The following is a 128445-nucleotide window of genomic DNA, read 5'->3' on the forward strand; positions in this document are numbered from 1 at the left end:
GGTGTTGTTATTCTCCATGGACTTTACAGTGTTCCAGAACTTTTTTGAGTTAGTGTTGCATGTACAGGTACCCCCTGTACATAGCCTCCACATTGACTCTGTACCGGTACCCTCTGTATATAACCTCCACATTGACTCTGTACTGGTACCCCCTGTATATAGCCGCCACATTGACTCTGTACTGGTACCCCCTGTATCTAGCCTCCACATTGACTCTGTACCGGTACCCCCTGTATATAGCCTCCACATTGACTCTGTACTGGTACATCCTGTATATAGCCCCCACATTGACTCTGTACTGGTACCCCCTGTATATAGCCTCCACATTGACTCTGTACTGGTACCCCCTGTATATAACCTCCACATTGACTCTGTACTGGTACCCCCTGTATACAGCCTCCACATTGACTCTGTGCTGGTACCTCCTGTATATAGCCTCCACATTGACTCTGTACTGGTACCCCCTGTATACAGCCTCCACATTGACTCTGTACCGGTACCCCCTGTATATAGCCTCCACATTGACTCTGTACTGGTACATCCTGTATATAGCCCCCACATTGACTCTGTACTGGTACCCCCTGTATATAGCCTCCACATTGACTCTGTACTGGTACCCCCTGTATATAACCTCCACATTGACTCTGTACTGGTACCCCCTGTATACAGCCTCCACATTGACTCTGTGCTGGTACCTCCTGTATATAGCCTCCACATTGACTCTGTACTGGTACCCCCTGTATATAACCTCCACATTGACTCTGTACTGGTAACCCCTGTATACAGCCTCCTCATTGACTCTGTAAACACGGTATAGTTTTTTTATTATGTAACTTTTTTTCTTACCTCTTATTTTTCTTAACTACATTGTTGGTTAAGTAAGAATTTCATGGTAATGTCTACACCTGTTGTAGCTTTGTATTGTAGGTTTAAGGGAATAGTATGGTCACATCTAGAGAAAAAATTAACAGAGTAAATGTGTATAAACACACTTCCTATTCATGGAAGTATTTATTCATCATCTACATATTCATATTACGCTTCTACGTCTGTGTACAGGAACGTATTAGTTGTAAGACGTAAGAGAAAATATATCAGCTTATTGTTAAATAATTATGACGTTCTTTCCAATACAAAAGGTGTTGTAACTATTGTTTCCAAACTGCGTTACCCACTCCAGCCAGCAGATGGCGATGTGCGTCTTTCAGGTGATGCTTCTTGAGTGACGTATAATGGACTGGACGGGACGCTTCTTCAGGAACAACAAAGCGCCAACTCTTTCAACCACCTCGGTAGCTTGCTAGCCAACATAAAACTGAAAGATTGACGTTTTAGACCATGCTAATGTACATTATCTAATCTCAGTGTTTTAAACGATTTTCGGTTGACGTATCAACTGGTTCAATTTGCAAACGTGTTAAAGATTGATACTGAGCCTAGCACGAGGCTAGACGCTAATGCTAGCTAGCTAGCTAACATCCCTGACCATGAGCTCACTAAACTCCTCCTCCCTTGCTAATGAAGAGGGGGTCTGCTGTATGGAGAAAGAATCTTTCAGAATGAAAAAGGAGGAAGAGGAGGCTGTTATAGTGAAAGAAGAGAAAGAACCGTTTAGAGAGGAAGATGATGCTATCTCAATAAAGGTGAAGGAGGAAGACGTTTTGGGAGTGAAAGAGGAAGAGACAGAATATCAGATTAACACCAGTGAGTACTGTCTTTAACAGGGACACAAACTATGCCGTTGTTGAACTAATGTGTGGTTTTAAAGTGGTATTCTACTGAAGTTCTACACTTGAATATGTTGTTCAGTGCTGTAGGAATTGTTAAAGGGTCAATCTGCCATTGGTTCATATATTTTAGGGACTTTTCAATTAGATGTATTGAATTCTCCATGTGGCCTATATTAAAGTTCCCCTCATCTAATATAACAGGCTTTTAAAATTCTATATTGGTGCATATTTTCTACTTAAAATAACAAAGGGATGCAAAAGCCACCCATTTTGTGGAACGAACCTTTTACATTTGCATCACAAACACTATTTTAGGAAATCATGATGAAAGTGGCCATTTTAGACATATGCATGCCTCTTGTAACTCTATGATTGCAATAGATGGTCATAAGTTTACCATCTGTTTGATGTTCTCATTCACACAGGAGAGAGACATGACTATGGTGGATCCTCTGGGGAGCCTCAACATCCTGATGCTGACGAGGAAGAGAAGAGTCTCTCCAGATCAGAACACCAGATGGTACAGCTTGGTCTGGTCTAGCATACAGCTTGGTCTGGTCTAGCATACAGCTTGCTCTATCTGGGTCTGGGCTGGGTTTCTGTAAATTACTTCATGACAACAGTGACATCAGCATCCATAATGATGTGCGTCCGTGTCCCCTCTTTATGGTTACCAGGACAACGCTAGCCCTTCCTCCCTCCCGGAGTCCCTGTATCGTGCCTCTCCTGGTAGCACCTTACTGCTGGGTATGAAGAGGTTGTCTGTGCTGCTGGTGGACTGCAGGAAAACAACGGGGCTGAGTGGAACTGTGAGAGGAGGAGAAGAGAAGAAAGGATCAGATTTGACACATCAAAGTAAGTGCTGTAGTTTAGTTTGAACAAATACAATAGATCTGTTACCAGGAAGATAGACTGGTATCTGCTACCAGGATAACCAGCAGAGTTCTGTTAGTTGACAGGATGTTATGAATATCATAACACTGAGAAAGGATTCTGACAATGAAAAGAGAGAAACCAATTGACCATATAAAACCTTGATGAAAGTTAGCTTCGGAGAGAAACCAATAGACCATATAAAACCTTGATGAAAGTTAGCTTCGGAGAGGTTTCAATGATCAAGGTGCTTGTTTTACAAAGACTTTTCCTTAAAACATTATGGATGTTACATTGCCTGTCCCAGTCAACACCCCTCTCTTTACAAGACTGTAAAACAGGCAAACTAAACTCAGGACTTTGGTCATTAATTAACTAATACTGGAGGAAAGCTGGGATCAGGCTGCCCACTCAAGCAAAAGCTTCGAACTGTAACCAGTGCCGGCAACCTTGTTCAGGTTATCAATCAACCTACCAGGGTAGTGACAAACAGTAGAGGAATGAAATCATCAACATGGTTTGATCATATCTTTACTAATGCTGCAGAAATGGGGTTTAAAGCAGCTATGAAAGTTATATACAGTATATCACAAAAGTGAGTACACCCCTCACATTTTTGTAAATATTTAGGTATATCTTTTCATGTGACAACACTGAAGAAATGACACTTTTCTACAATGTAAAGTAGTGAGTGTACAGCTTGTATAACAGTGTACATTTGCTGTCCCCTCAAAATAACTCCACACACAGCCATTAATGTCTAAACCGCTGGCAACAAAAGTGAGTACACCCCTAAGTGAAAATGTCCAAAATGGGCCCAATTAGCCATTTTCCCTCCCCGGTGTCATGTGACTCGTTAGTGTTACAAGGGCTCAGGTGTGAATGGTGAGCAGGTGTGTTAAATTTGGTGTCATCGCTCTCACACTCCCTCATACTGACTGGAAGTTCAACATGGCACCTCATGGCAGAGAACTCTCTGAGGATCTGAGAAAAATAATTGTTGCTCTACATAAAGATGGCCTGGGCTATAAGAAGATTGCCAAGACCCTGAAACTGAGCTGCAGCACGGTGGCCAAGACCATACAGCGGTTTAACTGGACAGGTTCCACTCAGAACAGGCCTCGCCATGGTCGACCAAAGAAGTTGAGTGCACGTGCTCAGCGTCATATCCAGAGGTTGTGTTTGGGAAATAGACGTATGAGTGCTGCCAGCATTGCTGCAGAGGTTGAAGGGGTGGTGGGTCAGCCTGTCAGTGCTCCGACCATACGCCGTACACTGCATCAAATTGGTCTGCATGGCTGTCGTGCCAGAAGGAAGCCTCTTCTAAAGATGATGCATAAGAAAGTCCGCAAACAGTTTGCTGAAGACAAGCAGACTAAGGACATGGATTACTGGACCATGTCCTGTGGTCTGATGAGACCAAGATAAACTTATTTGGTTCAGATGGTGTCAAGCGTGTGTGGCGGCAACCAGGTGAGGAGTACAAAGACAAGTGTGTCTTGCCTACAGTCAAGCGTGGTGGTGGGAGTGTCATGGTCTGGTGCTGCATGAGTGCTGCCGGTACTGGGGAGCTACAGTTCATTGAGGGAAGCATGAATGCCAACATGTACTGTGACATACATACAACATGATAACGACCCCAAACACACCTCCAAGACGACCACTGCCTTGCTAAAGAAGCTGAGGGTAAAGGTGATGGACTGGCCAAACATGTCTCTAGACCTAAACCCTATTGAGCATCTGTGGGGCATCCTCAAATGGAAGGTGGAGGAGTGCAAGGTCTCTAACATCCACCAGCTCCGTGATGTCGTCATGGAGGAGTGGAAGAGGACTCCAGTGGCAACCTGTGAAGCTCTGGTGAACTCCATGCCCAAGAGGGTTAAGGCAGTGATGCAGAAAATGATAGTGGGTGGCCACACAAAATATTGACACTTTGGGCCCAATTTGGACATTCTCACTTTTGTTGCCAGCAGTTTAGACATTAATGTGTGTTAAGTTATTTTGAGGGGACAGCAAATTTACACTGTTAAACAAGCTGTACACTCACTAATTTACAGTGTTGCAAAGTGTCATTTCTTCAGTGTTGTCACATGAAAAGATATACTCAAATATTTACAAAAATGTGAGGGGTGTACTCACTTTTGTGATATACTGTATTTAGAACCACCTGCTTGATAGGAATCCAGCAACGTCTGTGTCTTGAGTGTCATAGAATTGTCTGTTTTTGTGTTCTGACTTGTAAAACAGGATGAATAAAATAAGTAATGTAAACATAGCAGTAATTACCAGGAAGCTCTACATTTGTTTTAAAATCACACTAAGATTGTTAAAACTGGCCTCAGGTTATTGAGAGATCTGATTAGGATTTACTCTCGTAGCAAGGTTGTTTTATCATGTGGTTTCATTCAGGTCCCTATTTTTTTTAAACACTTGTCTTTGGCAGGAGAAAGACCAGACTCACAGGAACCAGAGCCAGGGACGTCCAAACCAGCAAGACGACACCAGTGCTCCCACTGTGGAAAGGGTTGTAACCGGTTATGGGACGTGAAACAACATGAGAAAATACACACAGGGGAGAAGACTTACCACTGCTCCCAGTGTGGAAAGAGTTTTAACCAGAAAGCACACCTGAAAGCTCATGAGAGAATACACACAGGGGAGAAGCCTTACCACTGCTCCCGGTGTGGAAATAGTTTTAACGATTTAGGGAAACTGAAACGACATGAGAGAATACACACATGGAAGAAGCCTTATCACTGCTCCCAGTGTGGAAAGAGTTTTATTGGTTTAGGGAAACTGAAACGACATGAGAGAATACACACAGGGGAGAAGCCTTACCACTGCTCCCAGTGTGGAAAGGGTTTTAATGAGAAATCAAACCTGAAAGTTCACGAGAGAATACACACAGGGGAGAAGCCTTGCCACTGCTCCCAGTGTGGAAAGAGTTTTAACAATTTAGGGAACCTAAAACAACATGAGAGAATACACACAGGGGAGAGGCCTTACCACTGCTCCCAGTGTGGAAAGTGTTTCAACCGGCCAGGGCATCTGAAACTGCACGAGAGCATACACACAGGGGAGAAGCCTTATCACTGCTCCCGGTGTGGAAATAGTTTTAACGATTTAGGGAAACTGAAACGACATGAGAGAATACACACAGGGAAGAAGCCTTATCACTGCTCCCAGTGTGGAAAGAGTTTTATCGGTTTAGGGAAACTGAAACGACATGAGAGAATACACACAGGGGAGAAGCCTTACCACTGCTCCCAGTGTGGAAAGGGTTTTAATGAGAAATCAAACCTGAAAGTTCACGAGAGAATACACACAGGGGAGAAGCCTTACCACTGCTCCCAGTGTGGAAAGAGTTTTAACAATTTAGGGACCCTGAAACAACATGAGAGAATACACACAGGGGAGAAGCCTTATCACTGCTCCCAGTGTGGAAAGAGTTTTAACAATTTAGGGAACCTGAAACATCATGAGAAAATACACACAGGTGAGAAGCCTTTCCACTCCTCCCAGGGTGCAAAGCTTTTGCCCATTTAGGAAGCCTGAGAGAACACATGAGACTGCACACAGAGGAGAATGCTTACAAAAGGCCAGACTGTGAGAAAACATATTACTCATAACAGTCACTTAAACGTCTTTAGAGAATCCACACAGGAGAGAGAAATGACTTCTCTTAGCGTGTATATTGATATTTCACATCACATTGACTTAAAATTCATCAGAGAACACACACAGTGCTCCCGTTGTCTTATATTGTACACTGACAATGTGTTTACCTGTTTTTACCATATTAAATTATTTCTTCCAATTATTGATAAACATGTACCTGTTAAGAAACTGACTGTTAGAACTGTTAAGGCTCCATGGATTGATGAGGAATTTAAAAACTGTATGGTCATTGGTAAAAATAGGAAAGAGTTTTAACCAGAAAGGACACCTGAACCAACATGGGAAAATACACACAGGGGAGAAGCCTTAACACTGCTTAACACTGCGATTTGGTTGGGTTGTGTATCGGAGGACGCATGACTTTGACCTTCGTCTCTCCCGAGCCCGTATGGGAGTTGTAGCGATGAGACAAGATTGTAGCTACTAACAATTAGATACCACGATATTGGGGAGAAAAAGGGAGGTAAAATTAAACATTTAAAAAATTAAAACACATGAGACTCCACACAGGGGAGAAGCTTTACCACTGCTCCCAGTGTGCAAAGCGTTTGCCCATTTAGGAAGCCTGAAAGAATACATGAGAAGGCTTACAAAATACTCAGACTGTGGGAAAACATATTACTCATCACAGTCACTTCAACGTCATAAGAGAATCCACACAAAAGAGAAGAATTACTTGTAATATTGATATTTCACATCACATTGACTTAAAATGAATCAGAAAACATACACAGTGCTCCTGTTGTCTTATATTGTTGACTAAGAATGTGTTTACTTGTTTTTACCAGATGAAAGTGAATTGTACAAAGTATACTTAAACATATAGTTGTTTGTTTCTATTAGAAAACATGAATTGAATATGGAGTCTGTCAGTTTGAATACAGAGTAGATCAGATTCCATGTGTTTAAATGGTCATTTTTTAAACTCTGACTGTGTTTATCTGGGTGTGTCATTCCTCCAGCACTACAGATAATACAGTGATATTTGGATGTGATGCATTTGTTCCATTGTTGACATTTGCATTGTAGCCCACTGATGATTTAATGAAATGAAAATGTTCAGACTCTGTAATGGAAAATGTTAGTTGTTTGTGTGTCCACAAAACTGAGTATGTGACTAACCTTGTGAAATGTATTATAAGCTCCTGTTCTTGGGAGTATCATCCTGTGTTGCAAACCAATTTGCACCTGTGTCCTTGTATGAATAAAGTCCCGCCCAGGAATAGGAAACTATAAAGATATGTGCTCATCACCCAATGCTTCAGGAATTCAGACTGTCTACACTGCGCTGTGTAACTCTGTTATTCTCTCTGAGCTCAGAAATAAAGAATCTTGGTTTGACTTGGACTCCAGCAGATCCTTATTTTATAATATCCACCACAACTCTCCCACGGATTGCTATTTATCATTGTCTCAATGAAGAGTTCCTCTTTCGACTTTCCTGGGGGCATTTACAAACCTCCCACTGGTTGAATAAACGTTGTTACCCGATTGATGAGATTATTATTGGTGAGAGCAATTATTTTATTTGTCAAATGGCAACCAAGCATCTGTCATCATGTCACCAGAATAAGACCCTCAAAATGTATTGGAATGGAGCATCGAGCTCATCACGTGCAGTTTCACCCACCTGTGAAGTTCATAACTTATTTCATCTGTAGCCTAATAAACGACATGGGTTCTCGAATCGTAGTGGGAGAACCACACAAGATATCATCATGTGACTCCAAGTTAACTAAGATGTGATGGTTGTTAGCCTGATTTGGAATGTCTGAGTAGTTCTATATGATGTCATAATACACCCCTCTGATAGTGATACATTTGCTCCTTTGTTTCCATGTCAGTTGGTTTCCCACTCTGATGATGTATATCTGACAGAGGGGCTTTAAATGAATAGTATGGTGACATCTTAGTGTGTCTTTAAATAGGATTATTAATCATAAACTCCTATAGCAACAATACACTGCAGCTTTGACATCAAGAAGAGAATGGGCTGATGGGTGGTGGTGCTACTCTATAGGTAAGGCTGTTCAATATGAATGTTCAATACACACAATAGGTTGACTGGGGAGGTGATGTACCACAGTCAAAGTCCTGCCATAAGAGCTAAGAGACTAATATTTGTGGTTAGGTTGATCAGTAGCCAGTTATTCTCAAACCAGTTACAAAAAAAATTGACTTCTTTTTAAATTGTATATCTTAGTTGTTCCATAGAAAGTATCTGTGAGGGGGAAAATTGTGTTTATACGCTAACATCCAAGCTAAAATCGACTTATAGAATTTGACCAATTTTACTAGGATTTTATCAACATCGAAATGACATCAAAGCAAAAAATTCTAAACCACTACCAGAGTCAAATAAATACTAAGGGCATGACATTCCAAATACTGTTCTGGTTCATAATATACTTCAGATTCCAATTTATTTTAAAAGTATTATTTAGAGTATTGAAATCTAAAAGACCTCCTTGTTCTTGGGTATTAGTGAGAATATCTTTCTGTAGATAGTGCGCGCTAAGTGGCGTTTCGATTGGTGACGTCACTTGCTCTGACACCTTGAAGTAGTGGTTCCCCTTGAAGTAGTGGTTCCCGCTTTTGTGGAGCGATGGGTAACGATGTTTCGTGGGTGACTGATGTTGATGCGTGCAGAGGGTCCCTGGTTCGCGCCCGGGTATGGGCGAGGGGACAGATTAAAGTTATACATACTGTTACACAGTATCAATGTAACACATTTGCTAATTTAACAAGCAAATGACGTTTAAATGAACCAGTAGATAGCGTTTTGAATATAATTATGTTTACCTAAGAGTAAATACACAAGATTGGTCTAAAGAGCTTCAATGTTTTGGTTTTAGGTTTGCTCGCAAAGCACAGCGTGTTTCAATCAGAAGCCTTTTGTCGCTGTTGAAGAAGTCCTCCTGTCACGTCCACTAGATTATACGTCACGCAAGAAGCATCACCTGAAAAACTCATATCGCCATCTGCTGACTGGAGTGGGTAACGCAGTTTGGAAAAAAATGATTTACAATGTTCAGTCTGGCAAACAATGTCATAAGAAGTCATTACATTTTTGTTCTGACTTGCGCTGCAAACTGTGGGACCTTATATAGACAGGTGTGTGCCTTTCCAAATCATGTCCAATCAACTGAATTTACCACAGGTGGACTCCAATCAAGTTGTAGAAACATCTCAAGGATGATCAATGGAAACAAGATGCACCTGAGCTCAATTTCAATTTTCATAGCAAAGGGTCTGAATACTTATGTAAATCAGTTATTTCTGTTTAAAAATACATATACATTTGTAATAATTTCTAAAAACCTGAATACTTTCTAAAGGCACTGTATGTATAAACATATATTTTCCTTTGTTTTCCACTAACCCTATCACACCTTCCCTAATTGGAGGAAACTAATGCACAACAACTTTTTGGCTTCTAAGTCCAGCTTATACATACTATGTACATTTTACAGACACAGTGTATTATACAATAGTGTTTTATCATTCAGTTACCCTAAACCTCTCCCATCTATCTCTGAAGACCACCCAGTCCTATCCTTCCATTACCCTAAACCTCTCCCATCTATCTCTGAAGACCATCCAGTCCTATCCTTCAGTTACCCTAAACCTCTCCCATCTATCTCTGAAGACCATCCAGTCCTATCCTTCAGTTACCCTAAACCTCTCCCATCCATCTCTGAAGACCATCCAGTCCTATCCTTCAGTTACCCTAAACCTCTCCCATCTATCTCTGAAGACCATCCAGTCCTATCCTTCAGTTACCCTAAACCTCTCCCATATATCTCTGAAGACCATCCAGTCCTATCCTTCAGTTACCCTAAACCTCTCCCATCTATCTCTGAAGACCATCCAGTCCTATCCTTCAGTTACCCTAAACCTCTCCCATCTATCTCTGAAGACCACCCCGTTTGATTTCTATTTGCCATATATTTTTAACTGTGATGTTTCACAAAAGTTCTTGACCTTTATATTCTCATAGTTGCTGCAGATAGTAAATTAAAAATAAACATGTTTGCTAAAAGTATTATTATATTATTGATCAATTGACTATTATTTTTCAAATCCCCCAGTAGTGCTGTCTGCAGAGTTAGCTCCAGGTAAATGTTGTCATTCCTTGACATGCGACCAAAAACAAGCTACATATGGACAGAACTAAAACAAAAGATCTAATGATTCTGTCTCTTCGCAGCCCAATCTACAGAGGTTCATTGTATCCCCCATATATAGAACATTGTATTGGTTGCAATAATTTTGTATAATAATTCAAATTGAAAAGTTCCAAGTTTTGAATCTTGCGTCATTCATAATGTTCTTTAACCAATGTTGGTCTTTAATGCAGGACTGACAGACACGTTTCTTACTTTTTTCCCCTTTCCACCATTTTTGTGGTAATGCTGCAATTAGTTTGGTTGTAATTTTGGGTAGTGCAGACATTTCCATATATTTTTGTTATCTGCATGTGTGACAACTCCACCAGTCCTATTTATGATATAATTTACAACGTTTAAACCTTTTTTATGTATTACATTTTACTTTGATTTTTTTAATCAATTAGTATATTTGAGGTTAACCACAATTTTTTTTAACCTAAATTCCATTTTCTCCTTTTTGTTTTTCCAGGTTTCTGACATGTCCCTGATTTTCTGGTTAACAACAACATTGGATGTTCTAAGTTCACAACAATACTTAAACCACATCAGGAGACCACTTTTGAAGTCTGAGAAAAATCTAAGACATGTTCATTTTTATGTGTAGATACCCTTTAATTGAAGTGACACCAGCAAGAGCCTTGCTTGGTAAGTGGTGGCTGTAGCACACATGTGATTGCAGAGTTTGCTGAACAAATCACAACTGGATTGATGCTAATATTCATTATATATTCTGCCAGGTAGGAACAGACTGCTTTGTTGTTAACATTTAATTGACAAGGTTTGTGGGAAAGCTTTTTCATCAACCAGAAGATGGTTGTCATTAGCATCATCGCTAACAGCTACACATAGTGGATCATTAGCATCATCGCTAACAGCTACACATAGTGGATCATTAGCATCATCGCTAACAGCTACACATAGTGGATCATTAGCATCATCGCTAACAGCTACACATAGTGGTAGACTGCACTCAGACAGGGGCATTTCCTGGCTGGTTAATCTTCAAAAAGTTGAAGGGAAATACAAATCACATAGGCACATTTAATGACAATTTTGAGGCAGAGAGTTCAGAATAACTATATTAAAAAATGAATACAAATTATACCAGGGCACTTTAGAGACTGGAAGGGTAAAGGGGCATGTGCTCTACACAGGTAGAGAGACATACCTGTCCATGTTGCCTTTTGCAAAGTGGGCACTGCTTCATGTGGCAACACCACCACTCACCTAAATAGCCCACATGCCGCTGAGTGAGAAGTTTTTTTTATTGTTTTTGGGCAGAATTATGTGAGGTGTTGTTAGTGATGAGCCTCGGTCCATTTAGCTCGGAATATGCCACCCTCGTCAATCTGTCACCTAATCCTGCCTAATGGGCAGGTCAGCCCTGGAGGAAAGTATTGGCTGTAAGAAGTAAGAGAACATAACATCTGGTTGTTTTTAAATGACTTCTTTTGACGTTGCTTTATTTTTGTTCCGATCTGTGTTGCTCACTCCAGTCAGCAGATGGCGATGTGAGTTTTTCAGGTGATGCTTCTTGCGTGACGTATAATCTAGTGGACGGAACAGGAGGCTTCTTCAACAGAGACAAAAGGCTTCCGTTTCAACCAATGCGGTGGTTTGCTAGCGAACATAGATCCGGAGCATTTAAGCTCTTTAGTCTAATCTTGTGTATATTATTCTTAGTGTTTAGAACACAATTCTGTTTACGCATCTACTTGTTAATTTAAACGTAGTTTGCTTCTTAAATTAGCGAATGTGTTAACTTGATACTGCACAAGGCTAATCGCCCGGAGCATGAGGTCACTAAACTAGACGGAGAAAGATCTGGTGAAAGGAGAGGAAGAAGCTTTCAGAATGGAAGAGGAGGCTATCACATTGAAACAAGAGGATGATATTACAGGGAAAGAGGAAGATGGGAAAGAGGTTGTCAGAGTGGAAAATGAGAAGGTAGAATCTTTCAGAATCAAAAAGGATGAAGATCCCGTAACATTGAAGAAGGAGAATATAGTGAAAGAAGAGGGAGAACCTTTCAGAATCAAAAATGAGGAAGATGCCGTAACATTGAAGGAGGAGAATGTAGCGAAAGAAGAGGAAGAACCTTTTGGAGTAAAAGAGGAAGAGGAGGATATCTCAATAAAAGAGGAGGACGACGTTTTAGGAGTGAAAAGGGAGGAGTCAGAATATCCGATTTCCATCCGTGAGTACTGTCTTAAAAACAGGGGCACAAACGATGCAATTGTTGAACTAATGTGGTTTTAAATGGGGGATTCTACTGAAGTTCTACACTTGAATATGTTGTTCAGTACTGCCATTGGTACATATATTTTTTTAAATTAGATGTATTTTATTCTCCATGTGGTCTATATTAAAGCTCACTTCATCTTGTATAACAGGATTCTACAATCCAATTCTGGTGCATCATTTCTACATAAAATATCAAAGGGATGTAAAAGCCACCCATTTCATGGAACGACCCTTTCACACTTGCATCACAAACAGTATTTTTTTTAAAGGCATAAATTTAGGCCCTTTTTAGACATATTAATGGCTCTGGTAAGACCCTGTGATCGCAATAGAAGATCATAGGTTGACTGTCCTTTTGATGTTGTCATTCACACAGGTGAGAGACATGACGATCCTGGATCCTCTGGGGAGCCTCAACAACATCCTGATGCTGACGAGGCAGAGAAGAGTCTCTCCAGATCAGAACACCAGATGGTACAGCTTGGTCTGGTCTAGCATACAGCTTGGTCTATCTGGGTCTGGGCTGGGTTTCTGTAAAGCACATAATGACATGTGTCTGTGTCCCCTCTTTATGGTTACTAGGACAATGCTAGCCCTTCCTCCCTCCCGGAGTCCCCGCGTCGTGCCTCTCCCGGTAGCACCTTACTGCTGGGTATGAAGAGTTTGTCTGTGCTGCTGGTGGACTGCAGGAAAACAATGGGGCTGAGTGGAACTGTGAGAGGAGGAGAAGAGAAGAAAGGATCAGATTTGACTCATCAAAGTAAGTGCTGTAGTTTAGTTTGAACAAATACAATAGATCTGCCCACCGGTATCTGTTACCAGGATAACCAGCAGAGTTCTGTTAGTTGACAGGAAGATAGACTGGTGTATATGGATGTAATGAATATCATAACACTGAAAAAGGATTCTGCCAATGAAAAGAGAGAAACCAATAGACCATATAAAACCTTGATGAAAGGTAGCTTTGGAGAGAAAGTTTCAAGATGATCCAATGTAAGGTGCTTGTTTTACAACAACTTTTCCTTAAAACATTATGGATGTTACATTGCCTGTCGCAGTCAAACCCCCTATCTTTACTAGACTGTAGAACAGGCAAACTAAACTCAAGACACTGTTAATTAATTAACTAATACTGGAGGAAAGCTGTGATCAGGCTGCCCACTCAAGAGAAAGCTTCAAACTGTAACCAGTGCCGGCAACCTTCAGGTTGTTCAGGTTATCAATCAACCTACCAGGGTAGTTACAAACAGTAGAGGAATGAAATCATCAACATGGTTTGATCATATCTTTACTAATGCTGCAGAAATGGGTTTTAAAGCAGTATCCAGATCCACCAGATGTAGTGATCACAATATAGGAGCCATGTCTAGGAAAACCACAGTTCCAAAGGCTGGGACTAATATTGTGTTTAAGAGGTCATACATTTTTGCTATGTTGTTGATGTAAATAATATTTGTTGGTCCGTGGTGTGTAATGAGGAGCAACCAGACACTGCCCGTGACACATTTGAAACTGCTTATACCAGTTACTAATAAGCATGCACCCATTAAGAAAATGACTGTAAAAACTGTTAAATCCACGTGGATTGATGAGGAATTTTAAAAATGATATGATGAAGAGGGAGGCAAAAGAGATGGCATATAGGTCTGGCTGAATAACTGATTGGCAAACCTATTGCAAATTGAGACATCATTTGACTAAACTGAATAAAAATAAGAAAGTACACAATGAAACAAAGATAAATTACATGAAGAATGATAGTAAAAATCTTTGGAGCATCTTCAATGAAATTTTGGGCAAATAAAATCTACAATGACAAGTCACTGGTGTCTGACAACGTGGATGGAAAATTGAAGATAATAGCGGCCGATATTGCCATTCCTATTTGCCTTGTCTTTATTTTAAGCCTACTAGAAAGTGTGTACCCTCAGGCCTGGAGGGAAGCTAAAGTCATTCCACTACCCAAGAATAGTAAAGCTCCCTTTACTGGCTTAAATAGCTGACCAATCAGCCTGTTACCAACCCTTACAATTTTGGGAAAAAAATATTTGACCAGATACAATGCTGTTTTACAGTAAACAAATATAGACTTTTAGCTTATAGGGAAGTTCATTCAACAAGCACAGCACTTGCAAATGACTGTTTGGCTGAGAGAAATTGATGATAAAAATGGCTTTACACCCCCTGCTATATTGTGGATAAAGAGTTTTTCTTTGAAAATGTAACCTTTATTTAACTAGGCAAGTCAGTTATAAACAAATTATTTTTTCAATGATGGCCTAGGACTGCCTTGTTCAGGGGCAGAACGACAGAGTTTTACCTTGTCAACTCGGGGATTCGATCCAGCAATCTTTCGGTTAATGGCCTACCGCTCTAACCACTAGGCTACCTGCCGCCCCAGAGCTACCTGTCTAACGGAACACAAAGAGTGTTCTTTAATGGAAGCCTGTACAACAAAATCAAGGTAGAATCAGGAATTCCCCAGGGCAGCTGTTTGGCACCTACTTTTTTCAATCTTTACCAACAACATGCCAATGACATTTGAGTAAAGCCAGTGAGTCTATGTATGCGGATGACTCAACACTGTACCCGTCAGCTACTACAGCGACTGAAATGACTGCAACACTTAACATAGAGCTGCAGTTAGTTTCAGAATGGGTGGCAAGGAATACATATTTCTGATTACCTTAAGTTACATGGCCTACTACGCTAATTCTGTAGCGGTATTGTTAGAGGGGGGTAAATATGAAGATTTTGTTGGGGCGCCAGGCAGGTATTAACCCTAGTTATTAAAGTTAGTTATTACCTATTATAACATTATTATTAAATATTATTAAAACTGAAAGGATGAGAGTAGAATAGATAGAGTAGCGCTTCCAGACACATTCTAAACATGATGGAGACTTAAAGGAGGACTGTAGCATCTAATGATGAAACATTATGCAGTCTTAAAGGAGGACTGTAGCATCTAATGATGAAACATTATGCAGTCTTAAAGGAGGACTGTAGCATCTAATGATGAAACATTATGCAGTCTTAAAGGAGGACTGTAGCATCTAATGATGAAACATTATGGAGTCTTAAAGGAGGACTGTAGCATCTAATGATGAAACATTATGGAGTCTTAAAGGAGGACTGTAGCATCATGAGGTGGTCACTGGGAATTCATTTCAATTAATTGCCTTTTTAGAAGTTAAGTTGTGGAATTTCTTTCCCTATAACCTGTTTGGGATAGGGGGCAGTATTTTCACGTCCGGATGAAAAGCGTTCCCAAAGTAAACTACCTGCTACTCAGGCCCAGAAGCTAGGATATTTATATAATTGGTAGAGTCGAATAGAGAACACTCTAAGGTTTCTAAAACTGTAAAAATAATGTCTGTGAGTTTAACATAACTTATTTGGCAGGTGAAACCCCGTGGACAAACCATCCAGGAGGAATTTTTTGTTGTTGAGGTGACTCTGTTTTCAAATGGTTTTGTGTGGCACTTGGTTGCAGTTCCTATTGCTTCCACTAGATGTCAACAGTCTTTAGAAATTGGTTGATGTTTTTCTTTAGAGAAATTAAGAAGTACGGTTATTCAGAACGAGGGTCCAGCCTAGTGCTCTCTAATGTTTTGATGCGCGCTCCAGGTCACGCGCTTCACGTTGTTTTTATCCGGTATTGAACACAGTTTATCCCGTCTTAAATTTTCTCGATTATTTATGTTTTAAAATACCTAAAGTTAGATTAGGAAAGTTGTTTGAAATGTTTGGACAGCGTTTACAGGTAACTTATTAGATATTTTGTAGTCATGCTGGGTGAGTTGGAACCAGTGTTTTTTTTAATCAAATGCACCAAATAAAAGGAAATTTTGGAGATATAATGACGGAATTAATCGAACAAAAGGACCATTTGTGATGTTTATGGGACATATTGGAGTGCCAAAAGAAGAAGCTCTTCAAAGGTAAGGCACAAATTATATCATTATTTCTGAGGTTTGTGTCGCGCCTGGCGGGTTGAAATATGATTGTCGTGTGTTTGTTTGATGGGGTGCTGTCCTCAGATAATCGCATGGTTCGCTTTTGCCGCAAAGCCTTTCTGAAATCTGACACGGTGGCTAGATTAACAAGAAGTTAAGCTTTGCACTTGTGAATGTATGAAAGTTAAAGTTCAAATAAATAAATATTTTGCACTCTGCAATTTCACCGGATGTTGTCAACGTTCCGCTAGCAGGTTTTAATGTGTTTTAACCTTTTGGAACTACTCCTCCCGTTTCCGGGAGAATTGTCATCAACTACACTAATTAGCATAACGCAACAGACAAAAATTCTTACTAGAAAATATTCATATTCATGAAATCACAAGTGAAATGTAGTGAAACACAGCTTAGCCTTTTGTTAATCACCCTGTCATCTCAGATTTTGAAATTATGCTTTACAGCCAAAGCAAGACAAGCATTTGTGTAAGTTTATCGATAGCCTAGCATAGCATTATGTCCAGCTAGCAGCAGGGAGCTTGGTCACGAAAATCAGAAAAGCAATCCAATTAAATCGTTTACCTTTGAGCTTCGGATGTTTTCACTCGCGAGACTCCCAGTTAGACAGCAAATGTTCATTTTGTTCCATAAAGATTATTTTTTATAGCCAAAATACCTCCGTTTATTCTTCACGTTTTGTTGACAAAAAAACTCAAAATTAGATCCATAATACCGACAGAAACATGGCAAACCTTTTTTATAATCAATCCTCAAGGTGTTTTTCAAATATCTATTTGATAATATATCAACCAGGACAATTGGCTTTTCACGAGGAGCGAGAGGCACAATGGCCGCCTTTGTCTATTACGCACAAATCAATCTGAGAGCCACCACCTGACCACTGACACAATGTTGTCGTTCACGCTCATTTTTCAAAATAAAAACCATGTCTAGTGACTGTAGACACATTAGGGAAGCTATAGAAAAAGGAATCTGGTTGATATCCCTTTCAATGGTCAATAGGGATGCATAGGAACGCAGAGGTTTCAAAATGAGAGTCACTTCCTGATTGGATATTTTTCAGGCTTTCGCCTCCAATATCAGTTATGTTATATTCACAGACAATATTTTTACAGTGTTGGAAACTTTTGTGTTTTCTATCCTAGCTGTCAATTATATGCATATTCTAGCACCTGGTCCTGAGAAATAGCCCGTTTGAACGTTATTTTTCCAAAAATGAAAATAGTGCCCCCTAGTTTCAAGAGTTAATGTGCTATAGCAGGTTTGAATGTATTTGAGCCAATCAGTTGTGTTGTGACAAGGTAGGGGGGTATACAGAAGATAGCCCTATTGGGTAAAAGACGAAGTCCATATTATGTCAAGAACAGCTCAAATAAGCAAAGAGAAGCAACAGTCCATCATTACTTTAAGGACCACCACAATAATGGAAGATCCAGAGTTACTTCTGATGCATAAGTTCATTAGAGTTTACCAGCCTTAGAAATTGCAGCCCAAATAAATGCTTCACAAAGTTCAAGTAACAGACACATCTCAACATCATCGGTTCAGAGGAGACTGCGTGAATCAGGCCTTCATGTTCGAATTGCTGCAAGGAAACCACTACTAAAGGACACCAATAAGAAGAAGAGACTTGCTTGGGCCAAGAAACACGAACAATGGACATTAGACCGGTGGATATCTGTCCTTGGGTCTGATGAGTCCAAATGTGAGATTTTTGGATCCGAGCGTCATGTCTTTGTGAGACGAGGAGTAGATTAACAGAAGTCACTCTTAACCAGCATGGCTTCCACAGCATTCTACAGCTATATGCCATCCCATCTGGTTTGGGCTTAGTCCCACTGTCATTTGTTTTTCAACAGGACAATGACCCAACACACCTCCTGGCTGTGTAAGAGCTATTTGACCAAGTAGGAGAGTGATGGAGTGCTGTATCAGATGACCTGGCCTACACAATCCCCCGACACAATCCCCCACATTTCCAGAGATGGAAGTAATTTTTACTGTAATTTTCGGTACCTTTGAATCTAATGTATTGTATCAAGATGGTTTGGGATGAGTTGGATCGCAGAGGTGAAGGGAAAGCGGCCTACAAGTTCTCAGCATATGTGGGAACGCCTACAAGACTGTTGGAAAAGGATTCCATGTGAAGCTGGTTGAGAGAAAGCAAGGGTGGCAACTTTTGAAGAATAAAATATATATTTTATTTTAACACTTGTGGTTACTACATGATTCCATGTGTTTTTTAATAATTTTGATGTCTTTATTATTCTACAATGTAGAAAATAGTCAAAATAAAGAAAAACCCTTGAATGAGTAGGTGAGTCCAACCTTTTGACTGGTACTGTACATAAAATTTCCTAACAGCTCCAGTGGACATTCCTGCAATCAGCATGCCAATTGCCCTCTCCCTCAGAGACCTGTGGCATTGTTGTGTGAACAAACTGCAAATTTTCGGGTTCTCTTTAATTATCCCCACCACAAGGTGCACCTGTGTAATAACCAAGTTGTTCAATCAGCTTCTTGATATGCCACACCTGTCAGGTGGATGGATTATCTTGGCAAAGAATAAATGTTGACTAACAGTGATGCTCATGAAACATCCAACACTTTACATGTTGCGTTTATATTTTTGTTTTTTGTTGTTACTATCAGTTTTAGGAACATTTACCCAAAATATGACATCAGCGATAATCAAAATGTTGAAAATCTGTGAATGTCTAAATAAGAAATTGGTCCATTTAAACAGCAATGTGTCGAACCCTTTCAACAACGGGGAGATGTTACTGATGTGCTTTGTATCTGCGAGGTAAAAACAAGTTTTGGACTTCCACACAAAATGACTTCTTTAGTTATTTTATGATTAAGGAAGTGTGTAGGTCACATTCTGTATCATATAGCTATGAAAGTTATATATTTAGAACCACCTGTTCAATTGGAATCCAGCGACGTCTGTGTCTTCGGTGTCCTAGAACTGTCCAGGTTTTTGTGTTCTGACTTTTAAAACAGGATGAATAAAATAAGTAATGTAAACATATCAGTAATTACCAGGAAGCTCTACATTTGTTTTAAAATCACACTAAGATTGTTAAAACTGGCCTCGGGTTATTGAGAGATCTGATTTAGGATTTACCCTCGTAGCAAGGTTGTTTTATCATGTGGTTTCATTCGGGTCTCTATTTAAAAATAACACTGTCTTTGGCAGGAGAAAGACCAGACTCAGAGGAGCCAGAGCCAGGGACGTCCAAACTAGCAAGACGACACCACTGCTCCCACTGTGGAAAAAATTGTAACCGGTTATGGGACCTGAAACAACATGAGAAAATGCACACAGGGGAGAAGCCTTACCACTGTTCCCAATGTGGAAAGTGTTTCGTCTGTTCGGGGGAGCTGAAACAACATGAGAGAATACACACAGGAGAGAAGCCTTACCACTGCTCCCAATGTGGAAAGAGTTTCAACCAGAAAGCAAACCTGAAAGCTCATGAGAGAATACACACAGGAGAGAAGCCTTACCACTGCTCCCAATGTGGAAAGAGTTTCAACCAGAAAGCAAACCTGAAAGCTCATGAGAGAATACACACAGGAGAGAAGCCTTACCACTGCTCCCAATGTGGAAGGTGTTTCAACCAGTCGTGGGCGCTGAAACAACACGAGAGAATACACACAGGAGAGAAGCCTTACCACTGCTCCCAATGTGGAAAGTGTTTCAACCAGTCGAGGGAGCTGAAACAACATGAGAGAATACACACAGGAGAGAAGCCTTACCACTGCTCCCAATGTGGAAAGTGTTTCAACCAGAGAGTAAACCTGGAAGCTCATGAGAGAATACACACAGGAGAGAAGCCTTACCACTGCTCCCAGTGTGGAAAGAGTTTCAACCGGAAAGCAAACCTGAAAGCTCATGAGAGAATACACACAGGAGAGAAGCCTTACCACTGCTCCCAATGTGGAAAGTGTTTCAACCAGTCGGGGGAGCTGAAACATCATGAGAGAATACACACAGGAGAGAAGCCTTACCACTGCTCCCAATGTGGAAAGTGTTTCAACCGGTCGGGGGAGCTGAAAGAACATGCGAGAATACACACAGGAGAGAAGCCTTACCACTGCTCCCAATGTGGAAAGTGTTTCATCCATTCAGGGGATCTGAAACGACATGAGAGAATACACACGGGAGAGAAGCCTTACCACTGCTCCCAATGTGGAAAGTGTTTCAACCAGAGAGGAAACCTGAAAAAGCATGAGAATACACACAGGGTAGAAGCCTTACCACTCCGCCCAGGTTGCAAAGCTTTTGCCCATTTAGGAAGCCTGAAAGAACACATTAGACTGCACACAGCGGAGAAGGCTTAGAAAAGCTCAGACTGTGGGAAAACATATTACTCATAAGTCACTTAAACGTCATTAGAGAATAGAGAAATTACTTCTCTTAGCGTGTATATTGATATTTCACATCACATTGACTTCAAATTCATCAGAGAACATACACAGTGCTCCCGTTGTCTTATATTGTTGACTGACAATATGTTTACCTGTCTTTGCCATATGAAATTAAATGGTACAGGGTATACTCAAACATATATTTGTTTGTTTTTATTAGAAAACATGAAGTGAATATGGAGTCTGTCAGTTTGAATATAAAGAAGATCAGGTTCCTTCTTTTAAACAGTCCTTTTTTTAAACTCTTTGTGTTTATCTGGGTGTGTCATTCCTCCAGCACTACAGATAATACAGTGATATTTGGATGTGATGCATTAGTTCCATTGTTGACATTTGCATTGTTGGCCCACTGCTGATTTAATGAAATGAAAATGTTCAGACTCTGTAATGGAAAATGTTAATTGTTTGTGTGTCCACATAACTGAGTATGTGACTAACCTTGTGAAACTGTCCTATTATAAGCTCCTGTTCTTGGGAGTATCATTCTGTGTTGCAAACCAATTTGCACCTGTGTCCTTGTATGAATAAAGTCCCGCCCAGGAACAGGAAACTATAAAGATATGTGCTAATCACCCAATGCTTCAGGAATTCAGACTGTCTACACTGTGCTGTGTAACTCTGTTATTCTCTCTGAGCTCAGAAATAAACAATCTTGGTTTGACTTGGACTCCAGCAGATCCTTATTTTATAATATCCCACAGATCTCCCACAGATTGCTGTTTATCATTGTCTCAAAGAAGAGTTCCTCGTTCCACTTTCCTGGGGGAAAGTAACAGGTAACATTTTGTGTTTCACCCAACTTGCAACCTAAATCCAATGACTGGCAACATTTTGTGTTTCACCCAACTTGCGACCTAAATCCAATGACGGGTAACATTTTGTGTTTCACCCAACTTGCAACCTAAATCCAATGACTGGCAACATTTTGTGTTTCACCCAACTGGCAACCAATATCCAATGACTGGTGACATTTTGTGTTGATTTCATGTTAAATTCACATTAGTTGACGAATCAAAGAAATGTAAATAGAAACTAGATGTTGAACTGACGTCTGAGCCCAGTGGGCTGGTTTGAATAAGCAGCAGGTGTTGGATTCGTGACAAGTTAACCCACTTTCATAGGCTGTCATTGTAAATAAGAATTTGTTCTGACTTACCTAGATAAAAAAAATAACAAAGGTGAGAATGTTATTCATTGACTACAGCTCCGCTTTCAACACCATAGTGCCCTCAAAGCACATCTCTACGCTTAGGAACCTGGTAACTGGATCCTGGACTTCCTGACGGGCCACCCCCAGGTGGTAGGAGTAAGTAACAACACATCTGCCACGCTGATCCTAATCACAGGGGGCCCCTCAGGGGTGCATGCTCAGCCCCCTCCTGTACTCCCTGTTCACTCATGACTGCATGGCCAGACACGACTCCCACACCATCATTAAGTTCGCTGATGACACAACAGTGTCATCAGGCCTGATCACTGACAACAACAAAGCATAGCCTCCACATTGACACTGTACTGGTATCTCCTATATATAGCCTTCACATTGACCCTGTACTGGTACCCCCTGTATATAGCCTCCACATTGACTCTCTACTGGTATCTCCTATATATAGCCTTCACATTGACCCTGTACTGGTACCTCCTATATATAGCCTCCACATTGACTCTACTGGTATCTCCTGTACATAGCCTCCACATTGACTCTGTACTGGTACCTCCTGTATGTAGTCTCCACATTGACTCTGTACTGGTACCTCCTGTATATAGCCTCCACATTGACTCTGTACTGGTATGTCCTGTATATAGCCTCCACATTGACTCTGTACTGGTACCTCCTGTATATAGTCTCCACATTGACTCTGTACTGGTACCTCCTGTATATAGTCTCCACATTGACTCTGTACTGGTACCTCCTGTATATAACCTCCACATTGACTCTGTACTGGTACCTCCTGTATATAGTCTCCACATTGACTCTGTACTGGTACCCCCTGTATATAGCCTCCACATTAACTCTGTACTGGTTTAAATAGTAGAGTAGAGAGAGAGAGTAGAGTTCGACCGATTATGATTTTTCAACGCTGATACCGATTATTAGAGCGATTAATTGGACTATTTTTTTTTTTTTTCTAATAATGACAATTACAACAATACTGAATGAACACTTATTTAACTTAATATAATACATCAATAAAAATCAATTTAGCCTCAAATAAATGATGAAACATGTTCAATTTGGTTTAAATAATGCAAAAACAAAGTGTCGGAGAAGTAAATAAATGGCAATATGTGCCATGTAAAAAAGCTAACGTTTGAGTTCCTTGCTCAGAACATGAGAACATATGAAAGCTGGTGGTTCCTTTTAACATGAGACTTCAATATTCCAAGGTAAGAGGTTTTCGGTTGGAGTTAATATAGTATTTATAGAACTATTTCTCTCTATACCATTTGTATTTCATATACCTTTGACTATTGGATGTTCTTATAGGCACTCTAGTATTGCCTGTGTAACAGTATAGCTTCCGTCCCTCTCCTCGCCCCTACCTGGGCTCGAACCAGGAACACATCGACAACAGCCACACTCGAAGCAGCGTTACCCATTACTCCACAAAAGCCGCAGGCCCTTGCAGAGCAAGGGGAATAACTACTCCAAGTCTCAGAGAGAGTGAAGTTTGAAACGCTATTAGCGTGCGCCCGCTAACTAGCTAGCCTTTGGTCATTAATATGGTCGAATACGGAAACTATCATTTTGAAAACAAAATGTTTATTATTTCAGTGAAATACGGAACCGTTCGGTATTTTATCTAAAGGGTGGCATCCCTAAGTCTAAATATACTTGTTACATTGCACAACCTTCAATGTTATGTCATAATTACGTAAAGTCCTGGCAAATTAGTTCGCAATGAGCCAGGCGGCCCAAACTGTTGCATCTACCCTGACTCTGCGTGCAATGAACGCAAGAGAAGTGACACAATTTCACCTGGTTAATATTGCCTGCTAACCTGGATTGCTTCTAGCTAAATATGCAGGTTTAAAAATATATACTTCTGTGTATTGATTTTAAGAAAGGCATTGGTGTTTATGGTTAGGTACACATTGGAGCAACGATACGCACCGCATCGACAGGACATGCTAGATAAACTAGTAATATCATCACCCATGTGTAGTTATAACTAGTGATTATGATTGATTGATTGTTTTTATAAGAAGTTTAATGCTAGCTAGCAACTTCTACATTCGTGTAACAGGCAGGATCCTCGTGGAGTGTAATGAGGCAGGTGGTTAGAGCGCTGGACGAGTTAACTGTAAGGTGGCAAGTTTGGATCCCCCGAGCTGACAAGGTGAAATTCTAGCGTTCTACCCCTGGACACGGCAGTTAACCCACCGTTCCTAGGCGGTCATTGAAAATAAGAATGTGTTCTTAACTGACTTGCCTAGTTAAATAAAGATTAAATAAAGGTGTAAAAAAAATTACATTTTGTATACATTTTTTATACAAACTTGAAATCGGCCCTAATTAATCGGTCTACGTCTAATATGAAGTATGTCAGTTTCAATGTTACGGTCTAATGATTTAATTATATTTCTGAAACTCAGGCTGTGTGTGTTTATCTGCGTCATTCCTTGATCATTCCTTGTGGTCCTGTAGCTCAGTTGGTGGAGTATAGTGCTTGTTAAACCAGGGTAGTGGGTTTGATTCCTGGGACCATCCATATGTTAATTGTTTGCAAACATGACTGCAAATCCCTTTAGATAAAAGTGTCTGCTAAATGGCAGATATATCCACTGATTATACCAAACATTTCGAACACCTTCCTAATATGAAGTTGGACCCTCCTCTTTCTCCCTCAGATAAGCCTCAATTCGTCGGGGCATGGACTCTACAAGGTGTCGAAAGCTTTCCACAGGGATGCTGGCCCATGTTGACTCCAATGCTTCCCACACAAGTTGGCTGGATGTCCTTTGGGTGCAGGGGAGGCTCCTCAGAGGAGGAAGGGGACGCTCCTGAGAGGACGAAGGGGAGCTTCCTCAGAGGAGAAATGGGAGGCTCCTCAGAGGAGGAAGTGGAGGCTCCTGAGAGGAGGAAGGGGAGGACCCTCCTCAGTGATTTTCATAAAAATAAAAATGATAAAACATGTAAAAAAGTTTAATCCTTTTTAGATATCTTTCCAATACAAAAGTGTAGTGTAGTGTATTGTTTCCAAACTGCGTTACCCACTCCAGACAGCAGACGGCGATGAGCGTCTTTCAGGTGATGATTCTTCCGTGACGTATAATGGACTGGACGGACGCTTCTTCAGGAACAACAACGCGGCTACTCTTTCAACCACCTCGGTAGCTTGCTAGCCAACATAAAAGTGAAAGATTGACGATTTAGACCATCTTAATGTACATTATCTAATCTCAGTGTTTTAAACACAGTTCTGTTGACGTATTAACTGGTTAACTGTAACCTAATTTGCAAACTTGTTAAAGATTGATGCTGAGCCTAGCACTAGGCTATTCGCTAATGCTAACGAGCTAGCGAACATCCCTGACCATGAGTTCATTAAAGTACTCATCCCCTGCTATAGAAGAGGAGGTCTGCTGTTTGCAGAAAGAAGCTCTGGCAATGAACATTGAAGAAGAGGTTACAGTGAAAGAAGAGAAAGAACCTTTTAGAATGAAAAAGGAGGAAGAGGAGACTGTTATAGTGAAAGAAGAAGATGCTGTTATAGTGAAAGAACCTTTTAGAATGAAAAAGGAGGAAGAGGAGACTGTTATAGTGAAGGAAGAAGATGCTGTTATAGTGAAAGAACATTTCAGAATGAAAAAGGAGGAAGAGGAGGCTGTTATAGTGATAGAAGAGAATGAACCTTTTAGAGAGGAAGAGGATGCTGTCTCAATAACGGTGAAGGAGGAAGACGTTTTGGGAGTGAAAGAGGAGGAGACAGAATATCCGATTACCATCAGTGAGTACTGTCTTAAAAACAGGAGCACAAACTATGCAGTTGTTGAACTAATGTGTGGTTTTTAAGGGGCATTCTACTGAAGTTCTACACTTGAATATGTTGTTCAGTACTGTAGGAATTGTTAAAGGGTCAATCTGCCATTGGTTCATATATTTTAGGGACTTTTCAATTAGATGTATTGCATTCTCCATGTTGTCTATATTAAAGTTCCCCTCATCTAGTATAACAGGCTTTTAAAATTCAATATTGAAGCATATGTTCTACTTAAAATATCAAAGGGAGTTTACTACTCATTTTGATGTTCTCGTTCACACAGGAGAGAGACATGACTATGGTGGATCCTCTGGGGAGCCTCAACAACATCCTGATGCTGACGAGGCAGAGAAGAGTCTCTCCAGATCAGAACACCAGATGGTACAGCTTGGTCTGGTCTAGCATACAGCTTGGTCTGGTCTAGCATACAGCTTGCTCTATCTGGGTCTGGGCTGGGTTTCTGTAAAGCACATAATGACATGTGTCTGTGTCCCCTCTTTATGGTTACTAGGACAACGCTAGCCCTTCCTCCCTCCCGGAGTCCCCGCGTCGTGCCTCTCCCGGTAGCACCTTACTGCTGGGTATGAAGAGGTTGTCTGTGCTGCTGGTGGACTGCAGGAAAAAAATGGGGCTGAGTGGAACTGTGAGAGGAGGAGAAGAGAAGAAAGGATCAGATTTGACTCATCAAAGTAAGTGCTGTAGTTTAGTTTGAACAAATACAATAGATCTGCCCACTGGTATCTGTTACCAGGATAACCAGCAGAGTTCTGTTAGTTGACAGGAAGATAGACTGGTGTATATGGATGTTATGAATATCATAACACTGAAAAAGGATTCTGCCAATGAAAAGAGAGAAACCAATAGACCATATAAAACCTTGATGAAAGGTAGCTTTGGAGAGAAAGTTTCAAGATGATCCATTGTAAGGTGCTTGTTTTACAAAAACTTTTTCTCAAAACATTATGGATGTTACATTGCCTGTCGCAGTCAACGCCCCTATCTTTAAAAGACTGTAGAACAGGCAAACTAAACTCAAGACACTGTTAATTAATTAACTAATACTGGAGGAAAGCTGTGATCAGGCTGCCCACTCAAACGAAAGCTTCAAACTGTAACCAGTGCCGGCAACCTTGTTCAGGTTATCAATCAACCTACCAGGGTAGTTACAAACAGTAGAGGAATGAAATCATCAACATGGTTTGATCATATCTTTACTAATGCTGCAGAAATGGGTTTTAAAGCACTATCCAGATCCATCAGATGTAGTGATCACAATATAGTAGCCATGTCTAGGAAAACCACAGTTCCAAAGGCTGGGACTAATATTGTGTACCGTAATTTCCGGACTATAAGCCGCTACATTATTCCCAACCTTTGAACCTCGCGGTTTATACAATGACGCGGCTAATTTATGGATTTTTCCCGCTTTCACAAGATTCATGCCGCCAAAAAACTGAGCACCGTCACATAATGTGACGTAAATCGAGCGCGCTCAAACTTCCCATCATTCTGATTACGGTAGTAATTTTTGTCACCCTCATCATGGCAAAGACACAGAGAAATGCATATGATGCAGCTTTCAAGTTGAAGGCGATCGATCTGGCTGTTGGAAAAGGAAATAGAGCTGCTGCACGGGAGCTTGGCCTTAATGAGTCGATGATAAGACGTTGGAAACAGCAGCGTGAGGAACTGACTCAGTGCAAAAAGACAACAAAAGCTTTCAGAGGGAAGAAAAGCAGATGGCCCAAAGTATTTGCAGCCACTCGACATCAGTGTAAATCGTGCATTTAAGGTGGCGCTCCTTGTTCAGTGGGAGGCTTGGATGACAAGTGGGGAGAAATCCTTCACTAAAACGGGCCGCATGCGAAGAGCAACTTATGGTCAAGTCTGCCAGTGGGTCCTGACAGCGTGGAGCATTGTCAAAAAATCCACTATCATCAACGGGTTTCGAAAGGCTGGACTGCTGCGTGTTGAAGGGGCAGCATGAGCTCAGCGGGGAATTTGCCTCCGGATGGAAGTGACGAGAGCTACAATGAAAACGATCCAACATCGGATGAAGAAATTCTGAGGCTATTCATCTCCGACACCGAAGGAGATGACTTCAGTGGTTTCAGTGCACAGGAGGAGGAAGATAGTGACCAAGTTAATTTGTTTCAATGTACCGGTAAGCACCTGCGGCTTATAGACATGTGCCGATATTGCCATTCCTATTTGCCTTGTCTTTATTTTAAGCCTACTAGAAAGTGTGTGCCCTCAGGCCTGGAGGGAAGCTAAAGTCATTCCACTACCCAAGAATAGTAAAGCTCCCTTTACTGGCTTAAATAGCTGACCAATCAGCCTGTTACCAACCCTTACAATTTTGGGAAAAAAATATTTGACCAGATACAATGCTGTTTTACATTAAATAAATATAGACTTTTAGCTTATAGGGAAGTTCATTCAACAAGCACAGCACTTGCAAATGACTGTTTGGCTGAGCGAAATTGATGATAAAAATATTGTTGGGGCTGTTTTGTTTGACTTCGGTTCGGCATTTGACATTATCGATCATAGTCTGCTGCTGAAAAAACGTATGGCTTTACACCCCCTGCTATATTGTGGATAAAGAGTTTTTCTTTTAAAATGTAACCTTTATTTAACTAGGCAAGTCAGTTAAGAACAAATTATTATTTTCAATTATTTTTTCCATTATTTTTTTCAATTACGACAGAGTTTTTTACCTTGTCAACTCGGGGATTCGATCCAGCAATCTTTCGGTTACTGGCCTAAATCTCCAACCACTAGGCTACCTGCCGCCCCAGAGCTACAAAATCAAGTTTGAATCAGGAATTCCCCAGGGCAGCTGTTTGGCACCTACTTTTTTCAATCTTTACCAACAACATGCCAATGACATTTGAGTAAAGCCAGTGAGTCTATGTATGCGGATGACTCAACACTGTACACGTCAGCTACTACAGCGACTGAAATGACTGCAACACTTAACATAGAGCTGCAGTTAGTTTCAGAATGGGTGGCAAGGAATAAGTTAGTCCTAAATATTTCTGATTACCTTAAGTTACATGGCCTACTACGCTAATTCTGTAGCGGTATTGTTAGAGGGGGGTAAATATGAAGATTTTGTTGGTGCGCCAGGCAGGTATTAACCCTAGTTATTGAAGTTAGTTATTACCTATTATAACATTATTATTAATATTAATAAAACCGAAAGGATGAGAGTATAATATATAGAGTAGCGCTTCCAGACACATTCTAAACATTATGGAGACTTAAAGGAGGACTGTAGCATCTAATTATGAAACATTATGGAGTCTTAAAGGAGGACTGTAGCATCATGAGGTAATCACCGGGAATTAATTTCAATTAACATGTATGCCTTTTTAGAAGTTAAGTTGTGGAATTTCATTCCTTATAACCTGTTTTCGATAGGGGGCAGTATTTTCACGTCCGGATGAAAAGCGTTCCCAAAGTAAACTACCTGTTACCTGCCCAGAAGCTAGGATATTCATAGAATTGGTAGGTTTGGATAGAAAACACTCTAAAGTTTCTAAAACTGTTAAAATAATGTCTGTGCGTATAACATAACTTATTTGGCAGGTGAAACCCCGAGGACAAACCATCCAGGAGGAATTTTCTGTGGCACTTGGTTGCAGTTCCTATTGCTTCCACTAGTTGTCAACAGTCTTTAGAAATTGGTTGATGTTTTTCGTTAGAGAAATGAAGAAGTTCGGTTATTCAGAACGAGGGTCCAGCCTAGTGCTCTCTAATGTTTTGATGCGCGCTCCAGGTCACGCGCTTCATGTTGTTTTTATCCGGTATTGAACACAGTTTATCCCATCTTAAATTTTCTCTATTATTTACGTTTTAAAATACCTAAAGTTGGATTAGGAAAGTTGTTTGAAATGTTTGGACAGCATTTACAGGTATCGTATTAGATGTTTTGTAGTCATGCTGGGCGAGTTGGAACCAGTGTTTTTTTTAAATCAAACGCGCCAAATAAATGGACATTTTGGAGATATAATGACGGAATTAATCGAACAAAAGGACCATTTGTGATGTTTATGGGACATATTGGAGTGCCAACAGAAGAAGCTCTTCAAAGGTAAGGCACAAATTATATTGTTATTTCTGAGGTTTGTGTCGCGCCTGGCGGGTTGAAATATGATTGTCGTGTGTTTGTTTGATGGGGTGCTGTCCTCAGATAATCGCATGGTTTGCTTTTGCCGTAAAGCCTTTTTGAAATCTGACATGGTGGCTAGATTAACAAGAAGTTAAGCTTTGCTCTTGTGAATGCATGAAAGTTAAATATTTCTAATAAATAAAAAAATACTTTGCACTCTTCAATTTCACCGGATGTTGTCAACGTTCCGCTAGCGGAATCCCTAGCCAAACAGGTGTCAACGGACAAAAAATCTTAATATAAAATATTCATATTCATGAAATCACAAGTGAAATATAGTGAAACACAGCTTAGCCTTTTGTTAATCACCCTGTCATCTCAGATTTTGAAATTATGCTTTACAGCCAAAGCAAGACAAGCATTTGTGTAAATTTATCGATAGCCTAGCATAGCATTATGTCCAGCTAGCAGCAGGGAGCTTGGTCACGAAAATCAGAAAAGCAATCAAATTAAATCGTTTACCTTTGATGAGCTTCGGATGTTTTCACCCACGAGACTCCCAGTTAGACAGCAAATGTTAATTTTGTTCCATAAAGATGATTTATTATAGCCAAAATACCTCAGTTTTGTTGAGAAATCCACCGGAAGTTGCGGTCATGACAACGCCGAAAAAAACTCAAAATTTGATCCATAATATCGACAGAAACATGGCAAACCTTTTTTATAATCAATCCTCTAGGTGTTTTTCAAATATCTATTCGATAATATATCAACCGGGACAATTGGCTTTTCACTAGGAGCGAGAGGCACAAGGGCCGCCTTTGTCTATTACGGACAAATCACTCTGAGAGTCACCACCTGACCACTGACGCAATGTTGTCGTTCACGCTCATTTTTCAAAATAAAAACCATGTCTAGTGACTGTAGACACATTAGGGAAGCTATAGAAAAAGGAATCTGGTTGATATCCCTTTCAATGGTCAATAGGGATGCATAGGAACGCAGAGGTTTCAAAATGAGAGTCACTTCCTGATTGGATTTTTCTCAGGCTTTCACCTGCAATATCAGTTCTGTTATATTCACAGACAATATTTTTACAGTTTTGGAAACTTTATAGTGTTTTCTATCCTAAGCTGTCAATTATATGCATATTCTAGCACCTGGTCCTGAGAAATAGCCTGTTTACTTTGGGAACGTTATTTTTCCATAAATTAAAATAGTGCCCCCTAGTTTCAAGAGTTAATGTGCCATAACAGGTTTTAATGTGTTGAGCCAATCAGTTGTGTTGTGACAAGGTATGGGGGTATACAGAAGATAACCCTATTGGGTAAAAGGTGAAGTCCATATTATGTCAAGAACAGCTCAAATAAGCAAAGAGAAGCAACAGACCATCATTACTTTAAGGACCACCACAATAATGGAAGACCCATAGTTACTTCTGATGCATAAGTTCATTAGAGTTACCAGACTTAGAAATTGCAGCCCAAATAAATGCTTCACAAAGTTCAAGCAAGAGACACATCTCAACATCATCGGTTCAGAGGAGACTGCGTGAATCAGGCCTTCATGGTCGAATTTCTGCAAGGAAACCACTACTAAAGGACACCAATAAGAAGAAGAGACTTGCTTGGGCCAAGAAACATGAGCAATGGACATTAGACCGGTGAATATCTGTCCTTGGGTTTGATGAGTCCAAATTTGAGTATTTGGTTCCGAGCGTCATGTCTTTGTGAGACGAGGAGTAGATGAACAGATTATCTCCGCATGTGTGGTTCCCACCGTGAAGCATGGAGGAGGAGATGTGATGGTGTGCGGGTGCTTTGCTATTGACAATGTCAGTGATTTATTTATTCAAGTCACACTTAACCAGCATGACTACCACAGCATTCTGCAGCGATATGCCATCCCATCTGGTTTGGGCTTAGTCCCACTGTCAATTGTTTTTCAACAGGACAATGACCCAACACACTTCCAGGCCGTGTAAGAGCTATTTGACCAAGAAGGAGAGTGATGGAGTGCTGCATCAGATGATCTGGCCTACACAATCCCCCGTCCTCAACCAAATCGAGATAGTTTGGGATGAGTTGGATCGCAGAGTAAAGGAAAAGCAGCCTACAAGTTCAAAATGTTGAAAATCTGTGAATGTCTAAATAAGAAATTGGTCCATTTAAACAGCAATGTTTCGAACCCTTTCAACAACGGGGAGATGTTACTGATGTGCTTTGTATCTGACGTAAAAACAAGTTTTGGACTTCCACACAAAATTAATTCTTTAGTTATTTTATGTTTAAGGAAGTGTGTAGGTCACATTATGTATCATACAGCTATGAATGTTATATATTTAGAACCAACTGTTCAATTGGAATCCAGCGACGTCTGTGTCTTCAGTGTCCTAGAACTGTCTAGGTTTTTGTGTTCTGACTTGTAAAACAGGATGAATAAAATAAGTAATGTAAACATAGCAGTAATTACCGGGAAGCTCTGCATTTGTTTTAAAATCACACTAAGATTGTTAAAACTGGCCTCAGGTTATTGAGAGATCTGATTTAGGATTTACCCTCGTAGCAAGGTTGTTTTATCATGTGGTTTCATTCGGGTCTCTATTTAAAAATAACACTATCTTTGGCAGGAGAAAGACCAGACTCAGAGGAACCAGAGCCAGGGACGTCCAAACCAGCAAGACGACACCAGTGCTCCCACTGTGGAAAGGGTTGTAACCGGTTATGGGACGTGAAACAACATGAGAAAATACACACAGGGGAGAAGACTTACCACTGCTCCCAGTGTGGAAAGAGTTTTAACCAGAAAGCACACCTGAAAGCTCATGAGAGAATACACACAGGGGAGAAGCCTTACCACTGCTCCCAGTGTGGAAAGTGTTTCAACCGGCCAGGGCATCTGAAACTGCACGAGAGAATACACACAGGGGAGAAGCCTTATCACTGCTCCCGGTGTGGAAATAGTTTTAACGATTTAGGGAAACTGAAACGACATGAGAGAATACACACAGGGAAGAAGCCTTATCACTGCTCCCAGTGTGGAAAGAGTTTTATCGGTTTAGGGAAACTGAAACGACATGAGAGAATACACACAGGGGAGAAGCCTTACCACTGCTCCCAGTGTGGGAAGGGTTTTAATGAGAAATCAAACCTGAAAGTTCACGAGAGAATACACACAGGGGAGAAGCCTTACCACTGCTCCCAGTGTGGAAAGAGTTTTAACAATTTAGGGACCCTGAAACAACATGAGAGAATACACACAGGGGAGAAGCCTTGCCACTGCTCCCAGTGTGGAAAGAGTTTTAACAATTTAGGGAACCTAAAACAACATGAGAGAATACACACAGGGGAGAGGCCTTACCACTGCTCCCAGTGTGGAAAGTGTTTCATCCGGTCAAAGGAGCTGAAAAGACATGAGAGAATACACACAGGGGAGAAGCCTTATCACTGCTCCCAGTGTGGAAAGAGTTTTAACAATTTAGGGAACCTGAAACATCATGAGAAAATACACACAGGTGAGAAGCCTTACCACTGCTCCCAGTGTGGAAAGTGTTTCAACCGGTCAGGGGGGCTGAAACGACACGAGAGAATACACACAGGGGAGAAGCCTTTCCACTCCTCCCAGGGTGCAAAGCTTTTGCCCATTTAGGAAGCCTGAGAGAACACATGAGACTGCACACAGAGGAGAATGCTGACAAAAGGCCAGACTGTGAGAAAACATATTACTCATAACAGTCACTTAAACGTCTTTAGAGAATCCACACAGGAGAGAGAAATGACTTCTCTTAGCGTGTATATTGATATTTCACATCACATTGACTTAAAATTCATCAGAGAACACACACAGTGCTCCCGTTGTCTTATATTGTACACTGACAATGTGTTAACCTGTTTTTACCATATTAAATTGTTTCTTCCAATTATTGATAAACATGTACCTGTTAAGAAACTGACTGTTAGAACTGTTAAGGCTCCATGGATTGATGAGGAATTTAAAAACTGTATGGTCATTGGTAAAAATAGAAAAGAGTTGAGGTCCTGGAAAGAGTTTTAACCAGAAAGGACACCTGAACCAACAGGGGAAAATACACACAGGGGAGAAGCCTTAACACTGCTTAACACTGCGATTTGGTTGGGTTGTGTATCGGAGGACGCATGACTTTGACCTTCGTCTTTCCCGAGCCCGTACGGGAGTTGTAGCGATGAGACAAGATTGTAGCTACTAACAATTAGATACCACGATATTGGGGAGAAAAAGGGAGGTAAAATTAAACATTTTAAAAATTAAAACACATGAGACTGCACACAGGGGAGAAGCTTTACCACTGCTCCCAGTGTGCAAAGCGTTTGCCCATTTAGGAAGCCTGAAAGAATACATGAGAAGGCTTACAAAATACTCAGACTGTGGGAAAACATATTACTCATCACAGTCACTTCAACGTCATAAGAGAATCCACACAAAAGAGAAGAATTACTTGTAATATTGATATTTCACATCACATTGACTTAAAATGAATCAGAGAACATACACAGTGCTCCTGTTGTCTTATATTGTTGACTAAGAATGTGTTTACTTGTTTTTACCAGATGAAAGTGAATTGTACAAAGTATACTTAAACATATAGTTGTTTGTTTCTATTAGAAAACATGAATTGAATATGGAGTCTGTCAGTTTGAATATAAAGAAGATCAGGTTCCATGTGTTTAAATGGTCCTTTTTTTAAACTCTGTGTGTTTATCTGGGTGTGTCATTCCTCCAGCACTACAGATAATCAAGTGATATTTGGATGTGATGCATTTGTTCCATTGTTGACATTTGCATTGTTGGCCCACTGATGATTTAATGAAATGAAAATGTTCAGACTCTGTAATGGAAAATGTTAGTTGTTTGTGTGTCCACATAACTGAGTATGTGACTAACCTTGTGAAACTGTCCTATTATAATCTCCTGTTCTTGGGACTATCATTATGTGTTGCAAACCAATTTACACCTGTGTCCTTGTATGAATAAAGTCCCGCCCAGGAATAGGAAACTATAAAGATATGTGCTCATCACCCAATGCTTCAGGAATTCAGACTGTCTACACTGTTCTGTGTAACTCTGTTATTCTCTCTGAGCTCAGAAATAAAGAATCTTGGTTTGACTTGGACTCCAGCAGATCCTTATTTTATAATATCCACCACAACTCTCCCACAGATTGCTGTTTATCATTGTCTCAATGAAGAGTTCCTCTTTCGACTTTCCTGGGGGCATTTACAAACCTCCCACTGGTTCAATAAACGTTGTTACCCGATTGATGAGATTATCATGGGTGAGAGCAATTATTTTATTTGTCAAATGGCAACCAAGCATCGGTCATCATGTCACCAGAATAAGACCCTCAAAGTGTATTGGAATGGAGCATCAAGCTCATCACATGTAGTTTCACCACCCTGTGAAGTTCATAACTTATTTCATCTGTAGCCTAATAAACTACATGGGTTTCCGAATCGTAGTGGGGGAACCACACAAGATATCATCAAGTGACTCCAAGTTAACAAAGATGTGATGGTTGTTATATAAATATTTGCGCATCAAAGAGTTTCCACTGCCATTTCTCGCTTAAACATTTTTACTGACACAAAAAGACAAACAAATTGTCAAACGAAGTAACAAAATGTCACCATTTATTAAAATATTCAGGCATATCCTGTTTCCATCAGCCCGGTCATTACTTTTGAAATGGTTGGATCAATATCCACCTTCATGATGTGGATGAAGCCTGATTTGGAATGTCTGAGTAGTTCTATATGATGTCATAATACACCCCTCTGATAATCAAGTGATATTTGGAATGTCTGAGTAGTTCTATATGATGTCATAATAGACCCCTCTGATAGTGATACATTTGTTCCATTGTTTCCATGTCAGTTGGTTTCCCACTCTGATGATTTATATCTGACAGAGGGGCTTTAAATGAATAGTATGGTGACATCTTAGTGTGTCTTGAAATAGGATTATTAATCATAAACTCCTACAGCAACAATACACTGCAGCTTTGACATCAAGATGAGAATGGGCTGATGGGTGGTGGTGCTACTCTATAGGTAAGGCTGTTCAATATGAATGTTCAAATAGTCACTTCTAGCCGGCCTCCGCCCAGTATCCTGTCCTGAACTTAGTCACTGTTACTAGCCGTCTACCACCCAGTACTCCACCCTGTATTCTAGTCAAGGCTCATCCTATATAACTACTACTGTACACACCTTTTATATTCATATACGGTCCATAATGTCTAGACACACCATCATATACATTTTAAACAAATGGTATATATTTATATTCCAGACTCTGACATTCCTCGTTCTACCATTTCTATATTTCTAAATCCTTAAAATAAATTGTAGGGAAAATCAGTAGGTCACACAAATGACTATTTCTAAACAAAGATAATAGACAAGTAGAATGGGACAGGTTTCTTATACTATCTTCACCTACTCAGTGCAGAGACTCCAGGGGTGGTGATGAAGGCTGTAGGAATGAAGATCAGACAGTGAAGAGACTCCAGGGACGGAGATGAAGGCTGTAGGAATGAAGATCAGACAGTGAAGAGACTCCAGGGATGGAGATGAAGGCTGTAGGAATGAAGATCAGACAGTGAAGAGACTCCAGGGACGGTGATGAAGGCTGTAGGAATGAAGATCAGTCAGTGAAGAGACTCTAGGGGCGGTGATGAAGGCTGTAGGAATGAAGATCAGTCAGTGAAGAGACTCTAGGGGCGGTGATGAAGGCTGTAGGAATGAAGATCAGACAGTGAAGAGACTCCAGGGACGGAGATGAAGGCTGTAGGAATGAAGATCAGACAGTGAAGAGACTCCAGGGATGGAGATGAAGGCTGTAGGAATGAAGATCAGACAGTGAAGAGACTCCAGGGACGGTGATGAAGGCTGTAGGAATGAAGATCAGACAGTGAAGAGACTCCAGGGATGGTGATGAAGGCTGTAGGAATGAAGATCAGACAGTGAAGAGACTCCAGGGATGGTGATGAAGGCTGTAGGAATGAAGATCAGACAGTGAAGAGACTCCAGGGGCGGTGATGAAGGCTGTAGGAATGAAGATCAGTCAGCAATACTGGTCCTGTGGTCAGGTGGGGGAGTGGTCGATCCAGACAATGATTGTGAGGAAGCATGCGGGGAACAGGCTCCTTTCTACTACCATTCTGGGGTCTGGATGCATGCCAACAAAGACTACAACTGCTTCAAACAATGGGAGAGGCTACCATTGACCACCACACTTTCTTTCATAACCAGGAAGCCCATGTTGAGCCAGCAGTGTTCCCACTATGGAAGAGGGAGCAGGATGCCTTCATCCAGTCTCTCAGAAAACCATGTTGAGCCATCAGTGTTCTCACTATGGAAGAGGGAGCAGGAAGCCGTCATCCAGGGACAAGGACAAAGGTGCAGCACTGGTGTTAGTAGCTGATGACAGAAGTGACAGCCTGGACACACAGCAAAGTTTGACGCGATCAGTGTTGTTGAGCAGAGAATCAACCAGAGAATCAACCAGATTGATTCACAGTCAGTGTTGTTGAGCAGAGAGTGCTTTGTTGAAGCACTTTTGGCAGTGATTATAGCCTCAAGCCGCCTTGGGTATAACACTACAATCTTGGCACCCCTGTATTTGTGGTGTTTTCTCCCATTCTTCTCTGCAGATCCTCTCAAGATCTGTCAGGTTGGATGGAGAGCGTCAATGCGCAGCTATTTTCAGGATTTCTTCAGAGTTGTTTGATCAGATTCAAATCCGGGCTCTGGCTGGGCCTCTCAAGGACATTCAGAGACTTGTCCCAAAGCCACTTCTATGTTGTCTTTGCTGTGTGCTTAGGGTCGTTGTCCTGTGGAAAGGTGAACCTTTGCCCCAGTCTGAGGTCCTGAGTGCTCTTGAGCAGGTTTTCATCAATTATCTCTCTGTACTTTGCTCCGTACATCTTTCCCTCGATCCTGACTAGTCTCCCAGTCCCTGCCACTGAAAAATATCCCCAATAACACCATGATATTGCCATCACCACGATTCTCCGTAGGGATGGTACCACCACCATGCTTCACCGTAGGGATGGTACCACCACCACGATTCACCGTAGGGATGGTGCCACCACCACGATTCACCGTAGGGATGGTACCACCACCACGATTCACCGTAGGGATGGTACCACCACCACGATTCACCGTAGGGATGGTGCCAGGTTTCCTCCAGACCTGAGGCTTGGCATTCAGGCCAAAGTGTTTAATCTTGGTTTCATCAGATCAAAGAATCTTGTTTCTCATGGTCTGAGAGTCCTTTAGGTGCCTTTTGGCAAACTCCAAACAGACTTTCTGTCTGGCCACTCTACCAAAAAGGCCAAATTGGTGGAGTGCTGCAGAGATGGTTGTCCTTCTGGAAGGTTCTCCCATCTCCACAGAGGAACTCTTGAGCTCTGTCAGAGTGACCATCGGGTTCTCAGTAACGTCCCTGACCAAGGCCTTTCTCCCCTAATTGTTCAGTTTGGCTGGGCGGCCAGCACTAGGAAGTCTTGGTGGTTCCAAACTAAAGTTCATGAGAGAACACGCATCTCCTCGTACACTTGTCTCATGTTTACAAAATAGAATTGTGCTTTTGGTCATTAAGCCTCATTAAATCAAACTGTATAAAGCTGTATGTATTTTATTTAACACCTGCTCCTGATATGTACCTCTGTACTGGTACCTCCTCTATATAGCCTCCACATTGACTCTGTACTGGTACCCCCTGTATATAGCCTCCACATTGACTCTGTACTGGTACCTCCTCTATATAGCCTCCACATTGACTCTGTACTGGTACCTCCTCTATATAGCCTCGACATTGACTCTGTACTGGTACCCCCTGTATATAGCCTCCACATTGTCTCTGTACTGGTACCTCCTGTATATAGCCTCCACATTGACTCTGTACTGGTACCCCCTGTATATAGCCTCCACATTGTCTCTGTACTGGTACCCCCTGTATATAGCCTCCACATTGACTCGGTACTGGTACCCCCTGAAAATAGCCTCCACATTGACTCTGTACTGGTACCTCCTGTATATAGCCTCCACATTGACTCTGTACTGGTACCTCCTGTATATAGCCTCCACATTGACTCTGTACTGGTACCCCCTGTATATAGCCTCCACATTGACTCTGTACTGGTACCTCCTGTATATAGCCTCCACATTGACTCTGTACAGGTACCCCCTGAAAATAGCCTCCACATTGACTCTGTACTGGTACCTCCTGTATATAGCCTCCACATTGACTCTGTACTGGTAACCCTGTATATAGCCTCCACATTGACTCTTTACTGGTACCTCCTGTATACAGCCTCCACATTGACTCTGTACTGGTACCTCCTGTATATAGCCTCCACATTGACTCTGTACTGGTACCTCCTGTATATAGCCTCCACATTGACTCTGTACTGGTACCTCCTGTATATAGCCTCCACATTGACTCTGTACTGGTACCTCCTGTATATAGCCTCCACATTGACTCTGTACTGGTACCTCCTGTATATAGCCTCCACATTGACTCTGTACTGGTACCTCCTGTATATAGCCTCCACATTGACTCTGTACTGGTACCCCCTGTATATAGCCTCCACATTGACTCTGTACTGGTACCCCCTGTATATAGCCTCCACATTGACTCTGTACTGGTACCTCCTGTATATAGCCTCCACATTGACTCTGTACTGGTACCCCCTGTATATAGCCTCCACATTGACTCTGTACTGGTGCCCCCTGTATATAGCCTCCACATTGACTCTGTACTGGTACCCCCTGTATATAGCCTCCACATTGACTCTGTACTGGTACCCCCTGTATATAGCCTCCACATTGACTCTGTACTGGTACCTCCTGTATATAGCCTCCACATTGACTCTGTACTGGTACCCCCTGTATATAGTCTCCACATTGACTCTGTACTGGTACCTCCTGTATATAACCTCCACATTGACTCTGTACTGGTACCTCCTGTATATAGCCTCCACATTGACTCTGTACTGGTACCCCCTGTATATAGTCTCCACATTGACTCTGTACTGGTACCACCTGTATATAGCCTCCACATTGACTCTGTACTGGTACCTCCTGTATACAGCCTCCACATTGTCTCTGTACTGGTACCTCCTGTATATAGCCTCCACATTGACTCTGTACTGGTACCCCCTGTATATAGCCTCCACATTGACTCTGTACTGGTACCCCCTGTATATAGCCTCCACATTGACTCTGTACTGGTACCTCCTGTATACAGCCTCCACATTGACTCTGTACTGGTACCTCCTGTATATAGCCTCCACATTGACTCTGTACTGGTACCCCCTGTATATAGCCTCCACATTGACTCTGTACTGGTACCCCCTGTATATAGCCTCCACATTGACTCTGTACTGGTACCTCCTGTATATAGCCTCCACATTGACTCTGTACTGGTACCCCCTGTATATAGCCTCCACATTGACTCTGTACTGGTGCCCCCTGTATATAGCCTCCACATTGACTCTGTACTGGTACCCCCTGTATATAGCCTCGACATTGACTCTGTACTGGTACCCCCTGTATATAGCCTCCACATTGACTCTGTACTGGTACCTCCTGTATATAGCCTCCACATTGACTCTGTACTGGTACCCCCTGTATATAGTCTCCACATTGACTCTGTACTGGTACCTCCTGTATATAACCTCCACATTGACTCTGTACTGGTACCTCCTGTATATAGCCTCCACATTGACTCTGTACTGGTACCCCCTGTATATAGTCTCCACATTGACTCTGTACTGGTACCACCTGTATATAGCCTCCACATTGACTCTGTACTGGTACCTCCTGTATACAGCCTCCACATTGTCTCTGTACTGGTACCTCCTGTATATAGCCTCCACATTGACTCTGTACTGGTACCCCCTGTATATAGCCTCCACATTGACTCTGTACTGGTACCCCCTGTATATAGCCTCCACATTGACTCTGTACTGGTACCTCCTGTATACAGCCTCCACATTGACTCTGTACTGGTACCTCCTGTATATAGCCTCCACATTGACTCTGTACTGGTACCCCCTGTATATAGCCTCCACATTGACTCTGTACTGGTACCTCCTGTATATAGCCTCCACATTGACTCTGTACTGGTACCCCCTGTATATAGTCTCCACATTGACTCTGTACTGGTACCTCCTGTATATAACCTCCACATTGACTCTGTACTGGTACCTCCTGTATATAGCCTCCACATTGACTCTGTACTGGTACCCCCTGTATATAGTCTCCACATTGACTCTGTACTGGTACCACCTGTATATAACCTCCACATTGACTCTGTACTGGTACCTCCTGTATACAGCCTCCACATTGTCTCTGTACTGGTACCTCCTGTATATAGCCTCCACATTGACTCTGTACTGGTACCCCCTGTATATAGCCTCCACATTGACTCTGTACTGGTACCCCCTGTATATAGCCTCCACATTGACTCTGTACTGGTACCCCCTGAATATAGCCTCCACATTGACTCTGTACTGGTACCTCCTGTATATAGCCTCCACATTGACTCTGTACTGGTACCCCCTGTATATAGCCTCCACATTGACTCTGTACTGGTACCCCCTGTATATAGTCTCCACATTGACTCTGTACTGGTACCTCCTGTATTTTGCCTCGTTATTGTTTTTTATTATGTTACTTTTTTGAACTTTTTATTTTGGGAATATTTTCTTAACCCTTATTTTTCTTATCTACGTTGTTGGTTTTAAGGGCTTGTCAGTAAGCATTTCACGTTAAGATCTACACCTGTTGTATTCAGCGCATGTGACAAATAATATTTGATTGTAACTAAATATGAAGTATGTCAGTTTCAATGTTACGGTCTTTGATACAATTATATTTCTGAAACTCAGGCTGTGTGTGTTTATCTGCGCCATTCCTTGATCATTCCTTGTGGTCCTGTAGCTCAGTTGGTGGAGTATAGTGCTTGTTAAACCAGGGTAGTGGGTTTGATTCCCTTTGGATAAAAGTGTCTGCTAAATTGCAGATGTATCTACTGATTATACCAAACATCTGGAACACCTTCCTAATATGGAGTTGGACCCTCCCCTTTCTCCCTCAGAACAGCCTCAATTCGTCGGGGCATGGACTCTACAAGGTGTCGAAAGCATTCCACAGGGATGCTGGCCCATGTTGACTCCAATGCTTCCCACAATTGTGTCAAGTTGGCTGGGTGTCCTTTGGGTGCAGTGGGGTCTCCTCAGAGGAGGAAGGGGAGAACAATCGTCCTCAGTTATTTTCAGAAAAATTAAAATGGTAAAATATTTAAAAGTGGTCCTTTTTAGATAAAACTATACTAAATATAATCACGTCACCAAATAATTTATTAAAACATACTATTTTGCATCCTCCATCCTCCTCTAGGTACATTGACTTCAATACAAAACCTAGGAGGCTCATGGTTCTCAAGCCCTTCCATAGACTTACACAGTAATTATGACAATTTCCGGAGGACGTCCTCCAACCTATCAGAGCTCTTGCAGCATGAACTGACATGATGTCCAACCAATTAAAGGATCAAATAATGTATCTAGTACTGAAAGCATAAGCTACAGCTAGCTAGCACTGCAGTGCATAACATGTGGTGAGTAGTTGACTAAAAGAGAGAAAAATACAATAGTTGAACAGTTTTGAACAAATTATTTTATTCCAAAATGAAGGAGAAGCGAGAGAGAGATATTTCGTCATTTATTTTCCACTTTCAGTTTCACTTACTTAGCTAGCAAATGCAGCTATCTAGTTTAGTCTACTCAAACACTTGGCTCAAACAGAGGGATGCTATGTTAGCTAGCTGGCTATGACTATCCAACACAACACTGGAACTTTTCCAAGTCAAGGCAAGCTTTTGGTTTTACTAATTTATTGCCACTGGGACCCGCCAAGGTAAGTGCTAAACTGCTTACTGACTGTACACTGTAATGTTACTGCATGATTGTAGCAGGTTTACTAACGAGTTAGTTCTATTAGCTCTGTTGACTATGATGTTATTTTAGCTAATATGGTGACAACAATGTAAGCTGTGTGTAGCAGTTATGAAATGGTTTGGCTTGGAAAGGTTTTTTCGCCTGGTCACATACAGCTGATGTGTTGTGCATTGAAGTACAGAAACAAAGGGAGAAGGTGATAAGAGGAGAGCACATAGATGCAAGAAGGAATACAACGTGTCTGTAATGAAAGTGAACTGTGTTTATGCATGATCAGGGGTGTTTTCATTCCGCCGATTCTGTTGACAAACGTTTAAATGGAACAAAACGGGGATAAACATACCTGAATTTGTCCAGTGATATCTCTATTTCAGCTAGATGCAGGCGAGAGTGTGCAAGGCAGTATTGAATGTGTCACTGTCTGTCTATGTGTCACTGTCTGTCATCGCTAAATTTTCTCTCGACCTGTGTGAACCTACATTCTAAACTTTCATTCATAGGCTAGGTTGCTACCTCATGATGGGTATAGGGACAATTAGAGTATCATGTAGTAGCCTAAACCTATTGCTGTTACATTGAACAGGGTGAGTGAAATATGAATGACAGTCATCCAATATGCTGTAATAGAATTAAGGCCATGCTCATGAAAAAACAAATCGTCCTGCCTCATCTTAAACGGCACTAACCTCCACTGTTTGGGTGGTGGACCACTCTTGGTACACATGGGAAACTGTTGAGCTGAAAAACCCAGCAGCGTTGCAGTTCTTGACACAATCCGGCACGCCTGGCACCTACTACCATACCCCGTGCAAAGTAACTTAAATATTTTGTCTTCCCCATTCACTCACTAAATGGCACACATGCACAATCCATGTCTCATGTCCCAAGGCTTAAAAATCCTTATTTAACCTGTCTCCCCCCTTCATCTACACTGATTGAAGTGGATTTAACTAGTGACATCAGTAAGGGATCGTAGCTTTAGCCTGGATTCATCTAGTCTTTCTAAGTCATGGAAGGAGCAGGTGTTCTTAATGTTTTGTCTACCCAGTGTAAAGCACTACAGATAATCAAGTGATATTTGCATGTGATGCATTTGTTCTGTTGTTTACAGGAGGATTTGTATCTTATAGAGCGTGGCTTTAAGGGAATAGTGTGGTCACATGTAGATAAAAAAGAATGTGAAAAATTAACAGAGAAAATGTATATCAACACACTACCTATTCATATAAGTATTTATTAATCATCTACATATTCATATTGAGCTTCTACGTCTGTGTACAGGAACGTATTATTTGGAAGAGAAAATGTATCAGCTTATTGTTAAATTATTATGACGTTCTTTCCAATACAAAAAGTGTAGTAACTATTGTTTCCAAACTGCGTTACCCACTCCAGTCAGCAGATGGCGATGAGCGTCTTCCAGGTGATGATTCTTCCGTGACGTATAATGGACTGGACGGGACGCTTCTTCAGGAACAACAAGGCGCCAACTCTTTCAACCACGTCGGTAGCTTGCTAGCCAACATAAAACTGAAAGATTGACGTTTTAGACCATGTTAATGTACATGATCTAATCTCAGTGTTTTAAACGAGTTTCGGTTGACGTATCAACTGGTTCAATTTGCAAACGTGTTAAAGATTGATACTGAGCCTAGCACTAGGCTAGACGCTAATGCTAGCTAGCTAGCTAACATCCCTGACCATGAGCTCATTAAAGTACTCCTCCCTTGCTAATGAAGAGGGGGTCTGCTGTTTGCAGAAAGAATCATTCAGAATGAAAAAGGAGGAAGAGGAGGCTGTTATAGTGAAAGAAGAGAAAGAACCGTTTAGAGAGGAAGATGATGCTATCTCAATAAAGGTGAAGAAGGAAGACGTTTTGGCAGTGAAAGAGGAAGAGACAGAATATCAGATTAACACCAGTGAGTACGCTCTTTAACAGGGACACAAACTATGCCGTTGTTGAACTAATGTGTGGTTTTAAAGTGGCATTCTACTGAAGTTCTACACTTGAATATGTTGTTCAGTACTGTAGGAATTGTTAAAGGGTCAATCTGCCATTGGTTCAAATATTTTAGGGACTTTTCAATTAGATGTATTGAATTTTCCATGTGGTCTACATTAAAGTTCCCCTCATCTAATATAACAGGCTGTTAAAATTCTATATTGGTGCATATTTTCTACTTAAAATAACAAAGGGATGCAAAAGCCACCCATTTTGTGGAACGACCCTTTTACATTTGCGTCACAAACACTATTTTAGGAAATCATGATGAAAGTGGCCATTTTAGACATATGCATGCCTCTTGTAAGACTCTATGATTGCAATAGATGGTCATAAGTTTACCATCTGTTTTATGTTCTCATTCACACAGGAGAGACACATGACTATCGTGGATCCTCTGGGGAGCCTCAACAACATCCTAATGCTGACGAGGCAGAGAAGAGTCTCTCCAGATCAGAATACCAGATGGTACAGCTTGATCTGGTCTAGCATACAGCTTTCTCTTTCGGGCTCTGGGCTGGGTTTCTGTTAGGCACTTTATGACAACAGTGACATCAGCATCCATAATGATATGTGTCTGTGTCCCCTCTTTATGGTTACCAGGACAATGCTAGCCCTTCCGCCCTCCCGGAGTCCCTGTGTCGTGCCTCTCCCGGTAGCACGTTACTGCTGGGTATGAAGAGGTTGTCTGTGCTGCTGGTGGACTGCAGGAAAACAACGGGGCTGAGTGGAACTGTGAGAGGAGGAGAAGAGAAGAAAGGATCAGATTTGACACATCAAAGTAAGTGCTGTAGTTTAGTTTGAACAAATAAAATAGATCTGCCCATTGGTATCTGTTCCCAATAGGGCTCTCCCCGACTAAAACAAAAACAACTTTGCACACTCTTGGTATTCTCTCAACCAGCTTAACCTGGAATACTTTTCCAACAGTCTTGACGGAGTTCCCACATGCTGGGCACATGTTGGCTACTTTTCCGTCACTCTGCGGTCCAACTCATCCCAAACCATCTCAATGCATCTCAATTTGGGTTAAGGTCGGGTGATTGTGAAGACCAGGTCATCTGATGCAGCACTCCTTCACTCTCCTTCTTGGTCAAATAGAACTTACACAGCCTGGTTGTGGTTGGGTCATTGTCCTGTTGAAAAACAAATGATAGTCCCACTAAGCACAAACCAGATGGGATGGTGTATCGCTGCAGAATGCTGTGATAGCGATGCTGGTTAAGTGTGACTTGAATTCTAAATAAATCACAAACAGTGTCACCAGCAAAGCACCATCACTCATGAATGCTCATCAATGCTTCACGGTGGGAAACACACATGTGGAGATCATCCGTTCACCTACTCTGCGTCTCACAGACATGTCGGTTGGAACCGGAAATCTCAAATTTGGACTCATCAGACCAAAGGACAGATTTCCACCGGTCCATTGCTCATGCTTCTTGATTCACACAGTCTCCTCTGAACAGTTGATGTTGAGTTGTGTCTCTTAATTGAACTCTGTAAATCATTTATTTGGGCTGCAATTTCTGAGGCTGGTAAGTAATGAAGTACAGTGCCTTGCGAAAGTATTCGGCCCCCTTGAACTTTGCGACCTTTTGCCACATTTCAGGCTTCAAACATAAAGATATAAAACTGTATTTTTTTGTGAAGAATCAACAACAAGTGGGACACAATCATGAAGTGGAACGACATTTATTGGATATTTCAAACTTTTTTAACAAATCAAAAACGGAAAAATTGGGCGTGCAAAATTATTCAGCCCCTTTACTTTCAATGCAGCAAACTCTCTCCAGAAGTTCAGTGAGGATCTCTGAATGATCCAATGTTGACCTAAATGACTAATGATGATAAATACAATCTACCTGTGTGTAATCAAGTCTCCGTATAAATGCACCTGCACTGTGATAGTCTCAGAGGTCCGTTAAAAGCGCAGAGAGCATCATGAAGAACAAGGAACACATCAGGCAGGTCCGAGATACTGTTGTGAAGAAGTTTAAAGCCGGATTTGGATACAAAAAGATTTCCCAAGCTTTAAACATCCCAAGGAGCACTGTGCAAGCGATAATATTGAAATGGAAGGAGTATCAGAGCACTGCAAATCTACCAAGACCTGGCCGTCCCTCTAAACTTTCAGCTCATACAAGGAGAAGACTGATCAGAGATGAGAGAGATCAGAGAGGCCCATGATCACTCTGGATGAACTGCAGAGATCTACAGCTGAGGTGGGAGACTCTGTCCATAGGACAACAATCAGTCGTATATTGCACAAATCTGGCCTTTATGGAAGAGTGGCAAGAAGAAAGCCATTTCTTAAAGATATCCATAAAAAGTGTTGTTTAAAGTTTGCCACAAGCCACCTGGGAGACACACCAAACATGTGGAAGAAGGTGCTCTGGTCAGATGAAATCAAAATTGAACTTTTTGGCAACAATGCAAAACGTTATGTTTGGCGTAAAAGCAACATCCTGAACACACCATCCCCACTGTCAAACATGGTGGTGGCAGCATCATGGTTTGGGCCTGCTTTTCTTCAGCAGGGACAGGGAAGATGGTTCAAATTGATGGGAAGATGGATGGAGCCAAATACAGGACCATTCTGGAAGAAAGCCTGATGGAGTCTGCAAAAGACCTGAGACTGGGACGGAGATTTGTCTTCCAACAAGACAATGATCCAAAACATAAAGCAAAATCTACAATGGAATGGTTCAAAAATAAACATATCCAGGTGTTAGAATGGCCAAGTCAAAGTCCAGACCTGAATCCAATCGAGAATCTGTGGAAAGAACTGAAAACTGCTGTTCACAAATGCTCTCCATCCAACCTCACTGAGCTTGAGCTGTTTTGCAAGGAGGAATGGGAAAAAATGTCAGTCTCTCGATGTGCAAAACTGATAGAGACATACCCCAAGCGACTTACAGCTGTAATCGCAGCAAAAGGTGGCGCTACAAAGTATTAACTTAAGGGGGCTGAATAATTTTGCACGCCCAATTTTTCAGTTTTTGATTTGTTAAAAAAGTTTGAAATATCCAATAAATGTCGTTCCACTTCATGATTGTGTCCCACTTGTTGTTGATTCTTCACAAAAAAATACAGTTTTATATCTTTATGTTTGAAGCCTGAAATGTGGCAAAAGGTCGCAAAGTTCAAGGGGGCCGAATACTTTCGCAAGGCACTGTAACTGGGTCTTCCTTTCCTGTGGAGGTCCTCATGAGAGCCAGTTTCATCGTAGCTTTTGATGTTATTTGCGACTGTGCTTAAAGAAACTTTCAATGTTCTTGAAATATTCGGTATTGACTGACCATGTCTTCAAGTAATGATGGGCTGTTGTTTCTCTTTGCTTATTTGAGCCATTTGGACTTGGTCTTTTACCAAATAGGTCTGTCTTCTGTATACCCCTTTAACTTGTCACAAGACAACTGATTGGCTCAAACTCACTAAGAAGGAAAAACACAAATGAATATTTAAACAAGGCACACCTGTTAATTGAAATGCTTTCCAGATGACTACCTCATGAAGCTGGTTGAGAGAATGCCAAGAGTGTGCAAAGCTGTCATCAAGACAAAGGGTGGCTACTTTGAAGAATCTCAAATATAAAATATATTTTGATTTGTTTAACACATGATTCCATGTGTGTTATTTCATAGTTTTGATGTCTTCACTATTATTCTACAATGTAGAAAACAGTTTTGAAAAATAAAGAAAAACCCTTGAATGAGTAGGTGTGTCCACCTTTGACTGGTACTCTATATACAGTGGGGAGAACAAGTATTTAACACACTGCCGATTTTGCAGGTTTTCCTACTTACAAAGCATTTAGAGGTCTGTAATTTTTATCATAGGTACACTTCAACTGTGAGAGACGGAATCTAAAACAAAAATCCAGAAAATTCCATTGTATGATTTTTAAGTAATTAATTTGCATTTTATTGCATGACATAAGTATTTGATACATCAGAAAAGCAGAATTTAATATTTGGTACAGAAACCTTTGTTTGCAATTACAGAGATCATGTTTCCTGTAGTTCTTGACCAGGTTTGCACACACTGCAGCAGGGATTTTGGCCCACTCCTCCATACAGACCTTCTCCAGATCCTTCAGGTTTCGGGGCTGTCGCTGGGCAATACGGACTTTCAGCTCGCTCCAACGATTTTCTATTGGGTTCAGGTCTGGAGACTGGCTAGGCCACTCCAGGACCTTGAGTTGCTTCTTACGGAGCCACTCCTTAGTTGCCCTGGCTGTGTGTTTCGGGTCGTTGTCATGCTGGAAGACCCAGCCACGACCCATCTTCAATACTCTTACTGAGGGAAGGAGGTTGTTGGCCAAGATCTCGCGATACATGGCCCCATCCATCCTCCCCTCAATACAGTGCAGTCGTCCTGTCCCCTTTGCAGAAAAGCATCCCCAAAGAATGATGTTTCCACCTCCATGCTTGACGGTTGGGATGGTGTTCTTGGGGTTGTACTCATCCTTCTTCTTCCTCCAAACACGGCGAGTGGAGTTTAGACCAAAAAGCTCTATTTTTGTCTCATCATACCACATGACCTTCTCCCATTCCTCCTCTGGATCATCCAGATGGTCATTGGCAAACTTCAGACGGGCCTGGACATGCGCTAGCTTGAGCATGGGGACCTTGCGTGCGCTGCAGGATTTTAATCCATGACGGCATAGTGTGTTACTAATGGTTCTTTTTGAGACTGTGGTCCCAGCTCTCTTCAGGGCATTGACCAGGTCCTGCCGTGTATTTCTGGGATGATCCCTCACCTTCCTCATGATCATTGATTCCCCACAAGGTGAGATCTTTCATGGAGCCCCAGACCGAGGGTGATTGACCGTCATCTTGAACTTCTTCCATTTTTTAACAATTGCACCAACAGTTGTTGCCTTCTCACCAAGCTGCTTGCCTATTGTCCTGTAGCCCATCCCAGCCTTGTGCAGGTCTACAATTTTATCCCTGATGTCCTTACACCCTCTCTGGTCTTGGCCATTGTGGAGAGGTTGGAGTCTGTTTGATTGACTGTGTGGACAGGTGTCTTTTCTACAGGTAACGAGTTCAAACAGGTGCAGTTAATACAGGTAATGAGTGGAGAACAGGAGGGATTCTTAAAGAAAAACGTGAGAGCCGGAATTGTTACTGGTTGGTAGGTGATCAAATACTTATGTCCTGCAATAAAATGCAAATTAATTATTATTAATTACTTAAAAATGTGATTTTCTGGATTTTTGTTTTAGATTCCGTCTCTCACAGTTGAAGTGTACCTATGATAAAAATTACAGACCTCTACGTGCTTTGTAAGTAGGAAAACCTGCAAAATCGGCAGTGTATCAAATACTTGTTCTCCCCACTGTATGTATATACTGAACAGATATGAAAACAACAATTTCAATGATTTACAGTTCAAATTAGGAAAGTAGTCAACGTAAATACATTTATTAGGCCCTAATCTATGGACTTCACATGACTGGGCAGGGGCGCAGCAATTGGTGGGTCTGTTGGGGCGTAAGCCCACCCACTTGGGAGCCAGGCCCATCGAATCAGAATTAGTTTTCCCCACAAAAGGGCTTTGTTAAATAGTCCTCAAGGATAAATACTCCTCAGTTTCATCAGATGTCCGGGTGGCTGATCTCAGACGATGTGGAGGTCCTTGATCTGCGGTTGTGAGGCCTGTTGGACGGACTTCCAAATTCTCTAAAAAATACATTGGAGGCGGCTGATGGTAGAGAATGCAACATTAAATTCTCTGGTAGCAGCTCCAGTGGATATTCCTGCAGTCCCCAATCCATTTGCACACTCCCTCAAAACTTGAGACATCTGTGGCATTGTGTTGTGTGACAACTGTATATTTTAGAGTGGCTTTTTATTGTGCCCAGCACAAGGTACACCTATGTAATGCTGTTTAATCAGCTTTTTGATATGCTACACCTGTCACGTGGATGGATTATCTTGGCAAAGCAATGTAAACAAATTTACACAAAATTGGAGAGTGGAGGTTTCATTCTGGTCTCTTTTTATATAAACACTGTCTTTGGCAGGAGGAAAACCAAACTTGGAGGAACCAAAGACCTCCACAACATCAAGACGACACCTCTGCTCCCAGATCAAGTTAGGAAGCCTGAAAAGACCTGAGAGGACACACACGGGAGAGAAGCCATACCATTGCGGCCAGTGTGGAAAGAGTTTTAGCCTGTTAGGAAGCCTGAAGGCTCATGAGCGAATACACTCAGGAGAGAAGCCATACCATTGCGGCCAGTGTGGAAATAGTTTTAGCCAGTTAGGAAACATGAAAAGACATAGGAGGATACACACAGGGGAGAAGCCATACCACTGCTCCCATTGCGGAAAGAGTTTTAACCATTTACTTAACATGAAAAGACATGAGAGGATACACACAGGAGTGAAGCCTCACCATTGCTCCCAGTGTGGAAAGAGTTTTATGCAGTTAGGTATCCTCAAAGATCATTTGCGAATACACACAGGGGAGAAGCCTTACTACTGCTCCCATTGTGGAAAGAGTTTTAACCATTTAGTTAACATGAAAAGACATGAGAGGATTCACACAGGAGTGAAGCCTCACCATTGCTCCCAGTGTGGAAAGAGTTTTATGCAGTTAGGTATCCTCAAAGATCATTTGCGAATACACACAGGGGAGAAGCCTTTCCTTTGTGCCCAGTGTGGAAAGAGTTTTAGCCAGTCAGGAAACCTGAAAGTGCATGAGCGAATTCACACAGGGAAGAAATCTTACCACTGATCCCAGCGTGCAATGCGTTTTTACCCAATTAGGACACCTGAAAGAAGACATGAGACCGCACACGGGGGAGAAGCTTTACAAATGTTCAGACTGGGGGGAAGGCATTTTACTCATCAGAATCCACACAGGAGAGAATGTTTACTTGTTTATATATAAATATTTCTGGATTTGTTTTCCTCATTTTGTCTGTGATAGTTGTAGTGTACCTATGATGAAAATTACAGGCCTCTCTCATCTTTTTAAGTGAATTTGCACAATTGGTGGCTGACTAAATACTTTTTTGCCCCACTAAGTGTATGTAAACTTCCAACTTCAAATGTATATTATTTGAAATGCTAATCCTTTGCACACGAATGCTCACTCATTCAGGAATAATTGCAGTCAATATATATTTACGCCGTTGTGATCTGTTGGAATCCGGTCCGTCTGCTGGAGAGTTCATCTGAGTCTCTCTCCTTCTGTTTCCCTGAAGTTCAAAGTCTTTCTTGGTTAGAATGGATACCTCAGATTACCATTCAGAAATGTTCTCATAGAATAGATGTTTCGGCGGTTGTCGTCATTCGCATCCCAAGTTTACATCATTTCTAGCTGCCCCCACAGACCTACCAATGCTCTTACTCTGTTGGGATTGATAGTCTCAGAGTTGAACCATTTCCAGCCGTGTAGCCAATGCTCCACGTGGGATGGTTTTCTAGTCTTGGAACTCAAATGTGCCACCTCAGCTTACACCAAGGTATGCGTTGTCTAAACTATTCGCAATCACAGCTCATGCTGTGATTGGTTTGCTCAGTCTGAAGAGGATTTTTTTTAGGAGGGGCTTTTATTCGTAACAATAGGATAGGCGGTTCCATGACACCAGATCATGTCTGTGCCCTCGGGGACGGACCAATGACTTAGTTAAACCAATAGGATAGGCGGTTCCATGACACCAGATCATGTCTGTGCCCTCGGGGACGGACCAATGACTTAGTTAAACCAATAGGATAGGCGGTTCCATGACACCAGATCATGTCTGTGTTCTCGGGGACGGACCAATGACTTAGTTAAACCAATAGGATAGGCGGTTCCATGACAATAGATCATGTCTGTGCCCTCGGGGACGGACCAATGACTTAGTTAAACCAATAGGATAGGCGGTTCCATGACACCAGATCATGTCTGTGGCCTCGGGGACGGACCAATGACTTAGTTAAACCAATAGGATAGGCGGTTCCATGACACCAGATCATGTCTGTGCTCTCGGGGACGGACCAATGACTTAGTTAAACCAATAGGATAGGCGGTTCCATGACACCAGATCATGTCTGTGCCCTCGGGGACGGACCAATGACTTAGTTAAACCAATAGGATAGGCGGTTCCATGACACCAGATCATGTCTGCGCCCTCGGGGACGGACCAATGACTTAGTTAAACCAATAGGATAGGCGGTTCCATGACACCAGATCATGTCTGTGCCCTCGGGGACGGACCAATGACTTAGTTAAACCAATAGGATAGGCGGTTCCATGACACCAGATCATGTCTGTGCCCTCGGGGACGGACCAATGACTTAGTTAAACCAATAGGATAGGCGGTTCCATGACACCAGATCATGTCTGTGCCCTCGGGGACGGACCAATGACTTAGTTAAACCAATAGGATAGGCGGTTCCATGACACCAGATCATGTCTGTGCCCTCGGGGACGGACCAATGACTTAGTTAAACCAATAGGATAGGCGGTTCCATGACACCAGATCATGTCTGTGCCCTCGGGCACGGACCAATGACTTAGTTAAACCAATAGGATAGGCGGTTCCATGACACCAGATCATGTCTGTGCCCTCGGGGACGGACCAATGACTTAGTTAAACCAATAGGATAGGCGGTTCCATGACGCCAGATCATGTCTGTGCCCTCGGGGACGGACCAATGACTTAGTTAAACCAATAGGATAGGCGGTTCCATGACGCCAGATCATGTCTGTGCCCTCGGGGACGGACCAATGACTTAGTTAAACCAATAGGATAGGCGGTTCCATGACGCCAGATCATGTCTGTGCCCTCGGGGACGGACCAATGACTTAGTTAAACCAATAGGATAGGCGGTTCCATGACGCCAGATCATGTCTGTGCCCTCGGGGACGGACCAATGACTTAGTTAAACCAATAGGATAGGCGGTTCCATGACGCCAGATCATGTCTGTGCCCTCGGGGACGGACCAATGACTTAGTTAAACCAATAGGATAGGCGGTTCCATGACACCAGATCATGTCTGTGCCCTCGGGGACGGACCAATGACTTAGTTAAACCAATAGGATAGGCGGTTCCATGACACCAGATCATGTCTGTGCCCTCGGGGACGGACCAATGACTTAGTTAAACCAATAGGATAGGCGGTTCCATGACACCAGATCATGTCTGTGCCCTCGGGGACGGACCAATGACTTAGTTAAACCAATAGGATAGGCGGTTCCATGACACCAGATCATGTCTGTGCCCTCGGGGACGGACCAATGACTTAGTTAAACCAATAGGATAGGCGGTTCCATGACACCAGATCATGTCTGTGCCCTCGGGGACGGACCAATGACTTAGTTAAACCAATAGGATAGGCGGTTCCATGACACCAGATCATGTCTGTGCCCTCGGGGACGGACCAATGACTTAGTTAAACCAATAGGATAGGCGGTTCCATGACGCCAGATCATGTCTGTGCCCTCGGGGACGGACCAATGACTTAGTTAAACCAATAGGATAGGCGGTTCCATGACGCCAGATCATGTCTGTGCCCTCGGGGACGGACCAATGACTTAGTTAAACCAATAGGATAGGCGGTTCCATGACGCCAGATCATGTCTGTGCCCTCGGGGACGGACCAATGACTTAGTTAAACCAATAGGATAGGCGGTTCCATGACGCCAGATCATGTCTGTGCCCTCGGGGACGGACCAATGACTTAGTTAAACCAATAGGATAGGCGGTTCCATGACGCCAGATCATGTCTGTGCCCTCGGGGACGGACCAATGACTTAGTTAAACCAATAGGATAGGCGGTTCCATGACGCCAGATCATGTCTGTGCCCTCGGGGACGGACCAATGACTTAGTTAAACCAATAGGATAGGCGGTTCCATGACACCAGATCATGTCTGTGCCCTCGGGGACGGACCAATGACTTAGTTAAACCAATAGGATAGGCGGTTCCATGACACCAGATCATGTCTGTGCCCTCGGGGACGGACCAATGACTTAGTTAAACCAATAGGATAGGCGGTTCCATGACACCAGATCATGTCTGTGCCCTCGGGGACGGACCAATGACTTAGTTAAACCAATAGGATAGGCGGTTCCATGACACCAGATCATGTCTGTGCCCTCGGGGACGCACCAATGACTTAGTTAAACCAATAGGATAGGCGGTTCCATGACACCAGATCATGTCTGTGCCCTCGGGGACGGACCAATGACTTAGTTAAACCAATAGGATAGGCGGTTCCATGACACCAGATCATGTCTGTGCCCTCGGGGACGGACCAATGACTTAGTTAAACCAATAGGATAGGCGGTTCCATGACACCAGATCATGTCTGTGCCCTCGGGGACGGACCAATGACTTAGTTAAACCAATAGGATAGGCGGTTCCATGACACCAGATCATGTCTGTGCCCTCGGGGACGGACCAATGACTTAGTTAAACCAATAGGATAGGCGGTTCCATGACACCAGATCATGTCTGTGCCCTCGGGGACGGACCAATGACTTAGTTAAACCAATAGGATAGGCGGTTCCATGACACCAGATCATGTCTGTGCCCTCGGGGACGGACCAATGACTTAGTTAAACCAATAGGATAGGCGGTTCCATGACACCAGATCATGTCTGTGCCCTCGGGGACGGACCAATGACTTAGTTAAACCAATAGGATAGGCGGTTCCATGACACCAGATCATGTCTGTGCCCTCGGGGACGGACCAATGACTTAGTTAAACCAATAGGATAGGCGGTTCCATGACACCAGATCATGTCTGTGCCCTCGGGGACGGACCAATGACTTAGTTAAACCAATAGGATAGGCGGTTCCATGACACCAGATCATGTCTGTGCCCTCGGGGACGGACCAATGACTTAGTTAAACCAATAGGATAGGCGGTTCCATGACACCAGATCATGTCTGTGCCCTCGGGGACGGACCAATGACTTAGTTAAACTTTTAAAGGAATACAATTCTCTCACATTAAAGGTTTAACATCACATTTCATATATAGTTGCATCTTTACTCATTCATTTCATACAATAATTAGATGCAAACCCCATAATTGAGAAATGTACACATTCAGAGACATAGTTATGAGTGTTTCCTGTCCTCTCTGAGGTCACCAAATGAAAACACACTCAACATAACTGTCCCTTAAGTGTCCACAGTCCCTTCCCACACTCTCAAAGGTGGACATATAGTTTAATTTTGCCATTTTGGGGATTTAGGAGTTCGGCCATGTGAATTCCTTTGTTCACTCTGTGGTCTCTCTCTGTATGAAAAGGGTGAGAGAGTCTCTGCCAGGTATTTACGACCTGAGATAACAGAACCTGGGTGTAGGAGAGGGGGAAGCCACAATCTATACCCAGAAAAGGCCACATCATGACAATATGGAGTATTTCAGTTTGAATATAATGTAAATCAGTTTCCTTGTGTTCAAATGTAGGATAGATCAGATTCCATGTGTTTAAATTGTCCTTTTTTAAACTCTTTGTGTGTGTTTATCTGGGTGTGTCATTCCTCCAGCACTACAGATAATCAAGTGATATTTGGATGTGATGCATTAGTTCCATTGTTGACATTTGCATTGTTGGCCCACTGATGATTTAATTAAATGAAAATGTTCAGACTCTGTAATGGAAAATGTTTGTGTGTCCACATAACTGAGTATGTGACTAACCTTGTGAAACTGTCCAATTATAATCTCCTGTTCTTGGGAGTATCATTCTGTGTTGCAAACCAGCTGCACCTGCATCCTTGTATGAATAAAGTCCCTCCCAGGAACAGGAAACTATAAAGATATGTGCTCATCACCCAATGCTTCAGGAATTCAGACTGTCTACACTGCGCTGTGTAACTCTGTTATTCTCTCTGAGCTCAGAAATAAAGAATCTTGGTTTGACTTGGACTCCAGCAGATCCTTATTTTATAATATCCACCACAACTCTCCCACAGATTGCTGTGTATTATTGTCTCAATGAAGAGTTCCTCTTTCGACTTTCCTGGGGGCATTTACAAACCTCCCACTGGTTCAATAAACGTTGTTACCTGAATGATGAGATTATTATGGGTGAGAGCAATTATTTTAATTGTCAAATTGCAACCAAGCATCGGTCATCATGTCACCAGATTAAGACCCTCAAAGTGTATTGGAAAGGAGCATCAAGCTCATCACATGTAGTTTCACCACCCTGTGAAGTTCATAACTTATTTCATCTGTAGCCTAATAAACTACATGGTTTTCCAAGTTTTAGAGGGAGGACCACACAACATATCATCACGTGACTCCAAGTTAACTAAGACATGATGGTTATTATATAAATATTTGTACATAAAGGAGTTTCCATCGCCATTTCTCACTAAAACGTTTTTACTGACACAACCCACCATGTCAAACGAACTAACACATCGTCTGTCAGCATTTATAAAAGTGTACAGGCATATCCTTTTTCCATCAGCCTGGTCATTACTTTTGAAATGGTTGGATCAATATCCACCTTCATGATGTGGATGAAGCCTGATTTGGAATGTCTGAGTAGTTCTATATGATGTCATAATTCACCCCTCTGATAATCAAGTGATATTTGGAATGTCTGAGTAGTTCTATATGATGTCATAATAAACCCCTCTGATAGTGATACATTTGCTCCATTGTTTCCATGTCAGTTGGTTTCCCACTCTGATGGTTTATATCTGACAGAGGGGCTTTAAATGAATAGTATGGTGACATATTAGTGTGTCTTGAAATAGGATTATTAATCATAAACTCCTATAGCAACAATACACTGCAGCTTTGACATCAAGAAGAGAATGGGCAGATGGGTGGTGGTGCTACTCTATAGGTAAGGCTGTCCAATATCAATGTTCAAATAGTCACTTCTAGCCGGCCTCCGCCCAGTATCCTGCCCTGAATTTAGTCACTGTTACTAGCCGTCTACCACCCAGTACTCCACCCTGTATTCTAGTCAAGGCTCATCCTATATACAGTGCCTTGCGAAAGTATTCGGCCCCCTTGAACTTTGCGACCTTTTGCCACATTTCAGTCTTCAAACATAAAGATATAAAGATATAAAACTGAACAACAAGTGGGACACAATCATGAAGTGGAACGGCATTTATTGGATATTTCAAACTTTTTTAACAAATCAAAAACTGAAAAATTGGGCGTGCAAAATTATTCAGCCCCAGCAAACTCTCTCCAGAAGTTCAGTGAGGATCTCTGAATGATCCAATGTTGACCTAAATGAATAATGATGATAAATACAATCCACCTGTGTGTAATCAAGTCTCTGTATAAATGCACCTGCACTGTGATAGTCTCAGAGGTCCGTTAAAAGCGCAGAGAGCATCATGAAGAACAAGGAACACACCAGGCAGGTCCGAGATACTGTTGTGAAGAAGTTTAAAGCCGGATTTGGATACAAAAAGATTTCCCAAGCTTTAAACATCCCAAGGAGCACTGTGCAAGTGATAATATTGAAATGGAATGAGTATCAGACCACTGCAAATCTACCAAGACCTGGCCGTCCCTCTAAACTTTCAGCTCATACAAGGAGAAGACTGATCAGAGATGCAGCCAAGAGGCCCATGATCACTCTGGATGAACTGCAGAGATCTACAGCTGAGGTGGGAGACTCTGTCCATAGGACAACAATCAGTCGTATATTGCACAAATCTGGCCTTTATGGAAGTGGCAAGAAGAAAGCCATTTCTTAAAGATATCCATAGAAAGTGTTGTTTAAAGTTTGCCACAAGCCACCTGGGAGACACACCAAACATGTGGAAGAAGGTGCTCTGGTCAGATGAAATCAAAATTGAACTTTTTGGCAACAATGCAAAACGTTATGTTTGGCGTAAAAGCAACACAGCTCATCACCCTGAACACACCATCCCCACTGTCAAACATGGTGGTGGCAGCATCATGGTTTGGGCCTGCTTTTCTTCACCAGGGACAGGGAAGATGGTTAAAATTGATGGGAAGATGGATGGAGCCAAATACAGGACCATTCTGGAAGAAAACCTGATGGAGTCTGCAAAAGACCTGAGACTGGGACGGAGATTTGTCTTCCAACAAGACAATGATCCAAAACATAAAGCAAAATCTACAATGGAATGGTTCAAAAATAAACATATCCAGGTGTTAGAATGGCCAAGTCAACGTCCAGACCTGAATCCAATCGAGAATCTGTGGAAAAAACTGAAAACTGCTGTTCACAATTGCTCTCCATCCAACCTCACTGAGCTCGAGCTGTTTTACAAGGAGGAATGGGAAAAAATGTCAGTCTCTCGATGTGCAAAACTGATAGAGACATACCCCAAACGACTTACAGCTGTAATCGCAGCAAAAGGTGGCGCTACAAAGTATTAACTTAAGGGGGCTGAATAATTTTGCACGCCCAATTTTTCAGTTTTTGATTTGTTAAAAAAGTTTGAAATATCCAATAAATGTCGTTCCACTTCATGATTGTGTCCCACTTGTTGTTGATTCTTCACAAAAAAATACAGTTTTATATCTTTATGTTTGAAGCCTGAAATGTGGCAAAAGGACGCAAAGTTCAAGGGGGCCGAATACTTTCGCAAGGCACTCTAACTACTGCTGTACACACCTTTTATATTCATATACGGTCCATAATGTCTAGACACACCATCATATACATTTTAAACAAATTGTATATATTTATATTCCAGACTCTGACATTCCTCGTTCTACCATTTCAATATTTCTAAATCCTTAAAATGAATTGTAGGGAAAATCAGTAGGTCACACAAATGACTATTTCTAAACAAAGATAATAGACAAGTAGAATGGGAGAGGTTTCTTATACTATCTTTACTTACTCAGTGAAGAGACTCCAGGGATGGTGATGAAGGCTGTAGGAATGAAGATCAGACAGTGAAGAGACTCCAGGGATGGAGATGAAGGCTGTAGGAATGAAGATCAGACAGTGAAGAGACTCCAGGGATGGAGATGAAGGCTGTGGGAATGAAGATCAGACAGTGAAGAGACTCCAGGGACAGAGATGAAGGCTGTAGGAATGAAGATCAGACAGTGAAGAGACTCCAGGGATGGAGATGAAGGCTGTGGGAATGAAGATCAGACAGTGAAGAGACTCCAGGGATGGAGATGAAGGCTGTAGGAATGAAGATCAGACAGTGAAGAGACTCCAGGGATGGAGATGAAGGCTGTGGGAATGAAGATCAGACAGTGAAGAGACTCCAGGGACGGAGATGAAGGCTGTAGGAATGAAGATCAGACAGTGAAGAGACTCCAGGGATGGCGATGAAGGCTGTGGGAATGAAGATCAGACAGTGAAGAGACTCCAGGGACGGAGATGAAGGCTGTAGGAATGAAGATCAGACAGTGAAGAGACTCCAGGGATGGAGATGAAGGATGTAGGAATGAAGATCAGACAGTGAAGAGACTCCAGGGACGGAGATGAAGGCTGTAGGAATGAAGATCAGACAGTGAAGAGACTCCAGGGACGATGATGAAGGCTGTAGGAATGAAGATCAGACAGTGAAGAGACTCCAGTGACGGTGATGAAGGCTATAGGAATGAAGATCAGACAGTGAAGAGACTCCAGGGATGGAGATGAAGGCTGTAGGAATGAAGATCAGACAGTGAAGAGACTCCAGGGACGGTGATGAAGGCTGTAGGAATGAATATCAGACAGTGAAGAGACTCCAGGGATGGAGATGAAGGCTGTGGGAATGAAGATCAGACAGTGAAGAGACTCCAGTGACGGTGATGAAGAATCAACCAGAGAATCAACCAGATTGATTCACAGTCAGTGTTGTTGAGCAGAGAATCAACCAGATTGATTCACAGTCAGTGTTGTTGAGCAGAGAATCAACCAGATTGATTCACAGTCAGTGTTGTTGAGCAGAGAATCAACCAGATTGATTCACAATCAGTGTTGTTGAGCAGAGAATCAACCAGATTGATTCACAGTCAGTGTTGTTCAGCAGAGAATCAACCAGATTGATTCACAATCAGTGTTGTTGAGCAGAGAATCAACCAGATTGATTCACAATCAGTGTTGTTGATTAGAGAATCACCCAGATTGATTCACAGTCAGTGTTGTTGAGCAGAGAATCAACCAGGTTGTCCATGTCCAAGTTATTCAGGTGCATAATAAAATGTTTTTCTTGTTTTCTTGTTATTCAACTAAAAAATGTTCTCTGAATGAGAACAAGCACATCTGTGAGCGTTATGCATTATTACATCGATTGACTGAATGATGAACCTGACAGCTTTGTAGTAAAACCAGGTTTGGAGTCAATTCCAATTCAATTCCAATTCAATTCCAGTCAATTCAGGAAGTAAATCAAATTCCAATTCCACCTCTTCATAATTGAAAACCATAGAAGGGAATTGGCATTTTCAGTTTACTTCCTGAATGCTGAATGGCAGTGAGATGCCACACTCCTTCTCACATCCAGCCTGTTCCTGATATTCTGGTCTACATACAACGCATTCGGGAGGTATTCAGACCTCTTGACTTGTTCCACATTTTGTTATGTTCGTCTTAATCTAAAATGGATTCAATTGGGATGTTTTCCTCATCAATCTACACACAACACCCCATAATGACAAAGCAAAGACAGGGTTTTAGAAATGTTTGCAAACGTATTTTATAATTAAAAACTGAAATATAACATTTACATAAGTATTCAGACCCTTAACTCAGTACTTTGTTGAAGCACCTTTGGCAGCGATTACAGCCTCAAGTATTCTTGGGTATGACGCTAAAAGCTTGGCACACCTGTATTTTTCTCCCATTCTTCTCTGCAGATCCTCTCAACCTCTGTCAGGTTGGATGGGGAGCGTCGCTGCACAGCTATTTTCAGGTCTCTCCAGAGATGTTCGATCGGGTTCAAGTCCAGGCTCTGGCTGGGCCACACAAGGACATTCAGAGACTTGTCCCGAAGCCACTTCTGTGTTGTCTTGTCAGTGTGCTTAGGGTCGTTGTTCTGTTGGAAGGTGAACCTTTGCCCCAGTCTGAGGTCCTGAGTGCTCTGGAGCAGGTTTTCATCAATTATCTCTCTGTACTTTATTTGTATTTGATTTATTTATTATTGAACCTTTATTTAACTTGGCAAGTCAGTTAAGAACAAATTCTTATTTACAACGGCGGCCTACCAAAAGGCAAAAGGCCTCCTATGGTGGCTGGGATTCAAAACAAGGATACATCCCTAGCCAAGGTCCTTCTTCAGTGGCTTCTTCCTTGCTGAGTTGCCTTTCAGGTTATGTTGATATAGGACTAATTTTACTATGGATATAGATATTTTTGTACCTGTTTCCTCCAGCATCTTCACAAGGTCTTTTGCTGTTGTTCTGGGATTGATTTGCACTAATGAAAGATGAACATGGTACCTTCAGGCGTTTGGAAATTTCTCCGAAGGATGAACCAGACCTGTGGAGGTCTACAATTATATTTCCTTGGTCTTGGCTGATTTCTTTTGATTTTCACATGATGTCAAGCAAAGAGGTACTGAGTTTGATGGTAGACCTTGAAATACATCCACAGGTACACCTCCAATTGACTCAAATTATTTCAATTAGCCTATCAGAGGCTTCGAACGCCATGTCATAATTTTCTGGCATTTTCCAAGCTGTTTAAAGGCAAAGTCAACATAGTGTATGTAAACTTCTGACCCAATGGAATTGTGATACAGTGAATTATAAGTGAAATAATCTGTCTGTAAACAATTGTTGGAAAAATGACTTGTGCCATGCACAAAGTAGATGTCCTAACTGACTTGCCAAAACTATAGTTTGTTAACAAGCCATTTGTGGAGTGGTTGAAAACCACTTTAATGACTCCAACCTAAGTGTATGTAAACATCCCTTGTGTAGCCTCCACTCTGTACTGGTACCCCCTGTATATAGCCTCCACATTAACTCTGTACTGGTATCTCCTGTATATAGTCTCCACATTGACTCTGTACTGGTATCTCCTGTATATAGCCTCCACATTGACTCTGTACTGGTACCTCATGTATATAGCCTCCACATTGACTCTGTACTGGTATCCCCTGTATATAGCCTCCACATTGACTCTGTACTGGTATCCCCTGTATATAGCCTCCACATTGACTCTATACTGGTACCTCCTGTATATAGCCTCCACATTGACTCTATACTGGTACCTCATGTATATAGCCTCCACATTGACTCTATACTGGTACCTCCTGTATATAGCCTCCACATTGACTCTATACTGGTACCTCCTGTATATAGCCTCCACATTGACTCTATACTGGTACCTCCTGTATATAGCCTCCACATTGACTCTATACTGGTACCTCCTGTATATAGCCTCCACATTGACTCTATACTGGTACCTCCTGTATATAGCCTCCACATTGACTCTATACTGGTACCTCCTGTATATAGCCTCCACATTGACTCTGTACTGGTACCTCATGTATATAGCCTCCACATTGACTCTGTACTGGTACCTCCTGTATATAGCCTCCACATTGACTCTGTACTGGTACCTCCTGTATATAGCCTCCACATTGACTCTGTACTGGTACCTCCTGTATATAGCCTCCACATTGACTCTATACTGGTACCTCCTGTATATAGCCTCCACATTGACTCTATACTGGTACCTCCTGTATATAGCCTCCACATTGACTCTGTACTGGTACCCCCTGTATATAGCCTCCATATTGACTCTGTACTGGTACCTCCTGTATATAGCCTCCACATTGACTCTGTACTGGTATCTCCTGTATATAGCCTCCACATTGACTCTGTACTGGTACCCCCTGTATATAGCCTCCATATTGACTCTGTACTGGTACCTCCTGTATATAGCCTCCTCATTGACTCTGTACTGGTATCTCCTGTATATAGCCTCCACATTGACTCTGTACTGGTACCTCATGTATATAGCCTCCACATTGACTCTGTACTGGTACCTCCTGTATATAGCCTCGTTATTGTTTTGTTATTATTAACTTTTTTTAATTTAGGAAATATTTTCTTAACCCTTATTTTTCTTAACTACATTGTTGGTTAAGGGCTTGTCAGTAAGCATTACACCTGTTGTATTCAGCGCATGTGACAAATAATATTTTATTTGAACTAAATATGGAGTAGAGTTCGACCGATTATGATTTTTCAACGCTGATACCGATTATTAGAGCGATTAATTAATTAATTGGACAATTTTTTTATTTGTTTTTCTAATAATGACAATTACAACAATACTGAATGAACACTTATTTAACTTAATATAATACATCAATAAAAATCAATTTAGCCTCAAATAAATTATGAAACATGTTCAATTTGGTTTAAATAATGCAAAAACAAAGTGTCGGAGAAGTAAATAAATGGCAATATGTGCCATGTAAGAAAGCTAACGTTTGAGTTCCTTGCTCAGAACATGAGAACATATGAAAGCTGGTGGTTCCTTTTAACATGAGACTTCAATATTCCCAGGTAAGAGGTTTTAGGTTGTAGTTAATATATTATTTATAGAACTATTTCTCTCTATACCATTTGTATTTCATATACCTTTGACTATTGGATGTTCTTATAGGCACTCTAGTATTGCCAGTGTAACAGTATAGCTTCCGTCCCTCTCCTCGCCCCTACCTGGGCTCGAACCAGGAACACATCGACAACAGCCACACTCGAAGCAGCGTTACCCATCACTCCACAAAAGCCGCAGGCCCTTGCAGAGCAAGGGGAACAACTACTCCAAGTCTCAGAGAGAGTGACGTTTGAAACGCTATTAGCGTGCGCCCGCTAACTAGCTAGCCTTTGGTCATTAATATGGTCGAATACGGAAACTATCATTTTGAAAACAAAACGTTTATTATTTCAGTGAAATACGGAACCGTTCGGTATTTTATCTAAAGAGTGGCATCCCTAAGTCTAAATATACTTGTTACATTGCACAACCAAAAGTCCTGGCAAATTAGTTTGCAATGAGCCAGGCTGCCCAAACTGTTGCATCTACCCTGACTCTGCGTGCAATGAACGCAAGAGAAGTGACACAATTTCACCTGGTTAATATTGCCTGCTAACCTGGATTTCTTTTAGCTAAATATGCAGGTTTAAAAATATATACTTCTGTGTATTGATTTTAAGAAAGGCATTGGTGTTTATGGTTAGGTACACATTGGAGCAACGATACGCACCGCATCGACAGGACATGCTAGATAAACTAGTAATATCATCACCCATGTGTAGTTATAACTAGTGATTATGATTGATTGATTGTTTTTCTAAGAAGTCTAATGCTAGCTAGCAACTTCTACTACATTCGTGTAACAGGCAGGATCCTCGTGGAGTGTAATGAGAGGCAGGTGGTTAGAGCGTTGGACGAGTTAACTGTAAGGTTGCAAGTTTGATTCCCCCGAGCTGACAATGTTCAAATCTAGCGTTCTACCCCTGGACAAGGCAGTTAACCCACCGTTCCAAGGCCGTCATTGAAAATAAGAATGTGTTCTTAACTGACTTGCCGAGTTAAATAAAGATTAAATAAAGGTGTAAAAAAAATGTTTATACAAACTTGAAATGCGCCCAAATTAATCGGTCTACGTCTAATATGAAGTATGTCAGTTTCAATGTTACGGTCTAATGATTTAATTATATTTTTGAAACTCAGGCTGTGTGTGTTTATCTGCGTCATTCCTTGATCATTCCTTGTGGTCCTGTTGCTCAGTTGGTGGAGTATTCCTGGGACCATCCATATGTTAATTGTTTGCAAACATGACTGCAAATCCCTTTAGATAAAAGTGTCTGCTAAATGGCAGATATATCCACTGATTATACCAAACATTTCGAACACCTTCCTAATATGAAGTTGGACCCTCCTCTTTCTCCCTCAGATTAGCCTCAATTCGTCGGGGCATGGACTCTACAAGGTGTCGAAAGCTTTCCACAGGGATGCTGGCCCATGTTGACTCCAATGCTTCCCACACAAGTTGGCTGGATGTCATTTGCGTGCAGGGGAGGCTCCTCAGAGGAGGAAGGGGATGCTCCTCAGAGGAGGAAGGGGACGCTCCTGAGAGGAGGAAGGGGAGGCTCCTCAGAGGAGGAAGTGGAGGCTCCTGAGAGGAGGAAGGGGAGGACCCTCCTCAGTGATTTTCATAAAAAAAAAAAAAATGATAAAACATGTAAAAAAGTTTAATCCTTTTTAGATATTAGAAATTACGGTACGTTCTTTCCAATACAAAAGTGTAGTGTAGTGTATTGTTTCCAAACTGCGTTACCCACTCCAGACAGCAGATGGCGATAAGCGTCTTTCAGGTGATGATTCTTCCGTGACGTATAATGGACTGGACGGACGCTTCTTCAGGAACAACGACGCGGCTACTCTTTCAACCACCTCGGTAGCTTGCTAGCCAACATAAAAGTGAAAGATTGACGATTTAGGCCATCTTAATGTACATGATCTAATCTCAGTGTTTTAAACACAGTTCTGTTGACGTATTAACTGGTTAACTGTAACCTAATTTGCAAACTTGTTAAAGATTGATGCTGAGCCGAGCACGAGGCTAGTCGCTAATGCTAACTAGCTAGCTAACATCGCTGACCATGAGTTCATTAAAGTACTCATCCCCTGCTATAGAAGAGGAGGTCTGCTGTTTGCAGAAAGAAGCTCTGGCAATGAACATTGAAGAAGAGGATGAGGTTACAGTGAAAGAAGAGAAAGAACCTTTTAGAATAAAAAAGGAGGAAGAGGAGACTGTTATAGTGAAGGAAGAAGATGCTGTTATAGTGAAAGAACATTTCAGAATGAAAAAGGAGGAAGAGGAGGCTGTTATAGTGATAGAAGAGAATGAACCTTTTAGAGAGGAAGAGGATGCTGTCTCAATAAAGGTGAAAGAGGAAGACGTTTTGGGAGTGAAAGAGGAGGAGACAGAATATCCGATTACCATCAGTGAGTACTGTCTTAAAAACAGGGGCACAAACTATGCAGTTGTTGAACTAATGTGTGGTTTTTAAGGGGCATTCTACTGAAGTTCTACACTTGAATATGTTGTTCAGTACTGTAGGATTTGTTAAAGGGTCAATCTGCCATTGGTTCATATATTTTAGGGACTTTTCAATTAGATGTATTGAATTCTCCATGTTGTCTATATTAAAGTTCCCCTCATCTAATATAACAGGCTGTTAAAATTCAATATTGAAGCATATGTTCTACTTAAAATATCAAAGGGAGTTTACTACTCATTTTGATGTTCTCGTTCACACAGGAGAGAGACATGACTATGGTGGATCCTCTGGGGAGCCTCAACAACATCCTGATGCTGACGAGGCAGAGAAGAGTCTCTCCAGATCAGAACACCAGATGGTACAGCTTGGTCTGGTCTAGCATACAGCTTGGTTTGGTCTAGCATACAGCTTGATCTGGTCTAGCATACAGCTTGGTCTGGTCTAGCATACAGCTTGCTCTATCTGGGTCTGGGCTGGGTTTCTGTAAAGCACATAATGACATGTGTCTGTGTCCCCTCTTTATGGTTACTAGGACAATGCTAGCCCTTCCTCCCTCCCGGAGTCCCCGCGTCGTGCCTCTCCCGGTAGCACCTTACTGCTGGGTATGAAGAGGTTGTCTGTGCTGCTGGTGGACTGCAGGAAAAAAATGGGGCTGCGTGGAACTGTGAGAGGAGGAAAAGAGAAGAAAGGATCAGATTTGACTCATCAAAGTAAGTGCTGTAGTTTAGTTTGAACAAATACATTAGATCTGCCCACCGGTATCTGTTACCAGGACAACCAGCAGAGTTCTGTTAGTTGACAGGAAGATAGAGTGGATGTTATGAATATCATAACACTGAAAAAGGATTCTGCCAATGAAAAGAGAGAAACCAATAGACCATATAAAACCTTGATGAAAGGTAGCTTTGGAGAGAAAGTTTCTAGATGATCCAATGTAAGGTGCTTGTTTTACAAAAACTTCTCCTTAAAACATTATGGATGTTACATTGCCTGTCGCAGTCAACACCCCTATCTTTAAAAGACTGTAGAACAGGCAAACTAAACTCAAGACTTTGTTATTAATTAACTAATACTGGAGGAAAACTGTGATCAGGCTGCCCTCTCAAACGAAAGCTTCAAACTGTAACCAGTGCCGGCAACCTTGTTCAGGTTATCAATCAACCTACCAGGGTAGTGACAAACAGTAGAGGAATGAAATCATCAACATGGTTTGATCATATCTTTACTAATGCTGCAGAAATGGGTTTTAAAGCAGTGTCCAGATCCATCAGATGTAGTGATCACAATATAGTAGCCATGTCTAGGAAAACCACCGTTCCAAAGGCTGGGACTAATATTGTGTATAAGAGGTCATACATTTTTTTGTAGTGATTCCTATGTTGTTGATGTAAATAATATTTGTTGGTCCGTGGTGTGTAATGATGAGCAACCAAACACTGCCCTTGACACATTTGAAACTGCTTATCCCAGTTACTAATAAGCAGCACCCATTAAGAAAATGACTGTAAAAACTGTTAAATCCACGTGAATTGATGAGGAATTTTAAAAATGGTATGATGAAGTGGGAGGCAAAAGAGATGGCATATAGGTCTGGCTGTATAACTGATTGGCAAACCTATTGCAAATTGAGACATCATTTGACTAAACTGAATAAAAAGAAGAAAGTACACAATGAAACAAAGATAAATTACATGAAGAATGATAGTAAAAATCTTTGGAGCATCTTCAATGAAATTTTGGGCAAATAAAATCTACAATGACAAGTCACTGGTGTCTGACAACGTGGATGGAAAATTGAGGATAATAGCGGCCGATATTGCCATTCCTATTTGCCTTGTCTTTAATTTAAGCCTACTAGAAAGTGTGTGCCCTCAGGCCTGGAGGGAAGCTAAAGTCATTCCACTACCCAAGAATAGTAAAGCCCCCTTTACTGGCTTAAATAGCTGACCAATCAGCCTGTTACCAACCCTTACAATTTTGGGAAAAAAATATTTGACCAGATACAATGCTATTTTACAGTAAACAAATATAGACTTTCAGCTTATAGGGAAGTTCATTCAACAAGCACAGCACTTACAAATGACTGACTGGCTGAGAGAAATTGATGATAAAATATTGTTGGGGCTGTTTTGTTTGACTCAGTGCGGCTTTTGACATTATCGATCGTAGTCTGCTGCTGAAAAAAACGTATGGCTTTACACCCCCTGCTATATTGTGGATAAAGAGTTTTTATTTTAAAATATAACCTTTATTTAACTAGGCAAGTCAGTTAAGAACAAATTATTATTTTCAATGACGGCCTAGGACTGCCTTGTTCAGGGGCAGAACGACAGTCGAACCCTTTCAACAACGGGGAGATGTTACTGATGTGCTTTGTATCTTCGATGTAAAAACAAGTTTTGGATTTCCACACAAAATGACTTCTTTAGTTATTTGATGTTTAAGGAAGTGTGTAGGTCACATTCTGTATCATACAGCTATGAAAGTTATATATTTAGAACCACCTGTTCAATTGGAATCCAGCGACGTCTGTGTCTTCAGTGTCCTAGAACTGTCTAGGTTTTTGTGTTCTGACTTGTAAAATAGGATGAATGAAATAAGTTTGTAATAAGATTGTTAAAACTGGCCTCAGGTTATTGAGAGATCTGATTTAGGATTTACCTTCGTAGCAAGGTTGTTTTATCATGTGGTTTCATCTGGGTCTCTATTTAAAAATAACACTGTCTTTGGCAGGAGAAAGACCAGACTCAGAGGAACCAGAGCCAGGGACGTCCAAACCAGCAAGACGACACCAGTGCTCCCACTGTGGAAAGAGTTTTAACCAGAAAGCACACCTGAAAGCTCATGAGAGAATACACACAGGGGAGAAGCCTTACCACTGCTCCCAGTGTGGACAGTGTTTCAACCAAAAAGCACACCTGAAACAACACCAGATAATACACACAGGGGAGAAGCCTTACCACTGCTCCCAGTGTGGAAAGTGTTTCAAACGGCCTTTTCATCTGAAACAGCATGAGAGAATACACACAGGAGAGAAGCCTTGCCACTGCTCCCAATGTGGAAAGGGTTGTAACGGGTTATGGGACCTGAAACAACATGAGATAATACACACAGGGGAGAAGCCTTACCACTGCTCCCAATGTGGAAAGGGATGTAACGGGTTATGGGGTCTGAAACAACATGAGATAATACACACAGGGGAGAAGCCTTACCACTGCTCCCAGTGTGGAAAGTGTTTCAACAAGAGAGGACTCCTGAAACAGCACGAGAGAGAACACACGGGGGAGAAGCCTCACCACTGCTCCCAGTGTGGAAAGTGTTTCAACCATTCAGGGGAGCTGAAACGACATGAGAGAGTACACACAGGAGAGAAGCCCTACCACTGCTCCCTATGTGGAAAGCGTTTCAACCAGTCGGGGGAGCTGAAACAGCACGAGAGAATACACACAGGGGAGAAGCCATACCATTGCTCCCAGTGTGGAAGGAGTTTTACCGGTTTAGGGACCCTGAGACACCATGAGAGAATACACACAGGAGAGAAGCCTTACCACTGCTCCCAATGTGGAAAGCGCTTCAACCATTTGGGGGAGCTGAAACAGCATGAGAGAATACACACAGGGGAAAAGCCTTTCCACTGCTCCCAGTGTGGAAAGTGTTTCGGCCTTTCAGGGACACTGAAACGACATGAGAGAATACACACAGGAGAGAAGCCTTACTACTGCTCCCAATGTGGACAGGGTTGTAGTGCGTTATGGCACCTGAAACAACACGAGAGAACACACACGGGGGAGAAGCTTTACCACTGCTCCCAGTGTGGAAAGTGTTTCAGCCAATCAGGGACGTTGAAACGACATGAGAGAATACACACAGGGCAGAAGCCTTACCACTCCTCCTAGGGTGCAAAGCTTTTGCCCATTTAGGAAGCCTGAAAGAACACATTAAACTGCACACAGAGGAGAAGACTTAGAAAAGCTCAGACTGTGGGAAAACATATTACTCATAACAATCACTTAAACGTCATATGAGAATCCACACAGGAGAGAGAAATTACTTCTCTTAGCGTGTATATTGATATTTCACATCACATTGGCTTAAAATTTATCAGAGAACATACACAGTGCTCCCGTTGTCTTATATTGTTGACTGACAATGTGTTTACCTGTCTTTACCATATGAAATTAAATGGTACAGGGTATACTCAAACATATATTTGACCTACAAAACTAAGGAGATGATACCATCGCTCTGTACCATCACTCATTCATATATCTTTATGTACATATTCTTTATCCCCTTACACTTGTGTCTATAATTAAGGTAGTAGTTTTGGAATTGTTAGCTAGATTACTTGTTGGTTATTACTGCATTGTCGGAACTAGAAGCACAAGCATTTCGCTACACTCGCATTAACATCTGCTAACCATGTGTATGTGACAAATAAAATTGTGCTCATCACCCAATGCTTCAGGAATTCAGACTGTCTACACTGCGCTGTGTAACTCTGTTATTCTCTCTGAGCTCAGAAATAAAGAATCTTGGTTTGACTTGGACTCCTTATTTTATAATATCCACCACAACTCTCCCACAGATTGCTGTTTATCATTGTCTCAATGAAGAGTTCCTCTTTCGACTTTCCTGGGGGCAATTACAAACCTCCCACTGGTTGAATAAACGTGGTTACCCGATTGATGAGATTATTATGGGTGAGAGCAATTATTTTATTTGTCAAATGGCAACCAAGCATCGGTCATCATGTCACCAGATTAAGACCCTCAAAATGTATTGGAAAGGAGCATCAAGCTCATCACATGTAGTTTCACCACCCTGTGAAGTTCATAACTTATTTCATCTGTAGCCTAATAAACTACGTGGTTTTCCAAGTTTTAGAGGGAGGACCACACAACATATCATCACGTGACTCCAAGTTAACTCAGATATGAGGGTTATTTGTTGAAGGAATTAAATTGCTCTCTGTTTTAATACCCAATTAAAATTAAACACTCTGTCAATTCATAAGGAATAATAATTCCCTTATTCTATAATGATAGACAGAGCCCAGTCTTAAAATCAGACAGCAGAGTTTATTCAAGAGAGTACTGAGTACACATTTTACCACAGGTTATAAACGGAAAATGACGTCAGCGTTTTCTAATTGTTCCGTCTCTTCTTGACACTGGTAGAAAGGCTCTATAGTTCTCAAGCCTTCCCTCCTCGCCTTGAGCCAAGGTCAGCTAGTGTAGATAAGCATTCTAGTCAGTTTGGAGATATAGTTCATTCATTTGTACCAAGGAACAGACCGTCATTGTTCTAAACTCTTGACCACATTCACACACACATTATTTTCAGTACTGGGATCAAGAAAGAAAACTCATACATATACAGAATAGTATTCTGATTAGTACATATACAGTAACATAATAGTATTTGGGTTAGTACATATACAGTAACACGCTAGTATTCTGATTAGTCAGTCCTGATTGAAATGTATACATAATTAGTCATCATTGATATATAAATATTTGTACATAAAGGAGTTTCCATCGCCATTTCTCACTAAAACGTTTATACTGGCACAAAAAGACCCAACCATGTCAGACAAACTAACATATCGTCTGTCAGCATTTATAAAAATATTCAGGCATAACCTGTTTCCGTCAGCCCGGTCATTACTTTTGAAATGGTTGGATCAATATCCACCTTCATGATGTGGATGAAGCCTGATTTGGAATGTCTGAGTAGTTCTATATGATGTCATAATTCACCCCTCTGATAATCAAGTGATATTTGGAATGTCTGAGTAGTTCTATCTGATGTCATATAACACCCCTCTGATAGTGATACATTTACTCCATTGTTTCCATGTCAGTTGGTTTCCCACTCTGATGATGTATATCTGACAGAGGGGCTTTAAATGAATAGTATGGTGACATCTTAGTGGGGCTTGAAGTAAATCGGATTATTAATCATAAAATCCTATAGCAGCAATACAATGCAGCTTTGACATCAAGAAGAGAACGGGCTGATGGGTGGTGGTGCTACTCTATAGGTAAGGCTGTCCAATATGAATGTTCAATACACACAATAGGTTGGTTATGGAGGGTGATGTATCACAGTCAAAGTCCTGCAAAAAGAGCTAAGAGACTCATATTTGTGTAAACTATACATAGTTGTGTTCTGTGGTTGTCACTGAGTTGGCTGATATCCCATTTTATGGGGTCACTCCACAGTTAAGGCTGTACAGTGCCTATACAAAGTCTACACTTTGCTCCTTTCATATTTATTTTGATCCTGATAAACTCCCCAGTCACTGCCAGTGACAAGCATACCCATAACATGATGCTGCCACCACAATACTTAATGTGTGGTCTATCTCCAGGTCATCAGACTGTTAAATAGTCACCTCTAGCCGGCCTCCGCCCAGTATCATCCTATATAACTACTGCTGTACACACCTTTTATATTAGTTTCCGGTTCTACCATTTCTATATTTCTAAATCTTTAAAATAAATTGTAGGGAAAATCAGTAGGTCACACAAATGACTATTTCTAAACAAAGATAGTAGAATGGGAGAGGTTTCTTATACTATCTTCACTTACTCGGTGCAGAGACTCCAGGGGTGGTGATGAAGGCTGTAGGAATGAAGATCAGACAGTGAAGAGACTTCAGGGGTGGTGATGAAGGCGGTAGGAATGAAGATCAGTCAGCAATACTGGCCCTGTGGTCAGGTGGGGGAGTGGTCGAGGCAGCCAATGATTGTGAGGAAGCAATGTGGGGAACAGGCTCCTTTCTACTACCATTCTGGGGTCTGGATACATGCCAACAAAGACTACAACTGCTTCAAACAATGAGAGTGGCTACCATTGACCATCACACTTTCTTTCATAACCAGGAAGCCCATGTTGAGCCAGCAGTGTTCCCACTATGGAAGAGGGAGCAGGATGCCTTCATCCAGTCTCTCAGAAAACCATGTTGAGCCATCAGTGTTCTCACTATGGAAGAGGGAGCAGGAAGACGTCATCCAGGGACAAGGACAAAGGTGCAGCACTGGTGTTAGTAGCTGATGACAGAAGTGACAGCCTGGACACACAGCAAAGTTTGACGCGATCAGTGTTGTTGAGCAGAGAATCAACCAGATTGATTCACAGTCAGTGTTGTTGAGCAGAGAATCAACCAGAGAATCAACCAGAGAATCAACCAGAGAATCAACCAGATTGATTCACAGTCAGTGTTGTTGAGCAGAGAATCAACCAGAGAATCAACCAGGTTGTTGAAGTTATTCAGGTACATAATACATTTGATTTGTTTAATTCTGTTTTATTCAATTAGAATAATTTACTCTGAATGAGAACGATCACATCTGTGAGCTTTATGCATTATAACATCGATTGACTAAATGATGACGTTGACAGATTTGTAGTAAAACCAGGGTTGGAGTCAAATCCATTTCATTTCCAGTCAATTCAGAAAGTAAACCAAATTCCACATTTTCCTCATTGAAAACCATAGAAGAGAATTGGGAATTTTCAGTTTACTTCCTGAATTTACTGGAATATTCTAAAATTGATTAAATTGGGAGGTTTTCCTCAAGAATGTCACGTTCTGACCTTTATTTCCTTTATTTCCTTCGGTGGTTCTCAATCAGGTGTCATTAGTTGTCTCTGATTGAGAATCATACTTAGGTAGCCTGGGTTTCACTGTGCGTTTGTGGGTGTTTGTTTCCGTGTCTGTGTTTTTCACCACACGGTACTGTTTTGGGTTTCGTTCATTCCACGGTTATTGTTTTTTGTATTCAGTTGTTCATGTGTACTATTTCTTATTAAAAGAACCATGGACACTTACCACGCCGCATATTGGTCCTCCGATCCTTCTTGCCTCTCCTCTTCGGAAGAAGAGGAGGAAATCCCTTACAATGAATCTGCACAACAACGCCCTATAATGACGAAGCAAAAACAGGATTTTAGAAATGTTTGCAAATGCATTTAAACATTAAAACGGAAATATCACATTTAAATAAGTATTCAGAACCTTAACTCAGTGCTTTGTTGAAGCACTTTTGGCAGTGATTATAGACTCAAGCCGCCTTGGGTATAACACTACAATCTTGGCACCCCTGTATTTGTGGTGTTTTCTCCCATTCTTCTCTGCAGATCCTCTCAAGATCTGTCAGGTTGGATGGAGAGCGTCACTGCGCAGCTATTTTCAGGATTTCTTCACAGTTGTTCGATCAGGTTCAAATCCGGGCTCTGGCTGGGCCACTCAAGGACATTCAGAGACTTGTCCCAAAGCCACTTCTATGTTGTCTTCGCTGTGTGCTTAGGGTCGTTGTCCTGTTGGAAGGTGAACCTTTGCCCCAGTCTGAGGTCCTGAGTGCTCTTGAGCAGGTTTTCATCAATTATCTCTCTGTACTTTGCTCCGTACATCTTTCCCTTGATCCTGACTAGTCTCCCAGTCCCTGCCGCTGAAAAAATATCCCAACACCATGATATTGCCACCACCACGATTCACTGTAGGGATGATGCCAGGTTTCCTCCAGACCTGACACTTGGCATTCAGGCCAAAAAGAGTTCAATCTTGGTTTCATCAGATCAGAGAATCTTGTATCTGATGGTCTGAGTCCTTTAGGTGCCTTTTGGCAAACTCCAAACAGACTTTCATGTGCCTTTTACTGAGAAGTGGCTTCCGTCTGGCCACTCTACCAAAAAGGCCAAATTGGTGGAGTGCTGCAGAGATGGTTGTCCTTCTGGAAGGTTCTCCCATCTCCACAGAGGAAGTCTTGAGCTCTGTCAGAGTGACCATCGGGTTCTCAGTAACGTCCCTGACCAAGGCCCTTCTCCCCCAATTGTTCAGTTTGGCTGGGCGGCCAGCACTAGGAAGTCTTGGTGGTTCCAAACTTTCCATTTAAGAATGATGGCGGCCACTGTGTTCTTTAAGACCTTCAATGCTGCATATTTTCTTAACACTTATTTTTCTTATCTACGTTGTTGGTTAAGGGCTTGTCAGTAAGCATTTCACGTTAAGATCTACACCTGTTGTATTCAGCGCATGTGACAAATAATATTTGATTGTAACTAAATATGAAGTATGTCAGTTTCAATGTTACGGTCTTTGATTCAATTATATTTCTGAAACTCAGGCTGTGTGTTTATCTGCGTCATTCCTTGATCATTCCTTGTGGTCCTGTAGCTCAGTTGGTGGAGTATAGTGCTTGTAAAACCAGGGTAGTGGGTTTGATTCCTGGGACCACCCATATGATAAGTGTTTGCAAACATGACTGCAAATCCCTTCGGATAAAAGTGTCTGCTAAATGGCAGATATATCCACTGATTATACCAAACATTTCGAACACCTTCCTAATATGAAGTTGGACCCTCCCCTTTCTCCCTCAGAATAGCCTCAATTCGTCGGGGCATGGACTCTACAAGGTGTCGAAAGCTTTCCACAGGGATGCTGGCCCATGTTGACTCCAATGCTTCCTTTGGGTGCATTGGAGGCTCCTGAGAGGAGGAAGGGGAGGCTCCTGAGAGGAGGAAGGGGAGGACCCTCCTCAGTGATTTTCATAAAAATACAAATGATAAAACATGTAAAAAAGTTTAATCCTTTTTAGATAAAACTATATTAAAAATAATCACGTCACCAAATAATTGATGAAAACATGAAGGTCTACAGTAGCCTCAGCAGCATTCTGTAGGGTAGCACCATGGTGTAGCCTGGAGAACAGCGAGTTTCCGTTTCTCCTCTAATTTGAGTAATTTGACTTCAATACAAACCTACAAGGTTTTGGAAAAGTTTTTTTTCACCTGGTCACATACAGCTGATGTGTTGTGCATTGAAGTCCAGAAGCGAAGGGAGAAGGTGAGAGGAGGAGAGAAGGAATACAACGTGGCTGTAATGAAAGTGAACTGTGTTTACACATGATCAGGGGTGTATTCATTCCGACGATTCTGTTGAAAAACATTTCTTCCCCGGAACAAAACGGGGATAAATATACCTGAATTTGTTTTTAAACAACTCTCGTTTGCAACTGCTGGACTAATGATTACATTCTAGATCAGTAGGCGAGAGTGGTATTGAATGTGTCACTGTCTGTCACCTTAAATTTTTCTCTCAACCTGTGTGCACCTACGTTGTAAACTTTCATTCATAGACTAGGTTGTAGCTACCTCATGATGGGTATAGGGAAAATGTTACTATAATGTAGTATCCTAGACCTATCGCTGTAACGTTGAACAGGGTGAATGGAATATGAATGACAGTCATCCAACATGCTGTAGTAGAAATAAGGACATGCCCATGAAAAACAAAATGGTCCTCCCTCATCTTAAACGGCACTGACCGCCACTGTTACGGTGGTGGACCATTCTTGGTACACATGGGAAACTGTTGAGTTGGAAAAACAAATCACAAATCGGTGTGCCTGGAACCTACTACCATACCCCGTTCAAAGGCACTTAAATATTTAGTCTTCCCAATTCACCCTCTGAATGGCACTCAGACACAATCCATGTCTCATTTGTCTCAAGGCTTAACAATCCTTCTTTAACCGGCCTCCTCCCTTCATCTACACGGATTGAAGTGGATTTAACTAGTGACATCAGTAAGGGATCATAGCTTTCAGTAGTTGTAAGACGTAAGAGAAAATATATCAGCTTATTGTTAAATAATTATGACGTTCTTTCCAATACAAAAAGTGTTGTAACTATTGTTTCCAAACTGCGTTACCCACTCCAGTCAGCAGATGGCGATGAGCGTCTTTCAGTTGACTCTTCTTGCGTGACGTATAATGGACTGGACGGACGCTTCTTCAGGAACAACAAGGCGCCAACTCTTTCAACCACGTCGGTAGCTTGCTAGCCAACATAAAAGTGAAAGATTGACGCTTTAGACCATCTTAATGTACATTATCTAATCTCAGTGTTTTAAACATAGTTCTGTTGACGTAGTAACTGGTTAACTGTAACCTAATTTGCAAACTTGTTAAAGATTGATGCTGAGCCTAGCACTAGGCTATTCGCTAATGCTAACTAGCTAGCTAACATCCCTGACCATGAGTTCATTAAAGTACTCATCCCCTGCTATAGAAGAGGAGGTCTGCTGTTTGGAGAAAGACGTTCTGGCGCTGAACATTGAAGAAGAGGATGAGGTTACAGTGAAAGAAGAGAAAGAACCTTTTGGAATGAAAAAGGAGGAAGAGGAGACTGTTATAGTGAAGGAAGAAGATGCTGTTATAGTGAAAGAACATTTCAGAATTAAAAAGGATGAAGAGGAGACTGTTATAGTGAAGGAAGAAGATGCTGTTATAGTGAAAGAACATTTCAGAATGAAAAAGGAGGAAGATAAGGCTGTTATAGTGAAGGAAGAAGATGCTGTTATAGTGAAAGAACATTTCAGAATGAAAAAGGAGGAAGAGGAGGCTGTTATAGTGATAGAAGAGAAAGAACCGTTTAGAGAGGAAGAGGATGCTATCTCAATAAAGGTGAAGGAGGAATACGTTTTTGGAGTGAAAGAGGAGACAGAATATCAGATTAACACCAGTGAGTACTGTCTTCAACAGGGACACAAACTATGCCGTTGTTGAACTAATGTGTGGTTTTAAAGTGGCATTCTACTGAAGTTCTACACTTGAATATGTTGTTCAGTACTGTAGGAATTGTTAAAGTGTCAATCTGCCATTGGTTCATATATTTTAGGGACTTTTCAATTCAATGTATTGATTTCTCCATGTGGTCTACATTAAAGTTCCCCTCATCTAGTATAACAGGCTTTTAAAATTCAATATTGAAGCATAAGCTCTACTTAAAATATCAAAGGGACATATTCATGCCTCTTGTAAGACCCTATGATTTTATTAGACGGTTATAAGTTTACTACTCATTTTGATGTTCTCATTAACACAGGAGAGACACATGACTATAGTGGATCCTCTGGGGAGCTTCAACAACATCCTGATGCTGACGAGCCAGAGAAGAGTCTCTCCAGATCAGAACACCAGATGGTACAGCTTGGTCTGGACTAGCAAACAGCTTTCTCTCGCTTGGGGGCTGGGTTTCTGTAAAGCACTTTATGACAACAGTGACATCAGCATCCATAATGATGTGCGTCTGTGTCCCCTCTTTATGGTTACCAGGACAACACTAGCCCTTCCTCCCTCCCGGAGTCCCTGTATCGTGCCTCTCCCGGTAGCACCTTACTGCTGGGTATGAAGAGGTTGTCTGTGCTGCTGGTGGACTGCAGGAAAACAACGGGGCTGAGTGGAACTGTGAGAGGAGGAGAAGAGAAGAAAGGATCAGATTTGACACATCAAAGTAAGTGCTGTAGTTTAGTTTGAACAAATACAGTAGATCTGCCCACCGGTATCTGTTACCAGGATAACCAGCAGAGTTATGTTAGTTGACAGGAAGTTAGAGTAGTGTAAATGGATGTAATGAATATCATAACACTGAAAAAGGATTCTGCCAATGAAAAGAGAGAAACCAATAGACCATATAAAACCTTGATGAAAGTTAGCTTTAGAGAGGAACCAATAGACCATCTTGATGAAAGTTAGCTTTAGAGAGAACGTTTCAAGATGATCCAATGTAAGGTGCTTGTTTTACAAAAACTTTTCCTTAAAACATTATGGATGTTACATTGCCTGTCCCAGTCAACCCCCCTATCTTTACTAGACTGTAGAACAGGCAAACTAAACTCAAGACTTTGGTCATTAATTAACTAATACTGGAGGAAAGCTGTGATCAGGCTGCCTACTCAAGCAAAAGCTTCAAACTGTAACCAGTGTCGGCAACCTGGTTCAGGTTATCAATCAACCTACCAGGGTAGTGACAAACAGTAGAGGAATGAAATCATCAACATGGTTTGATCATATCTTTACTAATGCTGCAGAAATGGGTTTTAAAGCAGTGTCCAGATCCATCAGATGTAGTGATAACAATATAGGAGCCATGTCTAGGAAAACCACCGTTCCAAAGGCTGGGACTAGTATTGTGTATAAGAGGTCATACATTTTTTTGTAGTGATTCCTATGTTGTTGATGTAAATAATATTTGTTGGTCCGTGGTGTATAATGATGAGCAACCAGACACTGCCCTTGACACATTTGAAACTGCTTATCCCAGTTACTAATAAGCATGCACCCATTAAGAAAATGACTGTAAAAACGGTTGAATCCACATGAATTGATGAGGAATTTAAAAAATGGTATGATGAAGAGGGAGGCAAAAGAGATGGCATATAGGTCTGGCTGAATAACTGATTGGCAAACCTATTGCAAATTGAGACATCATTTGACTAAACTGAGTAAAAAGAAGAAAGTACACAATGAAACAAAGATAAAATACATGAAGAATGATAGTAAAAATCTTTGGAGAATCTTCAATGAAATGTTGTGCAAATAAAATCAACAATGACAAGTCACTGGTGTCTGACAACGTGGATGGAAAATTGAGGATAATAGCGGCCGATATTGCCATTCTTATTTGCCTTATTTGTCATTCCACTACCCAAGAATAGTAAAGCTCCCTTTACTGGCTTAAATAGCCAACCAATCAGCCTGTTACCGACCCTTACAATTTTGGAAAAAAAATATTTGACCAGATACAATGCTATTTTACAGTAAACAAATATAGACTTTTAGCTTATAGGGAAGTTCATTCAACAAGCACAGCACTTGCAAATGACTGATTGGCTGAGCGAAATTGATGATAAAAATGGCTTTACACCCCCTGCTATATTGTGGATAAAGAGTTTTTCTTTTAAAATGTAACCTTTATTTAACTAGGCAAGTCAGTTAAGAACAAATTAATTTTTTTCAATGATGGCCTAGGACTGCCTTGTTCAGGGGCAGAACGACAGAGTTTTACCTTGTCAACTCGGGGATTCAATCCAGCAATCTCTCGGTTACTGGCCTACCGCTCTAACCACTAGGCTACCTGCCGCCCCAGAGCTACCTGTCTAACGGAACACAAAGAGTGTTCTTTAATGGAAGCCTGTACAACAAAATCCAGGTAGAATCAGGAATTCCCCAGGGCAGCTGTTTGGCACTCACTTTTTTTCAATCTTTACCAACAACATGCCAGTGACATTTGAGTAAAGCCAGTGTGTCTATATATGCGGATGACTCAACATTGTACACGTCAGCTACTACAGCGACTGAAATGACTGCAACATTTAACATAGAGCTGCAGTTAGTTTCAGAATGGGTGGCAAGGAATACATATTTCTGATTACCTTAAGTTACATGGCCTACTACGCTAATTCTGTAGCGGTATTGTTAGAGGGGGGTAAATATGAAGATTTTGTTGGGGCGCCAGGCAGGTATTAACCCTAGTTATTAAAGTTAGTTATTACCTATTATAACATTATTATTATTATTATTATTAAATATTATTAAAACCGAAAGGATGAGAGTAGAATAGATAGAGTAGCGCTTCCAGACACATTCTAAACATGATGGAGACTTAAAGGAGGACTGTAGCATCTAATGATGAAACATTATGGAGTCTTAAAGGAGGACTGTAGCATCTAATGATGAAACATTATGGAGTCTTAAAGGAGGACTGTAGCATCTAATGATGAAACATTATGGAGACTTAAAGGAGGACTGTAGCATCTAATGATGAAACATTATGGAGTCTTAAAGGAGGACTGTAGCATCTAATGATGAAACATTATGGAGTCTTAAAGGAGGACTGTAGCATCTAATGATGAAACATTATGGAGTCTTAAAGGAGGACTGTAGCATCATGAGGTAGTCACCGGGAATTAATTTCAATTAATTGCCTTTTTAGAAGTTAAGTTGTGGAATTTCTTTCCCTATAACCTGTTTGGGATAGGGGGCAGTATTTTCACGTCCGGATGAAAAGCGTTCCCAAAGTAAACTACCTGCTAAGCTAGGATATTTATATAATTGGTAGATTCTGATAGAGAACACCCTAAGGTTTCTAAAACTGTAAAAATAATGTCTGTGAGTTTAACATAACTTATTTGGCAGGTGAAACTCCGTGGACAAACCATCCAGGAGGAACTTTTTGTTGTTGAGGTGACTCTGTTTTCAAATGGTTTTGTGTGGCACTTGGTTGCAGTTCCTATTGCTTCCACTAGATGTCAACAGTCTTTAGAAATTGGTTGATGTTTTTCTTTAGAGAAATTAAGAAGTTCGGCTATTCAGAACGAGGGTCCAGCCTAGTGCTCTCTAATGTTTTGATGCGCGCTCCAGGTCACGCGCTTCACGTTGTTTTTATCCGGTATTGAACACAGTTTATCCCATCTTAAATTTTCTCGATTATTTATGTTTTAAAATACCTAAAGTTAGATTAGGAAAGTTGTTTGAAATGTTTGGACAGCGTTTACAGGTAACTTATTAGATGTTTTGTAATCATGCTGGGTGAGTTGGAACCAGTGTTTTTTTTAATCAAATGCACCAAATAAATGGACATTTTGGAGATAAAACAACGGAATTAATCGAACAAAAGGACCATTTGTGATGTTTATGGGACATATTGGAGTGCCAAAAGAAGAAGCTCTTCAAAGGTAAGGCACAAATTATATTGTTATTTCTGAGGTTTGTGTCGCGCCTGGCGGGTTGAAATATGATTGTCGTGTGTTTGTTTGATGGGGTGCTGTCCTCAGATAATCGCATGGTTCGCTTTTGCCGTAAAGCCTTTTTGAAATCTGACACGGTGACTAGATTAACAAGAAGTTAAGCTTTGCACTTGTGAATGTATGAAAGTTAAAGTTCAAATAAATAAATATTTTGCACTCTGCAATTTCACCGGATGTTGTCAACGTTCCACTAGCAGGTTTTAATGTGTTTTAACCTTTTGGAACTACTCCTCCCGTTTCCGGGAGAATTGTCATCAACTACACTAATTAGCATAACGCAACAGACAAACATTCTTACTAGAAAATATTCATATTCATGAAATCACAAGTGAAATATAGTGAAACACAGCTTAGCCTTTTGTTAATCACCCTGTCATCTCAGATTTTGAAATTATGCTTTACAGCCAAAGCAAGACAAGCATTTGTGTAAGTTTATCGATAGCATAGCATTATGTCCAGCTAGCAGCAGGGAGCTTGGTCACGAAAATCAGAAAAGCAATCCAATTAAATCGTTTACCTTTGAGCTTCGGATGTTTTCACTCGCGAGACTCCCAGTTAGACAGCAAATGTTAATTTTGTTCCATAAAGATTATTTTTTATAGCCAAAATACCTCCGTTTATTCTTCACGTTTTGTTGAGAAATCCACCGGAAGTTGTGATCACGACAACGCCGAAAAAAAACTCCAAATTAGATCCATAATATCGACAGAAACATGGCAAATGTTTTTTATAATCAATCCTCAAGGTGTTTTTCAAATATCTATTCGATAATATATCAATGGCCGCCTTTGTCTATTACGCACAAATCACTCTGAGAGCCACCACCTGACCACTGACGCAATGTTGTCGTTCACGCTCATTTTTCAAAATAAAAGCCTGAAACTATGTCTAGTGACTGAAGACACATTAGGGAAGCCATATAAAAAGGAATCTGGTTGATATCCCTTTCAATGGTAAATAGGGATGCATAGGAATGCAGAGGCTTCAAAATAAGAGTCACTTCCTGATTGGATTTTTCTCAGGCTTTCGCCTGCAATATCAGTTCTGTTATATTCACAGACAATATTGAGTGTTTTCTATCCTAAGCTGTCAATTATATGCATATTCTTGTACCTGGTCCTGAGAAATAGCCTGTTTACTTTGGGAACGTTATTTTTCCATAAATTAAAATAGTGCCCCCTAGTTTCAAGAGTTAATGTGCCATAACAGGTTTTAATGTGTTTGAGCCAATCAGTTGTGTTGTGACAAGGTATGGGGGTATACAGAAGATAGCCCTATTGGGTAAAAGGTGAAGTCCATATTATGTCAAGAACAGCTCAAATAAGCAAAGAGAAGCAACAGTCCATCATTACTTTAAGGACCACCACAAGAATGGAAGACCCAGAGTTACTTCTGATGCATAAGTTCATTAGAGTTACCAGACTTAGAAATTGCAACCCAAATAAATGCTTCACAAAGTTCAAGCAAGAGACACATCTCAACATCATCGGTTCAGAGGAGACTGCGTGAATCAGGCCTTCATGGTCGAATTGCTGCAAGGAAACCACTACTAAAGGACACCAATAAGAAGAAGAGACTTGCTTGGGCCAAGAAACATGAGCAATGGACATTAGACCGGTGGATATCTGTCCTTGGGTCTGATGAGTCCAAATTTGAGATTTTTGGATCCGAGCGTCATGTCTTTGTGAGACGAGGAGTAGATGAACAGTTTATCTCCGCATGTGTGGTTCCCACCGTGAAGCATGGAGGAGGAGATGTGATGGTGTGCGGGTGCTTTGCTATTGACAATGTCAGTGATTTATTTATTCAAGTCACACTTAACCAGCATGGCTTCCACAGCATTCTACAGCTATATGCCATCCCATCTGGTTTGGGCTTAGTCCCACTGTCATTTGTTTTTCAACAGGACAATGACCCAACACACTTCCAGGTTGTGTAAGAGCTATTTGATTAAGTAGAAGAGTGATGGAGTGCTGCATCAGATGACCTGGCCTACACAATCCCCCGACCTCAACCAAATCAAGATGGTTTGGGATGAGTTGGATCGCAGAGGTGAAGGGAAAGCGGCCTACAAGTTCTCAACATATGTGGGAATGCCTACAAGACTGTTGGAAAAGGATTCCAGGTGAAGCTGGTTGAGAGAAAGCAAGGGTGGCAACTTTTGAAGAATAAAATATATATTTTGATTTAACACTTGTGGTTACTACATGATTCCATGTGTTTTTTAATCATTTTGATGTCTTTATTATTCTACAATGTAGAAAATAGTAAAAATAAAGAAAAACCCTTGAATGAGTAGGTAAGTCCAACCTTTTGACTGGTACTGTACATTACATTTCCTAACAGCTCCAGTGGACATTCCTGCAATCAGCATGCCAATTGCCCGCTCCCTCAGAGACCTGTGGCATTGTTGTGTGAACAAACTGCACATTTTCGAGTAGCCTTTTATTATCCCCAGCACAAGGTGCACCTGTGTAATAAGCAAGCTGTTCAATCAGCTTCTTGATATGCCACACCTGTCAGGTGGATGGATTATCTTGGCAAAGAATAAATGTTGACTAACAGTGATGCTCATGAAACATCCAACACTTTACATGTTGCGTTTATATTTTTGTTTTTTGTTGTTACTATCAGTTTTAGGAACATTTACCCAAAATATGACATCAGCGATAATCAAAATGTTGAAAATCTGTGAATGTATAAATAAGAAATTGGTCGAGCAATGTGTCGAACCCTTTCAACAACGGGGAGATGTTACTGATGTTCTTTGTATCTTCGACGTAAAAACAAGTTTTGGACTTCCACACAAAATGACTTCTTTAGTTATTTTATGTTTAAGGAAGTGTGTAGGTCACATTCTGTATCATACAGCTATGCATGTTATATATTTAGAACCACCTGTTCAATTGGAATCCAGCGACGTCTGTGTCTTCGGTGTCCTAGAACTGTCCAGGTTTTTGTGTTCTGACTTGTAAAACAGGATGAATAAAATAAGTAATGTAAACATATCAGTAATTACCAGGAAGCTCTACATTTGTTTTAAAATCACACTAAGATTTTTAAAACTGGCCTCGGTTTATTGAGAGATCTGATTTAGGATTTACCCTCGTAGCAAGGTTGTTTTATCATGTGGTTTCATTCGGGTCTCTATTTAAAAATAACACTGTCTTTGGCAGGAGAAAGGCCAGACTCGGAGGAACCAGAGCCAGGGACGTCCAAACTAGCAAGACGACACCACTGCTCCCAGTGTGGAAAGAGTTTTCACCAGAAAGCACACCTGAAAGCTCATGAGAGAATACACACAGGAGAGAAGCCTTACCACTGCTCCCAATGTGGAAAGTGTTTCAACCAGTCGGGGGAGCTGAAACAACATGAGAGAATACACACAGGAGAGAAGCCTTACCACTGCTCCCAATGTGGAAAGTGTTTCAACCAGAGAGTAAACCTGAAACAACATGAGAGAATACACACAGGAGAGAAGCCTTACCACTGCTCCCAGTGTGGAAAGAGTTTCAGCCGGAAAGCAAACCTGAAAGCTCATGAGAGAATACACACAGGAGAGAAGCCTTACCACTGCTCCCAATGTGGAAAGTGTTTCAACCAGTCGGGGGAGCTGAAACTACATGAGAGAATACACACAGGAGAGAAGCCTTACCACTGCTCCCATTGTGGAAAGTGTTTCGTCCATTTGGAGGTGCTGAAACAGCATGAGAGAATACACACAGGGGAGAAGCCTTACCACTGCTACCAGTGTGGAAAGGGTTTCAACCAGAGAGGACACCTGAAACTACATGAGAGAATACACACAGGAGAGAAGCCTTACCACTGCTCCCATTGTGGAAAGTGTTTCGTCCGTTCGGTGGAGCTGAAACAACACGAGAGAATACACACAGGAGAGAAGCCTTACCACTGCTCCCAATGTGGAAAGAGTTTCAGCCGGAAAGCGTTCCTGAACCAACACGAGAGAATACACACGGGGGAGAAGCCTTACCACTGCTCCCAGTGTGGAAAGCGTTTCAACCATTCAGGGAAGCTGAAACGGCATGAGAGAATACACACAGGAGAGAAGCCTTACCACTGCTCCCAATGTGGAAAGTGTTTCAACCAGCCGGGGGACCTGAAACAACACGAGAGAATACACACGGGAGAGAAGCCTTACCACTGCTCCCAGTGTGGAAAGCGGTTCAGCCATTCAGGAAAGCTGAAACGGCATGAGAGAATACACACAGGAGAGAAGCCTTACCACTGCTCCCAATGTGGAAAGCGTTTCAGCCAGATAGGATACCTGAAACAACATGAGAGAATACACACGGGGGAAAAGCCTTACCACTGCTCCCAGTGTGGAAAGTGTTTCAACAATTCAGGGACGCTGAAACGACATGAGAGAATACACACAGGGCAGAAGCCTTACCACTCCTCCCAGGGTGCAAAGCTTTTGCCCATTTAGGAAGCCTGAAAGAACACATTAGACTGCACACAGAGGAGAAGGCTTAGAAAAGCTCAGACTGTGGGAAAACATAGTACTCATAACAGTCATTTAAACGTCATTAGAGAATCCACACAGGAGAGAGAAATTACTTCTCTTAGCGTGTATATTGATATTTCACATCACATTGGCTTAAAATTCATCAGAGAACATACACAGTGCTCCCATTGTCTTATATTGTTGACCGACAATGTGTTTACCTGTCTTTACCATATGAAATTAAATGGTACAGGGTATACTCAAACATATATTTGACCTACAAAACTAAGGACATGATTGTGGACTTCAGGAAACAGCAGGGGGAACACCCCCCTATCCACATCGATGGAACAGTATTGGAGAGGGTAGTAAGTTTTATGTTCCTCGGCATACACATCACAGACAAACTGAATTGGTCCACCCAGCAGCGCCTCTTCAACCTCAGGAGGCTGAAGAAATTTGGCCTGTCACCAAAAGCACTCACAAACTTCTACAGATGCACAATCGAGAGCATCCTGTCGGGCTGTATCACCGCCTGGTACGGCAACTGCTCCGCCCACAACCGTTAGGCTCTCCAGAGGGTAGTGAGGTCTGCACAACGCATCACCGGGGGCAAACTACCTGCCCTCCAAGACACCTACACCACCCGATGTCACAGGAAGGCCATAAAGATCATCAAGGACAACAACCACCCGAGCCACTGCCTGTTCACCCCGCTATCATCCAGAAGGCGAGGTCAGTACAGGTGCATCAAAGCTGGGACCGAGAGACTGAAAAACAGCTTCTATCTCAAGGCCATCAGACTGTTAAACAGCCACCACTAACATTGAGTGGCTGCTGCCAACACACTGACTCAACTCCAGCCACTTTAATAATGGGAATTGATGGGAAATGATGTAAAATATATCACTAGCCACTTTAAACAAGGCTACCTAATATAAGGTTTACATACCCTACATTATTCATCTCATATGCATACGTATATACTGTACTCTATATCATCTACTGCATCTTTATGTAATACATGTATCACTAGCCACTAACTATGCCACTTTGTTTACATACTCATCTCATATGTATATACTGCACTCAATACCATCTACTGTATCTTGCCTATGCCGCTCTGTACCATCACTCATTCATATATCTTTATGTACATATCCCCTTACACTTGTGTCTATAAGGTAGTAGTTTTGGAATTGTTAGCTAGATTACTTGTTGGTTATTACTGCATTGTCGGAACTAGAAGCACAAGCATTTCGCTACACTCGCACTAACATCTGCTAACCATGTGTATGTGACAAATAAAATGTCATTTGATTTGACCTCAGAAATAAAGAATCTTGGTTTGACTTGGACTCCAGCAGATCCTTATTTTATAATATCCACCACAACTCTCCCACAGATTGCTGTTTATCATTGTCTCAATGAAGAGTTCCTCTTTCGACTTTCCTGGGGGCAATTACAAACCTCCCACTGGTTGAATAAACGTTGTTACCCGATTGATGAGATTATTATGGGTGAGAGCAATTATTTTATTTGTCAAATGGCAACCAAGCATCGGTCATCATGTCACCAGATTAAGACCCTCAAAATGTATTGGAATTGAGCATCAAGCTCATCACATGTAGTTTCACCACCCTGTGAAGTTCATAACTTATTTCATCTGTAGCCTAATAAACGACATGGTTTTCCAAGTTTTAGAGGGAGGACCACACAACATATCATCACGTGACTCCAAGTTAACTCAGATATGATGGTTATTTGTTGAAGGAATTAAATTGCTCTCTGTTTTAATACCCAATTAAAATAAAACACTGTCAATTCATAAGGAATTGTAATTCCCTTATTCTATAATGATAGACAGAGCCCAGTCTTAAAATCAGACTGCAGAGTTTATTCAAGAGAGTACTGAGTACACATTTTACCACAGGTTATAAACGGAAAATGACGTCAGCGTTTTCTAAATGTTCCGTCTCTTCTTGACACTGGTAGAAAGGCTCTATAGTTCTCAAGCCTTCCCTCCTCGCCTTGAGCCAAGGCCTTGAGCCAAGGTCAGCTAGTGTAGATAAGCATTCTAGTCAGTTTGGAGATATAGTTCATTCATTTGTACCAAGGAACAGACCGTCATTGTTCTAAACTCTTGACCACATTCACACACACATTATTTTCAGTACTGGGATCAAGAAAGAAAACTCATACATATACAGAATAGTATTCTGATTAGTACATATACAGTAACATAATAGTATTCGGGTTAGTACATATACAGTAACACGCTAGTATTCTGATTAGTCAGTCCTGATTGAAATGTATACATAATTAGTCATCATTGATATATAAATATTTGTACATAAAGGAGTTTCCATCGCCATTTCTCACTAAAACGTTTATACTGGCACAAAAAGACCCAACCATGTCAGACAAACTAACATATCGTCTGTCAGCATTTATAAAAATATTCAGGCATATCCTGTTTCCGTCAGCCCGGTCATTACTTTTGAAATGGTTGGATCAATATCCACCTTCATGATGTGGATGAAGCCTGATTTGGAATGTCTGAGTAGTTCTATATGATGTCATAATACACCCCTCGATAATCAAGTGATATTTGGAATGTCTGAGTAGTTCTATCTGATGTCATAATACACCCCTCTGATAGTGATACATTTGCTCCATTGTTTCCATGTCAGTTGGTTTCCCACTCTGATGATGTATATCTGACAGAGGGGCTTTAAATGAATAGTATGGTGACATCTTAGTGGGGCTTGAAGTAAATAGGATTATTAATCATAAACTCCTATAGCAACAATACAATGCAGCTTTGACATCAAGAAGAGAATGGGCTGATGGGTGGTGGTGCTACTCTATAGGTAAGGCTGTCCAATATGAATGTTCAATACACACAATAGGTTGGTTATGGAGGGTGATGTATCACAGTCAAAGTCCTGCAAAAAGAGCTAAGAGACTCATATTTGTGTAAACTATACATAGTTGTGTTCTGTGGTTGTCACTGAGTTGGCTGATATCCCATTTTATGGGGTCACTCCACAATTAAGGCTGTACAGTGCCTATACAAAGTCTACACTTTGCTCCTTTCATATTTATTTTGATCCTGATAAACTCCCCAGTCCCTGCCAGTGACAAGCATACCCATAACATGATGCTGCCACCACAATACTTAATGTGTGGTCTATCTCCAGGTCATCAGACTGTTAAATAGTCACCTCTAGCCGGCCTCCGCCCAGTATCATCCTATATAACTACTGCTGTACACACCTTTTATATTAGTTTCCGGTTCTACCATTTCTATATTTCTAAATCCTTAAAAGAAATTGTAAGGAAAATCAGTAGGTCACACAAATGACTATTTCTAAACAAAGATAATAGACAAGTAGAATGGGAGAGGTTTCTTATACTATCTTCACTTACTCGGTGCAGAGACTCCAGGGGTGGTGATGAAGGCTGTGGGAATGAAGATCAGACAGTGAAGAGACTTCAGGGGTGGTGATGAGGGCGGTAGGAATGAAGATCAGTCAGCAATACTGGTCCTGTGGTCAGGTGGGGGAGTGGTCGAGGCAGCCAATGATTGTGAGGAAGCAATGTGGGGAACAGGCTCCTTTCTACTACCATTCTGAGGTCTGGATACATGCCAACAAAGACTACAAATGCTTCAAACAATGAGAGTGGCTACCATTGACCATCACACTTTCTTTCATAACCAGGAAGCCCATGTTGAGCCAGCAGTGTTCCCACTATGGAAGAGGGAGCAGGATGCCTTCATCCAGTCTCTCAGAAAACCATGTTGAGCCATCAGTGTTCTCACTATGGAAGAGGGAGCAGGAAGACGTCATCCAGGGACAAGGACAAAGGTGCAGCACTGGTGTTAGTAGCTGATGACAGAAGTGACAGCCTGGACACACAGCAAAGTTTGACGCGATCAGTGTTGTTGAGCAGAGAATCAACCAGATTGATTCACAGTCAGTGTTGTTGAGCAGAGAATCAACCAGAGAATCAACCAGATTGATTCACAGTCAGTGTTGTTGAGCAGAGAATCAACCAGATTGATTCACAGTCCGTGTTGTTGAGCAGAGAATCAACCAGAGAATCAACCAGATTGATTCACAGTCAGTGTTGTTGAGCAAAGAATCAACCAGATTGATTCACAGTCAGTGTTGTTGAGCAGAGAGAGAGATTAAAGTAGACGGCACGCGGCAAAGTGATTGATTGATGACCTTGCGTCATGATGACCTGTGCATGTCCGAATATGTGCCCCCGCCCCGTCCCCCCTGTTCCAGTGGTCACGTGTTAGGGGTTGTGTGTTATTTCATAGCTATATGTCATCCTTTGAAGTAGTCCTGGTGATTGATGTCTAGGGGCCTGGTTGAACTGGGGGGGTTGTGTTTGAAGTTGTGGACAGGGTATGACCCCCCCACCCCCCAGTTTTATCGCCCTTATGTTTGTTATCTGATGAAGCAGGAATGTCCTGGGCTGTGGCATATGCCTTATAAATGTCCAGAACAAGCAATTTTTTAAATAAAGACCTGAATATTAAACATCTAAAATATGTCTACAAGGGCAATTATCGGAGTGCTTTGCAGCTCATGTCATGAATCCAACGACAAAAGCCTGGATGATGTTTTGCGTGAGGCTCCCGAATGTTTTAAAGGATTTTTGTGTACAAGCGAGGGTCATATGTCTTACATATTCAGCCCGGAGGAATCTACGGTTAAGATATTCACAGACAGCGTGTCCCAACCCTTTTATCGGGCAGAACCCGAGAGTTTTTCTCCAGCGCTAAGGATGAGAGAATGGCTTAAAATAAGACTAGCGCTGTGTCAAATGGAACGCGCCCTGAGTGCTTCAAGGCTGCCCGGATATGCGTTGGAAGAACAGGTCTGTGGCCGAAGTGATCTAATGGCCCTAAGAATCGCTTCAATGGCGTATACCCCGGACTCCAGAGTGACAATTTTAGCATGTGAACAATTTGATAGTGCAAATGCTTCGAAAACGGTCAGTTCATATGTATCTTCCAAAGCATGCAAGGATGTACATTTTTTTCAAATGATGTTCCGTTTTAAATGGCGCGATTACCATATTTTCAGAACACTGATGAATAAGCTGGACAGTCTTTTCAAAAATCGGGAACAATTACGGCGATGGCCGCGGTTATCGTTGAGACATACCCAGGAACAACAAAGTCGAAGGCGGATCTTTCCCTGGATGGAAAGTGGACAGAGCTTCGACGGAGCGCGGAAAAGACTTTGCGATGGGGAATTGGAAACGGATCATGTTCAGGGCTAACAGGACACCTATATCTGGAAGAAATAGTAAAAAAAATGTTGAATTATAACATGTGTTAAAATGTAGGTGTTAATTTTGAAAATGTATAGCCCCCATTTAACTAAGGGGAAGCGCTCTTTTCTCTCACGCTAGGGTCTGGCGCAGACAACTGTAAGATCTGAAAAACTTTCATAGGCTGTCATTGTAAATAAGAATTTGTTCTTTAACTGACTTGCCTAGATAAAAAAAAAAAGTGAGAATGCTATTCATTGACTACAGCTCCGCTTTCAACACCATAGTGCCCTCAAAGCTCATCTTTAAGCTTAGGAACCTGGGACTAAACATCTCCCTCTGCAACTGGATCCTGGACTTCTTGATCCCCAGGTGGTAAGAGTAAGTAACAACACATCTGCCACGGTGATCCTCATCACGGGGAGCCCCTCAGGGGTGCATGCTCAGCCCCCTCCTGTACTCCCTGTTCACTCATGACTGCATGGCCAGACACGACTCCAACGCCATCATTGAACAGTGTCATCAGGCCTGATCACTGACAACAACAACAAAGCCTACAGGGAGGAGGTCAGAGACCTGGTCGTGTGGTGCCAGGACAGCAACCATTCCCTCAATGTGATCAAGATAAAGGAGATGATTGTGGACTACAGGAAAAGGAGGACCAAGCACGCCCCATTCTCATTGACAGAGCTGTAGTGGAGCAGGTTGAGAGTTTCAAGTTCCTTGGTGTCCGCATCACCAACAAACTATCATGGTCCAAGCACACCAAGACAGTCGTGAAGAGGGCATGACAAAACCTATTCCCCCTCAGGATACTGAAAAGATTTGTCATGGGTCCTCAGATCCTCAAAACGTTCTACAGCTGCACCATCGAGAGCATCCTGACTGATTGCATCACTGCCTGGTTTGGCAACTGCTCGGCCTCTGACCGCAAGGCACTACAGAGGGCAGTGCGTACGGCCCAGTACATCACTAGGGCCAAGCTTCCTGCCACTCAGGACTTCTATAGCAGGCGGTGTCAGAGGGACTTTTTTTGTACTTTACAAGTATTTTTCTTAACTGCATTGTTGGTGAAGGGCTTGTAAGTCAGCATTTCACTAAGGTCTACACCGGTTGTATTCGGCACGTGAATAATAATATTTAATTTGATTTTCATACTTTTCAAATAAAACACTTTTCAACCCACATGATCTATTACATAATAAAAGTTTTAAAAAAAACGTATACAAATATCATGTCATAGTGAATTCATGACATGTGAACGAACAAGCCTTTTCATACTTTATAATATGGCTATACAGTGGGGAGAACAAGTATTTGATAGCCTGCCAAATCGCCAGTGTTTCCTACTTACAAAGCATGTAGAAATCTGTCATTTTTTATCATAGATACACTTTTTTAAAATTTATTTATTTCACCTTTATTTAACCAGGTAGGCAAGTTGAGAACACCTTTATTTAACCAGGTAGGCAAGTTGAGAACACCTTTATTTAACCAGGTAGGCAAGTTGAGAACAAGTTCTCATTTACAATTGTGACCTGGCCAAGATAAAGCAAAGCAGTTCGACACATACAACGACAGAGTTACACATGGAGTAAAACAAACATACAGTCAATAATACAGTATAAACAAGTCTATATACGATGTGAGCAAATGAGGTGAGATAAGGGAGGTGAAGGCAAAAAAAAGGCCATGGTGGCGAAGTAAATACAATATAGCAAGTAAAACACTGGAATGGTAGATTTGCAGTGGAAGAATGTGCAAAGTAGAAATAAAAATAATGGGGTGCAAAGGAGCAAAATAAATAAAATAAATACAGTAGGGAAAGAGGTAGTTGTTTGGGCTTAAATTATAGGTGGGCTATGTACAGGTGCAGTAATCTGTGAGCTGCTCTGACAGTTGGTGCTTAAAGCTAGTGACGGAGATAAGTGTTTCCAGTTTCAGAGATTTTTGTAGTTCGTTCCAGTCATTGGTAGCAGAGAACTGGAAGGAGAGGCAGCCAAAGAAAGAATTGGTTTTGGGGGTGACCAGAGAGATATACCTGCTGGAGGGCATGCTACAGTTGGGTGATGCTATGGTGACCAGCGAGCTGAGATAAGGGGGGACTTTACCTAGCAGGGTCTTGTAGATGACATGGAGCCAGTGGGTTTGGCGACGAGTATGAAGCGAGGGCCAGCCAACGAGAGCGTACAGGTCGCAATGGTGGGTAGTATATGGGGCTTTGGTGACAAAACGGATTGCACTGTGATAGACTGCATCCAATTAGTTGAGTAGGGTATTGGAGGCTATTTTGTAAATGACATCACCGAAGTCGAGGATTGGTAGGATGGTCAGTTTTACAAGGGTATGTTTGGCAGCATGAGTGAAGGATGCTTTGTTGCGAAATAGGAAGCCAATTCTAGATTTAACTCTGGATTGGAGATGTTTGATGTGGGTCTGGAGGGAGAGTTTACAGTCTAACCAGACACCTAGGTATTTGTAATTGTCCACGTATTCTAAGTCAGAGCCGTCCAGAGTAGTGATGTTGGACAGGCGGGCAGGTGCAGGCAGCGATCGGTTGAAGAGCATGCATTTAGTTTTACTTGTATTTAAGAGCAATTGGAGGCCACGGAAGGAGAGTTGTATGGCATTGAAACTTGCCTGGAGGGTTGTTAACACAGTGTCCTAAGAAGGGCCAGAAGTATACAGAATGATGTTGTATGCGTAGAGGTGGATCAGAGACTCACCAGCAGCAAGAGCGACATCATTGATGTATACAGAGAAGAGAGTCGGTCCAACAATTGAACCCTGTGGCACCCCCATAGAGACTGCCAGAGGTCCGGACAGCAGACCCTCCGATTTTACACATTGAACTCTATCAGAGAATTAGTTGGTGAACCAGGCGAGGCAATCATTTGAGAAACCAAGGCTGTTGAGTCTGCCGATGAGGATGTGGTGATTGACAGAGTTGAAAGCCTTGGCCAGATCAATGAATACGGCTGCACAGTAATGTTTCTTATCGATGGCGGTTAAGATATCGTTTAGGATCTTGAGCGTGGCTGAGGTGCACCCATGACCAGCTCTGAAACCAGATTGCATAGCAGAGAAGGTATGGTGAGATTCGAAATGGTCGGTAATCTGTTGGTTGACTTTGCTTTCAAAGACCTTAGAAAGGCAAGGTAGGATAGATATAGGTCTGTAGCAGTTTGGGTCAAGAGTGTCCCCCCCTTTGAAGAGGGGGATGACCGCAGCTACTTTCCAATCTTTGGGAATGTCAGACGACACGAAAGAGAGGTTGAACAGGCTAGTAATAGGGGTGGCAACAATTTCGGCAGATAATTTTAGAAAGAAAGGGTCCAGATTGTCTAGCCCGGGTTGATTTGTAGGGGTCCAGATTTTGCCGCTCTGTCAGAACATCAGCTGACTGGATTTGGGAGAAAGAGAAATGGGGAAGGCTTGGGCGAGTTGCTGTGGGGGGTGCAGTGCTGTTGACAGGGGTAGGAGTAGCCAGGTGGAAAGCATGGCCAGCATCGAAAAATGCTTATTGAAATTCTCAATTATGGTGGATTTATCAGTGGTGACAGTGTTTCCTATCTTCAGTGCAGTGGGCAGCAGGGAGGAGGTGTTCTTATTCTCCATGGACTTTACAGTGTTCCAGAACTTTTTTGAGTTAGTGTTGCAGGAAGCCAATTTCTGCTTGAAAAAGCTAACCTTGGCTTTTCTAACTGCCTGTGTATAATGGTTTCTAGCTTCCCTGAACAGCTGCATATCACGGGGGCTGTTCGATGCTAATGCAGAACGCCATAGGATGTTTTTGTGTTGGTTAAGGGCAGTCAGGTCTGGGGAGAACCAAGGGCTATATCTGTTCCTGGTTCTAAATTTCTTGAATGGGGCATGCTTATTTAAGATGGTTAGAAAGGCATTTAAAAAAAAATACCCAGGCATCCTCTACTGACGGGATGAGATCAATGTCATTCCGGGATATCCCGGCCAGGTCGATTAGAAAGGCCTGCTCGCTGAAGTGTTTCAGGGAGCGTTTGACAGTGATGAGTGACCGCTGACCCATTGCGAATGCAGGCAATGAGGCAGTGATCGCTGAGATCTTGGTTGATAACAGCAGAGGTGTATTTAGAGGGCAAGTTGGTTAGGATGATATCTATGAGGGTGCCCGTGTTTAAGGCTTTGGGGAGGTACCTAGTAGGTTCATTGATAATTTGTGTAAAAAATTAACAGAGAAAATGTGTATTAACACACTACCTATTCATAGAAGTATTTATTCATCATCTACATATTCATATTACGCTTCTACGTCTGTGTACAGGAAAGTATTAGTTGTATGACGAAAGAGAAAATATATCAGCTAATTGTTAAATAATTATGACGTTCTTTCCAATACAAAAAGTGTTGTAACTATTGTTTCCAAACTGCGTTACCCACTCCAGACAGCAGATGGCGATGGGCGTCTTTCAGGTGCTGCTTCTTCCGTGACGTATAATGGACTGGACGGACGCTTCTTCAGGAACAACAAGGCGGCTACTCTTTCAACCACCTCTTTAGCTTGCTAGACAACATAAAACTGAAAGATTGACGCTTTAGATCATCTTAATGTACATTATCTAATCTCAGTGTTTTAAACACAAATCTGTTGACGCATTAACTGGTTAACTGTAACCTAATTTGCAAACTTGTTATATATTGATACTGAGGTTAGCACTAGGCAAGTCGCTAATAATAGCTAACTAGCTAGCTAGCTACCATCCCTTACCATGAGCTCACTAAACTACTCATCCCCTGCTAAAGAAGAGGAGGTTTGCCGTCCGGAGAAAGAAGCTCTGGCGCTGAACATTGTCATGGAAGATGAAGAGGAGGATGTTACAGTGAAAGAAGAGAAAGAACCTTTTAGAATGAAAAAGGAGGAAGATGAGACTGTTATAGTGAAGGAAGAAGATGCTGTTATAGTGAAAGAAGAGAAAGAATATTTCAGAATGAAAAAGGAGGAAGAGGAGGCTGTTATAGTGAAAGAAGATAATGAACATTTTGGAGAGGAAGGGGATGCTATCTCAATAAAGGTGAAGGGGGAAGACGTTTTGGCAGTGAAAGAGGAAGAGACAGAATATCAGATTAACACCAGTGAGTACTGTCTTCAACAGGGTCACAAACTATGCCCGTTGTTGAACTAATGTGTGGTTTTAAAGGGGCATTCTACTGAAGTTCTACACTTGAATATGTTGTTCAGTACTGTAGGAATTGTTAAAGGATCAATCTGCCATTGGTTCATATATTTTAGGGACTTTTCAATTAGATGTATTGAATTCTCCATGTTGTCTATATTGAAGTTCCCCTCATCTAGTATAACAGGCTTTTAAAATTCAATATTGAAACAAAATCTCTACTTAAAATATCAAAGGGACGGAAAAGGCCATTTAGTGGAACGACCCTTTTACATTTGCATCACAAACAATATTTTATAGGACCTTTGTAGACATAGTCATGCCTCTTGTAAGACTCTGATTGTAATAGAAGATCATAAGTTTACCATCTGTTTGATGTTCTCATTCACACAGGAGAGAGACATGACTATCGTGGATCCTCTGGGAAGCCTCAACAACATCCTGATGCTGACAAGGCTGAGAAGAGTCTCTCCAGATCAGAACACCAGATGGTACAGATTGGTCTGGACTAGCAAACAGCTTGGTCTGGTCTAGCATACAGCTTGGTCTGGTCTAGCGTACAGCTTGGTCTGGTCTAGCATACAGCTTTCTCTATCGGGCTCTGGGCTGGGTTTCTGTAAATCACTTTATGACAACAGTGGCATCAGCATCCATAATGATATGTGTCTGTGTCCCCTCTTTGTGGTTACCAGGACAACGCTAGCCCTTCCTCCCTCCTGGAGTCCCCGTGTCATGCCTTTCCCGGTAGCGCCTTACTGCTGGGTATAAAGAGGTTGTCTGTGCTGCTGGTGGACTGCAGGAAAACAACGGGGCTGAGTGGAACTGTGAGAGGAGGAGAAGAGAAGAAAGGATCAGATTTGACACATCAAAGTAAGTGCTGTAGTTCAGTTTGAACAAATACAATAGATCTGCCCACCGGTATCTGTTACCAGGACAACCAGCAGAGTTATGTTACTTGACAGGAAGATAGACTGGTATCTGTTACCAGGACAACCAATGATTCCATACATTGAAACTAGTCCATTGGAGTTTTCCTTCTACCCCTCTCTCTCCCTGTAGTGCTGTACTGAAACAGCTGCTCCCCCTCTCTCTCCCTGTAGTGCTGTACTGAAACAGCTGCTCCCCCTCTCTCTCCCTGTAGTGCTGTACTGAAACAGCTGCTCTCCCTCTCTCTCCCTGTAGTGCTGTACTGAAACAGCTGCTCTCTCCCTGTAGTGCTGTACTGAAACAGCTGCTCTCTCCCTGTAGTGCTGTACTGAAACAGCTGCTCTCTCCCTGTAGTGCTGTACTGAAACAGCTGCTCTCTCCCTGTAGTGCTGTACTGAAACAGCTGCTCTCTCCCTGTAGTGCTGTACTGAAACAGCTGCTCTCTCCCTGTAGTGCTGTAGTGAAACAGCTGCTCTCTCCCTGTAGTGCTGTACTGAAACAGCTGCTCTCTCCCTGTAGTGCTGTACTGAAACAGCTGCTCTCTCCCTGTAGTGCTGTACTGAAACAGCTGCTCTCTCCCTGTAGTGCTGTACTGAAACAGCTGCTCTCTCCCTGTAGTGCTGTACTGAAACAGCTGCTCTCTCCCTGTAGTGCTGTACTGAAACAGCTGCTCTCTCCCTGTAGTGCTGTACTGAAACAGCTGCTCTCTCCCTGTAGTGTCACGTGACTTGTGGCTTGTTTTTGGATGCGGCCGTCCCTTTGCTACTTTGCCAGTTAATGAATTATTCAGAAATCCGCAGTGTGTTTGTTCTTTTATTAAAGCTATAGGCCTTTGGCTTTGAATTGTTTGATTATCTGAGAGAAAAAACACTTTTCAACCCATGTGATCGATTACATAATAAAACACTTTTGGCTGTGGAGGTCCTCCTGTGGAGGTCCTGGGAGGTTATTCGTGGTCTGTGTTTGTGAGGCCAGTTTGGACATACTGCCAAATTCTCTAAAACGACGTTGGAGGCAGCTTAGCGTAGAGGAATGTACAGTACCAGTCAAAAGTGTGGGGACACCGACTCATTCCAGGGTTTATCTTTATTTGTACTATGTTCTACATTGTAGAATAATAGTGAAGACATCAACTACGAAATAACACATCATGTAGTAACCAAAAAGTGTTAAACAAATCAAAATATACAGTATATCACAAAAGTGAGTACACCCCTTACATTTTTGTAAATATTTGAGTATATATTTTCATGTGACAACACTGAAGAAATGACACTTTGCAACAATGTAAATTAGTGAGTGTACAGCTTGTATAACAGTGTAAATCTGCTGTCCCCTCAAAATAACTCCACACACAGACATTAATGTCTAAACCGCTGGCAACAAAATTGAGTAAAATTGTATATTTAAGATTCTTCAAAGTAGCCACCCTTTGCCTTGATGATGACAGCTTTGCACACTCTAGGCATTCTCTCAACCAGCTTCATGAGGTAGTCACCTGGAATGCATTTCAATTAACATGTGTGCCTTGTTAAGTTAATTTGTGGAATTTATTTAGTTCTTAATTGGAGTTGGCGTTGGAGCCATACAGTGTTGTGATGAGGTAGGGGTGGTATACAGTGTTGTGATGAGGTAGGGGGGGTATATAGTGTTGTGATGAGGTGGGGGGGTATACAGGTAGGGGGGGTATACAGTGTTGTGATGAGGTAGGAGGGGTATACAGTGTTGTGATGAGGTGGGGTGGTATACAGTGTTGTGATGAGGTAGGGGGGGTATACAGTGTTGTGATGAGGTAGGGGTGGTATACAGAAGACAGCCCTATTTGGTAATAGACCAAGTCCATATTATGGCAACAACAGCTCAAATAAGCAAAGTGAAATGACAGTCCATTACTTTAAGGTCAGTCAATCAGGAAAATGTTTCTTCAAGTGCAGTCGCAAAAACGATCAAGCGCTATGATGAAACTGGCTCTCATGAGGACTGCCACAGGAAAGGAAGACCCAGAGTTACCTCTGCTGCAGAGGATAAGTTCATTAGAGTTACCAGCCTCAGAAATTGCAGCCTAAACACATGCTTCACAGAGTTCAAGTAACAGACACATCTCAACGTCAACTGTTCAGAGGAGACTGTGTGAATCAGGCCTTCATGGTTGAATTGCTGCAAAGAAAACCCTACTAAAGGACACCAATAAGAAGAAGAGACTTGCTTGGGCCAAGAAACATGAGCAATGGACATTAGACCGGTGGATATCTGTCCTTTGGTCTGATGAATCCGAATTTGAGATTTTTGGTTCCATGTGTCTTTGTGACATCATGTCTTTGTGAGACGCGGAGTAGATGAACAGATGATCTCCACATGTGTGGTTCCCACCGTGAAGCATGGAGGAGGAGGTGTGATGGTGAGTAGGTGTGGGTGCTTTGCTGTTGACTATATCAGTGATTTTATTTTGAATTCAAGGCACACTTAACCAGCATGGCTACCACAGCATTCTGCAGCGATATGCCATCCCATCTAGTTTGGGCTTAGTTGGACTGTAATTTGCTTTTCAACAGGACAATGACCCGACACACCTCCAGGTAGTGTAAGGGCTATTTTACCAAGGAGAGTGCTGCATTAGATGACCTGGCCTCCACAACCCCCTAACCTCAACCAAATCGAGATGGTTTGGGATTAGTTGGACCGCAGGGTGAAGGAAAAGCAGCCAACAAGTTTTCAGCATATGTGGGAACTCCTACAAGACTGTTGGAAAGGGATTCCAGGTGAAACTGGTTGAGAGAAAGCAAGGGTGTGGGAACTCCTTTGTTTAACACTTCTTTTGGTTACTACATGATTCCATATTGTTTTTTCCTAGTTTTGATGTCTTCACTATTATTCCACAATGTAAAAAAATAATGAAAAACCCTTGAATGAGTAGGTGAGTCCAACCTTTTGACTGGTACTGTACATTCAATTCCCTGACAACAGCTCCAGTGGACCTTCCTGCAGTCAGCATGCCAATTGCCCGCTCCCTCAGAGATCTGTGGCATTGTTGTGTGAACAAACTGCACATTTTCGAGTAGCCTTTTATTATCCCCAGCACAAGGTGCACCTGAGTAATGATAATGCTTTTTAATCAGCTTCTTGATATGCCACACCTGTCAGGTGGATGGATTATCTTGGCAAAGGATAAATGTTCACTACCAGGGACAGAAACAACATTGTGCAACAAAATTCTGCAATCTTTTATTTCAGCTCATGAAACATGGGACCAACACTTTACATGTTGCGTTTATATTTTTTTGTTCAGTATAGTTGCTATCAGTTTTAGGAACATATGATGTCCTAGCGAATTCATAACATGTGAATGAACAAGCCTTTTCATATTTTGTAATGTGGCTATATAGTTTTAGGAACATCTCCCCAAAATATTTCACCAGACTTTTTACTCTACCCGAAAAGTCATAACATCAGCGATTAGTCAAAAATGTAGAAAATGTATGAACATCTCAAGAAACCCTTTCAACAACGGGGAGATGTTACTGATGTGCTTTGTGTCTTCGGCGTGAAAACAAGCTTTGGACTTCCACACAAAATTACTTTATTTTAGGTTTAAAGAAGTGTGTACGTCACATTCTGTATCATACAGCTATGAATGTTATATATTTAGAACCACCTGCTCGATTGGAATCCAGCGACGTCTGTGTCTTCAGTGTCCGAGAACTGTTTAATTTTTTTGTGTTCTGATTTCTAAAACAGAAAGAATAATAAGTAATGTAAACATAGCAGTAATTACCAGGAAGCTCTACAACATCATTTGTTTTAAAATCACACCAAGATTAAAACTGGCCCCAGGTTATTGAGGGATCTCAATAGGATTGACCCTTTATCATGTGGAGGTTTCATTCATGTCTCTATTTAAATAAACACTCTGTCTTTGGCAGGAGAAAGACCAGACTCAGAAGAACCAGAGCCAGGGACGTCCAAACCAGCAAGACGACACCAGTGCTCCCAGTGTGAAAAGAGTTTTAACCACATACGTAACCTGAAAACACATAAGAGAATACACACAGGGGAGAAGCCTTACCACTGCTCCCAGTGTGGAACGGGTTGTAACCGGTTAAGGGACCTGAAACAACACGAGAGAATACACACAGGGGAGAAGCCTTACCACTGCTCCCGGTGTGGAAAGAGTTTTACCCAGTTATGTAACCTGAAAACACATGAGCGTATACACACAGGGGAGAAGCGTTACCACTGCTCCCAGTGTGGAAAGAGTTATACAACATTTGGGAGCCTGAAAATACATGAGAGAATACATACAGGAGAAAAGCTGTACCACTGCTCCCAGTGTGGAAAGAGTTTTAACCAGAAAGGATACCTGAAACAACATGCGAGAATACACACAGGGGAGAAGCCTTACCATTGCTCCCAGTGTGGAAAGAGTTTTAACCAGAAAGCCCACCTGAACCAACATGAGAGAATACACACAGGGGAGAAGCCTCACCACGGCTCCCAGTTTGAAAAGGGTTTTAACAAGTTAAGGGACCTGAAACGACATGAGAGAATACAGACGGGGGAGAAGCCTCACCACTGCTCCCAGTGTGGAAAGAGTTTTACAATGTTGGGGAGCCTGAAAATACATGAGCGGATGCATACAGGAGAAAAGCCGTACCACTGCTCCCAGTGTGGAAAGAGTTTTACAACGTTAGGGAGCCTGAAAATACATGAGAGAATGCATACAGGAGAAAAGCCGTACCACTGCTCCCATTGTGGAAAGAGTTTTACCCACTTAAGTAACCTGAAAACACACGATAGAATACACACAGGGGAGAAGCCCTACAACTGCTCCCAGTGTAGAAAGAGTTTTACCCACTTGTGTAACCTGAAAACTCATGAACGAATACACACAGGGGAGAAGCCTTACCACTGCTCCCATTGTGAAAAGAGTTTTACAGAGTTAGGTAACACGAGAAAACATGAGATAAAACACAGAGGAGATCAAGATGTTGGCTTCTGAACAGTATGACATCGGGAAGATGAAGGCTTCTGAACAGTGGGACAGATAAAGGTCCAATACATGGTGGGTCAGTAGTCCCCAGAGACTCTGAATGTGTCTTGACTTTCCAGTGTTTTCCGTACTCCGTATATCATATTTTGTATATCGTACTCTGTCCTCAATTTGAGAGAAAAAATCCAATTAGAGCAGTTTTTCCTCAACTCGGTCCTTGGGGGATGATCAGCTTTACTATTGATCATAGATTGTAGATTCCATCAATGTAATTGTCTGCATCATTTCCAATTACCCATATATTTTGGGGGGTAAATGTACATATATACTGTTATCTCAGAATGATGTTGGGGATAATTAGGTAGTAAACTCCACCAGAAATACATTAACATGTATGACTTTAAGTTAAACAATAATTTTCACTCATGACTACTGGTTTCAATTGACATTTTCATCAAACTAACAAACAAATATTTTATGAATTTATTGTTACAAATCAACTTGCAAGGTTTCTAGCTAACTAGCCTTACCAGCCTGCTAACGTTAGCCTTACCAGCCTGCTAACGTTAGCCTTACCAGCCTGCTAACGTTAGCCTTACCAACCTGCTAACGTTAGCCTTACCAACCTGCTAACGTTAGCCTTACCAGCCTGCTACTGTTCAAAACTTTTAGAACACCTAATTTTTTCATGTACTCTGAAATTAAAGCATCGAACAAATAAACAATTGGAGACAAAATGAATAAATAATGGAATCTTTTTATTTATCAAAATGTAATCAACATTTTTTGACTCAGAGCCGCACATCAGGGTATAATCACCCTCTAGGAGCTCCAAGCTGTCTTCATCAGGGTATAATCACACTCTAGGAGCTCCAAGCTGTCTTCATCAGGGTATAATCACACTCTAGGAGCTCCAAGCTGTCTTCATCAGGGTATAATCACACTCTAGGAGCTCCAAGCTGTCTTCATCAGGGTATAATCACACTCTAGGAGCTCCAAGCTGTCTTCATCAGGGTATAATCACACTCTAGGAGCTCCAAGCTGTCTTCATCAGGGTATAATCACCCTCTAGGAGCTCCAAGCTGTCTTCATCAGGGTATAATCACAAACACTGCGGGATGCCTCCAAGACAGGCCACTCGATTTCGTCTCTGTGTTATATTGGCATCGAACATGTCACCCTCCCTAGGAGAGGGGGTGACCTTGATAATTTATTGTTAATACGAGAGGCTGCCTGGATCTTTAACTTAAAGACCCTTGCTCCCTTTCTGTCTCAACGTAGACTTTGATCTGAAGCCATTCTTGTGATTATTGTGACTTTGCCATTGTAATTGTTTGTAAGCTTGTGTAGTCAAATTAATCTATGATCGTATGCTATCCATTTGTTGTTTGTATGCTGTTCTTTGTGTGACATTTTAATATTTGATAATTAACCAATGATATTAGGCCACTCTTGGCCATGATTACAGACACCTGTGTCTTTTGACACGACATAAACGAGTCATCCCGCAGTGTTTGTGATTATACCCTGATGAAGACAGCTTGGCTGTTGGTAATTACATTTTCGCATCTGAGCTCCTAGAGTGTGCGGCTCTCTTGAGTTTTCAAGTTTTCTACTCCGCTAGCCAGCACCTCGCCTCAATAGGTGTGCGTTTCTTTTTCTTCTAGAACCTTTTGCAGACATAACAGCCGAACAAACTCGTGGCATTCTTTCTACAATGGAAATAAAATTATTGTTTGGAATGTTCTTCCCAACATTGTTACAGAAATTCTCACAAATGTGTTGCACTGGTTTCTTTGCTTTCGCCCTTTGGCACAGTTGATCCCAAACCAGCACCATGGGGTTTAAGGCTGGAGAGACTGTGCTGGCCACTCCATGATTTGAAGACTACCGTCTTGTTCTTTTCTTCTAAGGTAGTTCTGACATCGCCTGGAGGTATGTTTTGGGTCATTATCTTGCTGTAGTATATATATATATACACACAGTTGAAGTTGGAAGTTTACATACACTTAGGTTGGAGTCATTAAAACTTGTTTTTCAATCACTCCACAAATGTCTTGTTAACAAACTATAGTTTTGGCAAGTCGGTTAGGACATCTACTTTGTGCATGACACAAGTAATTTTTTCCAACAATTGTTTACAGACAGATTATTTCACTTATAATTCACTGTATCACAATTCCAGTGGGTCAGAAGTTTACATACACTAGGTTGACTGTGCAAAATTCCAGAAAATTATGACATGGCTTTAGATGCTTCTGATAGGCTAATTTACATAATTTAAGTCAATTGGAGGTGTGGGTGTATTTCAAGGCCTACCTTCAAACTCAGTGCCTCTTTGCTTGACATCAGGGGAAAATCAAAAGAAATCAGCCAAGACCTCAGAAAACAAATGTAGACATCCACAAGTCTGATTCATCCTTGGGAGCGATTTCCAAATGCCTGAAGGTACCATGTTCATCTGTACAAACAATAGTACGCAAGTATAAACACCATGGGACCACGCAGCCGTCATACTGCTCAGAAAAGAGACCCGTCTCCTAGAGATGAACGTACTTTGGTGCAAAAAGTGCAAATCAATCCCAGAACAACAGCAAAGGACATTGTGAAGATGCTGGAGGAAACAGGTACAAAAGTATCTATATCCAGAGATATTCGTATCCAGAGAGACTTACAGCAGTGAGTGCATATGTTTTCGTACAGGTCCCCCGTGGGAATCAAACCCTCAACACTGGCATTGCAAGCTACTACCAACTGAGCCACACTGGACCGTGTTAACGGATGTGTCTGTTTTATGTTTTTTTTCTTCATGAGCTTGCTTTTCTTTAATTGATTTTTCAAACCAATTTGGAGGGATGTGTTTGAGCTTGTCAACTTTTTTTTCTTGCTGGAGAGCAGGTTCATCTGCATAAACCAGGTCTTCTAGAGTTGAGGTGATCCGGTCCATCTGATGCCCCTCTTGCCATTTTTCAGGATCTGTGTCATAAACCAGGTCTTCTAGAGTTGAGGTGATCTGGTCCATCTGATGGCCCTCTTGCCATTTTTCAGGATCTGTGTCATAAACCAGTCATTGGGTCGGGGGGGGGGGGGGGGGGGGGGGGCATCCTTGTCCATTACAGACAACCTGACAGCAGAAATCGGTGTAGAAAGTCTCAATGACATTGACTATTTTGGGAGAGATTCCATAGTGGCAAAAGTGTTTTTTATATGGCTATTCAGGGGGCTTTTGTCTTTCAGATTTGATGCACCTGATGCGTTTCTTGACATTGTTCCATTGTTCCATTGTCTTCCATGTTGCGGATGATAGCGACTGTTTTTCCCTCCTACAGCCCAGAACTGTCTTGCCAGCCTCTTCCATTGGCCGGTTCAAAAGCGTAGGTGGTCCTATCCACTTCCTTGTGGGGGACGATTAAATATATTGTTTAGGGATGATGTTGAACTGACGCCTGGCCTCTGGGTGGTTCAACTTGGCAGAGTCTAAACCGGTTGTTCTTTTTCTCTCTCTCCCCCAGTTGAACTTCAGAGACATCTTCCTGATCAACAGACTGTGTTCACTGCTTACTTCTACCTCTCTTTTGCTTCTATCTTTAAGGGAGTTTTTTTTTAAAGGGAGTGTGTTTTTGTTCATGCCACATGAAAACAAATTATATATATATTAAATCTAATTCCATCTCTGACATCTAATTAATATATCTCTGACATCTAATTAATATATCTCTGACATCTAATTTCATCTCTGACATCTAATTAATATATCTCTGACATCTAATTTCATCTCTGACATCTAATTCTGTATCTGACATCTAATTCCATCTCTGACATCTAATTAATATATCTCTGACATCGAATTAATATATCTCTGACATCTAATTAATATATATCTGACATCTAATTAATATATCTCTGACATCTAATTCCATATATGAAATCTAGACCTACTTTTGTTTTTGTTTCATGTTGAGACATGATCACATCTAAAATCAGATTGGGAAATTTAATGTGTATTTTGTTTTGATATAAACCCTTAGATGCTCATTGTATGATTGGTACATAAACCCTTAGATGATCATTGTATGATTGGTACATAAACCCTTAGATGCTCATTGTATGATTGGTACATAAACCCTTAGATGCTCATTGTATGATTGGTACATAAACCCTCAGATGCTCATTGTATGATTGGTACATAAACCCTCAGGTGCTCATTGTATGATTGGCACATAAACCCTTAGGTGCTCATTGTATGATTGGCACATAAACCCTTAGATGCTCATTGTATGATTGGTACATAAACCCTTAGATGCTCATTGTATGATTGGTACATAAACCCTTAGATGCTCATTGTATGATTGGTACATAAACCCTTAGATGCTCATTGTATGATTGGTACATAAACCCTTAGATGCTCATTGTATGATTGGTACATAAACCCTTAGATGCTCATTGTATGATTGGTACATAAACCCTTAGATGCTCATTGTATGATTGGCACATAAACCCTTAGATGCTCATTGTATGATTGGTACATAAACCCTTAGATGCTCATTGTATGATTGGTACATAAACCCTTAGATGCTCATTGTATGATTGGTACATAAACCCTTAGATGCTCATTGTATGATTGGTACATAAACCCTTAGGTGCTCATTGTATGATTGGTACATAAACCCTTAGATGCTCATTGTATGATTGGTACATAAACCCTGAGATGCTCATTGTATGATTGGTACATAAACCCTTAGATGCTCATTGTGTGATTGGTACATAAACCCTTAGATGCTCATTGCATGATTGGTACATAAACCCTTAGATGCTCATTGTATGATTGGTACATAAACCCTCAGATGCTCATTGTATGATTGGTACATAAACCCTCAGATGCTCATTGTATGATTGGTACATAAACCCTCAGATGCTCATTGTATGATTGGTACATAAACCCTCAGATGCTCATTGTATGATTGGTACATAAACCCTTAGATGCTCATTGTATGATTGGTACATAAACCCTCAGATGCTCATTGTATGATTGGTACATAAACCCTTAGATGCTCATTGTATGATTGGTACATAAACGCGTAGATGCTCATTGTATGATTGGTACATAAACCCTTAGATGCTCATTGTACGATTTGGATATAAACCCTTCATGTTCATCATTTGGATATTTATAAATTCTAATTAACAAATAGATTAATATCATTTTCATTTTATTTATTCTAACCTTGAAACCTCTTTAATTTAGTCATTGTGTTTCATTGAGATAATTTGTGTAACTTGTCATCAAGCTAAAGGTGTATGAAAATGTGATGACGTTATGATAACATTGATAAGTTGTTGACATAAAAGTATTAAAAAACTCACTACCTCATGAATGTTTCCATCAGTATTATTAAAACAGTCACTACATCATGAATGTTCCATCAGTATTAAAACACTCACTACATCATGTTCCCATCAGTATTATTAAAACACTCACTACATCATGAATGTTCCCATCAGTATTAAAACCCTCACTACATCATGAATGTTCCATCAGTATTATTAAAACCCTCACTACCTCATGTTCCCATCAGTATTATTAAAACACTCACTACATCATGAATGTTCCCATCAGTATTAAAACCCTCACTACCTCATGAATGTTCCATCAGTATTAAAACCCTCACTACCTCATGAATGTCCCATCAGTATTAAAACCCTCACTACCTCATGAATGTTCCCATCAGTATTATTAAAACCCTCACTACCTCATGAATGTTCCATCAGTATTAAAACCCTCACTACCTCATGAATGTTCCCATCAGTATTAAAACCCTCACTACCTCATGAATGTTCCCATCAGTATTAAAACCCTCACTACCTCATGTCCCATCAGTATTAAAACCCTCACTACCTCATGAATGTTCCCATCAGTATTATTAAAACACTCACTACCTCATGAATGTCCCATCAGTATTATTAAAACACTCACTACCTCATGAATGTTCCCATCAGTATTAAAACCCTCACTACCTCATGAATGTTCCCATCAGTATTATTAAAACCCTCACTACCTCATGTCCCATCAGTATTAAAACACTCACTACCTCATGAATGTCCCATCAGTATTAAAACATTCACTACCTCATGTCCCATCAGTATTAAAACATTCACTACCTCATGAATGTCCCATCAGTATTAAAACATTCACTACCTCATGAATGTCCCATCAGTATTAAAACACTCACTACCTCATGAATGTCCCATCAGTATTAAAACATTCACTACCTCATGTCCCATCAGTATTAAAACATTCACTACCTCATGAATGTCCCATCAGTATTAAAACATTCACTACCTCATGTCCCATCAGTATTAAAACACTCACTACCTCATGAATGTCCCATCAGTATTAAAACATTCACTACCTCATGTCCCATCAGTATTAAAACATTCACTACCTCATGAATGTCCCATCAGTATTAAAACATTCACTACCTCATGAATGTCCCATCAGTATTAAAACCCTCACTACCTCATGAATGTTCCATCAGTATTAAAACCCTCACTACCTCATGAATGTCCCATCAGTATTAAAACCCTCACTACCTCATGAATGTTCCCATCAGTATTATTAAAACCCTCACTACCTCATGTCCCATCAGTATTAAAACACTCACTACCTCATGTCCCATCAGTATTAAAACCCTCACTACCTCATGAATGTTCCCATGTTTTAATAATACTGATGAGAACATTCATGAGTCATCCATGTTAATGCGACCTCATCCTCAGTAGCCTATTCGGTTCATATCCATGTTAATGCGACCTCATCCTCAGTAGCCTATCCCAGCAGGGCAACGGAAGCGCTTCTTACCTCGAAATCGCCTCACTCTTCATGTCGAATAAATGAGTCTGTCCATTTGAACTAAGCAAGCCGCTAAATCGATCATTTTACATATTGCCTAGGTTACTGAAAGGCTATCTGAAATTAGATGTAGGCCTATCGGGGACCTGCATCTAGCTAACCAACCCATGGCAAAGGTTAATTGCAGTCATAAACCCAGAGTTTAGTCAGTAAATCTATGCCTGTTGAAATGACAAACGTTTGTAGTCTTAACGTTTGTAGTCTTAACATCTGGGACACAATAACGTCACAATTGCCAGAAAATTGCCTAACATTCGTTTTTATAATTCATCCAAGTGTTTCTTGCACAGAGGTTGAGATCCTCTGTCCAACTTTCATCCCTCACACTCTCCTGTTGGATTTATCTGTAGCTATTATGCACGTGCCATACGGGATTTATTTACAATCATAACAGACAAACGAGTTAAATCGACATCCATTGATGGAAAATGATACGGCAAATTTAATGATGGCGAATTATAATTTCTCTTGCGACATAATTAAATTATTTTTAGTCACCTTTAGCTCGCAAGAATTATTGTTTCAATGGGAAACCGAATGTTGCTTCTTACATTGTTGCAAGTTAAGTTGATATTCCTACTTAAATCGTTAAATCGCTCGATAACGTCCTGGAAAAGGAGTTTGACTAAATCTGGCAACTCCGATGTTGCTGCGAAATGTTGTTTTAGTTTTTTTTAGAGGGTGCGTTCGTTTTCAGGCCTTCTGGGCGGGTTTGGAGTGGTCATTGTTATAGATAGAAATTGTATCTAGACCTGGCAACCACAACAGCAGCTAGTCGGCCACCATTGTTCAGCAGCTTGCTAACAAACATAGCAGAAACATTGGAGCCCTTTAGACGCTATCTGTGATTATTAGCCATTTTGTTTTCAACACACTTTCGTCGTATCTACCAGTTACCCCATTTAATAGCATATTTACGTTGTGGTTGTCAGTCAGCTAGCTGGATGGTTACATTACCACTAGGCTAGTCGCTAACGGTAACTAGCTAACGTTAGCTAGATAACATCTCCGAATATGAGCTCCCTAAACTACTCCCTCCCTGCTAAAGAAGGGGAGGTCGGATGGACGGAGACAGAAACTCCCGTGAAAGAGGAGAAGGAAGAGGAGGCTGTTACAGTAAAACAAGAAGTAGAGGGTGAAGCTGGTACATTGAAAGAAGAAGAGAAAGAAGCTTTCGGAGTGAAAGAGGAGAATGATTATACCGTGAAAGAAGAGGAGGAAGAGAAACAAGACGATGCGTTTTTTGGAGTGAAAGAGGAGAAAGATTTTACCGTGAAAGAAGAGGTTGAAGAGAAACAAGACGATGCGTTGTTTGGAGTGAAAGAGGAGGCGGCGATGACAGTAAAGGTAGAGGAAGACGTTTTTAGAGTGAAAGAGGAGGAGATGACTGTCTCGTTGGAGGAAGAGGAGACTGGAGATATCATTAACACCAGTGAGTACTGTCTCAAAAACGGGTAAAAACGTTGAATATGTGTGTGTGTGTGTGTGTGTGTGTGTGTGTGTGTTTTTTTAAGGGGGTATTGTACTGATATTGTACAGTTGAATATGTTGTTCTTCTGTACTGTAGGGATTGTTGAAGTTACAAATAGTGGAGACCACCAACAAAACGTAACAATGGATTAAATGCATTCTACTGTTCTTTCTTTGATAAAGGTAGAGAGCTGATTTACATTCCTGCGCTCTGTATGAATATAATAGGTTCTCCATCAGTGGATGGAGTGGAGCATTAAATATAGAGTCCTGGACAGAGTCTTGTCCATCAGTCGCTGTGGATGGAGTGGAACATTAAATATAGAGTCCTGGACAGAGTCTTGTCCATCAGTCAATGTGGATGGAGGGGAATATTAAATATAAAGTCCTGGACAGAGTCAATTCTGAATTCAACTAAGGATAACCGTTGAAGGTGGCTTACCTCTTAGCCAGCTAAGTTTCTATGGCAACAAATCATTCAACTCAAATCTTCTCCTAGGCAGGTTAAGGGCCAATCAGGAGGCAGATTAACTCCACTTTGTCCTGACTCAAGTGTCTGAGCTGCGAGTTATGGTGTGGAGCCATGTGTTAATAATGTATAGTAGTGATTCTACACCAGGATAGAAGCCATGTGTAGTAGTGATAGTAGTGATTCTACACCAGGATAGAAGCCATGTGTAGTAGTGATAGTAGTGATTCCACAACAGGATAGAAGCCATGTGTAGTAGTGATTCTACACCAGGATAGAAGCCATGTGTAGTAGTGATAGTAGTGATTCTACACCAGGATAGAAGCCATGTGTAGTAGTGATAGTAGTGATTCCACACCAGGATAGAAGCCATGTGTAGTAGTGATAGTAGTGATTCTACACCAGGATAGAAGCCATGTGTAGTAGTGATTCCACACCAGGATAGAAGCCATGTGTAGTAGTGATTCTACACCAGGATAGAAGCCATGTGTAGTAGTGATAGTAGTGATTCTACACCAGGATAGAAGCCACGTGTAGTAATGATTCTACACCAGGATAGAAGCCACGTGTAGTAATGATTCTACACCAGGATAGAAGCCATGTGTAGTAGTGATTCTACACCAGGATAGAAGCCATGTGTAGTAGTGATTCTACACCAGGATAGAAGCCATGTGTAGTAGTGATTCCACACCAGGATAGAAGCCACGTGTAGTAGTGATAGTGGTGATTCCACACCAGGATAGAAGCCATGTGTAGTAGTGATTCTACACCAGAATAGAAGCCATGTGTAGTAGTGATTCCACACCAGAATAGAAGTCATGTGTAGTAGTGATTCTACACCAGGATAGAAGCCATGTGTAGTAGTGATTCTACACCAGGATAGAAGCCATGTGTAGTAGTGATTCCACACCAGGATAGAAGCCATGTGTAGTAATGATTCTACACCAGGATAGAAGCCATGTGTAGTAGTGATTCTACACCAGGATAGAAGCCATGTGTAGTAGTGATTCCACACCAGGATAGAAGCCATGTGTAGTAGTGATTCTACACCAGGATAGAAGCCATGTGTAGTAGTGATTCCACACCAGGATAGAAGCCATGTGTAGTAGTGATAATAGTGATTCTACACCAGGATAGAAGCCATGTGTAATAGTGATAGTAGTGATTCTACACCAGGATAGAAGCCATGTGTAGTAGTGATTCTACACCAGGATAGAAGCCATGTGTAGTAGTGATTCCACACCAGGATAGAAGCCATGTGTAGTAGTGATTCTACACCAGGATAGAAGCCATGTGTAGTAGTGATTCTACACCAGGATAGAAGCCATGTGTAGTAGTGATTCCACACCAAGATAGAAGCCATGTTTAGTAGTGATTCTACACCAGGATAGAAGCCATGTGTAGTAGTGATAGTAGTGATTCTACACCAGGATAGAAGCCATGTGTAGTAGTGATTCCACACCAGGATAGAAGCCATGTGTAGTAGTGATTCTACACCAGGATAGAAGCCATGTGTAGTAGTGATAGTAGTGATTCTACACCAGGATAGAAGCCACGTGTAGTAATGATTCTACACCAGGATAGAAGCCATGTGTAGTAGTGATTCCACACCAGAATAGAAGTCATGTGTAGTAGTGATTCTACACCAGGATAGAAGCCATGTGTAGTAGTGATTCTACACCAGGATAGAAGCCATGTGTAGTAGTGATTCCACACCAGGATAGAAGCCATGTGTAGTAATGATTCTACACCAGGATAGAAGCCATGTGTAGTAGTGATTCTACACCAGGATAGAAGCCATGTGTAGTAGTGATTCCACACCAGGATAGAAGCCATGTGTAGTAGTGATTCTACACCAGGATAGAAGCCATGTGTAGTAGTGATTCCACACCAGGATAGAAGCCATGTGTAGTAGTGATAATAGTGATTCTACACCAGGATAGAAGCCATGTGTAATAGTGATAGTAGTGATTCTACACCAGGATAGAAGCCATGTGTAGTAGTGATTCTACACCAGGATAGAAGCCATGTGTAGTAGTGATTCCACACCAGGATAGAAGCCATGTGTAGTAGTGATTCTACACCAGGATAGAAGCCATGTGTAGTAGTGATTCTACACCAGGATAGAAGCCATGTGTAGTAGTGATTCCACACCAAGATAGAAGCCATGTTTAGTAGTGATTCTACACCAGGATAGAAGCCATGTGTAGTAGTGATAGTAGTGATTCTACACCAGGATAGAAGCCATGTGTAGTAATGATTCTACACCAGGATAGAAGCCATGTGTAGTAATGATTCTACACCAGGATAGAAGCCATGTGTAGAACTGATTCCACACCAGGATAGAAGCCAAGTGTAGTAGTGATTCCACACCAGGATAGAAGCCATGTGTAGTAGTGATAGTAGTGATTCTACACCAGGATAGAAGCCATGTGTAGTAGTGATTCTACACCAGGATAGAAGCCATGTGTAGTAGTGATTCCACACCAGGATAGAAGCCATGTGTAGTAGTGATAGTAGTGATTCCACACCAGGATAGAAGCCATGTGTAGTAGTGATTCCACACCAGGATAGAAGCCATGTGTAGTAGTGATTCCACACCAGGATAGAAGCCATGTGTAGTAGTGATTCTACACCAGGATAGAAGCCATGTGTAGTAGTGATTCTACACCAGGATAGAAGCCATGTGTAGTAGTGATTCTACACCAGGATAGCCCAACATGTTGGGGGGCATCTCAGATTGTATTGGTCATTCTCACATAAAAACGTAATTAGGAGGAAGGATGTATGTTTTTTTAAACATTTGTATCACAAACCGTTTTTGAGAAAATCAGGATGAAAGTGGCCATTTTAGACCTCTACATGCCTCCTGTCAGACCCCATGACCTCTGAACCCTACATGATACAGACATCTAGTCATTAAACTGTATGACCGTATGACCTCTGAACCCATCATCTAGTCATTATACTGTCAGACCCCATAACCTCTGACCCGTACATGATACAGACAACATCTCGTCATTATTCTGTCAGACCCAATGACCTCTACGTGATACAGACATCATCTAGTCATTATACTGTCAGACCCCATGACCTCTGACCCCTACATGATGCAGACAACATCTAGGCGTCGTTATACTGTCAGTTTCAATTTATTCAACATTCAAATATTCATTTTATCTCAAAAGTTCTCCTTTTTAATTTGGTTCATTTGAAGGCATATTGTTTGTCAAAGTGTACTCCTCAATTCGGCCTACTTCACATGTCCAGAGTGGGCTCTCTTGTTCATTTTGAAGCTGTGCTTCATTTTATGAGCTTCACCAACACAGTGAATGTGAAAATGCATTAAAAAAAAGGGACCTCTCTCTGTTGGCGATTTGCTGAACGTGCAATCGTCAAGGAGGGATGTGATTGGTTAATGACCTACAATGTACATTTCTATGTATAAAATGGGAGATATCTTCAGAGAGATGTGACGTGTTTAAAAGAAACGATCTAAAAAGAAGCAAAAAGGGTCATTTCTTAAATTAAAAACTTGGAGCTGATTTTTCTGGTGTTTTTTGTTGTTGTCTCATGTCCAACAATAACACTTTTTTATATATATATATATATATATATATATATATATATATATATATATATATATATATATATATATAAATATATATTATTTTTTTCTTCACAGAAAACTTGGTGGGCCAAATAAAAACACCTGTGGGCCAAATTCGGTCCGCGGGCCGGAAGTTGGGGAACGCTGCTATAAGGAGTGTAAGACACCGAGATGTTGTTCGTATCATGAACGGTTCACAGATCATAGGGTCTTAATGGAAGCATGAATAGGTCTCCACATTAAGTTTCTATGTGAGAATTACCAGAACAATCTGAGATACCCAACATATATTTCTGGGGTTTGCCCTCTCGCTAAGATTGCGTTTTTATTTATTTCTTTATTTCACCTTTATTTAACCAGGTAGGCTAGTTGAGAACACCTTTATTTAACCAGGTAGGCTAGTTGAGAACACCTTTATTTAACCAGGTAGGCTAGTTGAGAACACCTTTATCTAACCAGGTAGGCTAGTTGAGAACACCTTTATTTAACCAGGTAGGCTAGTTGAGAACACCTTTATTTAACCAGGTAGGCTAGTTGAGAACACCTTTATTTAACCAGGTAGGCTAGTTGAGAACACCTTTATTTAACCAGGTAGGCTAGTTGAGAACACCTTTATTTAACCAGGTAGGCTAGTTGAGAACACCTTTATTTAACCAGGTAGGCTAGTTGAGAACACCTTTATTTAACCAGGTAGGCTAGTTGAGAACACCTTTATTTAACCAGGTAGGCTAGTTGAGAACACCTTTATTTAACCAGGTAGGCTAGTTGAGAACACCTTTATTTAACCAGGTAGGCTAGTTGAGAACACCTTTATTTAACCAGGTAGGCTAGTTGAGAACACCTTTATTTAACCAGGTAGGCCAGTTGAGAACACCTTTATTTAACCAGGTAGGCTAGTTGAGAACACCTTTATTTAACCAGGTAGGCTAGTTGAGAACACCTTTATTTAACCAGGTAGGCCAGTTGAGAACACCTTTATTTAACCAGGTAGGCTAGTTGAGAACACCTTTATTTAACCAGGTAGGCTAGTTGAGAACACCTTTATTTAACCAGGTAGGCTAGTTGAGAACACCTTTATTTAACCAGGTAGGCTAGTTGAGAACACCTTTATTTAACCAGGTAGGCTAGTTGAGAACACCTTTATTTAACCAGGTAGGCTAGTTGAGAACACCTTTATTTAACCAGGTAGGCTAGTTGAGAACACCTTTATCTAACCAGGTAGGCTAGTTGAGAACACCTTTATTTAACCAGGTAGGCTAGTTGAGAACACCTTTATTTAACCAGGTAGGCTAGTTGAGAACACCTTTATTTAACCAGGTAGGCTAGTTGAGAACACCTTTATTTAACCAGGTAGGCTAGTTGAGAACACCTTTATTTAACCAGGTAGGCTAGTTGAGAACACCTTTATTTAACCAGGTAGGCTAGTTGAGAACACCTTTATTTAACCAGGTAGGCTAGTTGAGAACACCTTTATTTAACCAGGTAGGCTAGTTGAGAACACCTTTATTTAACCAGGTAGGCTAGTTGAGAACACCTTTATTTAACCAGGTAGGCTAGTTGAGAACACCTTTATTTAACCAGGTAGGCCAGTTGAGAACACCTTTATTTAACCAGGTAGGCTAGTTGAGAACACCTTTATTTAACCAGGTAGGCTAGTTGAGAACACCTTTATTTAACCAGGTAGGCCAGTTGAGAACACCTTTATTTAACCAGGTAGGCTAGTTGAGAACACCTTTATTTAACCAGGTAGGCTAGTTGAGAACACCTTTATTTAACCAGGTAGGCTAGTTGAGAACACCTTTATTTAACCAGGTAGGCTAGTTGAGAACACCTTTATTTAACCAGGTAGGCTAGTTGAGAACACCTTTATTTAACCAGGTAGGCTAGTTGAGAACAAGTTCTCATTTGCAACTGCGACCTGGCCAAGATAAAGCAAAGCAATTTGACACAAACAACAACACAGATTAACATCTTCCGCTTCATTTGAACAATATTTGAGGCAGAGGACTGATGAAATGTTAGGGTTGCTTTGTCTTACCTTGCTTCATAGGGGCTGGGTTACCAGAGCAACAGCCAGGAAGAGAAGCGCTTCAAGGAAGGGGCCGTAGAGCTAGCCGGCAAATAAGCAGAGGGGGGAGGCAGGAGCTACGCCGGGCCACGGGAGAGTCAGAGGGTAATCTGATGGGTATTCCAGAGAGATGTGTGGCCACGGGAGAGATTCCAGAGAGATGTGTGGCCACGGGAGAGTCAGAGGGTAATCTGATGGGTTTTCCAGAGAGATGTATGGCGAGGGAGAGTCAGAGGGTAATCTGATGGGTTTTCCAGAGAGATGTGTGGCCACGGGAGAGTCAGACGGTAATCTGATGGGTTTTCCAGAGAGATGTATGGCGAGGGAGAGTCAGAGGGTAATCTGATGGGTTTTCCAGAGAGATGTATGGCGAGGGACAGTCAGAGGGTAATCTGATGGGTATTCCAGAGAGATGTGTGGCCACGGGAGAGTCAGAGGGTAATCTGATGGGTATTCCAGAGAGATGTATGGCGAGGAAGAGTCAGAGGGTAATCTGATGGGTATTCCAGAGAGATGTATGGCGAGGGAGAGTCAGAGTATGTATGGCGAGGGAAATCCCAAATAAACACATTCCCAAGGCAATAATCCAGAGCTGGGTCAGGGAACCAGGAGGCCAGCAATCAGAGGAAGAAGCTAAACAGGTGGATATTATCAAACCAGTGCAGTCCAGACTCAGACGTAGGAAAAACAGCCAATACGCAAGCTAGCTAGCACTATTAAACCAAGGTGGTAAAAGTCACAAAACTCACTTAGCTCTAAAAGTTGACAAAAAATAACAGGCCTAAAAGTAGACAAAAAAAAACAATGAAAAACAAACACTGTTAACTAAACAGGTACCAGGCAGTACGCGGCAGTCAAGCACGACGCCAGCAGATACTCTTGCCCAGATATGACATCGTATTTAATGACCTTTTGACCCAGACTTCGGTCACACCAATTGCAATATCTCAGCAATGGTAAGGCCTAAAGACGTGAAACAAAGTCCACTGTGCTTCTGAGAGTATGTTGTATCAGCTTTAAAAGCAATGTTTATTTTATCCGCATAACACCCTACCATGACTACTGCCATCCTACCACTACCAAGACTGTTTCACAACCATAAATACTAACACCCTACCATGACTACTGCCATCCTACCACTACCAAGATTGTTTCACAACCATAAATACTTTAAACACACATTTCTTCAGTAAATCTCATTTTCGAGTTAAATAATCTGTTTGTCTTTGGCAGGAAAGAGAACAGACTTTCATTCTGACAGTGGGAAGAGTCCTTCAGAGGAACCAGAGACATCCAACCCAGCAAGGCGACACTGCTGCTCCCAGTGTGGAAAGAGTTTAACTCAGTTAGGGAACTTGAAAATACATGAACGAATACACACAGGAGAAAAGCCTTACCAATGCTCCCAGTGTGGGAAGCGTTTTACCCTGTCAGGACACCTAAAAGTGCATGAAAGAACACACACAGGTGAGAAGCATTTAGCAAGACCACACCACTGTTCCCACTGTGGAAAGCATTTTACTCAGTTAGGGAACTTAAAAATACATGAACGAATACACACAGGAGAAAAGCCTTACCAATGCTCCCATTGTGGGAAGCGTTTTACCCAGTCAGGGTACTTGAGAACCCATACGAGGACACACACAAGAGAGAAACCCTACAAATGCTCCCAGTGTGGAAAGAGTTTTACCCAGTCAGGACACTTGAAAGAACATAAGAGAACACACACAGGGGAGAATCCTTACCAATGCTCCCAGTGTGGGAAGCGTTTTACCCTGTCAAGTCACCTAAAAGTGCATGAAAGAACACACACGGGGGAGAAGCCTTACAAATGCGCCCAGTGTGGAAAGAGCTTTACCACATTAGTTCAATTGAAAGAACACAAAAGTAAACACACAGGGGAGAAGCCGTTCCACTGCTCCCAGTGTAGAACAAGTTTTACACAATCAGGAGGCCTAAAAATACACATGAGAATACACACAAAAGAGAAACCCTACCAATGCTCCCAGTGTGGAAAGCGGTTTGCCCGGTCAGGGCACATGAAAGAACACAAGAGAACACACACCGGGGAGAAGCCTTACCAATGCTCCCAGTGTGGGAAGAGTTTCACCCTGTCAGGGCACTTAAAAGTGCATGAAAGAACACACACAGGGGAGAAGCCCTACCAATGCTCTCTGTGTGGAAAATGTTTTACCACATCACAGAATCTTAAAGTACATGAGAGAATACACACAAGATAGAATCTTTACCACTACTTCCAGTGTGGAAATTGATATTTCACATCACATGAAGAGGGAGTGGTTACAGAATTGATTGGACAACACCTAGTAAGAAATACTATACACGTTAAACATGTGAAATACTGTAGATATGTTATTTAAAAAATGCAACTCGAAGCTAGAAGCATCAAAGTGCCTAGAAAGGTAGTTCTAACCTTTAAATATGACTGGGCAAAGTCATTAGTTCTACCCTTAAATATGACTGGGCAAAGTCATTAGTTCTACCCTTAAATATGACTGGGCAAAGTCATTAGTTCTGCCCTTAAATATGACTGGGCAAAGTCATTAGTTCTACCCTTAAATATGACTGGGCAAAGTCATTAGTTCTACCCTTAAATATGACTGGGCAAAGTCATTAATTCTACCCTTAAATATGACTGGGCAAAGTCATTAGTTCCACCCTTATATATGACTGGGCAAAGTCATATTTAAGGTTTGATCTACCTTTCCAGGCATTCTGATGCTTCTAGCTTTGAGTTTAATTTTGTTTTAATAACATATCTACAGTATTTCACATTTTAACGTGTATAGTATTTCTTACTAGGTGTTGTCCAATCAATTGTGTAACCACTCCCTCTTCCAATTAGGGCCGATTGGAAAAAGCTGTTCAAAAGAGGACAACGTATTAACATTTCTCTGTACTCCCCGACGAAAGCCGTGCAGCCGAAACGTGTGAAATATTTTTTTAAACTTTGTTTCCAATTGAACATGCCATAAAAATAAAGCCATTTTAATTCATTATATGAAGAGTGCATTGGTCCTCCTTTCTTTTTAATGACCAATTTACCCCTTTCACCAAAGAGCACCTTCTATCTACCACAATGTTGTGTTCCTAAGCAGTGCTTCCTTTCCTCCTCTTTTTTTTCTACAAGGAAAATAATCATTTGAAATTAATTCATTAGGCCCTAATCTATGGATTTCATATGACTGGGAATGCAGATATGCATCTGTTGGTCACAGATACCATAAAGAAGGAGTAGGGTTGTGGATCAGAAAACCAGTCAGTATCTGGTGTGACCACCATTTGCCTCATGCAGTGCGACACATCTCCTTTGCATGGAGTGCTGGATATTGGCGGGAACTGGAACACACTGTCGTACAAGTCGATACAGAGCATCCCAAACATGCTCAATGGGTGACATGTCTGGTGAGTATGCAGGCCGTGGAAGAACTGGTACATTTTCAGCTTCCAGGAATTGTGTAACAGTGCTGTGTCGTCTAGTTGCAACATTAAGTCTTGTAATGCGTTTGTCACTTTTTTTAAAAATTTACTTAACATTTCAGGGAATAATGTGATTTGTAAAGTGATTTGTAAACATTGAAAGTCAATATATATAAAAACATATTTTAAAAAATAAAAAGAGTTCTTAACAGGGCGTGTCCCCAAGACATCCAACCAGAACCAGAACAAACATTGAAAGTCAATATATATAAAAACATATTTTAAAAAATAAAAAGAGTTCTTAACAGGGCGTGTCCCCAAGACATCCAACCAGAACCAGAACAAATAGCAGGCCAAACTTTCCCTCTCAGCACTGCCTGGACTGCGCAGAAATGCAAATGCTTTCCGTTTGAGTTATGTTAGGTTTTATTTTCATCGTTTTATCTTTGTCTTGTTGAAACATGAGGTGGTGACTGAAACATGAGGTGACGGCTGAAACATGAGGTGGTGACATGTGGCGGCTGAAACATGAGGTGGCGGCTGAAATATGAGGTGGCGGCTGAAATATGAGGTGGCGGCTGAAACATGAGGAGGTGACGGCTGAAACATGAGGTGACGGCTGAAACATGAGGTGGCGGCTGAAACATGAGGTGACGGCTGAAACATGAGGTGGCGGCTGAAACATGAGGTGACGACTGAAACATGAGGTGGCGGCTGAAACATGAGGTGACGGCTGAAACATGAGGTGGCGGCTGAAACATGAGGTGGCGGCTGAAACATGAGATGGCGGCTGAAACATGAGGTGACGGCTGAAACATGAGGTGGCGGCTGAAACATGAGGTGGCGGCTGAAACATGAGGTGGTTACCGAAACATGAGGTGACGGCTGAAACGAGCCTCTTGCCCACACAATTTGAGGAATTTGAAATTATTTATACTTTTACTTTTGATTATTTAAGTATATTTTAGCAATTACATTGACTTTTGATACTTAAGCATATTTAAAACCAAATACTTTTAGACTTTTACTCAAGTAGTAATTTACTGGGTGACTTTCACTTTTACTTGAGTCATTTTCTATTAAGGTGTCTTTACCTTTAAGTCTGACAATTGAGTACTTTTCCCACCACTGGTTTCTACCATGGGGCGGCAGGGTAGCCTAGTGGTTATAGCATTGGGCTAGGTTGCAAGTTCAAATCCCCAAGCTAACAAGGTACAAATCTGTCGTTCTGCCTCTGAACAGGCAGTTAACCCACTGTTCCTAGGCCGTCATTGAAAATAAGAATTTGTTCTTCTGTTAAGGCTACGGCTACCCCCCTACTTTGTGCAATTTCCGCCTGAAGACATACCCAATTCTAACAGCTCAGGCCCAGAAGCAAGGATATGCATGTTACCATTTCATAGAAAACACTCTGAAGTTTGTGTAAATGTGAATTGAATGTAGGAGAATATAACACCATAGATCTGGTAGAAGAAAATACAAGGAAATAAACAGACATTTTTCAGTTCTTTTATTGTTGTTGCATCTTTAAAATAAACAAGAACAGCCAAACATTCAGTTATGATACTGGGGATAATTTCAAATAAGAGCATAAGTAGGCAACAGTATTTGCCCAAAGTTTCAGACAGATACCTCTAGGAATGAGTGAGGCACATGCCATTGGGCATGAAGTCACCCAGGTGTCCCTCACAAGTTTCCCAAATGTGGCCGAATTGGAACATCGAAACATTGATGCAAATAACTATATACAAAACACAAAAAAAATATTCAAACATACCCGGAAAAATATATATTGGAAAATTGAAGGAAAAAAATGAACATTTCCAAAATGTTTAAATAACAAGGGTAACTATTTACACTCAATGTTCAATAATGTGAAGACCCTCTACACAATATTGTGCTGCTGATGCCATAGCCCATAGCAGTCTCTTTCTGCTGTGAAGCAGAGGGTCACTGAACAGGTGGTGCAGCCGACAGAGGATTTCTTGTGGCAAAGAGCACAACGAAGCCTCCTTACTGAGCCCCTTTTGCACTCATTCCTGCCTGCAATAAGGAATTTAAGCATGTGCACACCACTGGTTGAAGGAGCAGAAGGGACAGAGGTAGAGGGGAATGAAGGTGCTACAGTGGTCTTGCTGTAGCTAGCAAGCTCTTGGATGAGCAGCTCTCTGAAGGCTAGCTGTGAGATGGGGGGCTGTCCACAGCTCTTGGCCATTTCCTTTTGGAGGATGAAGGAATTCACCACAGCAATGTCAATGAAATGATAAAACAATGTCTTGTACCATTTCATGGTTTTGTGGAGAACATTATAGTATCCTATAAGCGCATCCGACAGGTCGACTCCTCCCATGTTCTTATTGTAGTCCTTTACTGCAGTTGGAATGGGGACATTTTTGGTGGTCCATGCCCCTGTAGCGTCCTTCACACGCCTGACGACGTGATCACCACTGAAGGACTTGTGGATAGTGGAGCACATCGCCACCTCTCTGGTGTCCATCCACTTCACAAACAGCAGGCCATCTTCACGGATCCATCTCATGGTACCCCGCTCAGCCTGCTTAGGCATGTCGTTCACCCTGGTTTTCGGAAAGCCCACTCTGTTGGACCGAATGGTGCCACAGGCCCACATCTCCAGCTTTCTCAGGTCTGCAAACAGGGCAGGGCTTGTGTAAAAGTTATCCACAAACAGTTTGTAGCCCTTCCCTAGCAGCTGAAAATCTAATAACTGCATAACGGAGTCATAGCTAAGTCCCTTCCCGGTCGCACAACTGTTCTTCCCCTCATAGACAAAAAAATTGCACGTGTATGCACACGCAGAATCGGCCAAAACAAACAGTTTGTAACCCCATTTAGTCGGTTTGTTACGCATGTAGTGTTTTAGGCCATTTCTGGCCTTTGAGGCTACCATCCTCTCATCTATGGAAAGGTTCTGGGCAGGCTGAAAATAAGTATTGCAGGCCTCAATGATGTCGAGGTAGAGAGGTTTAATTTTGCAGAGCTTATCAAACCTCGCCGTGCCTCGTTTCGTCTCATTGTCCTTATCAACTTCTGGGTCACTGATATGAAGCGCCCGTGAAATTGTCAGAAACCTTTTGCATGACATGACCGTGGTGGGGAAAGGCAGTTGATAGAGGGGTGCAGATTTCCAGTAGTCCTTCAGGGTTTTTAGCTTCACAAGACCCATGTAAATGACCATAGAAAAGTAACAAAAAAGATCTGACCTGGAAATGGGCTTCCATGTCTCTTTCTTGCCTTCCTGCCTCTTAGCTCCGTTCCTATTAGTGTTCAACACCAGGGAATCAACAACTCGTGGGGTGAAAAACAACTGAAAAAGTTGCATGGGGCTGTACTTAGAGGTCATGGCCAGCTGAGGACCTGGTGGCCTCTTTGGTCTGAAAATTGGAGGTGGTGGGGCCACATCCTCCTCCAGCACAGAGTGCCAACGACCCTCCTCCGCACTGCCAGCAGGTTCCACACTTCCCTTCCTCCGCTTCTTTGTCACCGACTTCACACCTCTTGATGGCCGGGCGGGGGTAGGTGTGGTGCCGGAGACAGCAGGGGTCCGGCTGGATGGACCAGCTTCAGTGGGGGATTTGCACCTTGGCAGTATGGGCTCCCAATCAGAATCACTGGGACTGTGAAATAAAGACACAGATTATATACAGAGTAAGTGAGGTGTTGTTCATTCCATGTTTAGATAAAATACATGTAATATATACAGGCCCACAGACACTAAGAAAATATCCACTAAGGTGAGGTGTTGTTCATTCCATGTTTAGATAAAATACATGTACAAAAACATGTAATATATACAGGCACACAGACACTAAGAAAATATCCACTAAGGTGAGGTGTTGTTCATTCCATGTTTAGATAAAAAACATGTAATATATACAGGCCCACAGACATACACCCACAATGTAGAGCAATGTTTACTTTATACATTTCATTATACTTATATGTACTTTATATTTCATGTCATATTTTTATATATGGCAAATAAAATATAAATATCTCAAACAACTCAAATGAATAATATTTAATATTATTATTTAATATTATTAATTTCAAACAACGTTACTCACCAATCCAACACAGAATCTTCTCCATATAAGAACATAACCTCAGAAACCGAGTCAAAAGAATTGTCACTGTCTGACTCATCTTGTAGTAATTCACTGTCACTATCTCTATCAATCTCATCAATTATATCGTGTAGATCTGTATGCTTTGTCTTGGTCTTCGATTTTAAAGATTGACTTGCCATATTTATTCTTTGAAAATGCTCTCCGAAAGAAATGCTGCGTGTAACCACAGTCGGTGCGTCTGGAAGAATTTTCAATGGAGAATGGTTGTCGACACGCATGGCTTTCCCACAAAAGATAGGCTTCCTGGATAGAACCATCACATGTTGTCGTTTACCTGAGCTCATTGGCTATCTAACCAGGTAGATTTCAAGAGGATCAGTGGTCATTGGTCCGAAATCCAGTCAATCAACGAAGAACCGATCCAATCGTTGGTGCGCAATTAGGTCATTGTTTGCTGGGTTCAAATCACTTCCTTTCGGTCAATATGTCCCGGAAAAGAACCATGCTGTTTGTTCTACTAACAAACAGAGGACTGCAATGAGACCAAACATGACTCGATAAACGTCATTTTAGATTGAGTAATTACATCGAACGTTACATCCAAAGTTGGAGGACACGGAATTGACTACACAAGCCATTTACAAAATGTTTCAGTTAGGCTATAGAAATGGATTATATGAACAAAACAACACTTTATTGTTTCGTCGTGACCTTTAGTGTTGCCAAAAGAAGAAGATATTCAAAGGTAATTGATGAATTTTATTGCTATTTTTGACAAATCTACTTTGCTGTAACTGTACCCAATGTGTTGTCTACTGATGATAAGCGGTTTTGCTGGAAAGGTTTTTGAAATCTTACATGGTGGCTAGATTAGCAAGAGGTTTAGCTTTCATTTGATGTGCTGCACTTCTGATTTAATTGAAGTTAAATATTTATAATAATGACATATCAGGCAATTTCTGGTCAAACGTTCCATTAGGGGAATGGATGTCCTAGACACATGAGGTGGCGACTGAAACATGAGGTGGCGACTGAAACATGAGGTGGCGGCTGAAACATGAGGTGACGGCTGAAACATGAGGTGGCGGCTGAAACATGAGGTGGCGGCTGAAACATGAGGTGGCGGCTGAAACATGAGGTGGCGGCTGAAACATGAGGTGGCGGCTGAAACATGAGGTGACGGCTGAAACATGAGGTGGTTACTGAAATATGAGGTGGCGGCTGAAACATGAGGTGACGGCTGAAACATGAGGTGGTTACTGAAACATGAGGTGGCGGCTGAAACATGAGGTAGCGACTGAAATATTCCCACCACTGGTTTCTACCATAGGGCGGCAGGGTTAGTGGTTAGAGCATTGGGCTAGTAACCGGAAGGTTGCAAGTTCAAATCCCCAAGATAACAAGGTACAAATCTGTCGTTCTGCCCCTGAACAGGCAGTTAACCCACTGTTCCTAGGCCGTCATTGAAAATAAGAATTTGTTCTTAACTGACTTGCCGAGTTAAATAAAGGTAAAATAAAACATTGAGTCAGGATGGGGAATTACTTATCTGATCAAGGTATATTAATGGTACATTTTTTAATAAAAAAATTAAAACATTTTCCACTGAGCATTTTATGTAGATAGTTGACAAAAAAATGACAATTCAGTCCATTTTAATCCCACTTTGTAACACAATAATATGTGAAGAAATACAAGGGAGGTGTAGACATTCTATAGGCAGTGTTCTAAATACTCCAACCAATCAAAACACACAGACTGTTCTCTCTGCTTCTGCACAGCAAGCGGTACAGGAGCGTCAAGTCTAAATACTCCAACCAATCAAAACACACGGACTGTTTCTCTCTGCTTCTGCACAGCAAGCGGTACAGGAGCGTCAAGTCTAAATACTCCAACCAATCAAAAGACACGGACTGTTTCTCTGCTTCTGCACAGCAAGTGGTACAGGGGCATCAAGTCTGACACCAACAGGCTCCTGAATAAAGACTGTCTCACACTCAATTCCTGCAAATATGTACAAAAAAAATATTTTTTGTTTTGTGCGTTTTTGTGTGGCTTAATTAGTGTGAAAATACACATTTTTGTGCAACTCAATTCGTAGGAAAATACAGGTTTTTGTGAGACTTCATTTTTCGGAAAATACATTGGGGGGGACAAACATTTGAAAGTAATTGGAGCAGTGCATTTTGGGTAATGGGGTTCTACACTGGCTTTTTTTTGTGTCCCACATTTATTTATATTAAAAAAACAAACGTGTTAACAATCCAATATTGTTATTAATCAACCAGGTTGTCACCGAAATACTTATAATAGTAGTCTTCCGTTGTTTTTTAAAATTAAAGCCAAAACTGTTCTCTATGCTTGTTTTCGCTTAATACTTTGGGACTCTGGTGCTGTCTGATTTCATGAGGGTTGCCAGATTGGTGTAAAAAGCTGTTTTTGTTATGTTTTTTTTTTGTGGTATCGTGTTTGGTTGGGGAATAGAGATACATTTTCATGATGGGAAATTATCAATGAATAAGGGGAAATAGAAGACTTGCAAAAAAACATGTTTGGTTTAAATTCACCTGATGCAACTGCATGGTATTTAGAACTAAAAATGAGTCTGGACTTTGATCAGTTAAGACATATCTATAACGAGTCTGGACTATGATCAATTAAGACATATCTATAACGAGTCTGGACTATGATCAATTAAGACATATCTATAACGAGACTGGACTTGATCAGTTAAGACATATCTATAACGAGACTGGACTTGATCAGTTAAGACATATCTATAACGAGTCTGGACT

General features: G+C 41.5%; 4 protein-coding genes and 1 pseudogene across 6 annotated transcripts; 4 read left to right on the plus strand and 1 right to left on the minus strand.

Moving 5' to 3' along the window:
• The first annotated feature begins 1256 nt into the window (after positions 1-1256).
• On the plus strand, positions 1257-6352 carry LOC139394693 (zinc finger protein ZFP2-like). The gene is made up of 4 exons (XM_071142788.1): positions 1257-1704; positions 2156-2250; positions 2408-2585; positions 5047-6352. Exons 1-4 carry the CDS (start codon positions 1488-1490, stop codon positions 6147-6149), a joined length of 1593 nt encoding a protein of 530 aa, XP_070998889.1. The 5' UTR covers positions 1257-1487; the 3' UTR covers positions 6150-6352.
• A 5895-nt stretch (positions 6353-12247) lies between these two features.
• On the plus strand, positions 12248-52026 carry LOC139394694 (zinc finger protein 883-like; annotated as a pseudogene).
• Positions 13083-21024, plus strand: LOC139394697 (zinc finger protein 135-like). Its single transcript, XM_071142790.1, has 3 exons — positions 13083-13135; positions 13441-13457; positions 19877-21024. The coding sequence occupies exons 1-3, from the start codon at positions 13083-13085 to the stop codon at positions 21022-21024; spliced, it is 1218 nt and encodes a 405-aa protein (XP_070998891.1).
• Positions 52027-66529: 14503 nt separating the features above from the next.
• Positions 66530-120364, plus strand: LOC139394691 (zinc finger protein 585A-like). Of its 3 annotated transcripts, none has more exons than XM_071142785.1 (5): positions 97276-97324; positions 97394-97639; positions 98074-98171; positions 98373-98550; positions 102516-104109. In XM_071142785.1, exons 1-5 carry the CDS (start codon positions 97276-97278, stop codon positions 103601-103603), a joined length of 1659 nt encoding a protein of 552 aa, XP_070998886.1. In that variant the 3' UTR covers positions 103604-104109. The 3 variants fall into 3 exon arrangements, with proteins under 3 accessions (XP_070998885.1, XP_070998886.1, XP_070998884.1); XM_071142783.1 differs by lacking the exon at positions 97276-97324 and adding an exon at positions 119411-120364 and having other exon boundaries at positions 97414-97639; positions 102525-103591; XM_071142784.1 differs by lacking the exons at positions 97276-97324; positions 97394-97639; positions 98074-98171; positions 98373-98550; positions 102516-104109 and adding exons at positions 66530-67116; positions 67433-67530; positions 67705-67882; positions 69906-71716.
• Positions 120365-123447: 3083 nt separating this feature from the next.
• On the minus strand, positions 123448-125197 carry LOC139394696 (piggyBac transposable element-derived protein 4-like; the record flags this gene model as incomplete). The annotated part of the gene is made up of 1 exon (XM_071142789.1): positions 123448-125197. A coding segment is annotated over one exon (1750 nt), but the record flags the coding sequence as incomplete, so codon positions are not given.
• Between the last annotated feature and the right edge of the window lie 3248 nt (positions 125198-128445).

This window comes from Oncorhynchus clarkii, unplaced genomic scaffold, assembly GCF_045791955.1.
Source record: "Oncorhynchus clarkii lewisi isolate Uvic-CL-2024 unplaced genomic scaffold, UVic_Ocla_1.0 unplaced_contig_6262_pilon_pilon, whole genome shotgun sequence".
In the NCBI taxonomy this organism is placed as follows: Eukaryota; Metazoa; Chordata; class Actinopteri; order Salmoniformes; family Salmonidae; genus Oncorhynchus; species Oncorhynchus clarkii.

What these genes read in the sequence shown, in the direction of transcription:
- LOC139394697 (XM_071142790.1), top strand. Translation starts at nt 13,083, where the DNA reads ATGACGATCCTGGATCCTCTGGGGAGCCTCAACAACATCCTGATGCTG.
- LOC139394691 (XM_071142783.1), top strand. Translation starts at nt 97,414, where the DNA reads ATGAAAAAGGAGGAAGATGAGACTGTTATAGTGAAGGAAGAAGATGCT. An exon ending in AGAATATCAGATTAACACCA is followed by an intron (nt 97,640 to 98,073) that starts GTGAGTACTGTC and finishes TCATTCACACAG; the next exon opens with GAGAGAGACATGACTATCGT. An exon ending in AACACAGAGGAGATCAAGAT is followed by an intron (nt 103,592 to 119,410) that starts GTTGGCTTCTGA and finishes GAGGAACCAGAG; the next exon opens with ACATCCAACCCAGCAAGGCG.
- LOC139394693 (XM_071142788.1), top strand. Translation starts at nt 1,488, where the DNA reads ATGAGCTCACTAAACTCCTCCTCCCTTGCTAATGAAGAGGGGGTCTGC. An exon ending in AGAATATCAGATTAACACCA is followed by an intron (nt 1,705 to 2,155) that starts GTGAGTACTGTC and finishes TCATTCACACAG; the next exon opens with GAGAGAGACATGACTATGGT. An exon ending in ATCAGATTTGACACATCAAA is followed by an intron (nt 2,586 to 5,046) that starts GTAAGTGCTGTA and finishes TGTCTTTGGCAG; the next exon opens with GAGAAAGACCAGACTCACAG.